General features: G+C 26.1%; 2 protein-coding genes across 6 annotated transcripts; both read left to right on the top strand.

Moving 5' to 3' along the window:
* Window positions 1-1,910: 1,910 nt before the first annotated feature.
* LOC114125261 (neuropeptide SIFamide receptor-like) lies at window positions 1,911-57,259 on the top strand. Of its 3 annotated transcripts, none has more exons than XM_050199250.1 (4): window positions 1,911-2,514; window positions 25,239-25,531; window positions 46,620-46,870; window positions 52,288-57,259. In XM_050199250.1, exons 1-4 carry the CDS (start codon window positions 2,501-2,503, stop codon window positions 53,056-53,058), a joined length of 1,329 nt encoding a protein of 442 aa, XP_050055207.1. In that variant the 5' UTR covers window positions 1,911-2,500; the 3' UTR covers window positions 53,059-57,259. The 3 variants fall into 3 exon arrangements, with proteins under 3 accessions (XP_050055207.1, XP_027844639.2, XP_050055206.1); XM_027988838.2 differs by having other exon boundaries at window positions 25,236-25,531; XM_050199249.1 differs by lacking the exons at window positions 1,911-2,514; window positions 25,239-25,531 and adding an exon at window positions 30,622-31,454.
* On the top strand, window positions 55,532-114,851 carry LOC114125260 (uncharacterized). Of its 3 annotated transcripts, none has more exons than XM_050199252.1 (10): window positions 55,532-55,628; window positions 57,853-57,988; window positions 61,044-61,159; window positions 61,538-61,684; window positions 62,710-62,817; window positions 62,945-63,091; window positions 63,158-63,382; window positions 64,250-64,348; window positions 64,431-64,575; window positions 114,528-114,851. In XM_050199252.1, the coding sequence occupies exons 2-10, from the start codon at window positions 57,883-57,885 to the stop codon at window positions 114,656-114,658; spliced, it is 1,224 nt and encodes a 407-aa protein (XP_050055209.1). In that variant the 5' UTR covers window positions 55,532-55,628; window positions 57,853-57,882; the 3' UTR covers window positions 114,659-114,851. The 3 variants fall into 3 exon arrangements, with proteins under 3 accessions (XP_050055209.1, XP_027844637.2, XP_050055210.1); XM_027988836.2 differs by lacking the exon at window positions 114,528-114,851 and adding an exon at window positions 69,158-69,533; XM_050199253.1 differs by lacking the exon at window positions 114,528-114,851 and having other exon boundaries at window positions 64,250-64,373; window positions 64,431-64,563.
* The last annotated feature ends 7,045 nt before the right edge of the window (window positions 114,852-121,896 follow it).

Raw genomic sequence — 121,896 nt, 5'->3', positions numbered from 1 at the left:
TACCACTAAAGTGTAACGACCATAAACATACAGGGTGATCCGTTAGAACGACTATAGGTACACTATAGTTTTTCGTGTCTTCTATTATTGCTGTCGTTGTTTCCGGATGTGCGGTGAATTCAATATACGGAATAACCGCGCGCGAAGAATTCCAAATCACCCAAAATCTAGAGAAAAATTTATTTCATTCGACGAAATCACTATTCACTATATATTATTATGTTACGTAAATCGGTGATGACGTACTCGCGAAATGAAAAAAATGAATATCTTATTGGCGATGGATGGAAATCAACGTAAAATGTTTAACTATAATGCAGATTACCTATTACATTATATTGGTATCTACAATAAAGCTTTGTTTATGAATTCAATGATTTGTGATTCAACAGATAGTAAATGTAAGAGTTTACGAGATAATAATATTTGATTTTTTAAACATTTAAGTAAAAATTCAGAAATATCTAAATTGTATCTGAAAATTAATTATGAACTAGAAAGTACGAAAATAATTAAACGTTATATTTTATAAACAATGCCTTGAATGAAATGTGTACCTCACTTATTTTGAATTCAATTTGAAATTATCGATATGCAAAGTTATTAATTTATTTCCACACTGTTAACTAACCTACATTTTGACATAACAAATATTTTTTTATGATTTTGAAAGATTTCTTACTTTTCTAAAAATTTTGATATTTTAAATAATAATATAATGTAGAATAATACAGTTTAACTAATGGTTTATTATTATTATTATTATTATTATTAACATAACGATTTCAAATTATTGCATTCGGAGTAAAACATGAAACAAGTATTTCACATAGGTCGTGATTTACTATAAAGAATAATAATATAGGTACACTGTTCATTACTCAAGTACATGGACATTTTCTTAAAAAAATATTTTAATTCTAGCTATAATAAATGTAGTTACCTAATCATCGAACTATTTCGTTAAAGTGAATAGATAAATAGTAGTCATTTGAACACTACAAACTACAATAATACTAATACATAACATTTTATTTTTTATAACTACAGTAGGTACCTATGTCAATTTTTCAAATCACCAGAAAACTTTACTTAACTTTACGGTGAAGGCGGCCGTTTAAATACTATATCGCTAATATAAAAAAAAAAATGATCGAAAAGCATATTTGCCTACATTTTGATTTACAAATTTATTAATTTAAAATCTGATTTTTAGATTATAAATATAACTAAATATTAAACTGTATCGCATGCATACTATAAATTATTTAAGAAATAATTTGTGTGAAAATGTTGACGAATCAAAATCAATATTCAAAAAAACAGTTTTTAAGTAATTTATCTTCGACTACTAAAAATAATTGAAATTTTACATCTACGACTTTAAGGGATATAGGGACTATGACGATATTAAAATTGTAGTAATTAATATTAATTTATCAACGTTAATAATATTTGTAAAAATGCTAATACGTTTAATGTATTCTAAAATCTAAACTATTGAGATGATTATACATGTATAACTACTCGTTTGAATTATATACGACTACACACACATTTTCAAAAAAAAAAAAAAAAAGAAGAAGAAGAAAATATGTCTACATTATTTGTACACTAAAATATTAGGGTTATCGTTTGAGAGTTGTATGTATCGCCTCGGAACACTCATTTTAAATCGCGGTAAGAAAAAATTTCGATAATATTTGAAAATATGTTCTTAAAGACGTATATTTTTATATAAATTCCAATAACAAGAATTTGAACGACTGCTTTATAATTTTAAAGAAAAAATCGGGGTGAGCGTGTCCGACGAATCACCCTATAGGTACATTGCGCGCCACCACGCGCTATACGAAAATAATAATAATAATAATATGGGATACAGCGCGCTGTGCCCGCAGACAGCTGGGGGCCGTTTCGCCGCGCGCACGCACACCGCACCGGTCACGAGTCGCCGTCGCACCGTTATCGCGTTACTTCCCGTTTCGTCTTCCGGGTCGCGGAACCATGCGACATCTCACCACTGCCGCCGCTGGTCTTCCGCGGTGTCCGAGACGCGTAGTCGCTCTGTCGTCGTCACCGTCGTCACCGCAGTCACCGCCGTCACCTGCACGACCGTCCAGTTGCCACTTGTTGACGACCGCCGCGAAACTCGTCGCCGACGAGTCGCGGTTTTTTTTCTCGGCCGTTTTGCCCCCGCACAATTGCCGTAGTCTTTATCCAGAGCAGAGTTTACGTTAATAATACATAATATTTTATTTTATTTTTAATATTATTTTCGCGTCACGGTACAACTCGCACATACGGTTTAGGTGTATCGTATTATTATTAAAATAATATTAATAATATACTGTTTCGCATTCGCGTCCGTTGGCTTGTCGGAAGATGCGGTCGACTATCGACGCGTAATACCGTGCCGTTTAAATATTATTGTATTACACTACCTACGTTAAATATATAATAAATAAACACACGCATACATATATATAAATACATATATATGGAGTTTCCGAGGTACGTTTATATTACCAGTTACATATATACCGCGGTAATGTCGTTAGTTTTTTTTTACAGAATATGCATGACGATAGTATAGTAGACACCGACTATGAGTAGAGAATGTAATGATATAAATTGATATAAAAACGATATATTTTGTAGTAGGTATGTACCTAGTTTTACGATGGGTCGTTGAGAGTATGTGAATATGTGTATTATAGTTAAAATCATCAATTGTCGCTCTAAACTAAACAATTATATATTGTAATACATCGATGTGGTATATATACACGTGCCGTAACATAAAGCCAAATGGTTTTATATCTTATATGTAAATAATTTAATACACAAAATACAAAATATATAGAAAACCAGGCAATTGTGTATAATATGTACTAATATGATGTAAGTACATATTGCACTTATAATAGCTTAGAGGTATGTAATAATCAACATAGTTTTTATTTGTTTCCTGTCTAAGTTAATTAACCAAACTTAATAAGAAAATATAAATCTTCATAGTATATAAACTACTTATACATTTTACAGCTTATATTATTAAAAAATATTACACCAATTTTACTTTTAAGATAAGTACAAAAAAAATAAAAAACTATTGGCTTGTAACGGTCGATATTTTGATATCTTTTTCCCGTACAAATATAAATGATATTATTAATAGTTTATGATTAGAATTTTTTTATTTAACAGTATTTCCTTTGAATATTTACAAATTACATATATAACATACATAACACATAGATTTTGCGTATAATCATACGGTAATTATACGTTGTTGAATATAATATGACTTCGCGATTTTCCCATTCACAATTATAACGTTTGAAATACTTACAGTTTTATTTGTTAAATGACTAACGCGTGTGTGTTTCCCTATTGGCTTACCGCGGCAAAATAATATTGCACCGTAATTAAAATCGAGACTGGGATTTCGTAATAATACGGGTGGTGGCAATTACGTTATCGGCGACGGCAATGTTATATTATATTTGTCTCGCAGATTACGGCGGCGTGTATGATAGTGTACGGTGACTATTACGGCGGCGTGTATGATAGTGTACGGTGACTATTACGGCGGCGTGTATGATAGTGTACGGTGACGGCGGCGTGTATGATAGTGTACGGTGACTATACGGCGGCGTGTATGATAGTGTACGGTGACTATTACGGCGGCGTGTATGATAGTGTACGATATGTATAACGGCGGCGATGTTTATTTCATACGCTCTGCCCGTTTAATATTCACGTGTACAACTAGCCGAGATTGGTGGCGATTTTATTTTAATTGTAGGGTTAGGCACGTTCTAGCCTTCCCGACGGTACGGGTAGCCAAGAACGGCGGCGGTCCTATTGACGGCGGTGGTAACGTCAGCGTGTGGGCACGTTCTAGCCTTCCCGACGGTACGGGTAGCCGAGAACGGCGGCGGTCCTACGGATGACGGTAACTGGCACGTTTTAGCCTTCCCGACGGTACGGGTAGCCGAAAACGGCGACGGTCCTATCGACGGCGGTGGTTGTATGGGAAATGGTCCGACTAGCGTAGGCCGAGTGCGTCCGTGATTCTAGCCTTCCCGAAGGTGGCCGAGAAACACTTTCACACTAGCCAGTCACTAATCTGACCAGGTGGCCAAAGCGCACTGTTCGATTGTGGTGATTGCGGAGGTCCCTTATATAGTCTCTGTCCTCCGGTTCGTGTGTCGCGGAAAGGTTATTTTATTAGCTGGGCAATGCGTTCGGTATTGGGCCGCAAACATGGAAGGTGTATTACCGCGCTCTATCGGCGGCGGATACTAGTTCTGGGGCCTTTTGGTTTTATTATTTGTTGTTGGGCGGCGCGTCGTCAGTATTAGTATGTCGTATTCGTTACATTGTCCCCTTTTTTTTTATGTATTTTTTTTCTCTTGAAGAGAGAAAAGAAAAGAAAAAAAAAAAACTATTTACATTATATACATGGTACAGCTATTACAACTATTGACTTACAAACTATTATCTCTATGATACAACTATTAACTTATAAAAGACTATCTCTTTCGTTTATACCAGGCGCGTTTGGCTGCGGCTCGTCGTTCCGCCCGGGTCGGTTTTGGGATGATTTCTGCCTGATCATTGTCCTTGGTCATTGCTGATGGGTTACTGGTCGCCGTCGGTTCCACTCGTATTGAGGCAATTGTAGCTTCGATAAGGTTTCTTTTTCGCAACATCTCTTCGGCTTGCTGAAACACCTCCAATCCATATTGGTTAACTTCCCCATTATATCGTTGCTTGTTGATGCGGGCAGCCATTTGCCGTTGAAATTGCTCAAATTCTTTTGCGAGTCTTCGGTCATCCTGCGAGATTGGTTCGATCTTTCCAACTTGTAATTGAACCGGTTCATCGTCGATGTCGCTGTGTGCCAGTTCAAGGGCATCAGTTTCGTGGTTGTCTTCGTTCCCACTTATACTGGTGTCGTCCCATTGCTCTGTCCTCTCTTCGGACTCACTGTCACTCCCAAATGCGTCTTTCAATCTCTTCTTCAGCGCTTGTTGTTCCCTGATGGTCTGTTCATCTTCACTAAAACCATCTTCCCCAAACAGATCGGAGATGATTCGCCGATATTCGGTCATTTTAGCGTTATCCTAACTATAAACATTTATTATTATATCTATATACTTTTATAATGGTCTCCATCACCAAACATGTACAATCACAACATTTAACACAAAAAATTTTTTTTTTTTTTTTTTTTTTTTTTTTTTTTATAATGACAACTTTAATTATTGCTTGTATGGCCGGACATTTCTGACGTTGTATGTCACCATGTTCTGTCCTTCCTGAACCACTATGGTGTTATTCTCTCTCACCTCCTTGATATAGTATGGTCCTCGATATAATAGGAATAGTTTCCTAATTCTTTATCCTCAGCTGAAGATAGTCTGTGTTCACGTACCAGCACCTGTTGGTTCACTTGATATTTTATGAATTTTTTCCCTTGATCCATGTTCTGGTTTCTTGTTGTGACACTTCTTCATCCGAGCCCGGCTGTTTTTCCATGATCTTTTTCTTCTTCGACTTTCTGCTTTCTCCTGTTAGTTTTTAGTTTTCTTTTCCTCTCATCTCGTGATGGTAGTGGGAAAATTTATTAGCGCCCCCAGTGTTAGTGTTTGTTTAGGTATGCCCATCAGTTCTCTAGGTGTTCCGGTGGTAGTGTGCGTAGTGTTATTGATCCATTCATTTTCTTCAAGTAGTTCACCCAGTTGTGTGTTTTTTTTGTGGCAGTACGTTCTCAATATTCTCCCGATCTCCCTATTGGCCCTCTCTACCGGGTTACCTTCGGGGTTGTAGGTCGTGGTTCTAATGATTTTGACTCCAAGTTTGGCCATACCTTTTGCCCATGCCCGGCTATGGAACTGTGTTCCATTATCGGTCAGAATTTTTTGAAATATTCCACATTGAGGTATGTATTGCTTCTCAATCTTATTTAGTATAGTCTCTGCCTTCGCCTTTCTCAGTGGGTATACCTGAATATATTTCGAAAATACATCCATCATAACCAATATGTATTTTGCTCCCAACTGTCCTGTGGGTAACGGCCCAATTAGGTCAAGTGATACCATTTCTCGTGGTTCTGTGGGAATATTTGTTTTCATTGGTCCCCTAGCCAATTGATTGAATATTTTGCTTTTCTGGCATATGTCGCATGATTGCGTTATTCGTTTAATTGTCTTGTACATATGGCTGAGTTGACAATCCGATTTAAGTATTTGATATATTTGGTTGCACCGCTATGCCCATATCGTTCATGTGTTTCCTTGATCAGCGCTACTGCGAGTTGGTCTGGTATCATCAATCGACTTTTCCCTTGCTTATCGATGTAGAATAGTAATTGTTGGTGTATGGTATACGGTATTTGTGGGTTTTCGTGTAGACGATATATGATGCGCTGTATCTTCTTGTCTTCTTGTTGTAATTTCGGTAATTGTTGCAGCTTCTGAATAAACTCTTTGCTGTACTGGTCCACTATTAATTGGTTGATAAATATTTGCTGGTGAGTCGGTACTTTATTTTCTACTGCTTGCACATATCTTGTTAATGTGTCAGCCCCGACATTATTTTTTCCTGCTACAAATTGTATATTGAGGTTGAATTCTTGTATTTGTATCGCCCATCTCATGAGTCGAGTATTCAACAATCGGCATGTATTAAGGAATGTTAAGGCTTGATGGTCAGTTAATAAGTACGTGGTATGTCCTAATATGTAATTTCTATATTTCTTACATCCGAATACTATGGCTAAAAGTTCCCTTTCCGTTGTGTAGTATCTCCGCTCTACCTCTTGTAGAGTTCTACTGGTGAATCCTATAGTCCTGTGTTGTCCATCTTTATCTATTTGGTATAGCTCAGCTCCTATGTGCGTACTAGACGCATCGGTAGCCATATAAAATGGTTCAGTAAAATTTGGATATTTAATGATGATATCCTCTAAGAAGCATTGCTTAATTTTGTCAAATACAACCTGATGTTCCTGACTCCACGTCCAGACCTGATTCTTCTTGGTCAGTTGGCTAAGTTTTTCAGTATATGACGATAGGTCACGAATATACTTCCGATAGAAGTTAATAAAACCCAAAAAGGCGCGTATTTGCTTCTGGTTTCTTGGTGCCGGAAATTCTTGTATTGTTTTTATTTTTTCAGGATCCATACTGATGCCTTCCTCTGATATGACGTGTCCAAGGAAAATAATTTTTTTTTGTAAAAACTGGGATTTGTGTATATTTACCGTTACATTGTGTTTTTTGAATTGGTTAAATATAGTCCTCAAATGGTGCATATGTTCTTCAAAGGTTGTAGAAGTAATATGTATATCATCCACATATGTTGCCGTGAACTCCAAAATTTCTGGTCCTAAGACCTGATCCAAGATCTTTTGGAATTCTGCCACGGAATTTACTAGTCCAAATGGAAGTACTTTAAATTGGTAATTTCGTCCCCTATGCAAAAAAGCTGTTATGGCCCGACTTTCCTTCTTAAGTTGACACTGCCAATATCCCGAGGTCAAATCGATTGTGCTAAGGTATTTGGCTCCTTGAAACTTCAACAAGATTTCTTCCATATTCATGGGACATTCCCTGTCTGGTATTATTCTTTTATTTATCTTTCTCGCGTCAAGACAAAGTCTGATCTCACCATTTTTTTTTTCTATTCCAATGATGGGTGACGACCATGGCGAGTCGGATTTCTCTATAATACCAAGATCTAGCATTCTTTGTATCTCTTTGTCTATCTTACTCAATCGGGATATCGGTATAGGATACGGCCGCTGGTACACTGGCTCCCCCGGACTCACTTTGATTTGACACTCGTAGTCTCGTATTAGTCCCGGATTGTCTGAAAATATGTGCTGATATTCTTGTAATAGTTGCTTAAACACTTCCTCTTCTTTGGTGTTCAGTGTTACGTTTACTGCTGGTTCTTCGATAATTTCTATATTTGTAATCTGATTTTTTTCTGGTGAATGATTTTCTGAAAATGGTGTGGTCCTTTGTTCTCCTCTAATTAACCACTTGATAGTTTTATCTGTGAAATTTATGTGTGTGTTGTACTGGTTTAATACATCTGCACCGATGATAGCACGTTCATTCAAATTCTCTACTTGTATAAAATTAATGAAAATTTGTCGGTCCCCTATATCGCAGCTACAAAACAGTTGTTTTGAAACTTTACAAATTTTTCGTCCTACTGCGTTGCTGATTTGTACACTGCTGATTGGTAACACTGGTATTTCAACATTAGTTCTGATTATTTGGTCTGCCAACTCCTTATTGATAACACTAATTGTAGCCCCGGTATCTATCAGTGCTTCTATCGGTTCTCCTTCAATGACACATTTCAAGTATGGGCTTACTGATCCCAGGTTTGCTTGTATATTATTAACGGCATGGCTGACTTGGTCCTGATCGTTTATGTCTCTCTGCTCATCTTCAGTGGCACTGATTTGATTGATTGCCTGTCTGTCTCTCCATTGTTGATTGGTGTCCCTGTTGTTCTCCTGGTTGTTTCTAGTGACTTGGTATTCTCTTGGTTGGTTAATTCGACCTGTTTGTCGCCAGTTGCTTTCCCTCCGTGGAGTTTCTTCTCTAGTCCTATTTTGGTTGTTATTGTTATTCTCCCTGTTTTGGGGTTGTCGATTTTCATAACTACTATTACTGTTCTCCCGAACCGTAGTTCGCCGGTGTTCTTCAGTACCCAATATCTTCATTGCGTTTAGTATGGTACACTCTGGTAACGAAATTAGTATTGCCCGTAGGTATCCCGGGTAATGACTGGCAATATTACTTACGATTTCTTGTTCAGCTAATCTTGGCACTTCTAGGTGTCTTAATTTTGTTGCCCAGTAGGAAAAATGTTCTCGATAGTTAGTATCATTTGGTATTTGTTTTACACTAAGACATTGGCTCCATGTTTGCATCTGTATGTCCCGTGACCAATATTCATCCTTAAATGTGTCTTGGAACTCTTGCAAGTTTGTTACTTGAAACCTTATTGTTGAGAACCAGTTGCTCGCCGTAGCTTTCAAGCAGTCCCCAGCAATAATTAGTTTCTCATCCGCATGTGTAATTTGTTTTAATGTAAAATATTCATCGAGTCTATTTAAAAAATCTATGGGGTGCATGTCTCTTCGGTTGCCAAAAAATAACGGTTTCGTAATGTCCGTTATTGGTCCCCTGCAGATTTCCTCTTTTTTATTATGAGTATTCTGCTGGTAGCTGTCTCCCAGATTTCTGAATGTGGTTACGTATCGGTTCTCCATTTCTTCGATTACTGATTGGTATTTTTCTTCTGTTTCTTGTATTTTTTTATTATGTATTTCTTCCCACTGTAATTTTAAGTTTTGAATTTCTTCTTTATGCTCTTCTTTGATATTTTGAATTTCCTTCTTTTGTTTTTCGATTTTTTTTGTTTGTTCTTTTATTTGCGTTTCGATTTCTATAAATCTTCTTTCCCACTCCTCATTTAAGTCTTCATTCTTCTTTTTTCGCGGCATTTTTATAATATTTAAACGATGTAGTAATTATGTAAAATTTATAAAATAAATATATTTGTTTTTTTTTTTTTTTAGAGAGCACGAAATCTTATTTTCGGCGTCGTGGATTTCGAGTCCAACTTGTTGGGCGCCAATTGTAACGGTCGATATTTTGATATCTTTTTCCCGTACAAATATAAATGATATTATTAATAGTTTATGATTAGAATTTTTTTATTTAACAGTATTTCCTTTGAATATTTACAAATTACATATATAACATACATAACACATAGATTTTGCGTATAATCATACGGTAATTATACGTTGTTGAATATAATATGACTTCGCGATTTTCCCATTCACAATTATAACGTTTGAAATACTTACAGTTTTATTTGTTAAATGACTAACGCGTGTGTGTTTCCCTATTGGCTTACCGCGGCAAAATAATATTGCACCGTAATTAAAATCGAGACTGGGATTCCGTAATAATACGGGTGGTGGCAATTACGTTATCGGCGACGGCAATGTTATATTATATTTGTCTCGCGGCGGCGGCGTGGCGTGATAGTAGTGTACGGTGACTATTACGGCGGCGTGTATGATAGTGTACGGTGACTATTACGGCGGCGTGTATGATAGTGTACGGTGACGGCGGCGTGTATGATAGTGTACGGTGACTATTACGGCGGCGTGTATGATAGTGTACGGTGACTATTACGGCGGCGTGTATGATAGTGTACGATATGTATAACGGCGGCGATGTTTATTTCATACGCTCTGCCCGTTTAATATTCGCGTGTACAACTAGCCGAGATTGGTGGCGATTTTATTTTAATTGTAGGGTTAGGCACGTTCTAGCCTTCCCGACGGTACGGGTAGCCAAGAACGGCGGCGGTCCTATTGACGGCGGTGGTAACGTCAGCGTGTGGGCACGTTCTAGCCTTCCCGACGGTACGGGTAGCCGAGAACGGCGGCGGTCCTACGGATGACGGTAACTGGCACGTTTTAGCCTTCCCGACGGTACGGGTAGCCGAAAACGGCGACGGTCCTATCGACGGCGGTGGTTGTATGGGAAATGGTCCGACTAGCGTAGGCCGAGTGCGTCCGTGATTCTAGCCTTCCCGAAGGTGGCCGAGAAACACTTTCACACTAGCCAGTCACTAATCTGACCAGGTGGCCAAAGCGCACTGTTCGATTGTGGTGATTGCGGAGGTCCCTTATATAGTCTCTGTCCTCCGGGTTCGTGTGTCGCGGAAAGGTTATTTTATTAGCTGGGCAATGCGTTCGGTATTGGGCCGCAAACATGGAAGGTGTATTACCGCGCTCTATCGGCGGCGGATACTAGTTCTGGGGCCTTTTGGTTTTATTATTTGTTGTTGGGCGGCGCGTCGTCAGTATTAGTATGTCGTATTCGTTACAGGCTGGTCACACTTTTCTTGCCAACATTGCATATCGCATATATTGTGGCAAATATCATCATGGTTTTATTTATTTATTTATACTTATTATAAAATAAGCTATGATCTAAGAACATATCGTTTCTTTAATATTTGCAACAAATTAAAATGTATGCTTGGTACCTATCAAGAAAGTGTAGCTTAAACAAAAAATTAAATTTTAAAAATAATTTTAGTTTTGATATCCTGATAAATAAGAATTATATTACATAAAGTGGTATAGAATATAGCAAGCGTGTTTACTACCATATTTTATTTAAATACGAACTCATTAAAATTTTTATCTATGGAGTCTTTAAATAATATACTTAAATCTTATACCATATGACAATACAAACTTTTGTTTTTAAAATTATAATCCCCTCCTATCTTTTACATTAAATGTAGTCATTTATATATTTTTAATTGATCTTAAAAGAGCTAATATTATGTTTTAGTTATAAAAACTAAATAAAAAAACAAAAATTTATTTATAATTCAGCAAATATTTTTTAAATTAAAAATAAAAGATTCATTAATTGAAGTTATGTAATATCTTTAAAATAATAATTTAATATATTATTGTGTATACTTATAACTTAAACATAGTTAATATTATACAACATCTGTTAACCTTTGTTCTTTGTTTTATTTCTTGAGTCATAATATAATGAAGTTTAAAATAACATATTGATGTTTTCTTGAACAAAACGAATTTATTAATTTTTATACATTTGTACGTTCTTTTTGTAATCGTATGTATACAAATGTATTATAGTTTTGCATAATATAATAAAATTAACATTGATTATTAAAAATATACGAATTCAACACATATTCTGTATTTCTGTAATATATTAACCTATTTATAAGATTAACATGATATTTTTTTTAGAAATTGTTAAACGTTAATTTTACAATAAACCATCATAACATTCGATTTTTAAACATAATAATTGATACAATTTAAATCAAAATAAAATTGATTTTTTTCTCTACAAAAATGTAATATAAAAATACTTTAAACATAGTCTTTTATTTTTATCAACTACTTTTTACTCATTTTTAGAATATTTTGATAAATGTTTTATCTTATAATATATTATATTAAATTTAGATAATTTGTATGTTTTATAAAGTAGTATTTAACAAATAAAGGAAAATAAATCCAAGTTGTTTATGTGTTGTTTTGTCTAATTTAATTCAATCACACGCTAATTTAAACGAATCGAAAACTTGAAAGTCCAATCAAAATGATCAATATGTGACCTCGTACATACCAATCACGTACTTGTCAGAGTTTGTATTAAAGAAAATAAAATTAAGATAAGTCAAAAGCTAGAACCATCTGAATTCCGAAAATGCCTTAGAGGCAAATAATGTCTTAGTGAACTAAGAAGAGACACTAACAAATTAATGTATTGCGAACCAAAATCTCAAATGTTCACAACGAAATTGGTTTTATTTAATTAATGCATTCGGTATCTAAATTTCAGTTAATTTTTCAAAATATCAACTTGTGGTGGAGATATTAAGGTTCAAAGTTTAAATAATGGCTTGCAATTCGTTTATACTTTAAAATAAAAAAAATTATCATCTTGCATTTTATAAATTGATCACATAATTTGATCGCATTCTTCATTTCGCTGTACTTGCAATGAATTGAAAACACTAAAAAAAAGTGATATTTAACATAATAAATGAATTAATGTAAAAAGTTTATAACAGTATTATTTAAAATTAGGTATATTAAGCGATACTGTTTTTTTATATTAATATAGTAATATATCAACAAATTACTTTTTTAAAACTTAATATTAAAAATACACAACTTCAATATAGTTTCTTAAATGAAGTGTCCAGATTTTTTTTAATTATATAAATTGTTGGTAATTTTTAATGTGCTTTTAAGAAATATATTATGTATAATATCAATAACATTATTATAACGATGGAATTGTTTCAAAAAAAAAAAAAAAACACAATAATTACTCACATTTTTAAGTTAATTTAGCTGCGAGAAAAATATTAGAAAGTAATTAAGTTTGCTTTAATCATGGTAATATTTAAAATTTAAAATTAAAAAATGTTGAAAATTAATTTAAAAAAATATGTATAATTTATAAAAATTATTTTAAACAAAAAGTTTAATGTACTGTATTTACTGTGAATAATTAACACTTTTTTAATTTCTATACTAAGTTGCATTGTGTAAATAAGATATATTTTGTTTTTTTTTGTTTTTGTGTTAGTAATTAATAAATAATAACCAAGAAGGTTTAGATATAAGTTATGTCATATATATCATATTATAACATAATTCTTAAATAATCAGTTATGATTAATTAAAATTTGAGATAAATTTTAATAATACCTATTGATGCGAAGTCGTAATTACTAAAAATTAAAAATTAAATTATTAAAGTGTAATACCTAATCTATCATTGAATACGTAAAATAATTCTGAATGAAAGTGGTCGCCTATATTTCTTAATTTAAATTGTATAGGTACCTATCTACATTAATTGTTATATTGTAGGTTTCACTAATATTTTAAAAATAACTATGTATAGTTAATAATATTATAGCTACGCGAATTGCATTGTCTCTAAAGGTTACGAATAATATTATTTGATTTAAAATGTACAAAAAAATAATAAAAAATTGATTTTATAAAATAATAGAATTGCGTTAATATCTCCATTTCCGTTATTTGTGTTAGTTTTTCTCGATAATTAAAAACAGTTAAAAAAAATAACATTTTACTTTTGACTCATCAAGTACTAACTAGTTCTATCAGTAAAGTTTTTTATAGCTTAAAATTACGATGATAGCACAAAATAAATAAATAAATGCAAAACAAAAAATATTGTTATATCAATACATTTATCATTCTACTCATAATTTAAATTATAAAAATTAATACATTTGTTTTTTACAATTCATAAATAATTATTCTTTTAGATAGGTATTCATAATAGTAATGATTTTTATTATATTTTATTAGAATTTAGTTATAGCTGCAATATTATTTTACATAAATAAATTAAATAACATTTAAGCTCATAATATATTGACATATTGTATAGTGTATAATGTACATATTAACATGGTTCAGTGCAAGAACAAATCGGATTAAACACAAGCAAGTTTTAGATAAAAAAAAAAATTTATAAAAATTCGAAAGGAAATGGTAAAAAAAAATCATCGTAATTATTATTATTGTTATTTAAATAAAATATGTATTTGCACGTGCATACGTTGAATACGAATTGAAAATATTGTCAAGTGGAAATACAAAATGTTTTTATACGTTCCAAAACTATGATTTTATGAAAAGGTAGGTAGTGAAATGTCATGAAATAAAAAATTCAACTGAATATCGTTATAACACGAGATTCAAATATTAAATTGAAATTTTCTATAGGTACCTCTAACTAAAAGGAGAATAAATCATTCACGTGAAATATCTCACATACTGACAATGTAGGTATTATAATAAAATGTTGTTGGTTTTTCAATCACTCAAAATGTTTGATAACTAAAATTCACGTTCACCTCTCTCTCGAGTTTTGAGTTATGATGTTTTTACTTTACATGCCAATTATAAAGGTACCTATTAATAATTTTTAATTTATATGGAAATGGAATCGTTATTTATATAATATATTTTATGTTCGATTTAAGTTGACATAGCAGTATTAATTCAAGAGTGTGATTTGGGTGTGTAATATTAGCACCTCCACCCTTCCCTCAAGAATCAATATTATATAGTAGATTCATTTTGATTTTAATTTACAATAAATTAAAATGAACAAAAATTGAAAATGACTATTCAAATATTATTGTTCTTATGATTTTAGTTACAAATTTCAAAACTAAGGTGGTGGGGAGGTAAGTTGTAGATACTGCTCCTACGTTTTGAAACAAATATTGAAACTGAACGAAAGACGTTCAAATTAGGATCTCTGATGGTTATAGCACTATAATATTAATAGTATACGTTGTGTTTGAGTTATACAATAAATTAATTATTAATGTTATTTGATTTAAGATTGTTTTCAATAAACATCAAGCATTAAAAATTTACCGAAAACATAATAATATGATATAAATATTTTGTAGATGTTTATCGATATAGAAGTTGAATTCCATTGAGTTAATGTTATTATGATAAATTATAAAAAAGATTTAACATACTCGTAGGTGTAATATTGAAGTTGTAAATAAAAATGACAGTTTTGTGAAAAATGTTATTCGGAGTATCTTCCACGGGTTTGCATTAATCAGTTTTTTGGAACTGGTTTGTGACTCACAATGCTGATGAAAATTTGTACCAAACGCAAGTTGAACAGTATGTATAATCTACGAGTTTATACTATTTTCAAAAAGATTAATATGCCTGTATGTAACAGAAAACACATTTGTTTGTTTGTAGCAGGTAACTTTTAAATATAACTATAAATAGGTCTCTCTTTGTTATTACTTTGAAATCGGTTAGTTCTATTTTCTTTTTTAATACTCCACCAATGTTTTTGTTGTCTTTTTACTGAAAATCATAGCGTGAAATTAATATAGGAATGCATCCAAAGTCCGTCGTTCCAGAACATGCATTTACAAAACATTATTTACATTTTTTAAATTACAACAGTCTAGTTTAACTTGGGTCTTATTCCCTAAAACCAAATCTAGTTGTTTAAAGTTATTAATCAATATAATTAGTTTGTATTTTATAATTTATAACTTATCACAATAAAAATTAGTCATTTTAAAAGTCAAAATGTCTATAATAATATTATTGATTTCATAACAATTTTTTGTGGTGTTCATGTTGTTCCTTATAAAGTTATAAACATTTGTGAAAACTATTCAGAAAAATAATATTCTTGAAACTGCTAACTAAATGCAACTTTTAATCAATACATTAGGCTACTGGAAACTTTTAAATCTTATCAGCTTTTCCATTGAAGAAAACATTTCAGTTCCAAATATTTTAAAATGCTAGAGATATCCATCAAGATCAAAATTTAAAATACAATTTCAAAAAATTGTAATTGTAAAAAGTATAAATTGAACAGTTGTTTGTAAGATACTTAGCTTATATTATACCTAATACCTACCTTCTGTATATTTTGATCGTGATGAAATACTCTAGCCAACGTTTCGTTGGGTACATTATTTATAATAAAATAACTATCGAGAATATTTATGGCTTTTATCAGTGTTATTTAATTCCATGGTACGTGATTGGTGTATTTTTGAAACACCGTTTTAAATTGTTTGTAATCACGCTAAAGATTTTATGATAATGTTTTAGCTAATTTCGGTAATTATTTCTGCGAGCACTAAATGAGAAAATGAGCTGCCAGGATTTTCAGATCTATTGAATTTCTTTAAAAGATGTAAAGAAGATATAATTCCTTTGTGTCGTATTACTTTTTTTTTTTTATCTAAAAAAAAAGCTCATGGAAATTCCTGGGTTATTATTTTTATGTCGAGCATTATATTTACCACCGTGTATATTTTGTATAGTGACAAAAGCTCGCGAAAAAATCCATTAAAACATTATATAAATGGTTTACCCGCGTGTGTGTTTATACCGACATTTTTTTTTCGTGTACGCCAATACATTATATATATATTGACGTACGTAAACGATACGGCGTATTGTGCCTTTGGGAAAATTACTTCGGGATTGGATTTATTTCAATTGTTCCGTCGATGATGATAGATATTATATACCTACGATAAATTTAATATTATCGTTCACACCTAAAACGTTTACAAACATAACGTAATATTTTCTTATTCGACAAGGCCAACTCGGTTGTATGAATTATTAGGACACGTCATAATATTCATACCATGTTGGGTTTTATAAAACATGTATCTATCATTTGATTGTTTAGCACTACCTATACCATAATAACAATATTTCTATGTATTCAAAAATAATTAATATAATAGTATTATCTCCTAATCACATGCAATGGTGTCACTTGTTTAATAAAAGCGTATTTTATTTTATTTTTTTAAATTCCTAACCAAATATGTTTTTGAAATTAACTTCTTAACTTAATAGTTAATACTATACAATATTATAAAATTAAAATAATATTCTCTTATTAAAGTTTGATACTTTCATATTTATCTTTAAATAAGATCAAAGATATAATTTACATTCACTCAACCAGGTATCATTATACGAGTATATATGCAGCAAAATGGCCATATATATTTATCACATTTTGATTGAATATGGCTAAGAAGTTCCCCTAAATTCTTGAGTAATATACTTTTTTTATAAATATATTACGTACATAGAATATAACATTGAAATATTAATAATGTAATAGAAGTATTAAAATAACTTTCCTTTTTGTTTTATTTATAATATAATAATATTTCAAGAAGATGCCACTATCGCATGTGATGTATCCGTATTGCATATTAAACACAACATAACAAATTTGAATTCAGCAGAATCCATCTTATGTTATTAGTTTTAATATTAGAGTAAATTTACCTATAATCAAACTTAAAGGTATGAATATTATTCAAGCCAACACATGGGCTTTTATTGATATTATCATTTTAAAGTAAATTATACGTAGGTATGTAAAATGTTACAACTTTAAAATACTCACAATTCACTATTAAATTATAATATTAATAAAATCTTATACGGTGACCTAGATAATATTGTTAAATTTAAGTTTGGTAATAGATAAATTTACTCTAATAGTCCAGTGTTAAAGCTTACAACATAAAATGTATTCTTCAAAACGAAAATTTGCTATTTTGTATTTATGTAAGATGGAGGCAATACATGCGGGTGGGTGTGGTGTTCTCTAGTGTTACTATAATAGGTACATGACGAATACATATTACATAACGTTGATAAATAACTGAGTAACAATAAAAATTAAAAAAAAAATGAATTAAACCCCCACAGTAATATTTTTATTATCAACTAGTCGCCCACAAATTGAATAATATTTCGATTTTTATATTATTAATCGTAATGTTGTAGCTTTAAAGATTATACACAATAACAAAATATACATGAAATAATGTTGAAAAATTAATAGTATATTATTATTATTGTTATTTTTTTTAATAATAATAGGTATAATTCCCTACATCGTTTTAAAGAAGTTTTTTTAATTCAAAAATTATTTGATAAGCCTATTAACTGATCTCAATAGATAACAATTATGTTATTATTTATCTCGTCGTATATAAATTAAAACAATAAGCCTCTTAATAAAATATTTTCTAAAAATGATTTAAAATTACTTTTAATTAAATATTTATCATTTTCTATGACCATTAACTAACAATAATATTTATATTTTGATTATGAATTATGATTCATGCATGTCATCGATGTTTGTATTCATCTAAACGGCTATGCTGAGGTTTAAATATAATATTATACATTTATACTTATGTAAATAACTTGCAGTAAAGTTAGGTCATAAAAATCGTTATTAATCCGAATAAACTTCTAAATAAAAATAGTTATTTTATATTATGTTATTTTTAACATATATAATTTTCATGGTAAATTATTATTTTTTTTTTCAATTTGTGGTTTTAACAGAATCATGTGTTTTATTTTGTAAAACTATTTTTTTTTTTTACGCAAGTGGTTTTCAGCTACTGGGGTACACTACAATGTTCTGATATTCTATGACAATAAGAACACTTAAGTGTGTAGATAATGCATTAGACTTCTACTAGAGTGCATACATTACAATAGTATACGCCGTAGGGTGACCTTAAGTATACCAACAATTGATCTATAAATTATTGTTCGTAAATGAAATGGCTTAAAAAACAATTTGATAACTCCATATCATAAGGATAAAACATTTAGAATATAGTAACTCCATTATTTTATAAAATATTAATTATTGTTTGAAAAATATATTTCTGATAAAAATAAAAATCAACATCGTATTGACATATAATATGTAAATATAATACTAGTATACAATGATGTTATGGTGTTTAAATTATTCTGTAAATACTGGAACTCATTGTTCAAATATAAATTAAAGTACTTGAATTATAGAATATTAGTTATATGTAACATTTGTACCTATTTGGTTTTATATTTATTTTATTTTTTATTTAAATTTTTCTTTTTCTTTTATTTTATGGAAAGCCAGCTTCCATTGTATTCTTAAAGTTAATATTTTATAGTTAAATCAATTGTATATTTAATACAACCGTTTTATTAGCATCATCTTTTTAATGTAAATTAAATCTGTAAATGTATAATATAATGCATTTTCAGTATACTTTATTAATAGTATTTTTTTTCAAAAGAATATCATAGCATGAAACCAACGACGAATTAGTACATTATAATATCTATACAAGCGATAATATATGTATCTATATAACGTTAAATAAAATATAATAGTGTCAGTGATTGTGTCTAAATTATCTTATTTTATTTTATTTTTTTAATTTATTTATTTTACTTACTACCAATGTGTGTTTATAAGAAATTACAATAACTATATAATATCATAACACTAATGATTCATATTATGCATTGTAAATTATTTTTAAAGTCAAAATGTGTTAAAATTTAATGATTGCATAATATTGAAATACAACGATGAAGGAGTATGTATACAAATCGATTCACCAAGACGTATTCTCACCCCTTATTTATTCAATAATAGTGTTATTCAAAAATATGATTTTTAAATTTTTAAGTATACTTTAGAGGATACCTTACCCGTATAATATGTTTTTTCCATCTATTAAAAGTACAGCATTCCGAATATATTTTCAGCAGAACCAATGTAGCAAAAGTTTTTATTTTAGAGCAAATTGACTTATTATAATAGTATACTTATTTAAAAATTCTAAATTTTGTAATTTTAATTTCTGAATTATTGAAAAAGAAAGTTGGTGAATCTATTCGCTGAATAAATCTGTATACATTATACCTACATATATCACAAGTTATCTACACAGAAAATTTCTGATATTTCTAATGTTTAATATTCTAATAATCTAATACATAATTATATATATATATATATGTATTATTTTAACCAACATTTTAAAATATTAAGAAACCGATAAATTACAGATTTTTATATAAAAAACGGTGGTAAATGGTATACTACTTACAGTCATATGATTTGAATACGTAACAACCACAAATAACTATTATGTATTCAAATTATATCCACGGATTTGATTTTTCTTAAAACACGCCATGCTACAATAATATCTGTAATGAATAGAATCGGTATGTGTTGCGTATTTCTAATGAAGTATGATAAAGTATTGATAGAACATTTTAAATTCCACTTCAAAGTCAATGATGATTACACAAAGCAATCTTGAGTAGTTTGGTTAGTATAATTTGTATCTAATTAATGTTCACCTACTTCATATACATGTCTACCATCGAAATAAATGAGTTCCCTTTTAACGATGCTAGTATTCTTAAATTTTTTCGAGTAAATAGATTTAAGTAGATAAATAATATTGTTGTGATAGAAAAACATGATGGAATTTATTAAACTACGATATGATTTTAAATTAAGATTTAGGATTACCCAAGTTGTGATACACTATTGATTAACTATATGTTAATTTTTATACTAACTATATTATTTTTTGTAAAACACATGTTACATTAGTATCTTTTAGTAGTATCATAGTATCTTTTTCAGTTACATAATATTTAATATCTCTAAATACAATTTATTTTAACATTCCACACAATATTTTATTTTGATTTTAGATAAGATATTATATTTCATTAATTACTTGTTATCAATCGTATCGAATTCATACTTAGTTTTTCAAGGATATTATAATTTTTTAATTTATTATCTAAAATATCTATTAATACATAAATTATATAATTTTTATTCATTTATCATAAGTTATTTTATTCAGTTCGTTACTATGTATTCTTCACATTAGAACAACGCATATCTAAACTTTTAACAATTAATTCGAGATAATAGATTTTTTCATAATTTTCAATGGACAGTATAGCCTACATGCAGTACCCTAGGGGTAAATAATAAGGGTTTCCATTTTCAATTATTAGGTTACCGTATTCAATTGTACACATTTGAAATCCCTTTTAGGAGATGAAATTATTTATTATACCTATTTCATATTCATGTACTGTCGTCCTTATGTCGACCGCTGAAATTGCTCAACATTCTAATGATTGTGATCAAAGAATACACCTTCATATTTTGCTTTTGAATTATTTTGATTTAAATGATATTAATTATAATATATAATACACGACACAATAATAGGTACATTAAATTGTGTAAGTATTCTACACAAAATATAATTAACGATTTCTTTATTAATGTATAAAATCGTACATTCCCTATTGTATTGATTTCGAATTATTTTGTTAATTAGTTTGAACTTGTATAGAATATAATTAAATATAATAATTATAATTTATTGATATTTATATCATTATATAATACATTTTATGTAAAAGAACTGTATTCTACCAAAATTATCTAACAAATTGTTTTTTTTAATTTAGCGTTTTATAAATGTATGCATTTAACTATTTTTGTTGATATTTTAATCAAATACATTTTGATAATAAAAAGATTTTAAGTAATCATTACAGATAAAACATACTTTATTTCATTAGAAATAAGACATAATATTTTACAGACAGACATAAAATAAAAATAAATGTATGTTTAGGTAGTAGGTACAATAAATAATATTATCATCTGGTAGACAGCAGTTAAAATAATATACGTGGTTTTAAAATTTCTTCAGATAATACTATTTAATAATACATGAATATTACTATAATTAAAATAATTTATTTTGAATTTTATGAAGCTTAATAAAATACAATGCAAAATTTAAACAATTTAAAAACTACCTCTTAATTTAGATGAATTATTACGTTATTTTAAAAGCTAATTGCGATTTAACGACCGCTATAGCTTAAAACATCCTGCAGAAAACCTTTCCGGGTCACGAACCCTTCAAAACACTTGAATCATTAGTGATTTTTTTTCTTATACAGTAAATAACTGGACGTATATAAATTTAGCGATTGGAAACTTTAAGAGTCTTGATTCTGTCGTATCTTGCAAAATGTTTACGTCTACCATATAATTATTATAATTTTCAGATTTCGAACTATGCGACAAATAGTACAACAATTAAAAAGTAATTTATACTTGTATAAATAAATTTTAATTTTAATTTCCTGCATTGTTATAATATTATATTAGCTTAATTACTATCAATTTCTATATAATATTATAGATTTATGTATTTAATTTTGTTCATGTTTTTTAATTTGTGATAATTGTTTTTATTAAGTTATAAAACTAAATAAAATATATAAACACAGTTCTATTTTTCTCAGTTCTATAGGATTATAAAATGTCAATAAGTTGCTTATCATATTGATAATATATACATTTGTATAAATAAATAAATGATGATACAAATTATGAATGTAATATATTAGGAATAATGAAATATTTATAATTTTTTGCATATTTTATCATATTTTGTCAAAGAGTTCATCCCTGGATATTTATTACTTTTATATATATATTAAAAAATCATCAACAAAGAATTATTAAAAATGTTTGTATTGCAATTTATTATGATTTATAAATCTATATACGAGTATAATTATAATATATAATATTTGTTGGTAAATGTAGTTATATTTTTGTTGAAAAGATATACATTTTAAAAAGAATAACTGGCTTTAAATTATATATTTTTTTAATTGTACATTAATTGTCATGCTGATCAAAAGCCAATGTTTTTAATGTCTATCAAAGGAACGGTATGTACCTATGTACAATTTTGGAGAAGACCTTTTTTTTGCATATTTTTTTAAGATTAAAAATGAATTTAGTATTAGAAGCATACTTTAATGAATTTGAGGTATACATACATACAACTTTAAGCATTTTTAGTACATACAAACCCAGAATTTATTTATAATATATATCTAAATATGATTTTTTTATTAAATCCTGTAAATCAGGATTTGTGTATCTGCAGAGATTTCTATTTGTGGACTATTATTAATGATCTCACCTAACTCAAATGTAATGGATTTTTGTACCAGACGTTTTACATAATTATTTTGTTATAATATGTATATTTATATTGTTCAGTATTTATAAAGTATCGATGGTTTTTTTATTTTTTATGATTATTAAGTTTACTAATGAAAAAAAAACTTTTAAGTTGATTTAGTTAAAATATCGAGTAAAGGCAAATAAGAAAATAAATATAACAGCTACGCTGATTTTTTTTTCTTTAGTTTTTATATTGTTTGCTTCACCGTCTATCTGTACGTACTTTTTCCAAGCTATATACATTTACTTTATATTAGAAACGTATAAATAACTATGAAACGTCTTCTTTAGAAAAGACACCTGATTTATTTTATGAGCACATATATAGATTTTTTAATCACAAACAACAACATAATTCACACCAGATAAGATTTTGTTCAATCAAAGTTATCCGATAATACTTTCCAATAGAATCCAAAAGGATTTGATCAGACTCAGTAAGTGAGCGAGTAGAAATTAAATGCTTATTTATAAATTTGATATAGTAACTATCATTAGACGTTGACACTCAATTGTAATGAATATTATAGTGCTTGAATTTTGAAATATTTAGCGTGTAATTTTTCACAAGAACGTTAAACCTTAAATTTGTTTTACAAAAACACCATTGATGATGATATCAATGCATTAAGTGTAGTGGTTGACACATGCCAATGGTTAACAATTGACATGTTAAGTACCTATTAATACGTTCAGTCATGACATCGATGATACTAAAATAATTTCTGTCAACTTAGAATCATTTAGTCTTATAACAATACCATAATATTTGAACATGATTATAATTATCACTTTGGTAATCATGGCTCATGTGCATCTATTATCCGATTATTCTTATATACATTTTTAAAGACATTGTATAGTAGTTATCAATAAAAAAATTACATTTAAAATATTGTGTAAATGATAGTTGAAATAACGAATGATATAACATTCACAGTGCCTTATGACATACAAATCATGAGTACTATATCATAGAGTAAGTTGACCGTTAACGTGTTAATATATTTAAGTATATAAATATATATTATTATTGTAGTAAGTATTTTATACCTTGTATTCAAAAATTTCTGCATGTTTTATAATCAATATAAAAGTTTGCAAATATTTTTATGATATTAATATTTTACTGATAGTACGTAAAAATAAATCTAATAAACAAGAAAAACATAAAAAGTAATTTTAAATTAATCTATATGTAATCAATTCTATGATAATAAAAAAATTGAAAGGCAATTTTTATGACTTTCATTGATTGGCATATTACCTATACTAATATTCAAGATAACATTTTCCACTGAAGTTAATATATTTACAATAGAAAGAAAATATGAGCAACCATCTTTAAGTATATTAAATGTATATAGTGTTATATTTTCAAAATTTTCAAGTTTAGTATTTAAAAGTTCAAAGTTTAAATTTTAGTTTAAATTACTAAGTAAGAAGTATGTTCATACATTCTATGTATAGAATTTACTTAATTGCCAGAATTTTATTTCGAATTTTCATGTAAAAGAAAAAAAAATGTATACTTATTTTTGTTTATAGATAATTAATTATTTATCTCATTTTAATAGAGAAATCACCTAGATAGTAGGTATATTCTAAAGTTTTAATTAGTAATCCTTAGTTCGAACTATACTCAATTATAGTTAAGTTACGAACATAAAAATAATTAATAACTAATGACTTACAATAGATATGACTATTATTAAGACTACATAAATACCATCGTCCATCGTATATAGACGAAATGATCTTTATTAAAATGTATTACAATGTTCAATTAATATAAATGTATAATAATATCTACTAACAAAAACAAAAAAAAAAATAAAAAAAAAAAATTATAGTAATAATAACAATAATTGAAGTTTAGCAAATCCCTGCATGTATGTAAGAAATATGAAAAATATATGGTAAAATAATGTATAATTTTTAAATTAATAATTATTTTGTTTTCTAACAACCTCATTCAGCGATAAAAAGAAATTATGGGATGTTTTTAAAAACAAAATTATAAAAAAAATAATAATAATTTGCCAGATAACTCGACTGGAAAACAATAACATATTATTATTATTATATTATGCACTTGTAATGACCGTAATTTAACAATGTCAGCAGGGACGCCAACCAGAGCGGTGGCGCGTTCTGGGATTACGATGGACCGGACAATTGGCCGTGGCAAAAGTACCGGATGAGGTACTCGCCAGAGGTGACGGTGCTGTTTTGCATCGCGTACACGGCCGTGTTCGTTGTGGGCTTTGTGGGCAACATGTCCGTGGTGCTGGTGGTTTACAAGAACGTGAGGATGCAATCGTCGCCCACCAACATATTCATCGTCAACTTGGCCATAGCCGACCTGTTAGTCATCGTCGTCTGCGTGCCGTTCACTCTCATCGGCAGCATCACCACCGGTAAGCGTGATCCTTATCGCATACTTTTTACCAATAATTATTATCTATACTATATTGTTTAGTTATTTATTCAAATTTGCGGATAACTACAGTCCCGTTGCAATAAAAGCTAATGTCAAGTGCTGACAAGTTTTGATATTTTATATAACAATTAACATACTATTTTATCACATTAGAAGTACATAAGAAAATATAGGGATAGCTAATAATAATGTAAAACAAATTCATTACCTGTAATTATATTATTAAATGATTGGTTTAGTCCTGTTGATGATACCATTTTTATCGGAGAACCTTCGGTAAAATGTTTTGGATACCTTTTGTAATATTAAGAAAATATTATCATTATTAAATATCATTTTAAAATAAATAAGAGAAAGAATTTTAGAGAAATTGATATCCCCAAATATTAAATTAAGATTGAATCATGCTACCAAAAATAAATGCCTTTTTTAAAAATTATGATAATACATATTATAATAAAAATTATAGAATTAACTAAAAAAAAGTTGAAAATACAAATAAATAAATAACAATTGAAAGTTTTTTTTTACATTTTTGTAAAATGTGATATCTATCTATTCATGAATAAATATAAATTTACAAAATCGAATATTATAGATTAAATTATGTGTATAATTGCATTTAATATTAAAAATATATAACTACTTAATATGAAAATTTCTGTAATATCAATTTGTTTAGCCACTACTTTAAAAACATCTAATCATTGATTATAATATATTATTGTGAATTTATATTTTTGGATTTTAAATATAATTTATATTTCAATGAAAAGTTTTATAATATTTTAATTTCAATAATAATGGTACTAAAAAAAATAATTAAATTTTATTTTAGTTTTTATATTATACATTTTCAATTTTAAGTGTTTGTATTTCAAATTAAATCCCTACGCGTCTATATATTTCATGTTTTCTATACTTAGACTTTGAAATTAGTTAATTTTAAAACTATCCATGAACGTTTATAACCCCTTTAACATTATCAATAGTTTTCTTGTCCAAGTGTACGTTGTAAAATTTTAATTTTGTTTGAAATAGTTAGCGTGTAAATATTGCTTACCCACGAGTAATAATTCCGTTTGGATCAGTTGGATCTAGTATTTCAAAACACTCGTACTAACTAACATTAATATTTACTTTCTTTAACCCAAGCTTAATCACACAATTCTTATTGCAACATTATGAACTTTGAAAGATAATAATAAAATAATATTACCAAATTAAATTTTTATAGAACATAATATTATTAAGAAATTGTTTTTTTTTTTTTTTATTGCACTTTTGCGTTTTTCAAAATATTATTATATGTACTTATATTGTTGCTAATATAAAAAATCAATTGTTTTTCGTTGTCCCACCATTTACAATTATAAAAGTATTGTATCAAATTATCAATAATATATTATACACCTTTAAATTCCTTCAGATTTTTAATTATATCGGCTTATAAATATTGAAAATAAGAATTTGAATAAATATATGGCTTAAGAATGATAAAATATAGTTACAATGTGTTTAAAACATCTTTTGGTATACGTATTATACACGGCTAACGTATTTAAGAAGTGGGGTGATCGCTAGATGCAGCACCTTTATTTAATCATATTATATTTTTACCAAATATTGTTCTCTTATACGAAAACTATTTTTTTATTTACTAAATCTTATTATTATGCAACATTGCACCAACGATCCATGTAACGATGAACAAAAATGCACTGTGTCCTAAGTGCGTAAAACTGTTATTTTCTATAATAAAAATTGTTAATTTTTCTGTCATAATTTTTTTTTGTATTTAATTATAATATTACATTACAATAACTAATATTAGAATTTCAAATATTCATTAAGAATGGGTTGGGTTAATAATACACTTTCACATAAATACAAAAATGTTGAGTAGGTATGCCTATGAAAACGTAGCTTTAAATACTGACAAACTGTATCAAATATATTATTATTATTATATTAAGAGGTACCTATATTATGTTACTGAGTTGATTAAGTGGCTGTATAAAATCGAAATTTATATTAAACTACGCATAACTAAAACGTTATAAATATCATTATCAATTTGAGTACTTTGAGTATACAAAGGAATAAGGAACTGCAGTTTGAAATGCGACGCTGATTGTTTATAGGTACAACCCGATGTCCACTTTGGCCGAGTATACACTATGCAGTATTGTTTGAAATGGACGTTCAACTCATCCGAATCACATATTCTATTGTAAGCTACCTCGCATTAATTAATTATATTATATCGGCACATCGTTTGAAATTGTTGGTTTTTACTTTAACTATAGAATCATATAACCAAAGTGAAAAGTGTTTAGGTATAGGTCTTGATCCGTACGTGCAGCGCGTGGTATTGGTGAGAACCGCCGTTATTCTGTAATTAATTAATTATATGAAAATTGATTTTTTATTGGACGATTATACTATACTTTGCTATTACAATACGTAGTTATTGGACTTTCATAACCTTGTCGTTGTATCATTATGATAATATATCGTTCATGTAATATATTGATTTTTTATTAATTATTAAAAATTACAAAGAAGACAATGATCACATATATATAAAAAAAAAATATATTATTTAATATATGATAACTGTGGTAAATGAATGAATACCTTGATATCTTTAAGGAATTCAAAATCTTGAAATACTTTAATAATTACTTTGAATAATCAAATTTATTCAAAAGGATTCTTTTCACTAGGCTTAGTAGGAACTCTACTAAATAAAACTCAAATAAACGTTGATGTGTATAGCAACGGCTTTTGTTTATTCTGAAGTTAAACTTCTTTACGCAGGGTAGTGAGAAAAAAAAGCGAACGGGTGGCCGTACGAACGCGAACACGTACATGTGTTACAATAGTAACTATATAGTAAAATTATTATTATTATTATTTACAATTTTCATAATTGATCTCAGATCTGTTAAGTCCGTTTTCATTGATTTATGTGTGTCAAAAGAAGATTATAAGACATTATAACATTATTTTTTTAGATCCAATATGGCAGTATTACATATTATATATTTTTAAACACATTTATCCTTAGTATAAATATATTAATAGGAGTAAGTACATCGATATTTTAAAAAAAAATCAACTTAAATAATAATAAGTTTTTATAAAAATAGTAAAATATGAAAAAAATAAGGAAAATATTTTTCAGTAAGAGTATGAAAAATCTCAATAATTTAATTTTAAGTATATTACTTTTGTGCCAGATTTTCAAATTTTTCGCAATTCTATAAAATTTGAAAATTAAATTTCGTATTTTAGTTATCACCTTAACTTTTCACTAATTTACTACCCGATACTTATTCAAGGGGGTTAATAGGGTGTATTATATCGAAAAAAATGACTTCACGCGAATAATTCTCAGGCCTTATAGAATTGTTGGATTTTGGTAACTATATTTTTATTTGAAAGAAGAAGATCTCATACAGGCCGCATCGAACTCCGATTTTTATTTTATTCAAAATAATAATAAAATATAATTTATACAGGATTTCTTAAAATGTTATTATTTTTGAAAACAGATTGTAAATTTTGAGATAAAAATATTAAAAAACGAAAATCGATGCGGCCTGTAGAATATTACCCTCTATTAGTTAAAAAAAAAATTATTAAATTTGCTTGATTCTATAGAACAGGATCCCTATTTCCGTAGAGTAAATTTTTGTGTACGAAATCGCATTGGAACCGGGTGCCTTAAGTGTATTAATTAAAAACTCCATGATTTAAAATTTGATTAATTTTATTTTCAAATAAAAAAATGGGGGAACATGTTACATGTATGATAATTCTTTATGTATTATGTACAAAAACACACATACTCGTACATCAATTTGTTGAAATATACGTGAGTTCAGTGTGTACACAATAACGAATTTATTATGGAATTATAATTTCAGTATATTATGTTATTACGATAAAGTGTTCGATCGTGTGTTTTGATTTATTTGTTTTTCTGTCGATAGCACATACACTTTAGGCTTATATAAAATGCGTGTATATTGGATATAGTTTTGATCTATATACATGACGAGTTTTAATGTGTGCATTACATTAATATATTGTAACATTGAGAATGACAAACGATTGTGGTTTCATCTCGAACGACCCATAACAATAAATCTATACTATAAGGATGGAAAAATGACAAGTTTTAGTTACTGGACATTGGACGTCGTACAATTACTATTCATCTTAGCATGCGTCTTTTGACAGGAAGATAAACTCAGTGAAATCATGATCGATTTATCTTTTATGTGCGAATTTCAGAAGGGTTCGTCAGACCGTGTTGCTGGAAAATATGCAAAACGATTCCGTGACACTATTACAGTATACGATTAACGTGATGTTTAAATAGGTCAGCGTAAAAGAAATTTAAGATTGGTCATTGAATGTGATAATCAATTTTTAATTAACATTATATCTTACAGAAACTTCGAAACCTTGTTTATTTAATATTGTTCCATGAGCCTGGTTTGATAGCTAAACAGATATATTGTAATGTATTATGTTATATTAAAATTAATGTTTGAGATAGTAAATTGTTATGTAAAATGTTAGCATGATGGATAAAAATGGCAGTAAATGTGAATAAATTAAAAAGATTATACACTAATTTATTTTAAGTCTATATGGGTAGTTTTGAACCTTATAATAATAATAATTAAAGAAACAACGTGAACCTTACCAAACACATTCTAGGTTTTTATATTTATTTAAGCTTAGAAAACCTTATTAAACAAGTTAATACATAACGCGTAATGAATCCGTTTTTAAGGTTAACTTTTATCTAAATATCTATCTTAATGTCTTCAATTCTTGAAGATATTTTATTCTGATTTTATGACTTAAACACAAAACGCCTTACACTTTCTAATCAATATTTATTATAGTTAAACATATATATTTAACTACATCATGAATAATAATATATCGTTATTTACTTAAATGGTAGATTAGTGATATTGTTTGAAATGATTTGCCAGTTGCTAAGAAACTAACAAATAATTTTAAAATAATTATATCCTTCAGTTTGTTTTTTTAGATTTTTAGTGTCACATTTTTATTTATTCATAGATCAGTTTTTAACTGAATTACCTAGTTAATTCCACGTAGTAGTACCTAGTTAATAGGTATATTATTATTGATTTAGGAAAATTTTTAAACTTATTTCAAAACGTAATATATATTATTAGAGGGATTATAATAGGTTAAAGGATCTAAGACGAAAATGTGTACAAATGATTTAGCTTCGAAGATGAATCATTGGGAAATATCGCCAAACCACTATCAAACCATAATAAATCGACGAATTTTAATCGAAGAGCACTTTGAAAAGTTATCTGAGCTTTTTGCTGGTAATGTACCAGCTGATTTTGAAGTAAACTGCAATCCAAATAATTTGCTTGCAGACGCTAATCACTATAGCGTAGATCTCAAAGAAATGAAAAAACTCACCAAGCTCTGTTCATTATTAAGAAAGAACGTGGTCGAACTGAAAACTGTTTTCAAGAAAAGTCTTCGTATAAGCAGCGAGTTCTATACTGAATCGGAACGTGGCATCCTGGAGCCAGAATTGCGATCATTATATGAAGACGTTCAACGAATGATGGCCATTTTAAAAGACATCAGCGGGAACAATCATGAAATTAGACACGTGTTAAAAATATACACTGAAAACGAGAACCAGTACTTAAGACTTTTGTCGTTAAACAAGAGCGCAAAACTTCGATACCAAGCAAGAAAAATGGAAAATGGTACGAACGTTGATGAATCCAATTTTGGGATGTGCGAAAAAATTTACAAATGGGTGCGTAATTGTTGTCCGTTTACCTGCAGCACTGCACAAGACAACATTTTAAAACGTAAGTAATTTTAAATATTGGAGGTTCGAAAAAGTATAGTAATAATTTTTTTATGCATTCTCGTTATACATACTATATTTATTTACTATTATCATTCGTTTTTTAGCTACCTATTGAATTTTATCGCATAATAAATTATTATTCATCCATACCTACGTATAATAGTTATGCTGTCGTCGTTATTTTAATATTATCACTAAGTAAAAGTTTTAAATATTAATTGATCTTTAATATATTTATAAGAATTAGCTATGCGTAATTTGAAAAAAAATGTAAATCATTGTTAATAAATATAAAATAACTCCATTTTTATTTTACATATTTTAGTTTTATTTAACTTTTTTTAAATATTTGAAAATTGTTGTAATTATATAATTATATATGATAATATAATATATACGTATATGTTTTTAAGCTTTTTTTAATATAAATATGTTATAATTAATTTTTATAGTTACCTGATTACTTCAAATTACATTTTGGAAATAAAAACTCATTAGGAATAAAATATCATTGTATTATCATGATTTATGCCAGATCTTAAATAATTAAATAATATTCAAATTATAAAAAAATAAATAGTTATTGTAATACATCTACAGTTATTAATATCAATAAATTTAAGATCGGTACTTACTTTTTATTATATATATAATATATTGACTGATGTTTTGTAATTTTCAGCGTTATTAACATTTTATTTTTTATATTTATTAAAATATTTAAGTTCATATTATATTTAAATAGTTATATTAGTCTATTGAAAAAATACATATTAAATTGATTTATTTAATACTTAGAGTAATACAAACACTAGAACGTTTTTATACAATGATTGAAAATTTTAACAATCTAATCACGAATAAAAATACCTACCTATAGCAGAACTCTCGGATGACATCATGGTCGATCGCGGAAGCTTGGATCACAGGAACAAGGAGAAACTCAGAAAGCTCTGTTCGATTCTGAGAACAAACGTAATCAGCCTAAAAAACTATTTCGAGATACAGAGTCGATGTCTAAGTGGTTTGTATTACACCGAATCGGAGAGTATCGATCTGGACATGGGGCTGCGTTCATTGAAAGACAACGTGGATACACTATTGGACACATTGCACAATATCAGAGGATACCGAAACGAAATCAAGCATGTTTTTGATTTGTACACCGAGTACGAAGTTCTTTACAGAGCACTCAGGTCATTGAATAAAGAAGCAATTCTTCGATACGAAGCTGGCCAAATTAAAAACGATGAGAATATAAATAATACTATTTGACTTTGACCAGTGTAGTAGTATGAGTAGGATGAAATGGGGCTTCTGGAGCTCCTCTCCCTTAAATTTTACATGTAAAAGTATAGGCTCTTCTGTATAGGCAATTCGTAGTACAGGCTCCTCCGAATTTTGTATAAATTACTAAGTATAGGCAACCCTCAACACACATAAACTTATCACAACCGTCCCCCGATCCAACACGTGACCAACATATATTTTACGCCTTCCCCTTTAAATGCATTACCTCCCCTTTTATTTATTCTTTAAAAATATATATATATAATATTCTGATGTACATATTTTGTTTCGACTATATCATACATAATACACAATAATACATAGACATACATACATATATACGAAAATACATGGTCATGATAATATAATATAAGGTACTTACCTACAACATCACACATATCTAAAATTATTATACAATTTTCAGATTATAATCCTATTCGAATAAACATTTCGCTAAAGCATACGTTATACATCGGAATGTATCTCAAACAAACACACATTCAAATATATTATAATATAGTTTACATATTTACATATTATATCCAAACAATTAGGTACACGCAACGTACCTAACCTAACCTACCTATAGGTACACGCATCATTATCACAAACCACTGAACATATTATACAATGTATAATGTATATAATATATACTTACATATCAATAAAACACATATTTAGCATACGATACATACTACATAGGTATTTTTATACATATAATTATGATATGACCATACAAACTATAACTGTAACTATACTTACAAACTATAATATGATCCATACATAATAATAATATAAGGTACCTACAACACCACATAATAATATATTTTGTTAATTTTTTTACAAACATAAAATTTCAAACACAAACTCTAAAATCGAAATCGAAATCTATAGAAGTAGGTTTTACTTTTTAAGCTATTTAATTTTCTAATAAAAATAATAGGTAAAAAAATAATTGGATTCTGATAATATGGGGGGCTATGATAATTTTATAATTTTAGTACCTAGTTAATATTAATTTATCGAAATTTAGAGTTTGTACAAAATTTTTAGATAAAATCAAATATATGTATCGTCTATAATTAAGTAAAAAACATATATTGCATACGTTTAATTAAACATTTTAAAAATCTTAATTTTAAATAAACCCATTATTAAAATAAACAAATGAAGATGAACATGTTTAGTGAATTACATTGTATGTTATTAATATAATACTGTAATACTATACACTGGTTTTTGCTATTCAGTCAATTATATTATAAATAGAGTGTTTTATTGGAAGTCTGTTATGAATGTTATGGTAATAATAATAATACATTATATTATGGTAGGTACTTCAAATATACTAATATGATTATTTTTTTTAATCATGGAATAATTTTAAGTGTATGTTGTATATTTGTATAGTAATGATGCAAATCTGTATATTTTTATATACTATATAGAATAACGTGTAAATTTATTCTAGAAAAAAATTGATAGGTACCTTAAAAAATGTGCATTTTGACAAACATTATAAGCCTACTTGTTAGCGATGATTATGTTTTTATAAAACAAAAACGTTGTTTAATCTAAAGATAATTCGATTAAATATTAGGTAGATATTGAAAAATTAAAGAATTACGACGTGACCCAAAGAGGCCTAAAAATATATCGTGGCTAAATAACATGGTAGATAACGCGTATCTATCAGCTATAGATTATTATAGACAATGATGACATAAGATATTCCATAATCCTCGCACAGTTCTGTTGTGGAAAATATTTAATACATTATTACTGTTTATTCTGTTATAATACATATGTAGTATAGTTTTACCACTGTTATTGCTTTTGCGATGAAATCCCACAGGGGGGGAGGAAGAAGCCTTCATAAGTTCGTTGAGAGTTTTCAATTATTTTTGCCCAGCGAAGATTACAAATCATAAAAAAAGTTCATTTTTCTTTTCTATAACAAACAAAATGCAAGCGTGCTGGTCAAAGTTTTTTTTGGTGAATTTCATTACCCACCAAGTAAAACAAAAAGTAAAAAAAGTAAAGTATAAAATGAACCGTAAAAATTTTTTCAACTAAGCGCGTGATGGGTATGCGCACGCGTGATAATAATTATATTGTTGTGTTTGTGAAAAATAACGAGTTTCGGTGAATAGGATGAATTTTTGTGAGTATATACTGTCATTTTGTGTATCTATACATTATAATAGTGTTTTTATCATTATATAATATAGACTATAGTACATATCTTAACATAAACAGTCTAAGGTCTAATATATATATATCCATAATGTAATATATAATAATATCATTATACTGCAGTTGTAACAGTGTAATATTATAATATTATGATGAGGCTGTCCCATAAATTAATCCAGAGAAATAATTTTGTTTTTATTTATTTTTTATTAAGAACCACCATTACCCAGCTATAGTTAATAAGTAATAACCTAACCTAATGAATGTTATAAAAGTCACGTTTTATTTTTTGAACAATAATAATAATAATAAATTCATTGAACTCGTTATATATTATTATATGCGGGTTTTTTATTTAAATTATTCGAAAGTTAAATTACATAATAATATTATATTATCCACATTAACTACTAAAGATACATTAAGTTGCGTTCTAAAAAAATTATTTCTGATAGGTACACAATTTCAAATAACCATCTAAGATAAATACAAAAATATATACAATGTGGATAATTAACATTTCAACTTGTCTGTAAAATAGCGCTTACCATTTAAGTATGACATCTACCTTGTTGCAGATAGTGTAGCAATCTAGAATTTTAAAATAAAAAATAAAACAAAAACCCAGTCGTGCGTACAACCTTATGGTACACTACAAATTTGCCCTTAAAATAACGTACACATAATGATAATGTTAGTAATAATAATAATAATAATATCATATTTAATATTATGTTATAATATACGAGTTCCTGGCGACGGTAATCATATTTTATTCAATGATTCGGACAGCTAGCGCACGCTCTTATGCATTGTCTATCGTTGTAATTACCGCGGGCGTTGAATACATACCGGAAGGGATCCACTTGACCGGAACACGACGACCGCGCAGATATTATAAAAATTGTATGCGCCCTTCACAATGATCTAGGTAGGGACGATAGCTGTTTGCCTTTTCGTAATATTTTTCTCCTACCACTCCATGATAATATTATATTGGTCGATATGAAGGATCTACATATACATTAAGTAAACTTATTGGGTATAGTTAATTTTTTTTATTACTGATCTTCAATACATTGATTACTTGACTATTAGTATATAATATGTAGTACATTTAGAAATTTACCATGTCTTCCAATTAAAATAAGTTTTTAATATTATCTTGATAGATAATAATAGATAATTAAGACTCTTAGTCCAAGATTTTGTCACAGGTTTATATTGTTTTTTTATCATGACGTGTTTAGTACGTATTAAGACTATGCCAGTAGTTATAAGTTAATTTATTTCGTTGTATACTTCTAAATAATATAAAGAAATGTTTAGAAGAAAAGAATACAGCATCGAAGAGGTTAATTAAAAGTTTAAGTGCTTCTTGATCTGATTTTTCAGTTCCTGGTATGCTTAAATGCTCGGGAATCAATATGAAATAAATCTGTATTGTATAGCGACAGCAGTTCAGTGATTGCTTCGGACAGTATTCTCATCAACGTTAATTGTTATCTGGGTCATTCTGTCAATGTTTATGTTTAATAAAAAATCCAATGTCTTAAATGCCTACACTTAACCTTACTTTATGCAAATTTATTAAAAATCATAGTTTGGAATTATAATAAATTAATATAGTTGTACATATCATTTCATCTATTATATAAATGTAGAATTACGAAGAAAACATTAGAAAATTAAATTCCTTAAAAAATATATTGTCACTGAAGTAATCTTAAAAGTAATTTAAAAAAGCTATAAAAATCAAGTTATAATAAAATCAAGTAAATAGTTTTTTTTTTTTTGAAAATCTTATGTTTGGACCATTTAAAAATTACACAAAACAGTTACTCATACTATTCCATTTTAAATTTATCACCCAGTTCAGTATATGTAATATAAGACCTACTAATCACCACGTTTTAATTTTCTAATGTTTTCTTGGTAATTTACGTACAATAACAATAATAAATAATAATATTTCTATAGAATCGTTGACAATAATAATTCGTAAATGTTTGATTGTTTTTTACGCGAAATGTGGTCCAGCCTTTTACTATAACGCGTCATACATAATAAGATAATGAGGTCCGTTCGATATACATCTATAATACAATATATAATATATGTCTGCAGTAATGTAAAATAGTATGTTTTATGGCAGCCAGTTTGGCCGGTTTTCCAAACCGCGTATTACGACACCGTCGTCTCACCATATAACACAACAACATTCGCTCGGTCCGAATAAAATGATAATAGTAGTAATAATAATAGCAACATACAGTATTATCAATATGTATAATATCGATAAAATCAGATTATAAAATGAGAAAACAAAATACGCAGAACGGGATACACGTGCATAACATTCCGTCACGATTTTCATACACGACACGAAAAGAAAATACAGTTTTTGTCGATTGGGTTTTGAAAAATGCTGTCGTTTGATTAATATTGTTGAAATTTTATTTATTAGTTTTTGACTCCAACCTACATGTGAAACAAATATATTATCACGACACATCTAAATATTTTATTCGTGTACTACCATACTATATATCTTTTTAAAAAAATGTAAGTATTTTCTGAATTATGTTCCACTGTTTGTATTAATGAGAAGTATATAACCTATGACTTGATTACGAATTACGATATCGAGATGACATGTATTAATTTAAAACATTAATAATTCTATTATTATTTTTCACTTCGCAGTTTCATATAGGTAGAAAAAACCCTTTTGGACTCAATAAATCGTATTTACGTAATATTATTCACACTCAAATAAAATTACGTAACGTAATCAAATACAATTTATTTATTCAAGCCAGTATTAGGCCTTCAGTTAGACAACTATAAGCTGTGGCCGTTATATGACTAAAATATCAAAATATTATTAATAACAAATTAATTTTATCAGAACCCCTAAAATAGCCTACCCCTGTATTCCTGATTGTCCTAACACACCCACCTCCCACTACTGTAATATTTGTTCAATGAATATTACTCCTCATATGGCATATAATATGATTATTTATTTAATATAATATATTGGATATTGGATATTGGATGAAATGAATACGTATGAAAATTAATCTTAATTAAACCTTTTCTAATTAAAACATAACTATTTGTTCAATACACATATACCTACATAATAATATGTGAACAATAGAAATACGGCCAAAATTATGATGGAATCATCATAAAATGTTATTAAAATTGAAAAATAAACACAAACAAAATGGCAATTAATTAAATAAATCTATTTAAATAATTTAATAATTAAAATAAAAAAAAAGTTTCATTAAAAAAAAATTGTTGTATACTGTCGTGTATCTTACACCACTATTCTTATTAGGTATTCACGAATTTAAATTTTATACATCTAGTCAAACCATAATTCAATACTAAACGTAATATATAAATTATTGGCCATAGGTACTAATGTTTGACATTATTTTAGAAGAGCAACGGGTTGAATTAAGGTAAAATTTAATATATCGAATCGATTTCATTTAGTGTGGACACTAGACATAGTAAAAGTCATCGTGTTTTTAATATAGTGTTATAGTAAATATTGTTATATTGTAAGTGATACTCGACAAGTTACTCGATAACCCAATTCTGTGTTTCCGCTTTGTTTACAAAAATTTTTTGACACATTTCAATAACTATTTAATAACTTTGAGTGTATTTTATGCACTGTTCAGTGAATTTGTGCTTTAGAAATTTGTGGTATAATGATTATACTTTATGAAGCACCCTGTATATATTATATTTTTATTCTATGTTTAGTTAACACATGTTATATTAATAAACAGAAGAACAAAACTGTAACACGTTTTTATATATAATATTTATCTTATAATAATATTATTTAATGCTTACGACCAAGAACAGCAAAACTACAGAGATAACTCGACTTTTGGAGACGTGACATGGTTATGATGAACCGAATGTGAGAGTAAAAATTCTATTATATATTGTATTTTCCTCACGTTTAAATGAAACTACGAGCTTACATTTTTCACGGTTTCGAAGTAGCTTTTCAGATTAATAAACACTTATGTAAAGATATAAAAATCGGGAACCGTTTTAACTTAATTTCCAAACCACCCAAAAATATCTACGTTTGACAAGTTATGTTGAAATGATTTATTGTAATTTTAAAATTATTCATAAAAAGAATTGTTTTTTTTTTTTTAGTCAATAATGTTTTTATTTATGATTAAAACATCTTTTCTCTGTAATAAAAACTATTTTATTTTTTCATCAAAAGTTTTAAACAGTTTTTTTTATTTTAGCTGCTTTGAAGAAAATAATTTTATTATAATTATTACTATCATGATTGCTATTTTATACATATAAAATATAATAATTTACATTTTTTTTAATGTAAAAATATGTGCATATGTTATAATGTACAATAATGAATTAACTATAAACAAATCAAACATTTTTTTTATATATTATAATATTTATGTTCAAAATATTCATAATATGACATGCAGTGTTAAGTACAAGACGTCGTATTGTATATTCAATAATAATTATCTTCAAAAATATAAAACGTTATTAATCATATTGGATACACGTAATCCCAGAAGTTGATTTTTTGTTGTATAATTGAAGATCCAATACATGTTTTTAATTTGTTCTTTCTTACATAGAAACGTCATTAATAATTATAGCTGAATGATTTTTGTGTATTACATGTAACTTGTAGTAAGGTGTTAGTCACGTACGAAATAGCAACACGAAACCGTTAAAATAATTAATGGATTTCGGTAAATGTAATTTTCCTGAATAACTATTATTATTATGTTCACTGTTAGCATAACTAGTTTAAGAAATAATAGTTGGAATATAAATTTGTGTTAATGTTGTATTTAGATTGTATACTCATTTACTACAAACTACAAGAGCTTAAAATGGTATTTTAGCTTTTATTAATGCATTTAATGTTGTCTCGTTAAATATGACACTATAAATGTAGGTCATTAATTAATATCATTTTATCATCCTTAATAGTCACCTACTCACATCAAATAAATTTTTCTGGTCAATTCGTATAAACAAAGAACCGATATGATTGTTTTTATTGCTAAATATAACTATAACATGGTTCAATGTATTTTATTTGATTATTGTAGTATTTTAATGTATATTTTATTTTGAGTAAGCGAATTTGTAAAACAACTAAATTCACCAAGTTTTTTAAAATCATTAATTCTAGTTATTTAATTAAAATTCATCACACAATGAGTATAAAAAAATATTTAGATTTAATTCAAACATTATTTGTATTATAATCTTTAATCTAGAAGATTCATTTTGAAATTATAAAAATTATGATCCAACAAGTTTTGTATAAAATTTAACGTAATGTATTATGTTGAATAGAATACTTATATATTATAGAAGTTATTATGTCATAAACAAATACATGTATTTATAAACTTCGTGAACTTTTGTCGTTCCTACAAAGTTTTAAAATAAACCATTCGATTACATAGTTATAAAAAAGTAAATATAGTTATGTTTTATTGGGTATAGGGCCATCGATTGGTTTTGATTCGGTAAAACATCGTTATTTCATTAGAAATATTTTTATTCCAAAAAATACTTAGCCAGCTAATTTAAAATTTTGATTTATATCTCTTCGAATGTACCAATCGGTCACATGACTGGTTGTTTTTTGAGAAACATTGAATTTTCAGTTATTACTCATATTTGGTTTCTATAGTTATTTGGTATGAAACTCGATTCATTGGAAAATTAATAAAAATATAATTTATTCAACAATGTGCACAAATGCAATAAACTATGATGAAATTGGTTTAAATTTGAATTTATATAAATGTGAAACTGTAACATACAATAAATTTTATCGATATTAATTCGAGAAGTACAAACTCTTCATATGTTTACACTACAATGTTTGTGTTATAATATATTATTTAAGAAAGAAAAATATATGCTTTTTAAATTAATTATTACAAAATAATATAATAATTTGTATTTCAGGTATTTTACTTTAAAAATGTATGGAAATGGATAAATAATAAAATGTATTATATGTTTGAATGCATCCCATATGGATTTTGAACTTGACTTCATGCCAAAAATTAACAACTTTTACAATTGGTTGCAAATATTGCTGAATTTTTTATTAATAAATATTAAATTGTTATTATTTATTGATGGTGACTTTGAGCTAAAAAAAACTGACAATAAAACGTCAACTAGTTAAAAAAAAAAAGAAGAAAAACCGTAACCAACTGAATCAGATGAAATAAAAAATAATAAGAAATTCATCTGTGCTTACCACGATACGTTATGTTGTTCGTAATTTAGTAAAACACTTATTTATATACATTTATTATTTATATATATATTAGTTTATTTAATATAATAGATGGTAATTATAAAAAAAATATATTTAATTATTAAATAAACACCCAAAGTGGTTGTTTCACGCACGGCGTTTGGCACGCTATACAACTACTTATTTGTGAGCGGTGAGATTTATATTTAGGCGTGTTTTAACCATTTATACTTTAAGGTGACTACGTGAATATGGGTCATCGTGGTCAGCTCAAAATATATCGAATTGTACTGGGTGTCTCAACATTTGCTGCCATCTACTTGATCTGTATGAATTTATACAACTATTATATTCTACAAAAATAACACGATAAATATTGTACGCCTGTGTGAAGTTGACCACCGACTTTGTCCAATCATTAAAAAAAAAAAACGCTAATATTTTTCAAATTGAACTTTATTATGAAAAAGTTTATATTGATATATTGAAAGTATAAATACTGGAATACTTAACAAATTTTTGGACTGACCAAAACACATGTAAAATTTACGGAAAAAAAAAGTATTTAAATGTATTATATTTAATGTTTTGAATATTGAATGAAAGATACAGTGATTTGACTTATCAAATATTTATGCAAATCTTCTATGTGAAAAATGTGTATACCATCAAGAATACCCACGCCTTACAACTATACAATACGATTTCATTGCTGATAATGTTTATTTTTTATTATATAGTTAAACATCAGTATACAAGTTAAAATCATAAAATATTTTATAAACAATTTTATGTCTATTATAGATTATATACAATATAATATGATATAGGAATGTACACATGATATTATGTGCATAATACATAAAATTTACAATGGATATGTCAAACGAAAACGAATCTTGTTTACCTATAAAATAAAAACACCAAGTTTTCTATCGACAAAACGACAAAAAATAAATCGATTTTGTTTGGATATTACAACAGGTGGATTTTAGAATAATAATAGAATATATTTTTTTATATAATACAGTATATTATGTATAATTATTCTCTCTGATTATTTTTGAAAATATTTAGTTTTTTATAGATGACGTTAAAATATAGTTTGTTCAGTTTCTAAAAATATGGTATAATACAGTCGATAATTTAGTTTCATTTATAATTCGGCTTTTTTTTATAACAACTATAACATAACAATGTAACACATTACAATATTATGTTATATTAAAATGTTACGGCAATTAATACGACTGTTCTAGAGACATTTTTTTAATATTACGATTTTTTTTATATTTGCGAATCCTGTAGCTATAATGTACATAGTTTTTCGATTTGGCTTGTGTAGTTGTGTATAACTTCAATTAAAATATTCAACTTTTTTAAGAATTACGATCTTTTCCAAAATGTACTTTTTATCTTACGATTACATTTTTAATTATTAAGTAACATTTCTTCTTGCTAATATAATAATGAATGGCAATTAAAATAAAATTTATATTTAGATAGAATTCATAAGTTTTATAAACACTTAAGAATTAAACATATTATTACTTAACTACTTAAAGATAATTATAGAATTTCAAATTGTTATTCTTAAAAAATATTTATATTTTATAATGTTTAATATAACAGAAGGTGTATCTCGTTTCATTACATATAATATTCTACATGAAATGATGTTAAAAATTTGTTATTCAAGTTTAATCTTTCTTCATATGCAATTAAAATTATCACGTTTTAGGGTTAAATATAATAAAAGAAAGATAAATACTTATAGTGTTAAAATATGTTAAAATATGTTTAAATCTGATGATTTATGACAAGACAGTTCGGTACGTTTTTATGTACAGTGACTACACATTTTGTTCGTGATTATGTTTCGTAATATTATATTTTTCAAAATATAACGCAAATATGTAGGTATTTTAAAATGTTGGGATAACCGTTATTCATAAAATATGAACCATCATGAATGTTCAAATTTAATGAGATAAAAATAAAATTGTTTCCCAAAGTATGCTCTATACGGTAAATGGCTATATTATTCTATACATTATATAATGTATTAAATATACTTTAAAATATTAAATACATTCCGAATTGACGTTTCAGCTTTATGAGAGAAAAGGTTTTTGTTATTTATTTTATTTTAGTTTTTGTAAAAGAACCGTATACTTATTATGGTACAGATTATGATTTCGTTCGATTTACAAACACGTCTAAACAAAAATGGAATCTGTATTCTGTATAAAACTACCTATTTACCACAATAGACACACTTCTATAAATTATAAAACAATTATTATTTTATAGTTATTTTACGATTTCTATGAACATTTATTGCGTGACGACGTTTTCATTTTCCAAGTATAAAATCATTTTTTCCTATTTCACGACAGTTGTAAACTACGCCAAAAATACAAGTAAACACAAAATCACACATGTAAACTGCGCCCCAATTTTCATCAAATGTAAAAAGGTGATATGTAAACTACGTCCCGGTAAAATTTTAAAAATGAATTAATGTATTTTTGCAAAATTATCTTTAATTTATACTTAATTCGTTTTTTATATGTATTTTTAAAAAATAAAATATTAAAATTAATAACATATTCTTGTTACATATTCATCAATTATAATTAGAGTTTGACCACTATTATATTTATTAATTATATCTTGTAACATTTTGTTTTTTTTTTTTTTTGTTTTAGAATTTTGATTATTTAAAAGGTTCATTTTAGCTATTTAGTTTAATCTACTTAAGACTCACCTATTTTTTCGCACTCTCTTCTAACTTTTGAATAATTGTAATAACAATCAAAATATTTTATTGCAGCACCTACATCAAACGATAAAATTCGTTGTACTCGTGAGAGCCGTAATAAATTCCGAAAATATTATATTTTGTATCTGTGGTATAAAAACTATAAAACCCGACATCGCGTTTTCTGACCATGGCCTCGGAATTGATTTATTGATCATTGACCTATCGTCTGAATAATAATAAATAATAATATTATATAATTACTGGCGGGTTAGCCCGCAGACTACCTATATATACGCTCCCTCGGCGAAACGAGGCGGCGGCCCGTATAGGCAATTTAGCTACGTCCGTGCTTTGAATACCCTATAACGAACGAACAATCTTACGGTCAGTGTGCATGTATTATTATTATATACTATGCGGTGCAGATAGTGAACTCCAAAAATGAGAACACAATAAAAGCAATTGAAAACGCAAACTTTATCTAAAAGTTCGGTTCATCCCATTTCTCGAGACTGCAGAACGAGTACCACTCATGACTATTTATATAATATAATATATACACACTTCACAATCGATCGCGACACGAATGCGGTTCGTCCAATACTGTACGCAATACACTCATAAATTGTTGTATTTGTTATTATTATAACACTTTAGGCTTGTTAAATCAAAGTATATTTATATATTATATTATTTGAGTTCAACGGTGGTCGTCTATAACTGCCAACAATATTTGATACGTATTTTCGTCCAAAATACCATGCTATCAGTGTAATTCATGTATCAGCTTCAAACTTTTAAAAACTTTAGGTCAAATCCTCGTATTAAAAAATCTAACTTCGGAGACGAATATTAAAACTATTTTATTATAATATCGTCATAATTATTGCGTGGTGTATATTATGTATCATACAAGTAACAGAATATTGCTTAGTGATAAATCAAACGCGATACCGAAGTTGAAGTTGAAATATATTTTAAATATAGCATAATTTTATTTATATACAAAAAAATAATAACTATCTAAATTCTAAATGACAATTTATTTTTGAAATTATATGAGAGATAATAGTTAAAAAATTGTATTTAAAATTTGTCTATAACTCGAAACGTTTCATTTAAAGATAGGTTTTTACAGCGTACATGCGTACAATTGAAATTTCTAATTTCGCGAATGAAAGCACATTATGTTTTTACAATGACGTATTTTTTTCAGGTCAAGGTTAAGGGTATAAAAAATCAGTTCACAAATTGCAAATTTGTCTTGTAGGTACGTGTATGCAATAGAACTATCGATTGCAATGTACTCTTTCGATACACTCGAGCGTGCATATACTGAAATTTCATTTCGGGATATCGGGATACTGATGACGTGTTGTTAGTAGAGAAAGAAAATATTTGTAAAGCATACGTGCAGTTTACCAAACCAGAACCACACTCATTAAAATTATTAAACAGAAAGCTGTTGTTCACACTACAGCCACGTATTATATAACATATATGCAATCATTAAATTTATATTTCAGTTTTAATTTCCATTGGTTTATATACCTCGTTTAAACGTAAATACATCGTCACTATTTCAAGCAACAAAAAATAGATAAAAAATGTATATTAATTATATACTTAAAACATACTGTCTTCGTTCTATTGTATTATTATTTTCATTTTATTCCTTGAATGCATTGTGAACTAAAAAATAATTATATTATAGAAAACAACTCGTAATTTACCTTGAAAATTAAATGTAAAATCTATCTGTTGAATGATTAAATTATTATTTTTTTGCACTAATTTTTTGTCTTGCCGCATTATTTTTTTACTTGAACAACTAGGCAAGAACAGTGGACAATAGTTGCATTAACAAATTTAAAAACTGGACAAAATTTTTTTGTCTGAATATATTTATATTAACTACCATACAACTACAAAATATGTTTAATAATAACAATTTTTGTAGTACCAACTAATAAAATAACAAATAATGTGTAATGTGTATAAATTAAATAATAGTTCTGCTTTAATATAGATTTTGAGTGAAATTTGATTAGCCACTTTATTGAATGTGTATTTTAATTCAACGATAAATTATTTTATATTATGAAAAATGATTATAAGCGAAAATGATCTAAATTTTGTATCTAGAGTTATTTTAAATGTAATACTGAAACTGTACCCGTATTTCCCTCTCCTCTTATTATCTGAAAAGTTAGTTTTTAATTTTTACCTACAAAAATTACTACCTAATTAGATGTTTACTAGAAACCTCCCTCAAATTTTATGATTAGTACAATTTTTTTTTTTAATAGAAAGAGTAAATAAAAAATACATACATCATTGTACAATCAATATATTCTTTATTCAACTAGGATTCTAAAAAAAATAACTATTCAAGTTAAAAAAAGTTTATATATATTATTAAGGAAGGATTTGTAAGATACAATCAATAATGCTAAAAAAATAAATATCCTTCTCCTAAATTGGGTGGAAGTACTTAAAAAAATATGTGATGATGTATCAATAAGTTACATGATATAATATATTATGTGTACTCATATATAGTTATTTTAACAATTATTGTTTTTTAGAGTGGCGTTTGGGACTGGTCATATGTAAACTTGTGCCGTACTTTCAAGGGGTGTCCGTAAACGCATCAATAAACACGTTGATGGCCATCTCCGTGGAAAGATGCTTATCCATTTGTTACCCTATGAACCCTGTGGGCAAAGGCATCTGTAAACGAGTCGTGGCCATCATATGGATCATTTCGCTCACTATCACTATGCCATGGGCCATATACTTCGATCTACAGCCCATGGAAGAAGGCAGCGATAATCAGGTGATAATTTAACAAATATTGTTTTTGTTAATTTCACAAATTTATCATCTTTTTTAAGGCATATATTATATTAAAATAAAATACTACTAAAAATGTCACCATCTAATCGACACCCATATACGAATAAATATAAACAAAGGGTCATTCCACTTTATAAAAAAATAAATCTTTGTAAATTTTCATAAAAAATATATATTTTTTGCCAAATAATAATAAAACTGTACATTCGATTCAAAAAAAAAAAAAATATATTTTTATATATATATTTATAATTATAAACATATTTTTATAGCGTTAGTGATCATTATAATAATTATTATTTTTTATCGACTTGAAAATTATTCGTCTGTATATCTAAATGCAGCTCATATTTTTTTTATTACTATACACTAGTGACACATATTTCGTTAGCGTGCACTATTATAATACTGTTAGTGTGAGTAACTATTAAAACCTTAATAGCTACAATCATGACAGACGGCGATTATAATACGTATCGTATTTACCGCTACATTAATATTAAGAAAAATTACATAATATTATACACCCACCCTGCACACTCCTTAGTGGTGCATTCAGTATTTCTTTTGTCGTGGTTGAATCATTGGACTGGCCGGTACAGCAGTTTTATATCCTGCCCCATGCTTTACGTTCATAATCGCACGGACTTATTTCTACAGCCTCACGAATACGTACTCTACGCATTATGATTTATTTTCTACCAGACGAATATAAATCGCCGGGAAGTAAAGACTTTAATTTACGAAATGTGTTTAGTTTGTTATTTATAAGATAATACAAACTCCAATAATAATGATAATAATCATATACTTTTTTAAATTTGTTGCAAGAAGTTATCCGCTTATGTGTAATTAAAAATTAACAACAATAGAAAGGTGCATTGAATTAAAAAAAAATGAATACGCTTGAAAAATAATAAAATCTATAGTTAAATTATAAAAATTTAAAAATTAATAAACATGAAACTAGTTTATTTAGAATCAAAAAACTTTCAATAATTACAAGAGTAAAAATCTCGATATTTTTTTATAAATTCAAATTTTATAGATACATTTTATAAATTATTATAACAGAGATTCTATTAATTTCTAAGTAGTTTTTATTTCATAAAATCCATTAAATAAGCAGTTTTATTTTAAAATATATTTACCATTTGTATAAAAATTGAGCTCGGCTCAGAATCATTTTTGAAATATAATAATTTATCACGGCTTTCAAATAAAGCAATCCGTTCTGGCAGGACTACCCAACTGTAGTATCAGCACTTTTCAGGTTTATATAAAATATAGATGTAAGACAAAATTACCTATAAATTCTTGTCTGTCCTATAATTTTTCGAAATATCATCAATAATACATTTTAAGTTTCCAGATTCGTGTAGAATGGTCCTATTTATTAGTTTTGTAATTATTCATTAATCACCATCCAATAAGCTGAATCCAACATTAGCTAAACGATAATTATATGTGTATATAGCTATTTTTTATATTTATTTTAAAAACAGCCCTATGGATTTCAACATTTCTCAACAAATGGTTTTTTTATAAAATATATTCACTGAGCAAGATTTCGTCTTTGGAAAAAAGTCACGTTTTAGACTTACGATTTAAATTTTGAAAAATGTACTAAAATCTGAAATATTGATAATATTCGATTATTCCAAAAATGATACTTTCTTAAGATCACAAAATCATTAGTATTTCTATTAAATAAATGCAAAAAAAATAATTATTAAAATCTTATTAGTTATGTGGTGTTACAATAAACTGTTACGAGGATTTTTTTTTTAAGCTCGCCAAAAATGTAATTCTTATAGAAAACATTTGTTTTTTTTTTATTGTTTTTATATAAAATTATGTAAAATATGAAAATAATATAAATCATTTTTAAACCGATCCAGAACAGCTAAGCTATGTGTTCGTTCACTCGGAACTTAATCATAAATAATTAATATTTTTTTTTAATAACTAAATTGTAAACTATTTATCCATTTTATTATGTATGGATATTTTAATTGTTATAATTTCTATCATTCTAATAGAAAATAGATAGATAAAAATAAAATTTAATATCATAATCAAACTAAAGACACGACAGTTAAAATATAATTGATATATTGTGTACCAGTATTTTAATAAAATAGATCTTATATGATATTATAATATATACATATTTTATTTATATTATATTTGTTTAATAATTATGGAGATACATTTAATCTCGTAAGCCATTTTATAGAAAACAGTTATATATATTGTACCTTTAAAATATTTTTGATTATTGAACTGTAGTTTCAGTACTTGCACAAAGTTTATTATTAATCGACGTAATTACACTTCAAGTTTAATTTCATTTAATGTTTTTCAAGAGATTTAAGTTATTTGAAATGCGAACCATCGCATATATGAACAGATTTAATGAGGACTTTATAAATATTCAAAAGCCACCTTATTTTTAGTAGATTTGCATAACTTCCAACGATCTGAAAAAAAAAGTAATTAAGTCGAAACGTTTGCGGTCGATATTATAGAAAGTACCAATACAAATAAGGATTCATAGTTTAATTTATAATATTTACAGCTACTTAAAAGTAACAATAATATTGTAGTATATGAAAATAAAAGATAAATTTTTGCTATTAAAAAAAGGTCATAATAATATATAATAGTCGGACAAGAGAATAAATAATAAAACTTCTTAATTATATATACGGTGGTAGAAATTTTGTCGATTGCGTGTTTTACGTTTGATGTTCGTGTTTCTGCTGTTTCTGTTCGTTGTGACTTTCAATTATACAAACCACTTTAAGATGTGATATTATATTCAGTATATTTTATTTTAATTATAGAAAATTATAATTCAATTCCACTTTATTTTCATTTATCAAAACCATAGGGCTACTTTACAAAATTGCAATATAAAGTCCATTAAAAAAAAAATTTGTAAGCTTCATAAATACTTAAACAATAAAATTGTTTTTCATAATACACATCAAGGTATAAAAAGATTTCAAATCAACAATTCGAAATAATTTAGTTTATTCTCTAGTTTTAGTTCTAGTTTTTGCTAAGCTAAATCTAACCTGTCTATTATAGACAGTATATTATTATTATTTGATTGTATGATGCAAAGATTTTTCGTTTTTCTAACCTTATAACCAAACTTAATCCGATGTTTTTACCATCATAATTTTTTTAAATAAAATGTCACAAATTGTTATAACAATATAGTGTATATACATAATTTAAATTCATACTTAGATTAACCCTAATTTTAAATATAATATTAATAGCAGATGACTATAGATGTTCAATATAGTGTTGTATAATATTAGAATTTCAAAATATCATTATAAGATATTATATTTTTGTATTATGCTATACGTTATTTTACTTATTATGCATATTACAATATTTATTATCAAATAACCATCGGAATATATTATGTTTTTTCTTCGATTCCATTAGAAATAGCTTAACTATATCATCATTATACAGATTACAGATTTATTTAGTTATCTATAGACTAAAATTAAATTAAATTAGTTTAAAATTCTAAACCAATATAGTATGGATTTGCATAAATAAATTATAAATAAAAGAACATTTCTTGATTTGAGGAGAATTCTCACCACGGAATTTATCAATTAAAATTGTTTAGCGCTGAACATAATAACAGAGATAGTTTTAACAGTGACATAGCCAAACTTCAACTATTTGTATAGAGACATTTAGGTATTTATGACGTGACTTAGCGTTTTTATAATTTGATAACTTAACTCATTTTTACAAATTTCTTTTTATTTTGTTTGTTTATTATAAATTATTCACCATTAAAATAATAATAACAAAAAACATGACACAAATAGTGTTAGGTGGATTTTTAGTAAATAAAGGGTGAAATATGTACTAATATGTTTATTCCGTTCAAAATCATTTTTCTTTATCATATTATTATTAAAAAGTAACCATTGTTTTTATAGGATCTCATTTAAAAAACTTTGAATTAATATTTAAATATACTTAAAATTAAACATATGAATACATTTCAACATTTCATTGAAATTGCCTAAAATAAGTCCCTTCAATAACTGGTTTTTGGCGCGTCCCATCAACAGTATAGTAGGCAATTAAATATGTAGTATGTATAATTACCTAGACATCTACAGCGTGGAATTAAAAGGAATATTATGATTCATTTTTAATGGAATGGTTAGTTATTATTAAAATTTAAATGTTGCATTAGTTATTATTTTAATATTTAGGGATTGAATCCAGAGGTGACGATTCAAAATTTAAACGGTAGATTTTAAGATAATCCTTCACAAAAAAGGCTTATAAAGCTTATATAAAGCTTTATAATATATTAGTATACTATCCTGTTTGTTAATAGGATACCACACTTTCTCGTGTTGTTTTCGGCTTATATAAACGTAAAACTTATCAAATTTTACGTTCACAGTAGTCAATTGTTATTTTTTATATGAAATTTTAAGATAAAGATTACCATTCTAGTCTTTTCGTTTTTAATTAGATCAATATTTGATTCCATTTTAATACTGTAAATTGTTGGTACATTCTAAAATTCTGAAACGCTCATAACTTGTTTTGGAATTAAAATGTCAAAACAATAAAAAAAATACTTACGAGATGATAGTGATCTCATTATTTTGAAGAAAAAAAACATACAGTAAAAATAATTATTGTAACATTTGCTATGAAATATGTCTTGACGCGTAAGTAAATATATTATGGAAGCAACACATTCGATAAAATAAGAGGTAGTTGTAACATCTTTTAAATCAGGGGTGGGCAACTGGCGGCCTACGAGCCTTTTTTTATCTGGCCCGTTCTACATTTCCAATTTACATCATGCAATTTCAAAATTTATCGTCTGTACTCTATATTCTATAATCTATAATATGTATAATACTATAATCTATCTTCTAGTAAATTGTTATCTAGTATTTAACATCATTAATTAATGTCATAATATAGTACATACACCCGTATACGTATAGCTTTTAACCATGGCCATTTGTACATTCATGTCGTACAACTGTCGTTGATTTTTCGTGTTTATATTGTCCCTAAAAAAAAGTGTAAAATTGATGATGAAAATAGAACTTTTAACACTTTATGGGAGAATGACTATTTATTTGTTATTAATAAAATAAATTCTAAATTTTTTTTTTTTTTTTGCTTTCTATGCTCTGGCTAACTAGATTTTAATTTTCTAAAAATGTGCGGCCCTCTAGTAACTTTGAGTTGCCATCCCTGCTCTATATAATAACAGCTATATTATACTAAATCGTTAAGTATCGCGTGTATATAGGCGTCCTGATATTTCGGAACGACAATAATAATAATTAATAACACTGGGTGTGCGCATTTCAGATCTGCCTGGAGTCGTGGCCGACCGTGGAAAGCGGCAACTTGTACTTCGTGTTGGCCAACCTGGTGCTGTGCTACATGCTGCCGCTGACGGTGATCGCGGTGTGCTACATGTTCATCTGGCAAAAGGTGAGCCGGCGGAAGGTGCCCGGCGAGCCCGTGCACAACGGCGCCAACATGGTGCAGCGGTCCAAGATGAAGGTGATCACCATGATCATGTACGTGGTGGTGCTGTTCGCGGTGTCGTGGCTGCCGCTTTACGTGGCGTTCTCGCTGATCAAGTTCTGGCCGCTGCCGCCGGCCGTCGAGAGCTACACGGTGGCCTCGCTTCCGGTCGCGCAGTGGCTGGGCGCCGCCAACTCGTCCATCAACCCGCTGCTGTACGCCATATTCAACCACCGGTTCCGGGACGGTTACCGGGCCCTGCTGTCCGGCAAGATTTGCCAAGCGTTCGACTACAGCAACTCGGTGCGGTACCTACGCGGTGGCGGCCGGGCCGGAACCGCGGCCGCGTTCAAGCGCAACAACAACGACTACGACAACGGCGGCGGCCGCGACCGCAACCGCAAGACCATCGGTGCCATATACGTGCACGCCGCCCGTCAAGCGGACGACCGACGGACTCAGCAGCGACCGGTCCAGCAACTGCATCCGCCGCCCGTTCGCCGACCCGCCAAGTCGTCGTCGGTCAGGGAAACGCACGTCGCCGAAGGGTCCGCCGGCGGTCCAGTGGTGCAGTTCTGTCCGACGAACGGCGAAAACTCGTTCGTGTGACCCGACAACCCCGCTCACCCTCGCCCAGCCGTCGGATCGAGTGCAGGACTCGAGACGAGATGACGGCGACCTTTGCAGTGCTGCAGCCGATGCAGCTGATATGTACATACATAGTGCATAGGACTCGTAGACTGTACGATATATTTAATGAATTTGCTATATAATATCATACTGATTTGTCTACGATAATATTATTGTATTAGTGTGAATGTTAGACGACGGGCTATATAGGGTGAATTGTTTTATTTTTTCACGAAATCAACGGTCACTTGATCGTTGTCTAAACTTGCGCACAAAAAAAAAAAATGCTTTATAAATGTCTGATAATCAATCGGTAAACATAAATTCACCTGAAGTATCGTAATAATATAATAATTTAATAACGAAAAACGTCAGAGACACGTGATATAATATAGTGTGTATTATTAATCTCCTAAAGATCTAAGTTCATAGGAGAGCTTAATCCGCCGTTTGTCAAACAAGTTTCTTATAAGTGTTAATATTGTTTTCATTCTAACAATACGGTTTATTCTATCGGTTTTTAAACTCTAAAAAACTTAAAAATCTTTTTTTTCACGCAATTATACGAAATAATAAATAACAACTTTTAATATTTTTTGTTGGTTCATGAAATCACATAGAAAGCAGATTAACTCGAATTATTATTTCTTTCTGAATTTAACTGGTTTAAAGTTATTTAATAACTGACTAGATTAATGATTGACCCTTTTTGTTGTCGACAATACGGTCAAAAGTGAATACTTTTATTGAAATTACACGTATATCCAGTGATCTGAATAAAATACAGTTGTAGCATGTAACCACCGTTTAATAAATATATATTTAACTTCTCGTTAATGTTATTCCTAATCTTAAATTTACACGGCAACAATATAATATACTTACTACGAAGATACCCATATTTGTGTATATTAATTTTTCATAATATATTTTAAAAGAAACGAAAGGTGATTATTATAATTTTGATTTCCTCATTCGAATTTGATCGGATCTCATAAGTTTATGTTATACATTTATCATATCCACGTAGAATGTTGTTCGCAGTATATTATATTAGTTTGCAAACTTCATCAGATAGGAATTTCTCCGGAAACGGCTCCGGCATTTGCCCGTATTAATAATAAATTATTATCATTATAAATATTACAACAGTGCGTGATCACCCTGAAATAGAATTAGAATGCACATTCCTAACACAAATTTCGACGCCAGAGATCTCGACCAAATCTGAATAAATTTCAAATGAAAGATCTCAATCATATCACGGTAGAACCTACCAATATAATAATATATAATACGTCCTTTGAGGTGCCAGCTGTAATGACTTATCTCGATTATCATTATTTTACTTTATATTGATTGGTAGATATACAATACGAATATGCCACGGGGATTCGCCGTTATTAATTTCCATATAATATACGATTTATTTTATATATGATGCAATCGAGAACTAAAAATGTGATTATCGAATTGGTCCAACAGTAAAATAAAAATAAAAAATAATTAATGATTAAATATCGTCGTAACTCGTAACTATATGTGGTGTTAACGACGATAACAATGACGACAAACAATAAAAGAGAAACACTTAATATATTATAATATTTATACATACATTTGTCTTGAAACTTAACTACGACGTTATATTATGTTATGCTGTAATATTATTAGGTACGTCTGATAATTTTTAAAAAGTGCACAGACGATCCAAATGAATATACTTAAAACATAAATATTATATTGAATAACTAAACATAATATTATATATATATATATATTTATATACGATATCATTAAAATGTGTATCCCACTGCCTTCGTAGCGTTTATTGATTGTTAAATAATATGTTATTATTATTGTTTAGTGTTTTTCGTTTTACGTCACATATTAATATTATATATAATATCAAAATATGTATAAAAAAAACTATACGTTCCCGCTCAAATATCTATTCGTATAAATGGTTGAAATTAAACAGCCTCGAGATCTCATTACGAACGTGTATAACGCACAACAACAATAGAAATAATATTAATAATTATAAATAATGTAAGTTGTAACTTATAAATTATAATAAATTATTTTGTACACGACGATAGTATACGTAGTACCATAATAATAGTGGTTCTATCACGCGTGTTTCGCCATCACTCTAGTGGTGTACGTCATAATTTTATTATTATAGTTATTGTTTTTACCTATATTATTAGGTTTTATTGTTTTATTGTTTCACATTATTATTATCATTGAACGATGGACTTGTTAATCGTATCCTAGCGATAGAAATCGTAGTTATAATCAACACGACAAACGCGTAAATCGTAATAATATTAGTGTACGATTTAAATTACAATATCACGCGAGTATTAATGATAGAAACAACAATATTAGACAATAATAATAATAAAAAAGTGTATTGTTAATATTATTTTATACATAATAATTAAATTATATTATATTAGTTGAACTTACATGCTTTTATACGAGAGACGCCTTCTTCAGAAGCATATATTTATATTATATAAAAACATATTATATTCATGTAGGTAAGACATCATTATTGTGTATATAATATATTATATTAAATAACAATATACGTATGTATGAATGTATGTTATGTATTACACACGCGTAAGTGCAACACATGTTTAATTATCTATAATAGGTATATTTTTAACGATATAATATTGGTAATGTTCATAGACATACTTAAAAGTACATTATTATTATTGTTATTATAATTATTAGGGCTACGGTTTAAATTCCCTAGAAACTATCAAGGAATGTTTTAAAAAATAATAGCCCAAAAGCCCCAAAATACCGAGTATAGTAATTAATTTTAAAAATGACCTAATTTGTTAATATTTTAGCATAGAAAATCAAATTAATGCAACTTAATTTAATATTAAAGATAATAGATACCATTATAATTTTAAGATAACAAAATTTACATGAAAAAATTGGACATGTAAGAAGCATTGATTTTTTTATTGGTGATGATCATTATCATAGGCTGTATTGTTCACTCCTAAATATAAAATTATAAAACTAAGATTATGTTAAATTCTGTCTTTTGTAGGTACCTACTACCTACCTAAGTACCTATTAAACTACAAGCATTTCATTAAACTTCACCAACCATCTTGATATTAGCGGTATTAAAAATACATAATTAATACGTAATACTAAATAAATGCATGAATATTCACTCAAAATGACCTGAGTATGTTTAAATAATGCAAAATCAAAGTTTCACTTTTAAAGTATCTGTTTTGAATAAAACGATTTTTTTACATTTTCCTATAGAGTACCCCAAATAAATATTTTTTGCATTAAAATCCAGATCCTTAAAATTATTATTATCATCAATATGAATATGAAATATTATTTCATGATATTTAAGCCACTATTCGAGTAATTTATTTTGAAAATATCCATTCATTGTTTCAAAATGTGTTTAATACAATAATATATCGTGTTTTAAAAATATTTTTTTTTTACATTACTGATTTTGATTTTTTACAAAACAATATTTTAAACAAAGAAAAATATAAAACTTATACTCAGTTCAAGTTCAATAGAATTATTAACTAAAATTCGTTTGTCCCGTTTAGCTTGTTAATGTCGTTGTTAATGTCTTAATAGACATTTGTGATTTTCTGCTCACCAATATTCACCATGACCATATATATTACGTGGCCATTGTTTTATTCGAATTTAATTTTCTTTTTGAATTGGTTTTTGGGCTTTCTTCGTGAAACGCCGAGATACATCGCTCATACCATAATAACACGATAATAATAATAGTAATAACAATAATAATATTTGTACGCTAGTAAATCGTCTAGGTTTCAGTCATCTAATTCTATCCAAAATGACAATATAATTTGCGGTTATTTCACAAAATGGGTATATAATACATAAATAAATGTCGACGATCTATTCCGTCTATACTGCAGTTCTCGCGTCGATCTACATATTTATACACATACACAATAATATTATAATATAAGTAGAACGTTTGTCCGAAGGCTGTGTAGATGTAACGAAACGATAATATAATAACATCATTATATTATTATTATAATATATATTATACGTATATTATTATTACTCGTATTTTATATTATATTATGATGTTATTGGACAATAAAGTTGAAGTTTATATTGTGTACGACACCCGTCTACAGTGTATCATGTTATTTTCATTATTCGTCGCCATAGTGTACCCGTATTTTTCCACTTCCAACTCCTTCATATTGAATTTATAATACTTGATGTCTACTACAGCGTACAATGTCTTAATATACAAACAATATTATAATATCCATAAGTTCAATAAAATCCGTAAAATATTATTTATTATAATCAAAATAGTAATGTACCGATCGGTCAGATCTATATACACCAAAGTGAGTCTCCAAACAAACTCACCCAAATTGTTTCATATAATAATCAATTTTTTCAAATTCTAATTTTTAGAATTTTCAAATATATATATATAATATTAAAGACTATATTAAAAAAAATTAAGATTCTTTGTACTAATGCAATGTCATTCTGCGACACAAATTTCTGTTCTTCAAAGATAACCCACATTCTTTTAGTAATTATAAATTATTTAATGATGGAAAATTGTTTCAAACGTTTTAATTTGTACCAATATTCAAAATTTGAACAAGTAATTTCTCTGTATGATAGACAAAGACAAAAGGGGTGAAAATTGTTGGTTAACCATCCTGTATTATGTATCGTGTGTATATTATACAGTAACGACAGTGTACAGAAGATACAAGTAATATGTTTTCCAAAGCGATCAGATTTCCGACGGATAGTCGTGGGAGTGAGTTTGTGTCACCAGCCTGGTACTACAACAACGGCACACTCAGCGATCGAAACTTAAGACGTGAGTAAAAAATAAACAATCTGATCGTTACCTACCTCTATAATTATAATATACAATTGCAATATATCCATGTCACGTAGTTAATTATATACATACAAGTCAGAAGTACTATATATGTTGTGTTCAATTAATATACATGAAAAGACGCGGTTGAATTTTAAAAACCAATTAAACGAGTTGTAAAGCTACAATAATAGTGTTTAAATTACGTTTTCGAATCTATATTAACTGTCGGTCGGATTTGGAGTTAATCTTCAGAAAAATAATACACCAACTTACTTGAGTAAATAAGTTGGGTAGGTATCTGCAGGTGTGGTTTTGTACTGCACGATTTTGTTTAGTAGAGATAGAGTGATAAATTTGTTTAGTTGTCGACATAAGTTGCGTAGAGTTACGTAGTAAAAGTAATCCATCTTATTAATTGGCGGTTCAGTATTCAAAGTTAACTTGGATTTGGTTTATTAGTATACCGTCAACAACTTAGCCTTGACTAGAAAGTTATATGATAAAAGCAATATATAACTATAAAATATAATGTAGTATAAATAACTAAAATAGTTGTAAAAATTTTTAATAAAACACAAACTAAGCATAGCAAGTCATAAACATAATATTATATATACCTGATCAATATGGTGATATTATTAGAAAATATGGAATTAAATAATATAGGTTTTATTTTAATACAATAAATCTGAAAATCATTTTATCAATTTAACAAGAACATCATTAATTACCGCTTCTAAGAATATTATTACAGTAAAAATTTTAATTTATTCTGTAATACTGCTTTATTACTGTGTCTAAAGTTTGTCTAATGCGTAGGTAAAACTTTCATATTTTATTCGTCTGTTATATTTTATAAAAATTGAATAATAATTGTATATTCGTTTAAATAAATAATTATCACACACAAGATAAATTATTGAAATTGTTTTAAAATTTGACTAGCTTGTCGATGTTTTGTAAGTAAACTAGGTATATTATTTTGTTAACCGTTTTAATTTAAATTGTTTATAGTAACACGATTTCCACACTTGTATATGTAATGTAAACTTGTGTTTTATCACAGATCTATGAAGGTCTACAAGTTTATGAACAGTATTTTATATATTATGTAAGATATAAATGAAAATTCAACTACCATTATTTTAAATATCAAACTAAAACAATAATATAATGTATCTACATGGTACGTATAACAATTAATTCAATCCAAAAAATAACCAGTGTATTGTATGTATTTAACATTGAACAATATCGGTAAATAGATGATAATTAATTTGTCTGTGATAATATATTATTATGTACCTATGGTCAATGAACCTATCGCGATTTCGGGTAATTTTGTTCTAGAAAATTCAGTAGAAAATGCAGTACCTACTATTTACTGTGAAACTTCAGTATATTATATATTTATATATATTTACATTTTGCCTTTTCGACGACGAGCGATACACTTATGTTAATTTTGAATTGTTCTATAGAAAGAATCTTTAATTTTAATACTCAAATATAATTTTATAAATCGATCACTATTAATTTTTACGAAAAAATAAATAATCCAACGGTATCCCGGAGGGTTAAATCGATAAAATACCAATAGTCTCTGACTGATAAACATAATTAATATTACATAAGTATATAAATGTATACATTAATGTTAAAAATGATGTGCATATTATAACAGTTTATTGTACACGTGGGACCCTGGTGGTCCAAAAAAAAAACTTTGGGTCAGAGTATAATGAAATTAATACATTGAGAGTTATAAAAACAATTACATTTATGCAAAAGAAAATTCAATTCAGACTTATTAATGATCCGTAAATTATTTAAAAATGTTGGAGTATCCATCCATTTGTACATTTTTTTGTCAGAGTTGTACAGTATTTAAATTTTTTTTTTTTTTTTTGTATCCAAACCCATTAAGATAAGACATATTATACTAATGATAATATAGTCTAGGTGTGTCTTTAATAAAACATATTTACATCATTTACTACAGAATTGCATGCTCTTATTTCTCTTATTTTCTATTTTATCTTAATTTTACCAGATAAGAAAATACCTTTGACAGAATTGTAATATATGCTAATATTATTTTTTTAATTTTTTCAATATTTACTATTATTGGTTTATAGTACCTATTTCGAAATAGCTTCTAAAAATAATGTACATATTGTCACATTGTAATATAAATTTATATATTTATATTAAATATTAATTATATTAAAACTTATAAAATAATATTTTATATTATTGTTATTTATAAAATTAATATTACTACAAATTACATATTCTTTTATATTTATTAAGTTTGACATTTATTTTGTACAGCCGTATTTTATATAGCTAATAGCTGGTATACGTTTATAAACAATAATGCATATAGCTTATGAATTATGATCAATTCAACGTATTACTTAAAAAACTATTAGTTATTTAAAAATAGTTTTTTTAATTTTTAGTCGTTAAAAAATATGTATTTTTTTAATTTTTCATTTACATCGTTTTTTATGCATTCATGGTTTTTTTAATGATATTTTTAATTCTTTATTCGAAAGTAAAATATTATTTGAAGTATTCTAAAATATAAAAATCGAATTTTGGATTTTCTACGAGTTATATTATTAAATTATAAGTTTTTAAGAGTGGGGTGGTACTATAGGAGTACTAACATCCATTACTCCGAGCATCTAAATTAAAATACTTATAACTAATAAACTACTTGTCTGAAATTTGATTTTTATATATCAAAACACTCACCAATAGCAGTCTGCTTTGAAGTGTAAAAATAATAATTTATGATGTCAATCAAAAAGGAAAAAAACTTAAAAAAAATTACTATAAAAATAGTCAAAAACATATTTTTAAAAAAAGTTGTTATGCATGTTATGCAACAATTTAAAATTATGTAAAATAAATTGTTGTTCTTAAAAAGTTGATAATATTTTCTAAAATATTATGTATTTTACGTTCAACAAATCATCCCGTAGACATATTATTATACACAAATGTCATTGTACTTTGTTTTCTGCGTAATTTAATTTAGAAAATGCGGCACCGTTTTTGGTATCCGGTGTGAGAATTGCCAATATTGGAAGATCTGATGTGGAAATAAGCCCCAACCATTACAATCCTGCTTTGTATCGAAAACATCGTGTTACGGTTATCATTTTTAAATAATATAATAACATCCTAATCTAACCCAAACCTTCAAACACGAGAACTTAAAAATACTTTAAACTCACATGCACTGCAAAGTCATACAAAAATATGACATAGCAAATGTTTGGTCAGAAGTTTAAATTTCGTGTAATGACAAAAAATGTGAGAAAAAATGAAAATAAAAATACAGATAATATTCTTATTTTTAAATTTGATAATTAGTCAATTGACTCTATTATTAAAAGTTACAACACAAATGTATTGTAACTGCTTAAAACAAAGTTTCTATGTTGTACGTTTGTAAGACAAAGACAACATATATGGGTGTGGCGTTCTCTTAACTTAAGAATACTTCTTGTGTGTGTGTGTCGTATATAGTTGGGGAATTCGCTCCAGTACACAGCCACCAGAGGTCCCACTACACTTCCATTACGACAAAGTCACTACGCGGGACGCGCAGCCGCCGTGAATTTTTCCGGACCTGAACTACGTCGCTGCATAAATTTTAAGAACGAGCAATGCCAAGTACACGATCATCGTGGTTTATATAATATAATATATACGTTACTGCGTATAAATTACCACATTATTTCGACATCAATATAGTGTGTTTTTTTGTCACTTTTTTTTGTTAATTTTTTTTTATTTTGTTAACTCAGATTGTATATACAAATAAAATAATATCGTGTTTTTCGTAGCCAGCGGCAGTGAATAGATTTTTATTTCGAAAATTTTTAACTCGAGTATTTTCCATAAATTATACATACCTAGTTATTTTCAAGAATTGAAAAATAAAAATTACAAAGCGCAAAATATGTTCGTTTATATATAATATTAATGTTTAAGTATAATCAATGTAGAAAGTATAGATTATTTAATATGGTAATTGAAAAATATTATATTTTATATTTTAATAGAAAAAAAATCCATTACCATCGTTATAATAAAAATAAAAATAAATAACCATGCATAAGTTATATATTAAAAACTACATTAGGTATTTGTATGATTTTCTTCTTTTCATAAAACTATTTATCGAGATTCCCATTTATTAACAAAATTGTTAGAAATTATTTTCTCTTTTCATTAAAATATAGTTACTATACTTAAAATGATATAAAAGTATTCAATAGTCATAAAATAAAATAAAATATTAACTATTTTATACAAAATGCAATTGATATTATTTATAAATTTAATTAACTAAATGTGATAGTTGAGATTAGGTAATTTCAATTTTACAATAGTTTTGTCATAATTTATTAGTAATAACTAATAAGTTATTACATTTCAGAGTTATAATATTGTATTAATGTGTAGTACACTTCACAAAACTTCGAAGAGATCACTTGCCGTTTGGCTGTAAAATAATACGAAATTTCATTTGATTCAAAATTTACAAGTTAACATTAAAATTTTAACAGTATTATAGCCAGATATATTAAATGATTTAAGTGACCCCATGGTACACTTTAAAAATGTTGAAATAATTATAATATAATAATACATAAATTAAAATATATTCTTATATTCTGCACACTGGTGCACAGGTTTTGGACGACGGTTTCGCTTTTGATTACAATCGGATTGCGGACAACAAACGACGTCAGGTCGTTGAAGAACATTTGAAGAAACCTAAGAGACAAAAGAAACCTTCTGTATGATTATAATATTTACATATTTATAAAATAACATTCAATAATATTATTTAAAATAATTATTCATTCATTAATTTGTTTTAATCTGGATAGAAAAAATATTAATTTTTTTCTGTCGTTTTAAAAGCTTTTACCAATCAAGTTAAAATGGGAAACCTCCACGAAATCTCCGAGTAACCCGTCAAAAAGCGACTGCCTCCAGAACAAATTTATCAGTATTGGACCAAATGCCCCCGTTCCAGAGCTCGAACCGTTGCAGTGGTCGCCAAAAAATGTAGTATATCATTATATAATCATATCATATCCTAAAAATAAATTGTAATTTATTATGCTCTTTTAGACAACAAACTACGCTTTTTTGGGACGAATGAAAACGCCTTTAGTCGAACAATCAATTGCGAGAGCAGCAAAAGAAACCTGTCCGGGGCCAGATTCTTACAGCATACCGTTAATGTCCGATTCTGCAACAACATTGAATTTACAACATAAATTTTGTAGACCACAAAAAAGCAACAAACCAAAGTCAGTCATTGAATGTTTGGACTTGTTGGTTGCAAACGAAGTTGTAATAACATTATTATGTTACCTACGTTATAATTTCCTTCGAAACGATAATTCACACGTTAGTTAGAAAAAAGTGGTCACAGCTCAGCTAACAGCTTATCAGTTTGGAGATATTTATAATATTTAACTAATTACTTATGTACTATACAGAACAAATTGATTTTTATTTTTCGAAAATGTAGATTTAAACTAGTGGGTGTTTCATATTAAGTGCTAAGTATTCACACTTTTATTGTAGCCCTATTTTCATTCCTATGCAGAGTATTAAAAAAGCCTATAAATAATAAAGAAGCTAATTTTTAAAAAATAAAAATAAAAGTTACAAATATGTTGTTACATGTTACATATTAGGTACATATTTTTATACTATGGCACATCCGTACATTTAATATTAACTATATTTAAAAATATATCATACACATTACATAATATAGAAAGTAATAGTTTTATGGTTATAATTTATTAAGTCTTTTACATTTTACAGAGAGATAGCATAGAGTTTTCATATTCCAAATCAAAATACATTTTTAATAATTTCGATATATTATCATATTATTATGTATTATAATATACTAAAATAATAAATAAAATAATATACTAAAACTTGTAGACTGTAAAGTTTAATACGTCATATTATTATTGTATAATAATACATTTTATGACAAACATTTTGGATTTTGGCTCATAGTTGTTGAGATAAGTTGATTTCCACTAATTTATTTGTTTATCTATATAAACTATATTGTTTCGTCCGAAACTCTAGGTCTAGGTTACTGTTACAATGCCTATTTTAATACATTATATTCAAACAGCACTTAACGGGCAATAATACAATATTGTTTATTTGTATACCTATTGTAATTTTTAGAATATTCCAAAACTAGAGAAGTATACGGGAGTAAAGTCACCGTTAAATACTATTGGAAAATTCTCGAACAGTCTGGATTTTAGTTTAAACGCTGTTTCGGTTAGTAAATACTCGATTTACTGAAGTAAGATTTGACTAAAATAGTATTAAAATAAACAATATAAATCAACCGCTTTTATAGAAAAGATTACAAGACGATCAAAAACCAGCACCGACTTTGTACAATACTAAATACGAACTTTTATACAAAACAAACCCGAAATGGTCAATGAAGGGATCGAAAAGGAACACTTCGCTTGCAAACGTTAATACTTCGGATAACATCGGTAAGCTGTTTTGCCTAAACCTTATTTATTATCGAAATCAAATGATAATAATAAAATAGTAGATCACTGTGATGGATGAGTTCAATGGTAATAATCATTGTTATAGACGTTATAATAGCATTATATACATATTTCATATGATAATAGAATGCGGATAGATATGTCACATTATGTTTTGATACTTTAAAAAAAAAGACATATTACAACTACCCTCTCTTAAAATATTATGTTCAAAAAATGAACTTTAGATATTTATATTTATAACCCAACGAAATTAAGTATAAACAAGTTCAAAATATTATATATATTTTTTGTTAAAAGTTACCAATAAATTTTATATATTTTTATGGCAATTAAAATATGTGTTTTTATAAAATCATACGAATATGTCAAATGGTAAACTCAAAAAGCAACAAAATATTTTTACCATGTTTTCGAATTGCACTTAAAAAGACATATTTTGTTGAAATTATAAAATCGTTAATAAATTTATTTTTAGTTGTAGCAAATAATAATTTTAATTTTCGTAGAAATCATAGTTGGCATAAATATTCATTTTTTCATTAAATCTATCTCGTATGGATCGTGTGTCCGAAAGCCATTATGCTCTTGGGCATACTCACATTAGTACACATCATTTTTCATAGTTCCAAACGCTGTAGAGTATAATCAATATTATTGATTGTTTTAAATCCACACCATCACAGATCACAGTATTATATAGGTACTATACATATATGTATGTATATACCTGATATTGTGTTGGTATACTTATAACATTGACGTTGTAGTATACATGTATGCGTAAAAATATTCGGTCGGTTCCACACATGTTACGCAAAACTTTTGAGACGCAGCGAATCGTTAAAAAGCGCTTATTTATCGAGGTAGAACAAAAAAAAACTACACACATCGTCATATAACGCGTCATGACCTATCACGTGCAAAAAAAAAAAAGGACGCTCTAAAACCGCAGAAACCACCAAAGTTATCATATTTTACGTTTGTACATAAGTAAATTACTTATTGCAATACGTGCGATGGCGTACAGATCAATATTATGTCTAGAAACACATAGGTATTATCGTGCATTAATAATTTAACGATTGTAGAATCTATAGAACTTTGGGGTATAAAATTACCGGTGACCCGAAGCAACATTATATTATTATATTAATATTTGTTAAAATATCGTTCGATTTTCATGTCCAATGTTTTAATACCTAGTTCTTTTTTTACCTCAAATAAGATGCCACCATGCTCAACCGAATTTTTTCCTTTAATAATTAATGTATAAGTGTTAGATTCTGAACGAAGTGATGAATATATTGATTTTACAATGATGTGTGTTTTTTTTTTTTTTTTTTTTTGTGTCTGTGTACAGCATAACTAGTCGAAATAATGCTCCAATTTCAAACTATGGGGGTGGTTTCCGATGTAAAAGTGAATATCCTTGGTGCATTATAGAGGTAAAAAGTTAACATTTTCCAACAGTTTTCAAAAAAATCGAGAAAAACAAAAAAAAAATGACGGAAAAACGGCAATTTTTACGCAAAACCAGTTTTCGACCAAATCGATTTTTTTATGGTTGTAATTCAAAAACTAATCACTGAAAATACTTGAAATTTTCACCAAATGTTAATGTCAGTAGTATCTGTATATAGTTAAATTTTCAAAAAATTTTGACTTTTTTTGAGTTATTTATAGACTACTGAAATTTTCGATTTTTTTGAGAAATTTTTTTTAAAGTGTCGATAAAAAATTTTTGGATGACCAAAAAGTTTTGAAAATTTATTACAAGGTTCCTTATGAGTTGTTTTTATTGTAGCTAAAAAAATTAAAAATCGTTAGTCATAATTTTTTTTTATAAGAGTTTATAGTTCAAATTTCTACGAAATCTGTCGAAAACGCGAAAATTTGCAAGTAATTTTGAAGTTGAAAAATCATAAAATTTTTTTCTTTTATAACTAAGTTTTGAAAATTTGGTACAAGGTTCTCCATACATTTTTCTTCAAATATCTGTAAAAAAAACTCTACCGGATTCAGACAAAACATTTTTATGAGTGTTTGAAATTTAAATTTTTACAAAACCGCGCTAAATAACGGTTTAGCCTCAAACGATTTTTGATATTTGTTATAATTCAAAAAGTATAAGTCGTAGATACTTGAAAATTTTACCAGTTATTTAGATTGGCATTTTATTTACTTGATTTAATTTTCAAAATACTTTGAGTTTTTTTGAGCTATTTATAGACAACTGAAATTTTCAATTTTTCTGAAAATTGTTTTTTTATGTGTCGATAAAATCTTTTTGGCCCTATCAAAATACTTGAAAATTTAATGCAAAGTTCCTCGTAAGTTATTATTATAGTGATTAAAAAATTATAAGAATACATAGGCACAATTTTTTTTTATTAGCATTTGAAGTTCAAATATTGACAAAAATTCGTCAAAACCATGAATATTTGCAAATTATTTTGTAGGTATATTTCATATAAATTTTTGTATAAGTAGCTAAGAGTTGAAAATTTAATACAAGGTTTTTCATAAGTTTAACTTACAATTATTATAAAAGAACTTAAATTTTGTTGTATTCAGGCCATTAAAACATAAACCACCTTTTTCACCAACCACTAGAAATTATATCCTAGGCTGACAAATCATCTTCGTTCAGAATCGTTTTTCGTATACAATGATAACTATCATTGGATTCAAATTTAACACTCCTATAATATATAATAATGATCCATACGGTACCTAATGTACAGCAGAGCAGTACTCACTTGCCCGGTTTTTTTTTTTAAATTCTGATTATTTCATATTTTAAGTATACTCAAGGACCATTCATCCTGATTATTATAATTTTTTTTTTTTACATTAAGTAAGGATTTTTCTGTGTTGATACAATCTTCTGTTTTTTAAAAAACAACATCTTTTTTTTTTAAATGTCAATTATTTAGTGGATTATTTTTAATTAAGAAAGCTTCATTATTTTTTTTATTAAGAACTAATCATTTTCACAGTAAACTGCAGTTAAGCAGGTGATGTTTTGAAATTTTTGATATTTTTAAATCAAAATACGAACGAGTGGTTTTTAATTATTAAAAATTGCAAGGGTTATAGCTCTTAAAAATGGTTTAACAAAAATATATACCTACCTAATACATTATAGATGTAAATTAAATATTAATATAGTATTTATTACTTATTATGCGCAGAAATTTTTATAAATTTCAAAATAAAATGTTAATATTATATTATTATTGATAATTACAATATTATGTTATAATAATATTATGCCCATATAACATACAAATCTAGTACAGTGTACAATGTAATAGGTATATATTCCAATAATTACACAAAATTGAATATCTCGACTACTACTTATTTAAATTTATTTTAGATATAACAAAATGTTCAAAAATGTTATCTGTTTAAGATATTTTACAGGGAAGAATGATAGTATTCTTTTAAAAAATTATGGTAAAAATGATATAATAATCTAAGTATTTGAAAATATAATACTAAGTTATACTTATAATTTCTGAAAATCAAAAAATTAATATAGAAATTATTAAAAGAAATATAATATGGGTATGCATGCTTGTGAATCATTTTATATTTTTTGACTATTATTAAACCAACCAACAATTTATGGGTTTGTATTATAAAATTTCCATAAATAATTTTAAAATAGTCTTAATAGCATGATAAATGATTTTAAAATACTTCTTTGAATTTCTATTCTAACTATATACCCGTATTAATATAATTATTGTTTAAGACCCGATAGGAAGTGTAAATAAATCAGTTATTTATTTATTAAAAACAACTCAACTTTTTTTCCATCGAATAAACTAGTAAAGTTTTGTTTTTTGGAATTATTGGACTAGTAGTACGAGGTCATAACGTTTATTATATATTAGTATAATTATATTATTATATTATGGTACTATACATTTATTTATTTAAAAGTTATAAATAAGCTTTTTTATTGTAAAATATTTATAAAATTAATTAGAAAAAATCTGATTTATCTGAATAAAAAATCAAACGAGTGGTTTTTGAATTATTTTGTATACCAAAGATATTTAAAAATTATTCACTTAAAAATCTCTTAAAAATTATTAGTGTACAATAAGCATATGGTCCAATATTTATATCTATTTTATTCTATATAATATATAGATAATATATATAATATATATATATTATAGGTACTTGTTTGAATATAATTTTCGATTTTCTATTATCCTTAGCACTTATAATATTAATTATATTATATTAAAGTAACTAAAAAATTAAACTTTCAAATTTATTATGATTTAAATACATTCAAAGTTTTAAAAAAAATATGTACTTAACAATACATTTCTTTATCCTTAAGATTATATTTATAAATTCCAAAAGCTAGAATTTCAATAATTCATTATTAAAGAAAACCAACTATGAGCGGGAAAATGGTTGGTAAATCACATCGTATAAATGCATATTTTACAATTCACCAATGAATAAATCCATGATAGAAAATTCTCAGTAATATTATAAATGCGTGTTATACATTTTATAATATAATTAGGTCCATCGACATACAACATTAAAAATGGTGACATTGGTTATAAAATTGCTTTGCGAATGGAAAACTATCAACGGCACATGGTGAACTGTCGTCATATGCAAGACCGATAACTGTCAGATATCACTCAGATAAACGAACTTTATTCAAGTATCATGTGAGTTACCATAAGAGTGTAAAAAAGTTATTGAAAACTGCACTTAATCGCATCAAATGATTTAATGGAACAACAGTCAACGAAACATTTATAAATTAATAGTTTATAAAACTAACTAATAACGAATACACATAACATATTATCAAACTGCAGTGGTTAAGAAGTATTTTAATAATTTTTGTCAATCCGATTTTATATAAATACAGAATATTTTAATCTAAATACTCACTTTATACAGTCTATTATATACATTTAAGTCCCCTAAGATAATATAAGGGAAACTAAGACTGAAAAACACGTCGTGGGTCTTTTCGATACCATTTCAAAGATATTCACTCGTTTATATTTATTCATTTGCTAAAAGGTGAAACGTTTTATGGTCTATTTACTAGTTAAATAGTGAAATTAAAAATGCAATTGTATTCATACTTGTAGGTACCGTTTTTTCACTGAAATACCTAAGTGAACACTATTTTAAATGATTTTATTTAGTAGCTAATCCAGATAATACATATAATAAGAATCTACCTTTTTCTTCCAGTCATTACCATTCATTGGGAATACAATAATTATGCAAGTATATCGGTTCTAGCTATTCTAGGTCACTTAGTACGGTCGAACATTAAAAATTCTAAATACAGACTACACTTTGTTCGGTTGAGTGAAATTGAATATTTTAAAACTTGGATACTTCTTCAGCTAGGTAAAAAAATATTAAAAGGTGTTTTACGTAATATGAAGTACCTATATATAATATAATTTAAAAAAGTCCAAATTAGTCATAAAAATTATATTAACAATGTTATAAAGTTTTTTTACGATTTCTTCTAAATTGAAATCAAAACTCATAAATTATTGTCAATTATTATGATTTCGATTGTATTGTATTATATTACATTATATGATATCATCATTACATATTTATGTTATAAAAATGTCAAACTATAAGCTATTTTTTAATCGTATATTTTTAATAGGTACCTACGATGTAAAATTGTGTACATAATATTTATAGTTAATAATATAACATGGCGATATGGTATTAACCTGTCTCTAGGATATAGAAATTTGGTTTGAAATAGTATCCTCTTTGCAACCTGTAATGACTCGATAGATGTTGATTATTTGATTAATTATTATTAATAATAATACAATTTAAAATAATATTAATAGATTGTTTTATGTAAATATACTGCGCTATCTATCGGTGTAATATAGGTATTTATTTTATTGACGTCCGCGGAAGAATGTGATAACGAACGCTCACTTTCGTCGCTAGACTGCGCTATAATATACAAATTTTTTTTTTTTATTTTATGTCTGGCTTCAGGACGGATGACGAGGTACACCGAATAAAGGACTAGTCATATTTCAAATACTACCTTTGCATCATAAATCATTGAAACAGTATTATAGTTACCCCTACAGTGTGTACAAGTATTATAGCTGATATGAAACTGAGTCTGCTATAAAAAAAACCATTTTGGAAGATGGTTAACATTAAATATGATTGATGAAAATGAACACAACACAATAGTCTTAGAAAATATTACTACACATAATATCAAATGTGTAAACCGTTTTATGGTCCAATAAAAGCCACTGACTACTGGTCACTACAGCAGATCTAGTATAGGTACTAGTGACATGTCTTAAAAACGTACCGGTGGTTTTAAAAAACACGGCCAAATCATCTATACATTTATAAATATTATAATTTTTTAATTCACTATTGCTGGTGATTTTCAGATAATATGCAACATGTTTTAGGAAAAACTTTGTTCAAACTTTCACATTGCTTTTATAAAAATAAATTACTAATAGCAATATGAATATAAGAATATGAAATACATTAGGGCCTAACATAAAGTACTAAAGTATCAACTGTGCTCGAAAACATTTTGGTACCTAATAGAATAACTAACACGCCGCATACAAAAAACGTATCAAAAAAAAAAGAAGATTTTATACAATTAATGTTTATTAATATTTCTGGTAAAGCGCATATTATACATAATATTATGTATACCAAAATATAACTCTTTTTCTCTAACATAGGTGTGAGATAAAAATCAAAAATTATTAATACTGTTTTCTTCCAATAACTTTATGGTCGAGGGACTGAGAGTTTTAATTCAGAGTTATTTTTCATGTACAATTTATCATAAGTTTATCTTTTGTGAAAAATAATTTTTAAAAAAATACGCGTTATAGTTTTAGTAGTATTGGGTATCTTAGTTAAAAATATCATCCTGGGAAAATATATTAATATACTATTATGAATTATATTTATTATTATTATTATACAGGCATAAACCTAATATTATGAAAACTGTTGAATTTATACATAAATTAATTAATAATTATACAATAAATACTATATAATATATTATACAATTAGTACATAAATTATTATTTATTAGGATAAGTACCTATCTGAGTATATATTTTCATTGTCAAAAATGTGACTTATAGATTCTTACGTAGTTGTCTATTTTGTTTCATTTAGTTAATTTTAATTATATGCTTAACTATTAGATTGAATTGGCTCAAGTCTAAAACCGTATATTATAGAGCATAAGTATAATATAAATACTATACATGTTTATTGTGTATGCCCAACAATTAGTATATTTTATTCTATTAAATACCAAACTAATAAACATTTATGTCAGTAAAAAAAATTAAAAATATAAAAGTTTAGTTTAAAATGCAAACAATTTATTAACAAATGTACTATGTAAATTAAGGTACTCGCTTGAAGTTAATACAATTTTAAAGATTTTACTTGAGTAATGGTCCTCAAACCCACTCTGGTGGATAATTGGATAATATACATAATATTATGTATATATCTAAACAACAGACTTGTGCAAAAAAAAAAAAAAAATAGCAAAATTACAAATACAATATGATTAAATCATATTATTTACTACTTAATATGAATTTTGATTTCTATTAATTACATACATTTTAATTTATTATTTTTAAAGACATGTGTGTTAGCTACAACAAATAATAATCAAAAACTAATAATAAATGTACAAGCTAATTTAAACTAGAAAGCGCTACATATAATACAGGTTTTCACTAGGTATAAAATATACTAAACAATCTTTATAATATTAACTAAAAATATTTTCGTATATTTAACAAAAAAATTATAATTTACTACTCACACAAAAATTAATAATAATGAGTGACAACATTGATGATTGAGATATTGGAAAATATTTTTATAATATTTATAACACATCAAATTTATACTTAAAAATGTATATTTATGAGTATCGCTCAGTTTTATACTTTATACTTTATAGTAGGTATCCTCGAGAAGGTCATTATAATGAATGTGTTAAATTTTAATTTGATGGTATATAAAAAACAATTCTGAGCGGAGAGTATATGCCAGCGGCCACCCTATATTTATAAGCATATTTCATGAAACGTTTTTTGATAATGTAATTAAAGTAATTTTTAAAACTACTAGTAATATAGTATTTTTAATACATTTTTGAAAAAACATAGCAATTGAAAATTGCATTGTTAATATGAATCATAATAATTAAAATCGTTAGTTCTCGATTAAATATATAACTATTTGTCCAAATCTGAAGTTCAAATAACTATAAACAATAATTATGTTTTGGATTACATCGTTACATTGTGGAAAATTTTAAAAACTATTAGATTTTTAACCCTACGAATTTTTTTATCGATATTCATACTATGGAAAAAAATGTAACTATGTATAAATAGCATAAAAAATAATATTATTGAGCCTATTTTATTATTTGTTTTAAAATTATACGAATATAAAAAAAAAATTCAAATTTTCTTTACAAATTCTAGTTTTTTTTTTATCTTACTTGGTTATTTTGAATAGTATTTAGAATTTTAAGCACAATTAAAATTGTTATCTGAAACCACGCTCAAAGTTGAAGATCAAAATATATTTTATAACTTCTAAGTGGTAATTTCGGAGACGAAATCATCAGCATTTGCTATTAATATATTATAGGTTTATTTGCAATAAACCGTACTCTCGTACACTACAGAGTGTACCTAAATAGTCTATCCACGACGCCGTGTTATAATGTTTTTGAAATAATAAATTATAACTTATAAGACATTTGTGTGTAGAGCAAAGCGAGTTACCTTATTGTACCTATTTGAAAGTGAAAATTATATTTTATAATACTTGTGAAGATAAAAAATCTTTGACAGAAAATTCCAAAAAAGAATATAATATTTTCCATTTAACGGCTGCTGCAAAGAAAAACTGAACAACACAGAGGGACTGTTGCGATGATGGTAAACCAACTCGGTCTCGGTGGGAGATTATCGCAACAATAATTATTATACAACGAGAATAAAATTAATTATAAATATTATTCTCACACCATCCCAGACCGAGACGATTGTACTACTATATGGTTCACGCCACGCCTATTATACTAATTATTATTAGTTGTGAGCGCTTTATTCTTTTTTCGGTCTGTCACACTGTATTCTAACGCGTCTCGTACACGACGTGTGCGATCATCAATCAACGCAGCAGACGTCGGAGCCCAAGTCGCTCAGATACGCAAACCACAAAAGCTACACGATAATCCTTTACGCTGCACAAACGCACAAATAACACCTGCTGCACACTATATGTACGTGTATATTATACAGGACGATTATTTTATCACGAACCACAGGACATTAGCTGAGGAAAAACATGGATTTTTTTTAAATCATTAAAATTTGTTTATTTTAAATATAAAATGCTGACCTACGGATTTCTATATTAAGATTGTCACTACAGATTACTTGAAAGAAATAAAGCAACTTTACAATAATTATTGAAAATTCCTCGTTTTCTGAGACACGCAGTATGGTTCTCAATGAAAACAATCACCCTGTAATACACGAGGAATAATAGTAATAATAATAATATGTTTAATGTTCACGCGAGTTCGTTAATCACGCGAGACCGTTTTCCGGTCGACGAGCTGCTGCAGACGATGACTTATTATTATTACTATTATTATTCGTATTACCAATATACGCGTACACACTATGTGTGTATGTGTGTTGCTATAATGTATACTATATTATCATAAATTATAATATGTCCTTTTTCTACCAGCAGACATTGCAGTGCTGTCATAAATGCTATCAGTTGTCACAGAAGTTTTCGAAATTAAAAATTAAATATTTACAACAAACGGCAGTAATCGCGTTAACATAAAACAAAAATTTTATTGTATTTTTTTATAAACTTAAAGTCAGCTTATTTTGGCAATTTCGTCAATAAAACTTTATTTGTTGTAGAGAATAGTAAGAAAACCACTCTATAATGAAAAACATAATTATACTAAAAAAATAAAAAATATATTTTGAAAATTATTTTATTTTTAAATTATATTTTAAAAATATATATAAAAACATATTTAAGAAAATAAAAAAATATATTTTGAAAATATAAAAAATCATAAAAATATTTTGAAAATATAAAAAAATAAAATATATTTTGAAAATATAAAAAAATGAAAATTTTTTTGAAAATTTATTTTATTTTGAATTTATTATGAAAATTTATTTAATTTTGAAAATATTTAAAAAAAATAAAAAAAAAAAAAATATATTTCAAAAAAAAAAAAAATCACCAAAAAATTTTGAAAATATATTTCAAAAAAATAAAATCACCAAAAAATTTTGAAAATATCTTTTAGAAAATAAAAAAATCATAAAATAATTTTGAAAATATATTTCAAAAAATAAAAAAAAAAATTTATTTTGAAATTATATTTTGAAAAATTATTTTATTTTGAAAATATATTTCAAAAATAAAAAAATCACAAAAAAATTTTGAAAATATATTTCAAAAAAAAAAAAATCACCAAAAAATTTTGAAAATATATTTCAAAAAAAATAAAATCACCAAAAAATTTTGAAAATATATTTCAAAAAAAATAAAATCACCAAAAAAATTTGAAAATATCTTTTAGAAAATAAAAAAATCATAAAAAAATTTGTAAATATATTTTAGAAAATAAAAAAATCATAAAAAAATTTTGAAAATATATTCAAAAAAAAAAAAAAAAATTTATTTTGAAATTATATTTTGAAAAATTATTTTATTTTGAAAATATATTTCAAAAATAAATAAATCACAAAAAAATTTTGAAAATATCTTTTAGAAAATAAAAAAATCATAAAAAAATTTTGAAAATATATTTAAAAATAAAAAAAAAAATTTTGAAAAAAAAAATTAAATACATTTTGAAAATAATTTATTTTTGAAAATTGAAATAAATATTTATTTTGAAAATTTATTTTATTTTGAAAGTATATTTAAAAAAATAAAAAATATAAAAAAAAAATATTTTGAAAAAAAAAAATTAAATATATTTTGTAAATAATTTAATTTTGAAAATTGAAATAAATATTTATTTTGAAAATTTATTTTATTTTGAAAATATATTTTGAAAAATTATTTTATTTTGAAATTATATTTTGAAAATTAATTTTATTTTGAAATTATATTTAAAAAAATAAAAAATATTTATTTTGAAAATTTATTTAAAAATATAAAAAAATAAAAAAAATATTTTGAAAAAAAAAAATTAAATATATTTTGTAAATAATTTAATTTTGAAAATTGAAATAAATATTTATTTTGAAAATTTATTTTATTTTGAAAGTATATTTAAAAAAAAAAAAAATATAAAATATATTTTCAAAATTTATTTTATTTTGAAATTAAATTTTGAAAATATATGTTAGAAAATAAAATTATTTTATTTTGAAAATATATTTCAAAAATAAATAAATCACAAAAAAATTTTGAAAATATCTTTTAGAAAATAAAAAAATCATTCATAAAAAAATTTTGAAAATATTTTAATAAATAAAAAAAAATTTTGAAAAAAAAAATTAAATACATTTTGAAAATAATTTATTTTGAAAATTGAAATAAATCTTTATTTTGAAAATTATTTTATTTTGAAAAGTTATTTAAAAAAATAAAAAATATAAAAAAAAAATATTTGAAAAAAAAAAATTAAATATTTGTAAATAATTTAATTTTGAAAATGAAATAAAATTTATTTGAAAATTTATTTTTTTGAAACTATCTTTTGAAAATTATTTTATTTTGCCCTTATATTTTGAAAATTAATTTTTTTGAAATTATATTTAAAAAAACTAAAAAAATATTTATTTTGAAAATTTATTTAAAAATATAAAAAAAATAAAAAACTATTTTGAAAAAAAAAATTAATCTATTTTGTAAATAATTAATTTTGAAAATTGAAATCCATATTTATTTTGAAAATTATTTTATTTGAAAGTATATTTAAAAAAATAAAAAATATTATTTTGAAAATTTTTTAAAAATATAAAAAAATAAAAAAAAAATATTTTGAAAAAAAAAAATTAAATATATTTTGTAAATAATTTAATTTTGAAAATTGAAATAAATATTATTTTGAAAATTATTTCTTTTGAAATTAAATTTTGAAAATATATGTTAGAAAATAAAATTATTTTATTTTGAAAATATATTTCAAAAATAAATAAATCACAAAAAAATTTTGAAAATATATTTCAAAAAAAAAAAAAATCAAAAAAATTTTGAAAAAATTTTGAAAATATATTTCAAAAAATAAAAAAATTTATTTTGAAATTATATTTTGAAAATTTATTTTATTTTGAAATTATATTTAAAAAAATAAAAAATATTTATTTTGAAAATTTATTTAAAAATATAAAAAAATAAAAAAAAAATATTTTGAAAAAAAAAAATTAAATATATTTTGTAAATAATTTAATTTTGAAAATTGAAATAAATATTTATTTTGAAAATTATTATTTGAAAGTATATTTAAAAAAATAAAAAATCTAAAATATATTTCAAAATTTATTTTATTTTGAAATTAAATTTGAAAATATATAATAGAAAATAAAATTATTTTATTTTGAAAATATATTTCAAAAATAAATAAATCACAAAAAAATTTTGAAAATATATTTCAAAAAAAAAAAAAATCACCAAAAAATTTTGAAAATATATTTCAAAATAAATAAATCACAAAAAAATTTTGAAAATATCTTTTAGAAAAAATAAAATCACCAAAAAAATTTGTAAATATATTTCAAAAAATAAAAAAAAAAAATTTATTTTGAAATTATATTTTGAAAATTTATTTTATTATGAAATTATTTTACTTACTCATACTTAAAAAAAAAAGTATATTTAAAAAACTAAAAAAAATATAAAATATATTTTCAAAATTTTTTTATTTTGAAATTATATTTTGAAAATTATTTTATTTTGAAAATATATTTAAAAAAAAATATAAAAAAAAATTTTGAAAATATATTTAAAAAAATAAAAAAATCACCAAAAAATTTTGAAAATATATTTCAAAAAAAATAACATCACCAAAAAACTTTGAAAATATATTTCAAAAAAAATAAAATCACCAAAAAATTTTGAAAATATCTTTTAGAAAAAATAAAATCACCAAAAAAATTTGTAAATATATTTCAAAAAATAAAAAAAAAAAATTTATTTTGAAATTATATTTTGAAAAATTATTTTATTTTGAAAATATATTTCAAAAATAAATAAATCACCAAAAAATTTTGAAATTATATTTAAAAAAATAAAAAAATCACCAAAAAATTTTGAAAATATCTTTTAGAAAATAAAAAAATCATAAAAAAATTTTGAAAAAATTTTGAAAATATATTTCAAAAAATAAAAAAATCAAAAAAATTTATTTTGAAATTATATTTTGAAAATTTATTTTATTATGAAATTATTTTACTTACTCATACTTAAAATAAAAAAGTATATTTAAAAAACTAAAAAAAATATAAAATATATTTTCAAAATTTCTTTTATTTTGAAATTATATTTTGAAAATTTATTTTATTTTGAAAATATATTTAAAAAAAATAAAAAAAAATTTTGAAAATATATTTAAAAAAATAAAAAAATCACCAAAAAATTTTGAAAATATATTTCAAAAAAAATAACATCACCAAAAAACTTTGAAAATATATTTCAAAAAAAATAAAATCACCAAAAAATTTTGAAAATATCTTTTAGAAAATAAATAAATCACAAAAAAATTTTGAAAACATCTTTTAGAAAATAAAAAAATCACAAAAAAATTTTGAAAATATTTTTCAAAAAATGAAAAATCACCAAAAAATTTTGAAAATATATTTCAAAAAAAATAAAATCACCAAAAAATTTTGAAAATATATTTCAAAAAAAATAAAATCACCAAAAAATTTTTAAAATATATTTCAAAAAAAATAAAATCACCAAAAAAATTTGTAATATATTTCAAAAAATAAAAAAAAAAAATTATTTTGAAATATAATTTTGAAAAATTATTTTATTTTGAAAATATATTTCAAAAATAAATAAATCACCAAAAAATTTTGAAAATATATTTCAAAAAAAATAAAATCACCAAAAAATTTAGAAAATATATTTCAAAAAAAATAAAATCACCAAAAAAATTTGTAAATATATTTCAAAAAAAAAAAAATCACCAAAAAATTTTGAAAATATCTTTTAGAAAATAAAAAAATCATAAAAAAATTTTGAAAAAATTTTGAAAATATATTTCAAAAAATAAAAAAATCAAAAAAATTTATTTTGAAATTATATTTTGAAAATTTATTTTATTATGAAATTATATTTAAAAAAATAAAAAATATTTATTTTGAAAATTTATTTAAAAATATAAAAAAATAAAAAAAAATATTTTGAAAAAAAAAAATTCAATATATTTTGTAAATAATTTAATTTTGAAAATTGAAATAAATATTTATTTTGAAAATTTATTTTATTTTGAAAGTATATTTAAAAAAATAAAAAATATATGTTAGAAAATAAAAGAATCATAAAAAAATTTTGAAATTATGTTTTAAAAAATAAAAAAATCAAAAAATTTGAAAGTATATTTAAAAAACTAAAAAAAATATAAAATATATTTTCAAAATTTCTTTTATTTTGAAATTATATTTTCAAAATTTTTTTATGATTTTTTTATTTTCTAAATTATATTTACAAATTTTTTTATGATTTTTTTATTTTCTAAAAGATATTTTCAAAATTTTTTTGTGATTTATTTATTTTGAAATATATTTTTTTTAAAAGAAATTTTGAAATTATATTTTGAAAAATTATTTTATTTTGAAATTATTTTTTGCAAATTTTTTTATTTTGAATATATCTTTGCCCCCCCCTTTTTTATTTGAAATAATATTTGAAAATTAATTTTATTTTGAAAATATATTTAAAAAAATAAAAAAAAATTTTGAAAATATATTTAAAAAAATAAAAAAATCACCCCAAAAATTTTGAAAATATATTTCAAAAAAAATAACATCACCAAAAAATTTTGAAAATATATTTAAAAAAAATAAAATCACCAAAAAATTTTGAACAATATCTTTTAGCAAATAAATAAATCACAAAAAATTTTGAAAACATCTTTTAGAAAATAAAAAAATCACAAAAAAATTTTGAAAATATTTTCCCAAAAATGAAAAATCACCAAAAAATTTTGAAAAAATATTTCAAAAAAAATAAAATCACCAAAAAATTTGTAAATATATTTTAGAAAAAAAAAAATCACCAAAAAATTTTGAAAATATATTTCAAAAAAAATAAAATCACCAAAAAATTTTGAAAATATATTTCAAAAAAAATAAAATCACCAAAAAATTTTTAAAATATATTTCAAAAAAAATAAAATCACCAAAAAAATTTGTAAATATATTTCAAAAAATAAAAAAAAATTTATTTTGAAATTATATTTTGAAAAATTATTTTATTTTGAAAATATATTTCAAAAATAAAAATCTCCCAAAAAATTTTGAAAATATCTTTCAAAAAAAATAAAATCCCCCAAAAAAATTTAGAAAATATATTTCAAAAAACATAAAATCACCACCAAAAAATTGTAAAAATATTTCCAAAAAAAAAATCACCAAAAAATTTTGAAAATATCTTTTAGAAAATAAAAAAATCATAAAAAAATTTTGAAAAAAATTTTGAAAATATATTTCAAAAAATAAAAAAATCAAAAAAATTTATTTTGAAAATTATTTTTGAAAATTATTTTATATGAATTATATTTAAAAAAATAAAAAATATTTATTTTGACAAAATGTATTTAAAAATATAAAAAAATAAAAAAAATATTTTGAAAAAAAAAATCCAATATTTTGGAAATAATTTAATTTTGAAAATTGAAATAAATATTTATTTTGAAAAATTATTTATTTTGAAAGTATATTTAAAAAAATAAAAAAATATATGTTTAGAAATAAAAGAATCATAAAAAAATTTTGAAATTATGTTTTAAAAAAAAAAAAAATCAAAAAAAATTTGAAAGTAGATTTAAAAAAACTAAAAAAAATAAGAAAATATATTTTCAAAATTCTTTTATTTTGAAATTATATTTTCAAAATTTTTTTATGATTTTTTTATTTTCTAAATTATATTTACAAATTTTTTTATGATTTTTTTATTTTCTAAAAGATATTTTCAAAATTTTTTTGTGATTTATTTATTTTGAAATATATTTTTTTTAAAAGAAATTTTGAAATTATATTTTGAAAAATTATTTTATTTTGAAAATATATTTCAAAAATAAAAAAATCACAAAAAAATTTTGAAAATATATTTCAAAAAAAACAAAACACCAAAAAATTTTGAAAAATATATTTCAAAATAAATAAATCACAAAAAAATTTTGAAAATATCTTTTAGAAAAAATAAAATCACCAAAAAAATTTGTAAATATATTTAAAAATAAAAAAAAAAAAATTTATTTTGAAATTATATTTTGAAAAATTATTTTATTTTGAAAAATATATTCAAAAATAAATAAATCACCAAAAAATTTTGAAATTATATTAAAAAATAAAAAAATCACCAAAAAATTTTGAAAATATCTTTTAGAAAATAAAAAAATCATAAAAAAATTTTGAAAAAATTTTGAAAATATATTTCAAAAAATAAAAAAATCAAAAAAATTTATTTTGAAATTATATTTTGAAAATTTATTTTATTATGAAATTATTTTACTTACTCATACTTAAAATAAAAAAGTATATTTAAAAAACTAAAAAAAATATAAAATATATTTTCAAAATTTCTTTTATTTTGAAATTATATTTTGAAAATTTATTTTATTTTGAAAATATATTTTAAAAAAATAAAAAAAAAAAATATTTAAAAAAAAAAAAATCATAAAAAAATTTTGAAATTATATTTTGAAAATTTATTTTATTTTGAAAAATATTTAAAAAAAAAAAAAAATCACCAAAAAATTTTGAAAATATATTTCAAAAAAAATAAAATCACCAAAAAATTTTGAAAATATCTTTTAGAAAATAAAAAAATCATAAAATAATTTTGAAAATATATTTCAAAAAATAAAAAAAAAAAATTATTTTGAAATTATATTTTGAAAAATTATTTTATTTTGAAAATATATTTCAAAAATAAAAAAATCACAAAAAAATTTTGAAAATATATTTCAAAAAAAAAAAAATCACCAAAAAATTTTGAAAATATATTTCAAAATAAATAAATCACAAAAAAATTTTGAAAATATCTTTTAGAAAAAATAAAATCACCAAAACAATTTGTAAATATATTTCAAAAAATAAAAAAAAAAAATTTATTTTGAAATTATATTTTGAAAAATTATTTTATTTTGAAAATATATTTCAAAAATAAATAAATCACCAAAAAATTTTGAAAATATATTTCAAAAAAAATAAAATCACCAAAAAATTTAGAAAATATATTTCAAAAAAAATAAAATCACCAAAAAAATTTGTTAATATATTTCAAAAAAAAAAAATCACCAAAAAATTTTGAAAATATATTTCAAAAAAAATAAAATCACCAAAAAATTTTGAAAATATATTTCAAAAAAAATAAAATCACCAAAAAAATTTGTAAATATATTTCAAAAAATAAAAAAATTTTGAAAATATATTTAAAAATAAAAAAAAAAATTTTGAAAAAAAAAATTAAATACATTTTGAAAATAATTTAATTTTGAAAATATAAATAAATATTTATTTTGAAAATTTATTTTATTTTGAAATTATTTTTTGAAAATTTTTTTTATTTTGAAAATATATTTTGAAAAATTATTTTATTTTGAAATAATATTTTGAAAATTAATTTTATTTTGAAAATATATTTAAAAAAAATAAAAAAAAAATAAAAAAAATATATTTAAAAATAAAAAAATCACCAAAAAATTTCGAAAATATATTTCAAAAAAATAAAATCACCAAAAAAATTTGTAAATATATTTCAAAAAATAAAAAAATTTTGAAAATATATTTAAAAATAAAAAAAATAAAAAAAAATATTTTGAAAAAAAAAATTAAATATATTTTGAAAATAATTTAATTTTGAAAATATAAATAAATATTTATTTTGAAAATTTATTTTATTTTGAAATTATTTTTTGAAAATTTTTTTTATTTTGAAAATATATTTTGAAAAATTATTTTATTTTGAAATTATATTTTGAAAATTAATTTTATTTTGAAAATATATTTAAAAAAAATAAAAAAAAATTTTGAAAATATATTTAAAAAAATAAAAAAATCACCAAAAAATTTTGAAAATATCTTTTAGAAAATAAAAAAATCATAAAAAAATTTTGAAAAAATTTTGAAAATATATTTCAAAAAATAAAAAAATCAAAAAAATTTATTTTGAAATTATATTTTGAAAATTTATTTTATTTTGAAAATATATTTAAAAAAAATAAAAAAAAAATATTAAAAAAAAAAAAAAATCATAAAAAAATTTTGAAATTATATTTTGAAAATTTATTTTATTTTGAAAATATATTTAAAAAAAAAAAAAAATCACCAAAAAATTTTGAAAATATATTTCAAAAAAAATAAAATCACCAAAAAATTTTGAAAATATCTTTTAGAAAATAAAAAAATCATAAAAAAATTTGTAAATATAATTTAGAAAATAAAAAAATCATAAAAAAATTTTGAAAATATATTTCAAAAAATAAAAAAAAAAAAATTATTTTGAAATTATATTTTGAAAAATTATTTTATTTTGAAAATATATTTTAAAAAAAATAAAAAAAAAATATTTAAAAAAAAAAAAATCACAAAAAAATTTTGAAAATATATTTCAAAAAAAAAAAATCATTAAATAATTTTTCAAAATATAATTTCAAAATAATTTTTTTTTTTTTTTTATTTTTTGAAATATATTTTCAAATTTTTTTATGATTTTTTTATTTTCTAAATTATATTTACAAATTTTTTTATGATTTTTTTATTTTTTAAAAGATATTTTCAAAATTTTTTGGTGATTTTTCATTTTTTGAAAAATATTTTCAAAATTTTTTTATGATTTTTTTATTTTCTAAAAGATATTTTCAAAATTTTTTGGTGATTTTATTTTTTTTGAAATATATTTTCAAAATTTTTTGGTGATTTTTTTTTTTTTTAAATATATTTTCAAAATAAAATAAATTTTCAAAATATAATTTCAAAATTTTTTTATGATTTTTTTTTTTTTTAAATATTTTTTTTTATTTTTTTTAAATATATTTTCAAAATAAAATAATTTTTCAAAATATAATTTCAAAATAATTTTTTTTTTTTTTATTTTTTGAAATATATTTTCAAAATTTTTTTATGATTTTTTTATTTTCTAAATTATATTACAAATTTTTTTATGATTTTTTTATTTTTTAAAAATATTTTCAAAATTTTTTGGTGATTTTTCATTTTTTGAAAAATATTTTCAAAATTTTTTTATGATTTTTTTATTTTCTAAAAGATATTTTCAAAATTTTTTGGTGATTTTATTTTTTTTGAAATATATTTTCAAAATTTTTTTATGATTTTTTTTTTTTTTAAATATATTTTCAAAATAAAATAAATTTTCAAAATATATTTTCAAAATTTTTTTATGATTTTTTTTTTTTTTAAATATTTTTTTTTTTATTTTTTTTAAATATATTTTCAAAATAAAATAATTTTTCAAAATATAATTTCAAAATAATTTTTTTTTTTTTATTTTTTGAAATATATTTTCAAAATTTTTTTATGATTTTTTTATTTTCTAAATTATATTTACAAATTTTTTTATGATTTTTTTATTTTCTAAAAGATATTTTCAAAATTTTTTGGTGATTTTTCATTTTTTGAAAAATATTTTCAAAATTTTTTTGTGATTTATTTATTTTGAAATATATTTTTTTTAAAAGAAATTTTGAAATTATATTTTGAAAAATTATTTTATTTTGAAAATATATTTCAAAAAAAAAAAATAAAATCACCAAAAAATTTTGAAAATATCTTTTAGAAAATAAAAAAATCATAAAAAAATTTTAAAAAAATAAAAAAATATAAAATTATTATTATATATTTTTATACGTTACGGCATTTCAGGTCGTTGTACTTAATATAATATTATATTTATATTTATATTCATATTTTTTCAATGTTTTGGGCGCCCGCATATTATTATACTAATTAATTTTCATATGCTTTATACTATTTTCATTTAATATAATATATACCGTACGGTCACCGGCCGTACGGCGTATAGATATTTCTTTATACTCAACATTTTATACTTTTGTGTATTTGTGTGGGTAACCCCTCTCGCTCCAGTCCACAATACAAAACGCGAGTCGTTGCCGATAATCGCTGTAGGATTGGCATCGCTGAAAACACGTATACTGTACGAACTAAACTCGTTAAAAATAAAAAGCAATGACGATTTTTGTTTTTACACTGTAACTGTAAAGAAAAAAAAAGTAACAATTAATAATTTTTTTTTTTTAATCAAAAGTGGCAAAAAAACTCCACGAATTTTTGTTTTAATTAAAAAGATATTGTATTTTATTTAAACAAAAATATACAACAATTGAAATTTTATGACGTTTAATTTATTTTCTAAAAATAATATATTATTATTTACACAGTGCGACCTATATTTGACATTATGGCTAACAAAAGTATATGTCAATCAGTATGATTGACAAACACCTATTTTCTATGGAAATCTGTACACAGATTTTATATTATTGACGTATTTCAATATTTCATAAAATATTCGTAAATGTCATTATTGAGTTATGAAGTTTACCATAAAATTAAATATTTTCCTCCATTTTCATCAATATATTATATACACCACAAAAACTTTAATCATTATAAATATATATGTACTTCAAAAGAATGTTCAATAAAATACAAATGTACCTATACATTTTAAACCAATTAGCTAGGTATGATAAATCTTAGACGTTATTATAATAATATGATGAAAGCAACAACGATAATAGCCCTCCACCATATTAAAATATGTGACCTCCAGTTAAATTTTGGAATCATTTTGAGTGTTAGTTTGTTAGTAAATAGTATAATATTATTATAATTTAAAATAATAAGTACACAGTTTTATGTGAGTACCAATTTCGGGTATTTCACGTGCTTAAGAGGATTGTACAATTCGTCATCATCTATTTCGTCTTTCGGATATTCGAGTAATCCGATACCCGGCGAGCTGTGTTGATGGCATATGGTGCGGGCGACGCTCGGACCACTGCGAACGGCACATATGCCGACCACCTGCGATTCAAGAAAAAAAAGACTTAAAAAATAGGACCACTTAAAGCCTACTTAAAGCCTAAAGTAGGCAAGAATAACCAGAAGCAAAACATAAGGGTGTATAACGAAATTATTATATTGTATAATAAATGACTGAATATAAGAATGCTACGCTTTATTACTATACCGTAGTAAATGGTTCATATATTATAAAATTATAATATATTGTCTTAAAGAGCATATAATAGTCTTTTCACATCCGAGTACTATACTTGACTGAAGTCGGAACAACTATATAGTATATTATATACTATTTATAATTATTATCCTCGCTGGAACACCTTCTATATTATAATACCACATCGAGCTCTCATAATGATGTTGGCTCCTCAAACCATCATCGAAATGTTTTATCGCCAAAGTCGTTGGAGTATATTTTTATACGATTTTCCAGTCTGCATAAAACAACACCATCCATTATCGTGCTATAGGCACAATCGCCGAATAACAGCAGCACGTGGTTATAATAATACCCGGTGTTGGGTATGAATTGAGATTAAAATTATTTGATGACTAATTAACAGAGGCGTTTGCCAACTCACATTTTATCCTAAAATGTTGTATGTATGAAAAATTCTGTTTTTTGTTATTTCTATATTATACTTAAAGACTATAATATTTTTAAATGGTTAGATTCTTTTGTGTAAGTGTCCTGTGTGAATTTAATAGCTACTTTTTTTCAAATGAGAATTTTCTCTTTTTTTTCTGTAAATTGTGCAATTTGTTGAAAGTAATTTTTTTTAATACATATTAAAATATTCAAAATTTAAATTCGAAATTGGAGTAGTCACTTAAACTCTTGCATAATTCATATGAAACTAAAACTAAACATTTTTTTTCGAAATTAATAAAAATGTTCAAAAAAATGTTTATGCAAAAATGAAATGTATATAATATGAAGTCTGCAAGTACTGGAAAATATTATTAACTTAAAATACAAAATAAATGTATTTTAAATACTCGAAAAATCAGGATTTTAATAGATGCGTAGTTAAAAGATATAATTATGTGAGTACGTTTATTAGTTTATATCTGAAGAACGAAAACAATATTTTTAACGGCAGATATTATTTATTATTTCTTGGCAGAATTTATATTTTAATATAACTTTGAGTTTTGAGCACATTTATTAAGAAAATTAATAAATTCCGAAAATGTTTTAGTTATGAAAGTTATTAAGTGTTATTTTAATATTTTTAAATAAATTGAACTAGTAATAAACACATTGGATATTATTCGGATACCACAAGATATATACCAATTAAACAAATTAAACACATAAAACAAACAGATACCTTCTAGTTTCTACAAATCTTCTTCAACAAATAACTTTCTTAATCAATCGAATTAACTCGATAAGCGACTGTTTTGATATTTTGACCTTTCTATGAAATTTATTTAATTGAATTTACTGTTTAAATGATGATGGAATTTTGTTATAGATGAATTAATATGGTTAAACGATTGGGTTTATAATTGATGTACACGCTAATTTATTTTTAAATAGTTATATGGGGAAAATCAGTTGAGCTCTGAACGTGTAATAAATCTAATAGTAATTGATTGATCGATAACATCAAAACTCAGTACAACAATTTTTAACATTGGTGGCTAATTGGCTTCTATATCGTTATTCAGTAAAGAATAGCGTTCAATAGAATTCGAATAATATAATTATGGCACTTATTATGTAGGTATTACTGGAGATGATATATATATATATATATGTACATTGTACATAATTATTATAACGATTATTTTTAATTTAACCCGGGTAATGACTATTGCTTACAATCAATAACTTATAGTTTGTACAATTTTCAATTTTATAAAAATTGCTAATAGGACTTGAAATTGTAATCCAAGCTTTTTCATAAGTTGTTCTTCCAGAAGCCTTAAAATTTCTAAATTGTAATGAAATTTTTTTTTCTATAAATAGGTATTCAAAGTTAAAATTTCAAAAACATTTGATATTTAAACTAAAAATAACTAATAAGTAATGAATTATTTTTTAATAATTACTTTTAAAATATTATTTGTTAGCAACTTTGAAACTTTTGAAAATTGACTGTCAGTAATATCAACATTAATCTGTATTATTTTTTTATTATATAAAATAATATTATAGTAATCATTATGTTTTCAATTTTTTTTTTTTTTTTTTTTGAAAAATAAGAATATGATAATATATTATTAAGAAATAAAGGCTGACTAACCGATTACGATCAAAATCGTTCATATACAATGAATTATTTTTGAATTTAAATTTAACACGTTCTCAATGTTGTTATTTATTTAATGTCGTATTAAACATGAGCACCTAATATAGAGCAAAGTAATTTCCCTGGTCATTTAGTCAATCGAATCGCTAAAAATTGCATGCGTATTGTATGGGGGGATTGCGTTGGCATATATTTTATTATAATGTTATACATTGTATACTATAATATTCATAATATTATTGAATTATTCATTATGGATAAGTGCCTATAACTGTAGGTCAATGGCGTAACTAAGGGCCCTCAGATCCCGCGTTGCGGGGGCCCATGGTAATTTGGGGCCTTTGGTTATAGGGTTATATTTGATATAACAATATATTAGGGGCCCATTTTTAACATTTTTATTTTTGCGGGGGGGGGGGGCACATTTTTTTGTTACGCCACTACTGCAGGTACCTGATAGATACTACCACTAAGTTCAAAAATACTATTTAACTAAGTAGCGTTATTCTGGGCGTATTCGATCATCACAATATGAGTACTATAATATGATCTCACTTCAGATTTATTCTACCTACTTTACCTATAGGTACGTCTATTATTGCCCTACCGTCTGCTTATTACCTATATTTTTTAAAAATGTTTCCTAATTATGACTTGATACGAGTTCATTTTTATTAGTACGACGACGCGCATACCCATCGTAGATTATAAATCTTCGATCGTTTGGCGTGTTTAGTTTCAAAAGAACGTAAGTAATCAAATACAATATACTCACATACATTTGATTGTCGGATAAAACTGTTTTTCGATCGCAGCAAACATCACTGATTACAATCTATTGAAGATGAGCGAAGTTTTCGAAAATTATATACATTCAAATCCCGATAAAAGGAAAACAATTTTAAAGTTAGCCGAACAACTGAAGAGTGACTAAGTAATGCCATCGCCGTCGTTATACCGCAGTATCAGTTCGAACGAGTGTATTCACGTCGCGTGTTTATTATAATACTGTGTATAATAAAGGTACATATAAAAGAGGATTTCCATAACATCTCAACCGCACGACTGTTACATTAGGCTTGTATATACGTGCACACGGCGACCGAATTTTAATTAATTTTGTCTCAGAAATTACAAAAATAAATTTAATTAAAACAAGTGTATAATGTTACAAACATATAGCTTAAACGTTTGTTACCGATCCACAGTATAACTATAGTACATATGGATTCAGCGAAATTCGTTCGTCTGACACTGCTTGACAGTATTTGTACCGTGGATTAAAAAAAAAACTTCAGATAAGTTTTGAACTTCTCGTGTGTCAAAATTTTATCGCAAAAACTGCTGTGAACTTTTCAAAAAACTCATACAATTCTTAAAAACATGGTATGTATTTATCTAGATTACTGTAGATACATTTACAAGTTATAATTAATACTATTTATATAAACTTATAGAATAAATATTATCGATTATAAAATCGTTCAAACGATGTTTCTTTCAGTTTAATCATATAAAACATAGTTTGATGGATGTGAGAATAATGATTTCACTCTGACTCCGGTCGTTAACCTGTTAAAATTAGCCAAAATACTATATTGTTTATAATAATATCTGAGTTCTGAAAAGATGAAACGCCTATACATAATGCTAATCCAGTGATAGGTTAGGTTAGGTTAGGACACGCCAATAGATTATTGGTACCTGTAACAACAGGACCGGGTCTAGAAAGCATCTAGTACTATAAAGCAACTACTATATATCATACTATTATATTTAATTATTTTAAGTCAATTCTATGCAGGATACTAAACACTACTACATTACTTATTAGTAATAAGTTAATAAAAAACCTGAGTAATATTTAGGTATAACAATATACGATACTAATTGGACCAAACAATAAACATTTGATTTCGTTTAGAAGCTACCTATACCATCCACTGTTTTAGTAACAATATAGTATAGGGAAGTACATTACTAGTTATGTACTACACATTAGTTACAGACTGTTATAATACGAATTATTTTATCTCGGTCGGTAATTTTATATTTTATTTTTTATTTGTATATTCAGTCGATTGATAACCTCACCTTCAGATGACGATTTATATTTACATTGATTTTTGATTTTTTTACTCTGATTTATACAATATTTTTTTCTGAAAACTGTAGATGTGTAATATAATATTATAGTTTAAAACGAATGCAGATTCATAGCGGGTTTTTTTTTTTTTTTTGATTATAAATATTTAAAATGCATACTGTACTTAAACGAATATTATATCTATAGGCGTGGAAAAAGAGGGTTATATATTATATCTTGGTTATAGAATGGACATCAATATAATATGCTCGTAATGTTAGGTATGTGGAAAAAAATAATTTTCCAAATAATATATAGCACGTCATAGTTTACTTTAAAAATATCCCCTTGTACGTAAATCGTGGTGCGTGTTCAAAATGTATTTAATATATTGTTTTACTTGTTTACCTTACGACGAGGTGGACATGAGGAAAATGTATAATCGCACAAAATGTATCGCCGATCAAACGAAAAAAAAAACCCTCAATAATAAAAAATGAAGGAATTTCGCATCAGACGAAGACTGTAATATACGGTACCGCTTGGATTAATTTTTAATTAATTTCAAGAAAATTACGTTCACGTTGCGTACATGATATAATAGTAGGTATAGTAGATATAGGTCATCAAAAATTCGATTGTAGTCTATGTAATTTAATTATTCATAAACCGTACAAAGTTCGACTAAATTAATAAAATATTAGAAGCCGCCCAAGGAAAAAATAAAATATCAATTTTAAAAAAAAAAATATATATAATATCGCCGTTCTTATATATTATTATAATAATAATACTTCTTCATAGTGTAATTCCGTTACTCATACCTATAAATATACCAGCTTACTTTAATACACGTGATCGACGATCGTATTGCTATACGATAGACTATTTTAATCTATATAGCCATTAGCCATGTTATTTTGTATATACAACCTCCATCGATATCTCTGCTTAGAGTCAACGAGTAAGCTTGTAAAACGGGTAAATTTGCGTCATCAAATCATCGATTAGTTCAACTATGTATAGTGTGTATATTATATTAAATACTATGATGAATGTCACCCACTGTATGAATATTATGGTCGACTGCATTCTAGTGCAATTTAAAATGATTTATTTCCAAACGGATACTTCCCGCGATATATATTTTTTTTTCAACTGATATAATATAATATACGTATCTATTATACAAAATAAACCCGTAATTCGATACGTGGCGTTGAGTTCCGGGACTCGTTACTTTATTAAAATTGCAGACAAACCGTCGAAAAATGAATGCATCAGTGAGGTCCTATTTAGTGACCTAGTTTGTACAACATTTATGCCATACAGTAAACCAGAGATCACAAATTAGAGTTCCTCTTTAAGAACTTGAGAAATTTTGGGATCCATCAACATTTAATGTATAAATATTTATTTAAAGTAAGTAAAGGAAAAATAAAATTAAAATTAATGAAAACCTTATTTTAAGTTTAACAACAAATCAAAATAATTTTAGAAATAAATTTCCCATTTACGAGTGTATAAACAATTCTTCTACAAGCCACCATTTAGTTAGATTTCATTGACGTGCTTAAATTTTTTTCAAAAGAGAGTGGGTGGAAAATAATTGTTGACTATTACCATGTTATGACAAAAAAATATTCTTTCAGTTACTGAAAGTGCTAGTTAATTTTAGTAATATATTATTTATTGGAAGTATGGGAAATTTGTATATTATATGTATGTAATTACGTATAAGTAACATTTTGACGTAAATCTCAGTGATGCGGTAAATATACTCTCATCATAACTAACTATATATTTTATTGTTATCAACGAACTTAATTTTTATAAAAAAAATATTTAAAACATGAAATTTTATTTTAACAATAAATTATGAGAAATCAATTGACATAAATAAGTCAAATGTTTAGATTACATACCCTCAACACCGTGAATATGTCACTTATATAGGTACGTGTCTTTTATACATGCTAATATTTACTGAAAATGCATAGAAATCGTAATGATGGAAATGCTAATTAGTAATTTTAAATAATTTCTATACATTGAATATACGTTAACACTATACGTAAATATAAAATCGATCTTCGTCAACAACATTGTCAGTTTCACTATAATAAATTTTTGCTTAAAACAATTATTTATAAACACCCTTACCCTGCGGCCTTCACACCGGCAATAATAATAATAATATGACGTGGCGATTGTCGATAACATTATTTGTTATATTTTTTGTCCACTTCATATTTTTTAAACTTCAGTCTGTCTAGTGCAGATATTATTATGCACTCCCAATATAATTTTAAAATATTTAATTATTCAAAACTATAATGTACATGATAAACTTACTCAAAAAATCATCTAGTCACTAGCAATATTACATATTATTATATATTTTTTTGAACGAAAACATTTTTTTTTATCTATCAATTAAAATCTTGCAGTTTAACTTTATATACGAGACACCTAAGTAACAGTAAACGAGTTTTTTTCAACGATAGATAGCGTATACTGTATAGAATACATTTCGTATTTATCTTACTTCGATATAGATGGTATCCTCCGATGTTATAATATTAGTAGGTATGTACGTCAGGTTATCGGACAGATTCTTGGACCCAAAATACTTGTATTCTGGGAACTGGAGATGTCAACATATGGCCTTATATTATAATATATAATATTTATTACTTGAATGTCTCCGGATGAAGTTTTCAATCACGTTTAGTGTGCATCTAAATAATAATATAATATACATGCGTACCTATTGCGTATAATACTTACATAGATAGGAATTTTGCTGCGCGTGATTCGATCATAATAAAAAAATAACGTGCATATTTCTTGGAGTATTTTCGTTGGCGGCGGCAATAAATATGTCGTGAGCACATCGTATTGGGGAAAATAATAATAATAAAAGGACACGAGGGCTTTTGCACAGTAGTGGAGTTTTCACTGTACACGCGCACATCTATTGTGTTGCGTTTGTGAAGCTGCCTCACATAACGTGCATATTATGTGGAAAAACATCGAAAAGGGCAACGCCAGAGTTTAAATTATACTTCAAACTGCTGCAGCACGTGGTTTACCGCATCTCTCGCGACGACGACAATAGATTTCTATACCGACTTCCGACTTTGCAGGTCGACCCACGAGAATGCAGTATTCACGCCTTATTAAAAAATAATATATATGCAATATATATAGGTACTAAGAATAAAACGAAAAATTTTATACATTTTTTTTTATCTCGCTCCTTCCCGAAATCGTCACCCCTTCGTTCTTTCTTTTACCTACCTATACTAGTGTACGAACGGCGTGCATACCGAAGGGCTGATTATTATTGCACTCAAGTTCACACTCAAATGCCGCCTGAGACTGTTTTTCATATATGTGCTTGTCTGTCGCCCCTTCTTCCTGCCGATATTCACAAAACCTCCATAAGACACTCTATCTACCCCCCACTGCGGTTGACGCACTTGACTGCAGTCCTACACACTTGTCGTATTCGGCTGTGCACGTGACCGTTTTTTAATTCCAATGCATGCAAGAGCCGCGTTTACACCCTGCTTCGAGTCTGATGGTTTATTATAATATTATATTAATCGATTTCCGATAATGGACAACCGGATGTCTACTATTCCCGATGTTTAACATTTGTGTGTTGCATTTTGTTTGTCGTAAAATACCACAATCAACAGATCAATATTATCAATTATGTTGTTGTGGTATGATAAAATATTTATTGCGCTATTAGTTGGAAAGCCTGACAAAGTTCAAAATATTTTGTAGTTATGCACAATATTTAGAAAATCATAATTTATTTAAACATTTTTTTCCAAGAAATTAAATCATTTTAAAAATAGTATAGGTATGCATTGTTTGATTAAATTTTTAATTTTATTGAGAAAACGCACAATTTACTTTTTAAAATACAGTGACATTATGATGTATATACCTGCTACGTATAGTACATAAAATACATAATATAATCCACTTATCGTATAACTTGTATAAAACTCAATGATATAAAATAAGAGTTATGAATTATATAATAAAGCCATAAAATATTTTTAATTTGCAGTTTTGTTAAATTTGTATTCGAAAGCAAAGCTCTCAATGGAGGTATAGTATAGTAGAGAAGGTCTTCTTCTGCGACATGAAAGAAACTTTTCACTCTAGTATTTTAAGTGAATAAATAAAATATTTATGCTGTATACGGTTCTAATCAAATTAAAAGCTTATATTATGATATATACCGCGATTTCAATAGGACTTTCTTAAGGAAATAACATAATAACTACTCGAGAAAGAGACTTAACCTCTAAAAACTATTATAACAAATCAAACGGCCGACAAAACGACGGCGTTTATATTTGTATTGGAAAGACCGAGGACTGTTCAAATATACCGTGTAGGGTTGTATTGCAAAAAGAACGTTTGTTTATTCTTTTATTTTTTATTTTTTGGTAAATCAGTTTTCGTAGTACCATCGAAGTCAATACAACTTAAAACTCCGGTCAACATGTAAATAATATATTTTATGCGTGAGCATAACACAATGAGTAAATACTTAGAACGACACGCAGTAATAATAACATAATATTATTATAATGCTACAATAAGCACAAAATTCGAAGTTTTTACTCAAAACTTTGAGTATAGAGAAACCACATTCATAATAATATATAATACAGTAAATTTACAAATCGTATTATACCCACGAGGTTATTTTAATATTATGTATACCTAATATATATATATATATAAATCCTACACCTACTTGTAATAATAACCGTAGTCTGATGAGTTTATTATAAATTTGCATACATTATACGAACGCAAAAATATTGATGTGGCGTAGAGATTCTCAAATCGATTTTTTGCGAACAACTTATATGTATAGTATAATTTTGTTGTGTACTACTGTCTATTAATAACTAAAAATGAAACTATTCAAAACGTCAATACATTTTTTAACAATAATAATTAACAAAAATAATAACTTTGATACATTTAACAGTATGATATTTAGTAGGTACCTATTTACACATAATATAAAATTGGATCCGTTACAAATATTATCAAATATATTAATTAATTAATTAGTTTTCTGTATTACCATTACACATCCTTCCGAAAACTCCAGTTTTAAAACCCAGTTTATATAGCATAAAACGCGCGTATATACCATAAACTTTTCACCATTATATATGTCTAACGTATATATATAAAATTATCATTCTTTATTTCCTCATAGAGTCATAGCATTAGAGTTTAAAAAAACTCTAATTCTGTGTACAAAGTATAGCAGAAATAAGTCCCTAATTTGATAAGGTTGTAATTTTGGTTTTGGTGGAGATGAATTAATGAAATTTACATCGATAAAAAGATTTATCTACGCTGTCGTCAGAATTTATCATGGTTTGGTCGGTAGTACATCGTGAGCTTATTGTCGGGAAGTTTATTAATAACGGTAATTCACCTGCGATATAAATAACTCAATAGAATCAAGTGTCCGCTGCGCTAATAAAATTTGAGCCCATGTGATTTTTTCCTTAGAGGTTATCTTAGAAGTCAAGTGTACCAATATTGTCACTAAACTTTAGAGACTCTGAAGTAGAAAATAACCCAGGAAACTGTTATTATCCCTCCTCGCAAATTAACGTAATAGCCCGGTAGGATCAAAGATATTTACCGAGAAAAGTTCAATCAATGATATTAAAAATGAGGGACGCCACTAAAGTGATGTAATTTTTATAATAAGTTAGATGAAATGGAATTATATGTACAATTTTTAAATAAAACATACTTTTTGATACTTAGCTGACTTGATTTATTATATTATGATAAGTTTTACAATTAATATGGAAGATTTTTTTCTGCCACGTCCTGTATCCTACTATTAAAAACATATCGATTCGACATTACTGAGTAATTCATTGTGTACCTATCGAATTTATTCATTTGGAAATGTTCAATAAAGTTTCTTTGGTGAATATATACTATAATGTATGAATATGTACGGAAAATAATTATATTATTATCATTCGAGTTGATCTATGATCTCAGACGTCTCAAAGTGGCTATACCAAAGGGCAAATCAGTTGGCGAGTATGTATGTGTGGATGTGGGGATGGGAGGCGCCTTACACAGAATTGTATAGACTTATTCAACGGCGTTTCCGGAAATTTCCAGTCCCGGTGTGTGTGTGGGCGGAAGATCCATATATATAATAATAGTGGATCCGATGAAGCAGAAAGAAAGAGCAGTGGCGCGGCGGACCCTCGCCGGTTCTTCGACGCGAGTTTCGCGGGGAACAAAATATACGAAAAGGAAGCGGTTATGAATCAAAGACCATTACGCGTTCACACACACGCGCACACATTTATACATGGTCTATGTAGAATGTCTGCGCACAAAGAATCACGATGGGGTGGTGGAGGGTGATCGAGTGCAGAAAAACGAACGGATATAAATGACTATTTTATACTCGCGTATTATATATATATATTGAGTGTGTAATATTATTACATCTTGGAAGAAGTCGTAATGTGAATAAACTTTTACCACCAATCAATTTAATGACTTTGGTACGGAAAAGGTTATTTAAAAAAAAATAAATAATAATAATAATAATAATGTACGTACTTTGAAATTTCGATATTTCGTTCCACTACTGCAGTCAACGGTTACTATTATTATTGCATCATTTGCGACGTTCGAGGACGCACAAGTATATCGTGGAGTGACATGGTTTGCGTTAAACGGAACACTCGAAACGTATTTTATTATACGCGTGTCTGTCTACGTACGCTTCTGACGAGTGTTTAAAAAACGCCGCAGGAGAGCTTGTTAGCACGCGGCTACTGTACTTTATTAATATTATTATGCTGCGGTGCTCCTCATCAATCCTCCGACCACAGAATCGGTACAGACTAGAAAATTCAATGAAAAAATTACTATCATAATGTAACGTATTTGGTCGTAAGTACGTTATAAATTATAGTACACCTTTATATACGCACGACTGTTATGGCTTTACGATATTGTTCATCCGATGACGCGTAGGTACAATGTATAATTTGTCTGATCGGCATGTTAACCGCTTCAGTGTTTTTTTGATAGGTATTATATCATTTAACGAGGAAAAAAACTAATTTGTAATGTCTGTCTACAATTAATAATGATACGTAAACCGTTTTTGCGAAGTAAATTGAAATCTCTGACAGTATAATTAATTACGTACAACAGAATCGTTGTACCTACACAATAATACTATTGTGTGAAATTATCGTTTTTTAAATGTCAAAAACTTTTAGGACCAGCAAAAAATAAATTATAATTGAATAAATGTTTGCATTAATAAAATAGTTAAATCTAATTTATTGATTATATTATGAATAAGTCGTATTAATTATGTATGTGAAAATTGAATTATATATAAGTATATGTATAAAATTAAATCACCATTATAAATGTATTTATATTAGATGGAAAAAATTATTGATTAGCAATTTTAATTAAAATATTTGTTTGGCATTATTTTTGTTTAGGGTTAGGCAAATTTACTTTGATTTTAAAATATAATAATTAAAACTGATTTATCACATAAAATGAAAATTAATTGTTCGAGGGTTATAAATAGTTTTAGTTTTACGATATTTGCATAATAATGATATTATTACTATTACCTATAGTTAAAGTTTTCAAAGACGGTGGACAATAATTGTACCATAATTTTCTACTCCACACTAGTCAACAATTTTGAGAGATGTATTTCTGAAAACACATCCTTTTTGCATTATTTTACTTAAGAATTTTAACTATTTCAATTAATCAAAATATCGTTTTTACACCTGTTTAGTTATAATTAACGTATTATAAAAATATATTATTAAGCTATTGCATAGCTTTTATCGCAGGCGTGGTGACTGAAAATATATTTTTCGTAACGAAAAAGCGTGACCGTTACCCGTTAATTGTTACCATGGTTACCGAAAATAAAATAATAATAATAATAATCGTTATCATTTATTTATTATTTTAGTTTAATATTATTCACTGTTATCTACCAACAAAACAAATGCATTTTGTCAAATCTTGAGATATGCGGTGTTGCAGTTTCAGCGACGATATACAGTATAATAATAAAAATAATATAATAATATAATAATATTATATTATATTATTATTATTATTTTTTTTATTAAATTTTATTAACTTCTTATTTCGTGTTAATATGTAATACTGCAATAGCTTTATCGCGGCAGTCCCCGAGTGCCACTTGACTTTTTGTCTTTATGTACCAAATTTTGATATTATTATTATTTTTTTTTTTTGATTCACCTGCTAAATTAAAAAAAAATAGTAATTAAATATCAATTAAGTAATATATATAATAGATATTGTATAATGTATATATATCCTGTTGTATCTTGTATGTATTTTAATTCTATACTTAATCTAATTGTAAACTCTATATAAAGAGCATACCTATTATACTCTTTATAATTTTGGAGATAAAATGAATATAAACACAAATTATAATATTAATGCTATATACACGTCGAAAAATTTTTACACATGATATTAAAATACAATACGTACAATGCATTAACAATAGATTATGGTCATTGGTCTTCGTGTCGCATTTAAACGCCCATATTATATATATACTTACATATATAATCTTAATATATATAAATCTCGTGTCACAATGTTTGTCCTCAATGGACTCCTAAACCACTTAACCGATTTTGATGAAATTTTTTACAACGCGTGTAATTTGGTCCAACTTAAAAGATAGGATAGTTTTTTTTCAATATGTATTATTAATAATATGTGCTCAAACAGGAATATTGAGATTTACGATAGAAATTTTTGTTTATAAATGGTTGCTATGGGGGTTATAAGATTTGAGAATAGTATTTATTTATTTGTGGTTGCTATGGTAATATATAAAATTAATATAATGAATTACGGATTTTGATAACATTTGGTAACCATTTAATAATATGAATATAATATAATTCCTCTTATTGGTCGCAGGAAAATGTGCTTATGTAATACAATTTTAGGAAAATACACCAGAAAAGTTCGGAATCTGGGTGTAAAAAAACAACAACAACTGTCACTGCAGTTGTTCAGCAAGAAAATAAACTATATTAAGGTCGCTATTGATTATGATTGAATATAATAGTTATAGACCTGATGTTATATTTTGTTAAAACCATAACAACAAAAATAAGAATTAGCGAAATAAGTCAATGGCCACAGTAAATTTAAAATTCACAGCAATAGTTAAATTTAAATTAAATTAAACTTGCCAATCGCGTGAATGCACGTTGTGACTACAATAACCTTGATTATTTTTTTGCCAGACGCATCATCGGCGAGCTGGACGCTCTCATCGGATTTTAGTGCGTTAAGGTTGGGTTAGGATTATGTATTAATTGATTAATATAATCCACCGTACTATGTCAAACTTGGTATAACTTTGATATTTATTAGAGTTAAATCATACACTTACATACAAACAGCACTAGGTCCGCGATCTACCGCAGATAGATTGCCTACCTGATAAATGATAATATACTTCAGCAGTTCAGCGAATCAGAATTTTTATTCCGGGCAACAGAAAACTTAAGATAAATCTAGAACATAATCCACCGAATATTAAATAATGAATTGAACAAAGTTTGAGTCATATAGAGTTGGTATATGTAACGAGCAAGATAAATATTAGTTAGTAACATTATAAACATAGATCATTCTTATATTAATTATTTTGAAAATAGTGCTGGGATAATACACAATATAGTATGGTGTATCACATAGTACATAGGTATTTAAATGCAATTTTAATATAAAATTTTCATATCTCCGTGATAAACCATATTTATATGTTTTATTAAATTTTCTCATACATAATAACACTAATACATGGCTTACGAAAATGCAAAAAAAACCAACTAATACGCGGGCAACGCCGTGTCGGGACAGCTTGATTATAATATATATATTTAATATACATTTTTTTACAGCAATAGACTAACATGATAATATACTGCTCTCATAATCATAAGAGAGTCTCACGGCAACGGTAAGCAGAATGACTATAATATTATCACTTGAGTAACTTACTGACTGATAAACGTAGAGCCTGAACAATGATAGATCGATGCTTACAATTTGCACGGTACATTCGTAAAATCGTATCACAAATTTAGTGTGTAATAAGAAAGCATTTTACAAAATTCGCATATTAAAGTGGTGCTTTCACAAGATTTTTGAGAATCAAAACAGTCAATGAAAATGTCTAAGTTTTGAACACAGTTAAACCGAATAGTAAATAACAAATTAATCAAAATTCGAATCTATATATATATAGAATTTGCATTTTTAACGGGCAACGAAGTGCACGGGGTCAGCTAGTATATATATATATATATATATAATGCACTTATTATAAATTATATTATGTAGTATAATATTATCATAATATATTATGTATACATTATACGTATGTTTATTATTATTTTTTTTTTTAACGATGTATGTTTTACCAAGGACATGTTTACGGTAAGTGGTAGCAGTAATAGTGGCGATCTAGATGACAAAAACTCCCCGTTTTCTTATATTTTATTGTTATATTTATGCATATATACTCTGACGACTTCTACAAATATGTATAAAAAAAATAACCCACCACCCATCTTTTGTGTATACATTATTATACTTATCAGTGTGGTTCCAGGACATAATATTTCCCCCGACAAAGAAGACCTTATAAAATATAACGAACTGTAGTTATATTTACAGAGAATGTTGCAAGTTGTAACCAATGTTATACACAGATAACTAAAACATTATCTAGATAAAATAATAGATCAATCGTTAAAATTTTATCTAGATAACATAATGTATAAAAATTAATTATTTATCTTGATAAAAAAAAAAATCACGTAATTTGTAACTTGCATTTGTGAAATAATTTTTTTATTTTTATTAATTAAATGTTTACATTCATAAATATGTGAGTTTTAATAACGATTATCCATTGGTATTTACGGAGAAAGAAACAACAAACTACAAAATGATAAAAGTAAAACAAATTTGATAAACATATTATAATATAAAAACATAAAAAAAAAACGAATAGTCAATAAGTAATAGAAAAGTTAACACTTATCCCGAAAGAAAATTATCTAAATAATTTATCCCAGATAACCATTTTATTGAAATTTACAGAGACTTTAAATTATTTTTATCTAGATTCTAGATAATGCACACCACTAGTTGGAGCTTGTGGTGACCAAATTTGCGCTGAGACGTTGCTGCACTGTAGTACGTCACAACTATTAAAAACATTTATAATTATAATATCAAACAATAAAGAACAAGATATTGTCACTCCATAAAATTTGTTTAACGAAAAATAAAAAATGTACATAACTTTAAGGACAGACATGAAATTATAGCGGTATAATATTATAAATAATGCAAAGATCAGACATTTTGATCGTTCGAAATTTACGAGTATAATATGAATATGCATATCATTAAAACCAATGTCAATAAATCCCATCGATTGATATTTTGAAAGTTCTGCAACTATGCACAAGCCACATGATAGTAGTTGACTTCCGAGCAGAGCACATGTTTTATTAGAAAAATATTGATGTTATTTTTATTAAATTATAAGTACGTATATATATTGACACCACGTAACGGACTCGGTTATATTATTATTTTAATAAATACTCGAAACGGCATCCCCTCGAAATAATACATCATATAATATTATTATGCTGCTACGGAATTATATCGTTAAACGCGCGAGCGTTCGTCCTGGCGTAAAGCTAAAATATGCAAATATATACAATTAAAATAAAAAAGAAGAAGTAGAAGACGAATAAGAAAAAAAAAATCTCGTATTTTAACATCGTTCTCAGCACAACGAATATTTGCGCATAATATATATTATTATTATATCCAAAACGGAGAGCATTTTAATCATTCGGTACGATTATAATATACGCGCGTAGTACGTATTATGTTGTTGTGCCATGCTTACAAGACCCACAACGTTTGCACCACCGCAACAGCGGGCTTTGGTTATTACCGTCCCGTGGTGTGTAATAAACGACGCAGAAAAAATATAAATTGTTCTAACGAATATTTTTTCGAACAATTGAAATTCTACTTATTCTTGCGCGTATGTCACAACAATATAAAACAGTGTACTTTCTAAATTTACTTTTATCTCGAAGCATATAATATTGTATAACAATAGCCCAACAATCGCCTTTTCCGGGGAAAAAAATGAACAAATATAAAATGCGGTGCAATTTCAGTGTATCTAGGTTTTTGTATGTGACGTGTATTTCACATTTTGAGTAAACAGCCATCGGGGTAGGTACTTAGCTTTTCAATTCAATTTGACCGAAATGGGAAATCCACCTGTTTTAACTATTTTCTATGTAACTTATCAAATCTAAGAATTATTTCATTAAAATAAAAAAAAAAAGTACAATATTATTGTCCATTGCGCAATGTTGCAAATTGTAATATGTAGGTATCCCCAATAAATGAAATTACCACATTAGAATAAATTACAATTAAATGTATCAGATATATTCGAATTACAGAATTACATACTGTATATTATCATATTATTACGTACAAGAATCACTTTCGAATAACAATAAAATATTTAAAATGTAAAATCTAGTTTTTTTTTATCGGCGTTCCTCGGTGACGGTGGTGGCGGCGATGACATTCCGACCGAAAATAAAAATATTATAATATCACCACTACAGCACTTCACGTACCTACCTATAAACCCTCTTTAATAACGGTGACTTCGACTGTTATTTCCAAACAATTACCGGGTAACGGGCGTAAACGCACATCATATACACGCGATCTATAATAATTGACGATTTACGAACTTCCGCGCAGAGACAAACCGTGAGCGATGTATATTGCGGCAGATACCATTCCTATATTTTTTTTCGCTTACCGTTTTCATCGAAATGGTCGAAGTAGGTAGGTGTAACGGTCGACGACGACTTTGGGCGGTATTCCAAAAAAGGCCGTTTACGACGATTTACGACTCGATGTGGTAGGTGTGTAATAATCATAATAATAATATTATATCATACAGCTTGTGGTCTCGCCCAAATTACAATATGCATCGGACCAAGACCAAAACACTATATATTACATAAATGTATATATACCCGAATATATATATATGACAGTGACGGTAATAATAATAATTGTAATAGGAGGTCGTATGGATTTGCGATGGCAGCGGTGATTGTTCCGAATTAACCAATTTGCGGGAAATTGGCTCGGGACACGCACCGACCGCGAGTAATAATTTCGGTCGACTTATGCAAAACGGAAACGTCGCGACTTGCTCACGCCAAATAGAAAAAAAAAACCAAAAATTCATCACACGCCCACCATGGACCTCTCGACAAAGGGTTGTGCCAGTCCGGACAATAAAAGTTTAAATACGGAAAATTATATATAAATGCGTATATGCTATAATAATATAGGTATGTTTAATCTTTGTTTGAAACTTTAAGTCCGTGGTCGAAAATCTCTCTTTTAAAAAGCAATTGTATTATACTTACACGATTATGTATATAATTTATTATACATATACAATATATACGCTTTGTCGTAAACTGAAATCGAATTATAAAGTTTCAGTGACAGTATTATATAATTATAAAAGTCTGGAGGTGAATGATTGATTTTTTAAAGTGTATGAATAAATAATATTATGACGTAACTAATATGATGAGAAAAGTAAATTCAAATTTGACGGCTTAGTCCTATCCGATTGAAACATATTATTGTGTGTAAGTTGTTTTTGTATATTTAGGTACTTCTTAAGTATTTTCGCTGAAGGTTGCGCGTAAACAAACCGTGAAAAGTAAAAGTTTAACTTAAAGCGACCTACCTATTATATGTATTAATATTTTATATTCGTATAACCAACGCATAGCATTTATTTAATGGATCTGACCATATTTATTTTTTTTTTAGTTTTAGATATTTAATTTTAAGTAGAACCTTTTTACGGTGAAAAATATATTTTATCCCAAGGCCTTGTACCGTAAAATAGGTCACAGAGGGGGAGGTGACCGTTCTTCGACGGTTTCATGGTAATTTCCTAAGTATATTTAAATGATACACTACCTATAATATTCTATAGAACGATTATATTTTATATAGTTTATTCAAATAAAATCTGCCATTGATTTTGGTATTAAAAATGCAAAATCTCTTATAATAACTTACTACCAAACGCAAAAAGGCGCTGTGAACAATTTGTTTTTAAAAAACAATTCAGATTGTGACTTGTTGTGACCGAAAACTATACATTTTATACATCACTTTACATTACTTAATATATTTTGTAGATGATTTTCTTTGATTTTTGAATAAATTAAATTGAATATATTATTATATTATGTAGATTTTTGCACGTTTATATAAGTAGGTTTATAGGAACTTATAGAATATTTTGTAAAAAAAATATCAAGAAAAATCTGTTCTCGTATCTTTGGATTCGATTTAACCGATTTTCTTTTTTCTACAAAAGTATTAAGTGCCAACTTATTTAAAAATGCATTATTTAGGGTTCAACCGATTTATTGAAATATATCAAAGTAAGTTGAAGTTTAAATGTATAGCTATTGGTCACGTCGCATCGTCGTACTGAACCATATAATACGTAATAATACATAATATTCCTTTCGTTTCAATGTCAATATTATAATACGATGGTTGGTACAGATATCTGTATAACGACCTCAAGCAAATAATTAAGTCCCTTAAAACTTTTTGCATAATAAAATGTAAATATTTGTACTAAGTATTCGATTATTTTATCGAAAGATGTTTTCAGTAAGTAAACAAGTGTAAAGGTTTAAATATTATAAATTCATTTTATTTGTATACTATTTTCACGGCCGAAAGCTATTTATCTTTTTTCGCAAATAATATTTATTTATACAAACCAATCGAATATTGCCGCGCACGTATTTTTAATGAATTTACGAATTAATATTATGGACAGAACAAGATACCTAAACAAAATATTATTTGACGTGTACTCAATCATCATTAATGCTATATAATATATAATATAATGTATATACATAAATAAAATGTGTATACGTATACAATTGAAAAGTACCAGAAGGTGCACTATCAATAAGAAGAGAGAGATAGAAAACGGCTACTGTATCTTACTTCACAATTAAAACGGATAACCGATTGATTCGAGGACATCAAAAAAAATAAATATTTTAAGAGCCATTGCATCGAACAAGTTATTTAAAGTATAAACCGAATCTACTGATTGTTTCAGTAGCAATCTGTGATATTGTCGACACTATAATACCTTTTTAAATGCGGTCTACATCTGTGATGATATATGGAGTAAACAAAAAAAAAAAAGACATCACTATATTATAATTTATCATACTCGTTTACGACCATCCACACCCTTTCAAGCCTCTGACGGGGATGTGAATTCCCGCTACGATGGCGGCTCTTTGACTAAATTTCAATAAGATCTAATTCATAATAATATCATACATGGTTTAGTTTTTTGTAACTTTCAAGTTTACCCTATTTATATGGTGGTGTGCGCGTACAGAAGTAAAAAAAAAAGACAACTCACAAAATGTCATCACTAAAACCGAGAACTTGTAGCGTTTGCATATTTGTTTTGCGCGATCGTAAAAATAGCCAGCTAGAAACAATTTTGTTTTATGATACAACAAATCCAAATCTGAAATCACATTTTTTTTTTAATAATGTTTACGGTAAAATAAAATGTACCACTTACACCACTGAATATTTTCCGGTACACCGGGTACAAAAAAATAAATGTAAAATAAACTAATAAATCAATCAAGTGTGTCAATCAATAAATCTTTTAATTTATTTGGCAATAGCATGAAACACATCTAATTTATATAAATAATTTTATTTTCTTGTTTTAAATGTTATTCATTTTATTACTATTTATTAATTGAACCTTTTTTAAAAAAAAACATGTTTATGTATTTTTTAGATACATAAATAAATGCACACACTTAGAGTTTCTTAGTGCATACGTGCTTGCATATTTAGTATTCGTTTTGAGCTATAAGTCTTCTGTTCTGGTGATCACTGTTTACGAGATAAGTATTAATATTAAATAATAATATTACGTCTCATCGTAGTATGATTATACGAATATAATAATACAGTGAAACATCCATAAAACGAAATCTTATGGGGAATAAAAGAAATTCATATTATTGAGAAATCCGTTAAATAGAATTAACGCATGATTAACAATGAAGGTCGTAGTTCTCAAAAAATAACTCGTTAAACAGAAAGTTTCGTTAAATGAAAATTCGTTGTATGGAAGTTTCACTGTATATTAAAGTAATATTGAGGACGATCAAAAGGGAATATGTTCTGGAATATTAATAAAACTTCGTTCTACTTATCTGAAGACTTCTCTAATGATTTCTTTGCACAACATGTCCATCTGCAACCAGAGCAATCACAAATTTATCTGCGGACAAACTCGTCTTAGTAATTTATGGACAAATTTTTTGATTTTCATAATGTTATTATACTGCTTGATTTACAACATTGTTTGTATCATTAATACAAACAAAAACTGTGAAGCAACTAAAGGATATCACTCGAAACTAATTCGTCGAAAATTCTGCCACCATGATGTATAATATTTTACAATAATAAAGGTATATAACTAAGGTAACTATGTACTAACCTACTTTGGTTATTTAATAACACTGTATATTTGTATATTACTCCGGTAAAGTTTCTCCATGACGCGTGATGTCTGTACCTATATACGTATCCGTAGATCCTCTGTTAGTATAATCGAATTCAAAAGTTTTTTTAAAAATTTAAATTTATTATACCGACAAATATGCGCACGACTCCCGCTTGGTGGGTAGTAACTAATAGAACTTCCGAATAAAAGCAAATTAAGAAAATGTAATTAAAATTAAATACAATATAATTATATAAATTTAATAATTTAATAATATAAAATATGACATAATATTGTGTGTATAAATTAATAAAATAATTGTATTATAATAAACTTGGAAAAAAAAAATAATAATATAATAATAAAAGTCGAACAAACCACAAATTATATCTATGTTAAATGTCTTATTACATAAAAATGGTAATTATTTGTTTTGATAACTATTGTTTTTGAAGATATTTTAGATATTCTAGCGGGAGGGGGAAGAGCACAAATAAAAAACTTAATGGCACCACTGTAACTTGTAACTACAAGTTACAACCTATATAATATAGGTATTTACATACCGCTATCAGGATTCTGTGGTAATCCCGTTTTAAGTGTATATAGAGGACGAGTCGCGTATTCTGCCTGACGATCAAAACAATAATTGTTCTCATTATTATACATACACCTACTCTCCGCCATTTTACAAGTCGCAAACCGCATATTTTATAATATATTATTATTGAACGAGTACATCAGTAGGTATAGGAAAGCGTACGACGGGTAAATAAAGGGGATTTTTTTTTTTTGTTTTTAAACATGTATCGTGACGAACACACACCAAGCGTACTATACATAAGCCACTATGATCCGTACTCGAGCTCCATTCTGAATAGAAATCTTGGGGACCACTGTATGTTTGCGTATAATATGTGTGTGTAATGTGTATATACGTGCCGTATATTATGTATCCCGCCGGGGATGGCTTAGCGAAAAGGCGAGGGCCGACGCTCAAAACGCGTATTGGTTTTACCCGCATGCAAGGTCGTCGACAACACTTTTTTTATGTGAAAGTCCCATTTCGACGTAGAAATAATAAAAAAAAAATGTTATCATCGAAATGAATTTATCATAAGAGTTAGTCATGACGACAGTTTAAATTACGAAAACGACGCGATGGTGACAAACATTGCTTGAAGTTATACTAGTTGTAAATAGTAATAACAATAATAATAGAATATATTATATACATACACGTCTATTATGTGTGGTTATTTTTAACAGAAAATAAACATTGTTTATAAAAGTATGAAGTTTTTTTATTTTTTTTCCTTGACAAGTCTCCCCGCAAACTCATAAGGAACTGGAATAGTAACTTATTATTAAATGTTTGGAAAAAAATTCCATTTTTAAACATATAACTATATAAGTATACAATTTTAAGAAGTTATAACTTATTATGCAAATGTATTCTTCTGTAGGTTGTTTTTATTTTCTCTCTTAATATAATTTAAAATTGTTACTAAACATCATTTTTTAGTAAAAAAAATATTTGTTGTTATTTTTTTATTAATTATTTTTAAACTATTTTTCTTATTTTTAATTTCATACCTATAATCAAAACATCCTTCTAATTTTTTACTTTAAAATCGAATTTCAAACTAGTTTATCTTTGATTATTTATAACATTTAAATACATTTGTATGTTAAAGTACTATAAGGAAGTAACTAAAACTGTTATACAAGTTTTGATGAATGATGATGAACTGATGACTGATGAGAGTTATTTCAATACCTCACAAAATATTCATCAAAACTTTAATAACAGTTTTAGTTACTTAGCCCATTATCACCAGTGGCGGATTTACGGGAGAGGCACAGAGGCACGTGCCCCCCCCCCCCTGTCAATTTTCTATTGACATTTTTTTTATGTTATTATACTTGTCTATATGTATAAATTATTATTTTGGTGTGTGATATTATAGAACTAACATTATATTAAATGTATTACCAAATATCAATTTTGTTTAAAAACAAGAATATGTATTATTAATTATGATTAAAGAATCATTATACAATTTATATGTGCCCCCCCTTCCTATCAAAATATCCAAGATCCGCCCCTGATTATAACTGCATGTATTTATAACTAATTAACTTGGTACTTGATCTTTTATTTTAGAAATCTTATTTATCTTAGAAAATAGTCTGATTTAGAATATGAAATTAAAAACCTATACGCTCATTATTACTTTATATATCAAATAAAAATCCTATTACTTTTTTTTTTTAAATTTTGTTTTGTATTTTTTTTCAGTTATATACACAAAATATTTTCAAAACCGTGAACGTTTACTGTTAAAATAATCATTTAGTATAATAGTATTACAATTCTAGATATTCAAAATGCTATTACCACGTATTATGTAAACAACACGCAGGCACACATCAAAAAACGTCTAAAACTTTTACCAAAAAATAATTATCCTTATGGTAAATTATTTAGTTCGAATAAATATTGTTTTATGTATTATATAATATATAAAATATACCCAGAAGAGTTCTAAATGTTTTGAATAATATTTTTTGCAATACCACTGCAACAGCTGTCAGATCCAGCATTGCATAACAAATCGAAAATCGACGCTAAACCGATATAATTTGATATAAATATTTATATTATGTATGTTTTAATACTAATCGTATATAGAGCTGTTTATTTAATGCATTTGCATGTTTTATTTTCTTGTTATTTCGTAGAATACAAAAACGAACTAAACATAATAATATAATATATAGGTCCTAGCAATTGGACCGTAGAAAATAAATATTTACAACATATATTATTATATATATTTTTTTAATAGCTCATAGATTTTTCGAGAAGTTTTAGCAATGTTAAGCAACAAAAATGTATTGAATTCCTTAAAGTATATTTTTTTTCTATTTTGAAACCTTCTACATTGATAAGCTTTTTTTATAAACATGTTTTTTGTTGTTTTAAATGTTTATTTCCCTAAATAGTGTATCGCAGGATTTTTGGAGCTCTTTAATTATTTCAAGATTCGTATACTATAGAGCTTATGCATATACATATTATACCTGTATAGTGTATATAGCGTGTATCCAACAAAGTAGTTGGTTTTATACACGCAAAGTTAAGTAATTATCAACGACCCCTCGTTAAAACATTTCTAACTAGAAAAGTAATTAATTTATATTTGTCATTAAAAAAATGAACTTTTTATCTTGTAAATATTAAATACTTACTATCGCAATAAAAACTAAAAATCTCGCTCTACTGCATATATTAGGTATATTAAGTGTCAAGTATAAATCGCCAGTTATTGCATTTTCAGATTGTTTTATAGATTATTTATAGAAATCCAACTCTATAATGCACCAAAAATATTCATTTTTCCATCGGAAACCACTCCTAAAGTTTTAACTTGAAGCATTATTTAGAAAATTTATATGCTGTACACAAACACACAAAAAAAAACCACACACGTCATTGTATAATAAATTTGTCACTTCGTTCAGAATCTAAAAAAAAAAAATCAACTAAACAATTTTAACTAAGATTATAGAAACTAGGTATAGACATTTGTATTAGCCCTGTAAATTCTTAATTGTTACAAAATATATCAAGTAATAAGGTCTTCAGTAAACGTTAAATAATAACATACTATTAGGTAAATAAAGAAAAAAAAGAGGTTTGCTATTATTAGTGAATTACTCTGTATATGAACATAAATATATAAGGAAAAATTTTTAATAATGTATAATATATATATATTATATTATTAAGTATTATAATATATATTATAAAGCGATTTATTTAAATATTATAATTTAATGATTAATGATGAGTTATTCATTGATTTTTTAAGACATTTTATATTTTACGTAATTTTGAATCATTGGAAATATAACAATTTTAAAAGTTATTTAACTGAGGAATATGAAATAAAAAACGTAATTATAAAAAGTATAAAAAAATTTTCAGACATATTACTTTACCGAAAGACCAAAAAAATGGCATTTTTGCAGGTGAGTACGTAAGCTCGTGCTTGAATGTGTGAGTGTGTATGGCGTGTATTTGTATGCGTGATCGAATTTTGGGAATGGGTGCGAGAGCGAATGAAAAATCGGGAAACTATACAACAGTGAGGTCAGAGGTTTCCGGTCGACGACGATGACGACGACGGGTTTTGGCACGTTTCCCGCACGCGAGCCCAAACCACTGCAGCACCACACACAACAATATATACAACTACGTGGTAAAACAATGATACGCACGTACATAAATCGCCGGAAAAGGACTTGCAGCTGATGGATCCAATGCGTTGCGGCCAAAAAGAGCCGTGTATTAATAATAATATAATATATATACTATATACATTATACATACATGCCAGTATACCACTATGGTCGAAGTGAACATTTTCGTACAGGCAATGCCTATGCTCGATACGAATGGGATATCTGATGAAAACTAAAAAGTGTAAAATAATAATAAAATATTAATAAACAAATTAATTAATATTTTACAACTTCAAAATTGATTTATTTGAGTTTAAATTGTTTTCAATAAATTTTCCAACACGTTTATAAATGGGATTAATCGAGATTTTAAAATTATTAAAATGTATTAAACAAATTCAACTCCATTGGTGTAGTACCTGATTTTATAATTTTTACTCCCACAATATTATGTAAAAATTCGTAGAAGTTTAATTACTTATTAATGCGAGCAAAAATGTTGATTAATATCAATAGTTAAAAATCGACCATTTTATCTGTGTACCTATTTAACAGCTACTATTAGAAATGTTATCGATAAAAAATATTTTGCCCATACATCTGGAGAATTTTTAAATACTATTATAATAATTTTGTATGTTTATTAATATTTAATATCATGCAGTAAAATAATTTGATAAAAAATGTATTCAAAAGTTAAAATTATCTTATAATTTATTATTGCATTAGTAGTATTCAAATTATTACACCAGTTCAAGTTTAACACTTCAACATACCCAGGAATAACAAAGACAAAGTAAAATAAAAATGTGATATTTTCGCAAAATCAGTATTTTTTTACATTGTTGAATTAATTTTTTTATTGGTATAACTTAGAAACAAATACCAATAGATAAATTAGATAGAAACAGAAAATTTCTCAGATTTTTTTATAAACATTTTTTTAAATATATTATTTTATACAATTAAAAAAAAAAATTTTGACTCTTTTTGAATTAGCATTAATTATTTTATTAATTTTATTGCTAATGTACAAATCAAAAATGTATGATGTATTAATGTGTATTAAGTTTCATGGCTATTTTTAGTTTGTTATACTCATAGTAATTCGGTTAAAACAGTTTGTTTTAATATAATTAAAATCGTTATTTATCATTTATTATGGGCACGAAGGACGCCGCTGGATTGGTTAAATTCAGAAAAATGAAAAACTTAATACAAAACGGAAATTGTTACGTCTACAGGTTCCTATAGCAATATTGCAGTTAATTCTCAGAGATCTATTCAATTCACAAAACTGTTGGACCCCAGCCTAGAGGGTTGTAACATTTCAGTTAGTCTATTCCCACACGCTCGTATATTATACGTAGGTATATATTGTATACAGACAGTGCAAGTGCACCAGCTATTGTTTTGTTTATATACACGGATACGCTCGAGATTATGTGTATATAAGCGCCCTTGTTCCCAGGGGACGGTGGCGTATTAAAAATAATAATACCGAAAAAAAACACCCCCGAAGATTAGACTTAATTGGCCACGCGGCTCGTAAATTAATGAGGGATAATAAATTTAAAACCTTTTCGTATTAAGGGAGTGTGGCTGTGTACAAATACACATATTAAGTATTATTATTATAAATTTTACCTTACGTGTAATAATATACCTTCGATATCATAATATTATTATTGTTATGGCGTATACAATTTATTCTAGTTGTTCATGCATTTCAGTATTAGCCGTGTGTAAATGAATTCCTCACACAAAGGTATTTTGTTATTTCCAATGGTCGGATAATAATATAATATTGATACACGTAGAAAACTAAAAAAAACTAAATAAAAATACGTACACACTTTTCGAAATAATAAAATAGTGCATTATGTTTATTTTCGACAGGATATCCGCGCAAGACTTGTGTGATAAAAAAAAAAAAAAAAAAAACAAGAATATTATACTTTCGGATGACGCTGATAGTGTTATCGACGTTTCGTCTCGTATAAACTGTTTAAAATCCGGAAAAGACTTTTCATTTTCGTCTACATCCGTCAAAAAATAATCATAACCAGATCTTAATCTCTCCGTTACACTCGTGACAAGGTAATAAAGCATTTAGGGGTAGGTATGACACGTCAAGTTCCTGATATTAAAAATGAGACGAAAACAGCGTATAAAAGTATTTCTATTATACAACACAAATCGTAGACGATCGTCAAAATATCATTAGTATCACGTTATCACTATTTCTAATAATTAACTATGAACTGCAATACAACAATACATTTAAGTAGGTATTTCTTAAGTTATAACTAGGTTAAGAAAAAAAATTAAAACGATTTTATCTCACTAATTTAAAACTAATTTTTTTTGAATATTGCTCTAGTGGCAAATGGTTATCGAAAATAACCAAAGCTTTAGATTTGAAAATATGTATCAGACTTTAATTATTGTAGAGTTGTATATTATCTAAAAACAATGGTTCAGCAAAATTATTTATTTATTTACAAAATATTTATTTTATAATTATATTAAGATATTTTAAGTTATTGTAATATTTAGTTAAATAATTACTCATAGAATAGATGTTTAATGTTTTTGTATTATATATTTTATAATATGTTATATTAATTGATAATAATGATAATGTATTTGCGATATAAAGTGTAGAGAAAAAGACTTACTATTATAAAATAATAATAATAATAATTGCATTTTCATATTTTAAAATAGGCTCTGGTTTAATATAATTTAATATTTTAATTAAAAAATACCGCGATCCAATATCGAGCCATAAACCCAAATGTTGCATATACTACTCATATAAGTTATAAGCATATCACGACTATTTTGTAATTTACCAATTCAAATAAAAACAATCGAATTATATTGACAAATTGTCGTTGAAGGGTCAAGAGAAAAATGATTTAGAGAGGAAAAATATTTTATGTTGTATTATATTATATAATGTGATTTTACAAATTGAGGAAATCGTTTAAAATATAATAAATTGTGTATAGTTTTCATCTGTTCACATAGTTTAATATATATATATTTTAATCAATTATTGAATTTCTATAATCTATAATCTATATTTCTTTTTTTTTTTTTTACAGGTTCTATTACGGGCTACGGGTACCATCGTCTATATTACATTATTATACTATACAGTGGAGCATTTATTTTATTTTCCACACTAATAGACCGAAGGAGAAAAAGAGTGTGGATTATAGATCTGTGTAAATAAATAAATAATGATTAAAAATGAACATGACTGTGATAACTGTAATGTAATAAAATAAAAATATGTATTTAAGTATTGTTTAAAAGTACGTAGTATAAATAATTTAAATTTAAAATTTAAAAATGTAAAATAATAATACATTTTTTTTCAAAAATTTCGTAGTACAAATAATCGACAGTGTCGATTCACTATATTTAAGTTTTATCACGTTCCTGTTACTTGTTAATATTATACTGTAAATCGTAGATTTGAAAAATAATATGTATATTATTATTATCAAAGCATCGTAAAAATAATTGAGCTACATGACGTAAGTGTATATTATTATTAGAATCATGTTAAAATATAAAAAATTGTTTTGTTCGTTTCGTTTGGTGATAGAAATTATGCTTATTCACCGGAAAATCATTTGGAATATGTACAAATATAATAAATTATATAAAAGATAATAAATAATATTATTAGTAGATTTTAGACACTATAAATAATAATTACAATAATAATTCAACAACTTAAAAATAGTAATAACTATGTCACGAGCGCTCGACCAACCGAAAATAAAAACAAGCACGTGCATAATATTTCGTGTAAATGAATTAGAGCGCAATTAATATGAATAATCGTACTGAGGATTTGACGTGGACATCTGAAATGATTGCGAACAATAATATATTATTATTATTATTACGTCAGATATTTCGATCGTTCGACTAAGATGCACTTTTACGTGTACTAAAAAATATTTATGACGTGGTGTTATAATTGGACGTGTAGCAGTCAGAGAGTTGCGCTTAATTATTATATTATGATGTCGCGTATTAATAATATTACACTCTCCGACGACAGCGGGGCAAAAATATGTTTGAAATCTGTTGGGATGAAAAAAAAAATTAGGAAAATACGATTTACGTCGACCGCAGACACGACACTTTAGAGTGAAATTATTGCGCGCGTGTACACGGATAATGACGCATTTATGAGGGCCAGGGGAGCCGCGACAGTTTTTGTGTTGCATTAAAATTTATGTGAGTTTCTTCTTCGTTTTTACCGTCCTAGTCAATCGACGGTTATTCGGTCCATGGCTCATTTAATGTGTCATATATATATATATAGGTATATATCATACACGATACGCACACGATTTATAGTTGGCGTTAAAATAATTGTAGTACTCGAGACCAAAATACACGTCAGTTATTGTCGTATATATAATAAAGCTGTTTCAATAGCGTTTTCACACTGAATTATATTCAATAATTAATTATTTAACTATTTCTATGCATACTTTTGCATTAGAAATCTATGAAGTACTTATTCTAAAATTCTCAAATTATTAAAAAAAAAACACAATTAGGCACCAACTATGGACTTTTAAAAAATAAATCACAGGTAAAACTTAGAAGTAAGAAGATGCATTAAAATAATTAAAATCATAAAACTCAAGTTTCCCTGAATTTTATTTTATTTTTTGATATTATACACATTTCCCGCGATCTTTTTTTAATGACTTCTATCAAAATGTCTTCGAGTGAAAAGAATTCGAATAGGTCATAATATACCCAGTAACAAAAATAAAATTGAAAAAAAATTCAATATTCATTGCCCTAATAAGCAGTGATTACTGTTAGCATAATAAGATAAATAATAATACATTTACATTTTTTGTACAAAATTAATATTTAAATGTGATAATATTATAAAATGTTTAATATACTGATTGTACTGCTTAGATACTACTTATAATTCTTTGACTGGATACTTCAGGAAATTGTGTAAACGTAGAAAGTTTTAAAATAGTGTGTGACAGTTTTTGACGTGCCAAACGAAAATTTGAAATTTAAATGGAAACTGTTAAAAGACAAATAATAATTTAAAGTGAAACTGCATATGTCATAATTATTTAAAAACGCCGTCTCAAGCGCGACTGCTTAAATGTGATCTGACGTAATTGGGTTTTAAAATATCCACATGATATTATGTATACGATATAGTAAAGGTTAACGCGTAGAAAATGCGCCATAAACTTTGTATATAATTATAATAGCTTCAAGCTTGGCATTTCCAAATCATACATTTGTTAATGTAGGTATAGCGATATTTACATAATGCACAGTCTGTGTTAAAAAAAAAAAAAAACATCCAAAAAAATGATTGTGATACACCATTTTTCATCTTATCGATCAATAAAATAATATACATTTTACCATAACGCAATGAATTTTAATAAGCAAGCAACCCGGTTCATTACTGTTTTTTAATTGTTCAATTACTGTCGGTCAGGTATTTTTATTATTATATGTACGTAGTTTAGCCATGTTATTTATATATATATGTATCTGGCATCTGCTTTTGATGTTATAATTTTAAACTACACACGAATAAAACAAACAAACGAAAACGCTTATCGGTAATAAATACTGTACAGTTAAAACGATGATGTGTATTTGAAATGTTTTTAATGATTTTTGTTTTTGCAAGTGAAAAAAGTAAAAATACATCAAACTACTAACGACCGAAATGAAACGATTGATGAAAGTTACATTTATAATAGTTTATATTATAATAATACTTACTACATTGGATAATCTATCTGTATATATAGTTATTATTATGTAAACCGAATGTGTTACAAATAACGCAATTGTATAGTAATATAACCAACTGTATGAACTACACGATGTTCGGCCCGAATGAAAGTTGAATATAATATATGATATGCACCTATATACACTATACAGATGATTTCAATGATTTGATACGACGTGACATATGTGCATTACTGCGACTCGTAGTGAAATCGAATGAAACCAACACGCAAAAAAGTAGGACAAACAAAATAATATTATATCACCGGAAAACTTGTTTTTCGAGTTTTTTTTTTTTTTTGACATTTTCGGAGGTTATAAATGTATAAAGTAATCCAAAAGTACGGTTGATTACTTACAACGATATGTGCGTCGTTCATCATTCTAGGGACGTGGCGCATGTATCATCCACGTAATATTTTATAGGTACATAAATTATGTGTTATTTAATCTTCTACCCGCGATTGTTATTCTAGACTTGCACCTATTTATTTTATGTATTTTAATTTTCGTTCCTGTAAGATACAGAAAAACAATATTCGACGTTTAAATGTACGTACAATAAATGCTGCAAATTCTATAACAATAAGTAACCGTTTAAAGCCAATTTGAAAAATTACCTTTAAATTTGACCATATTATTATAGTTATAAATTATAATAATATTATATTATTATACCAACACATCACCCAAATATATTATCACGCTTATGCATTTGTATATGTGTAGAATTATACAACTACACAGCACAACTAATGAAAATATACATAGTTATAGTGTATACAAAATAAAATTACTAATCAGTATTTAAATTTTTTATAGTTATTATTTAGTGGCGAGAATAAAATATACCTATAACGGTTTAATAAATGTATTGAACATTTAAAAATAAATAGGTAATCGACTATAAAAAAAAATACTACACATTTTTTCAATTTAACTATATTATACCATTATGTTTTTGCAAATTAATGTACATAACGTCATAATAATGTTTGAATTCATGCCGATCTCCGCCATTTTTAATCGTAGTAAAATTACAACAACGCTGTACTCAGTACATACTACATACTATTAATATGTTTTAATCAATCCGTTTATTCGATGTTTATCAATCGGTGTATTTGATGATATGGGAGGACAGTTTATTTCTGCGTATAATATATTATATATTATGCACAGACCATTTTCGATCGTATTTGGTGCACATCTATTATACTACGCATCAGACGACACGAGATTCGACGATAATATTATACATCATTATACTACATTACACACTATTGTCTTCGTTTACGCTAAACCCTTATTCAGTCTTCGTCCCAGGCGTGTTCTAAACCATGTAAACAACAAATTCAAATTAATTCCAAGCGTTTATATATATATATGTACGTAGGGTACGAGAAACAATCGTGTATAGACGGTCACGAACATATTATAGAGGAAACAATTGCAACGCACTAGTTCTGCACATCGACGCAACCTGAAAGCTTTCTTGAAAGCGTTCTTGAAAGCGTCGGCTACCGAACGATTGATCACGTTGCAAAGCACCATAATATGATTCATAGGACAAAGAATATTTAATTGTCGCAGGTACACATCTCTTCTACCCCCTTCCCACCAATATATCCATTCCCATAACACACCCCAAAACTACAATAAGACAAGACGATTATTCTCCACAAATACGGAATACTGCCGAAACAATATACTACTCGTTGACGTTTACTTAAATTCACGCTTTCTTTTCCAGTCGCCGAGCGCATAACGAAAGTTTTGAGTTAAATAATGAAAGACTGAAATTTAATTTTGAGTTAGTACATAATTATTCATACAAATATATCATACAGCTTTTGCGTTGTTACTTGTTGGCCACTGATGAACATTGAGACAATTTTAAAATGTTAGCCATAATAAATACTTTAAACTATGTTTACACTGTTTACAGCACGATAGAAGTATTTATTTAAAATAATTGCATTAGTATTAAACCAATAGTTTCATCACTCGAAAAAGGCACAGTCGATAAATAATGTTTTAAAATATAATTTTACTGCACAAATGGTAAATAACGTCACATGTAATTATATTCATAGTAATATTATATCATATAAACATTAATCTATAACGTGTCGGAATAAAATATTTTATGCCAAATGCTAACAAAAAGTTAAAACTGACCGAAAATAGTATTATTTCAGTTAAAAGATTTTCCTTAACTAAGCATATTCCAAACGTGTATAATAAAATTAAGTTTATCAACAATTTTTACGATAGGTACATCACAAAGTCTTCTAAAAACAATAATAATATAATAGTTTTATGGCAATAACGTGTTTGCAAGTATTAATTACGTAAATATAATATGTTTTTAAGCAATAACTATTTTTCTTGATAATTATCAACTTGATATATTCCTATAATTGTTATATTTTATAAACCTATTATACAGAGTATAGACCTATTTTGGATTAGTAAAAAATTAATTAATTCAGGAAAAATTCGTGAAAAACCTTTCAGTCTTTTTTTTGAAGATCTGGAAATGTTACAAAACTCTGTTGTATTCATAACTTTTGTATGCATTATATCTATAGTAGTTGGACGTTTAAAATCTTATTAGGTACTATACATATTACATACACTATCACATTTTTATTGTGCGTGTTCTGTGAGAAACACTTATAATAGAATGTATTGCTAATAATTATGTCGTTAAAGAAATATAAAAGTACATTATGCTGATTATTTTATCAGTTTATTTCTGATCAATAGAGACAGCTGAAGTTTTAATATAATATTTCTAAAAAAAAATATATTATATATAAACAATAAGGTAACAAAAAAAATAGTTATTTTAAATTCGGAGGTAAATAATATACTACCTGCCTACTGTTTACATACTGTTGACTATAGCTACAGAGGGCTTAAACATTAATGGAAGTATAGGTAAGTCTTATTAAAACATTTACGTTTCGACAATACGTAGATACACTTTATATGTATACCCATTCATTACATTGCCGTCTACCAGACTACATTGTAGAAGTACGTACAGACAAAACTTTTTGTTACCAGTCATTTAAACCGTCTGTTCAATATCGTAAACACTTAAAGAAAGAGAGAGAGAGAGAGAAAGAGAGATGGATGACGACCACCTAAAGATATTTTATTCACCCACAGCTACACCTGCAGGATCGCAAACTTACGAAGTAAGTGAATTCCGTATGCAAATTAAGCCTAAGTATAGTGTTTAATAATATACTCTCTCGTACACATAATCTCGTTTTAAGGATTATACTTACCCGAATAGATCGTTTTAAATTATAGTGCTTTCTAATGGTATCTAATACATTAGAAACGCATTGTATTTAGCTGCAGAATAATATATTAATCATCTACACGATTAAAAATTATTTGCATTTTAGATTCGAGTTGTATTCCTCATAATAATAATATATTATACTTAAGAATGCAACTACGGTGAAAAATATTCCAAGTTAAATTACCCACATTGTAATGATATAAAATGATGTGAAATTGAATAAAAAACAGCGAAATTATTTATGGGGAAAACATACCTACATTCTTGCGATTAAAGCATATTTTATCATATAATACATTAAACGTAGGTAGGTATGTCAAACAGTTTTACTGAAAAAATAATTTATTTCATAATCATAATATTTAAATATTTAATTGTATGCAAAATTTTGTCTCGAGCTGTCATTTAAAAGAAATTACACAAAAGTTACAGTTAGTAGATAGCAGCTATGTACCTAAGCTATAAGATTTTCGATAAAATGAAAGCCAAAAAGCCATGTAATGATTACACTTGAAAAGAGTTAATTACAAAATTAATAACAAAAATCCTTAGAAGACAGAAATCAGATTTCAAACATTTTTCCGACGGCGTTATAGGCTTAAGAGAAGGGGTTTGAAAAATAAATCCTTGGAAGAAACCCTGCCGACTGCAATGCAAAGTATGATATTTTCAAGCATATTTTTGTTTTAAAATGTATGAAATGCACCCGAATTTAGGGTTCTACAATGTAATTCAACACTCAGAAAAAAATATAAGCCGTATATAATTAAATAAACTCTGCGTTGGGAGTTGTAATTATATTTTTCCGCTCCCCCCACAACATTGGTGCCGGGTTTCCTATTGCAGCAGATACCTGTATAGCTAAACGTAATAAGAAAATGATAAGATGTACGAACGATCTAATAAATTATTAGTCTACGTCGTCGTATTGATGAAGTAATAATTTAACAATAACAATATTGCATAAACGATTGACGGGCGCGACCTATAGACAATATATTATATTATTATATTCAGTCGATTGCGTCAGAACAGGAGGACAGCTGCAACAGCTGCCCTGCCACGTCAAGTAACGGACGATGGTTTTCGATAAAACGAGAAAATTCGAACTGTATGGCAGAATACCTTTCAGAAAAACTCGTGTAGGGATTCGAACGTTACCTATATATATAATATATCGTGTATACAATAACACATGGGAATGGAGGGAAAAAAACCTAGGCCTATAGAATGGGGTTTTCGCTTATATTGTCCTAGTCGAGACGACGACTACAATGATGTCCCTCCTTTCCGTCGAGACGACGATGTCCTTTTCCTGCGCTTGACACGCGATG

This window comes from Aphis gossypii, chromosome 2 (genome assembly GCF_020184175.1).
Source record: "Aphis gossypii isolate Hap1 chromosome 2, ASM2018417v2, whole genome shotgun sequence".
Taxonomy (NCBI): Eukaryota; Metazoa; Arthropoda; class Insecta; order Hemiptera; family Aphididae; genus Aphis; species Aphis gossypii.
Note: the sequence above shows the minus strand (reverse complement) of the source record. Positions and strands in the feature narration are given on the sequence as shown.

Excerpts from the sequence above, each read along its gene's own strand:
- LOC114125260 (XM_050199252.1), top strand. The coding sequence starts at position 57,883 with ATGTTTTCCAAAGCGATCAGATTTCCGACGGATAGTCGTGGGAGTGAG. Across the intron at positions 64,349-64,430 it reads TTAGTTTAAACGCTGTTTCG|AAAAGATTACAAGACGATCA; the intron begins GTTAGTAAATAC and ends CCGCTTTTATAG. Across the intron at positions 64,576-114,527 it reads TAATACTTCGGATAACATCG|GTTCTATTACGGGCTACGGG; the intron begins GTAAGCTGTTTT and ends TTTTTTTTACAG.
- LOC114125261 (XM_050199249.1), top strand. The coding sequence starts at position 30,821 with ATGTGTACAAATGATTTAGCTTCGAAGATGAATCATTGGGAAATATCG. Across the intron at positions 31,455-46,619 it reads ACAAGACAACATTTTAAAAC|AGTGGCGTTTGGGACTGGTC; the intron begins GTAAGTAATTTT and ends ATTGTTTTTTAG. Across the intron at positions 46,871-52,287 it reads AAGAAGGCAGCGATAATCAG|ATCTGCCTGGAGTCGTGGCC; the intron begins GTGATAATTTAA and ends TGCGCATTTCAG.